Genomic DNA, 138708 nt, shown 5'->3' on the forward strand with positions numbered 1-138708 from the left:
CCTGAATGTCGGTTAGGCTGCAGATGATTAGAGACGTGAGCTTGCGGTTGCACCTAGTGTCAAATCCTAACTAGCAGATGAGCTCTTTTTGGCTGTGATTTAAGGTAGGCTAAATAGAAGTTAATTTTTCGGTTCTGATATTGGTCTACTTCTACATATACAGTAGCATAAGCAAATGAGGTTGAACATTTGAACAATGCACGAACTGTAGCCTTTGTAACAAAACAGCGCAATCTAGCCTACTTTCCGTGCCAACAAAAGATTATGGTAGCCTACCGGTAGCAGTAACCTAAGTTACGTTGTACAGTAGAACTCGGTTAATCCGGATTCGATTTGACCGGCGATTCCATCCGGATTAGGCGAAGCTCCGGATTAACCGATGACGGTTCTATCAATCCTGACTCATTTGTACTTCCAGTTTCATCCGGATTAACCGAGTTCTACTGTATATCATTTCAACGACTGGCCATTTTTGCTTTTTTTTATCTCACAAAGTTGCACAATTGAATCAATTCGACACATAAGGCATATAAAAAACGTAGCCTATTCAGAAATTAGTTATCCCATGTTGGGGGAATATAAGAAGATAAAGTTCTCAACTCACTTGGCCTTCTGCACTGATCCTGGTGAAAGTGGGGTGGCCAGTTCTTCAGTCATGCCTTCCCAAGATGTTAATTGTAGCCTACCCTGGATAGAGGAGAGCAGTGTTTATCAACAGCTAGCTAAGTCGGGCGTTAAAGCAGGTTTGCAGTAATGGAAAGCCAACGCCTTATTCGCTGCGCCATCCAACTGCCTCTAGAACAGGGGTTCCCAACCGGTGGTACGGGTACCACTAGTGGTACGCGGGAGCTTTTCAGGTGGTACGCGAGCAGCTCTCCGTTGCATGCGATATGTAGTAGTATTGTCAAATAAAGTAGGCCTATTGCAACAATTATTTAATTTTGAGTTTCTAAAATATGCGAACACTTTTATTTCTTTCCGTACTAAATTCTCTGCACTCAGCAAGCTACTTTTGTCGATCTTGCTCCCTGCTGTCATTGTTATTAATACAATGCTGCTGTGCGAACTTAATGGTGTCTGTGACGAAACTATTACGTGTGCAATGTGGTCTGTGCAATTGCAGAATTGCGTTTATTCTGATGTTGGTTTTCCGACGTGTAGTGGCTGAATTCTGAACAGCATTACATTTTTGTCTAAATGTTTGAAAATGTCGAAGCGAAAGTATAGGGCAGATTATATTAAGTATGGCTTCATTGCTATTCAACATCGTGGAGATAGCTTACCTCAGTGCGTGATCTGTATGAAAACCCTTTCAAATGCAGCTTTGAAACCAAGTTTGCTTAAGCGGCATCTTGAGTCCAATCATGCAGATAAGATGAATCGAGAGAAGAGTTATTTTGAGCGACTTGGGGAGAACGTGAAGCGACAGCGCATGGATCACACAGGCCAGTTTTACCGAAATAATGCCGGAATTGTGAAGGCATCCTATGAAGTACCTCTTCTGGTGGCCCAAAACAAAAAAGCTCATGTCATTGCGGAGTCACTTGTTTTGCCAGCAGCAAAGATATTAGTCAGAAATTTGATTGGAGAAGATTCAGTGGCAAAGTTGGATAGTGTATCTCTTTCTAACAATACTGTGAAACGACGCATCGAGGAAATGTCAGATGATATCACTGACCAAGTGGTTGCAGGAGTAAGAGATTCGAATTTTGGATTTGTCTTACAACTTGATGAATCCACAGATGTCACAAACTGCTGCCAACTGCTTGTCTACGTCCGCTTTACACAGAACGATGCTGTAAAAACGGAATTATTGTTGAATCATGAGGTGTCCACTACATCAAAAGGAGAAGATATTTTCAACTCTTTGGATAATTTTTTCAAGGCAAATGAACTGGATTGGGGAAATCTTGTCGGATGTAGGCCTATGACAGATGGGGCTCCCTCTATGCTCGGTAGAAAGTCTGGATTTCAAGCCCATGTCAAAGCTGTGTCACCTCGCGTCATAAGTGTTCACTGTTTCATACACAGGTTTGCTCTTTGCACAAAGGTTCTTCCTGCAAAGTTGTTAATGTGCTTGAACAGGGTAGTCAAAATCGTAAATTTTGTTAAAACATCAGCTTTAAATACTCGATTGTTTAAGTTTCTTTTTGAAGATCTCGGCTCAGACCACACTTGCCTCCTCTATCACACAGAAGTGCGCTGGCTCTCTCGAGGAAATACAACTAAGCGTCTTTCTGAAATGAGGAATGAATTACTTTTATTTTTCCAACAGAAAGACCATGAATTTCAAAACGATCTGGAGAACGAGGAATTCATTGCAAGATTGGCTTATTTGTCAGATATATTTGAAGCTTTCAATCATTTGAATCTGTCATTTCAAGGGCAAAACTGCACTGTCGTAGACTTTGTTTCAAAACTGGGAGCTTTTATCCGAAAGCTGGAATTATGGAGGAAAAATGTGGAAAACAAGCGCTATGGTATGTTTAAATTTTTGTCAGCCCTTGAAATGGAAATCAGTGATGACTTTTCCAGAGAGATTACCCAGCACCTCTCGCTGCTAACTGCTGAATTGCAGCATTACTTTCCAGATACCCCAAGCTGCCCAGTGCCCATACATCACAGACCCTTTCTCAGTGGACCCAGCCAACCTACCTGTCGGTACAGGGGAACAAGAGGAACTGATAGACATGCAGGAGGATCAGACAGCAAAAAAACAACGCAAAGAATGTTCTGCAATAAACTTCTGGCTTAATATGGCTTCTTCATACCCAACGCTATAGCTTCCCACGCTGTTCCACAACTACTGATTTTTCCTTCTACTTGGGAATGCGAGCAGGGATTTTCTATTCTTATGAACATCAAATCAAAAAATCGAAACCGACTAAGTGCCCCTGGACGTGACTTCAGATGTGCTATTAGCAAAGTTATGCCATGCATCGATCAACTGGTGAAAGAGAAACAAAAAGACAAATCTCATTAAATTTAGTTGTGTCTTTTTTTTTGTTATTCTGATGCGTTCTGTGCTGTGTGGTGTAATGGACTCTGTGATGTTTTGTTGGTAATTTTTCTACTTTCGCTGACTTTACATCCAGATTCATCATCTTGCAAATAATTTAATATTGGATCAAAGTAGTTGTTTTGAAAAATAGTGGTACGTGTTGACAATCCGTGGTGGCTAAGTGGTACGAGAACATAAAAAGGTTGGGAACCCCTGCTCTAGAAGTATCAGTGTTAAAAATGGTTTGTTGGTTTTGAATCTTAATCCTCGCACAAGAAATAGGTTATTTCTGGCAGTTTGGCATGCAAGTAGAGGCTTTGAACCATAAACCTAAACAAGTAACCGAGTTTTGCATAGTGAAATTTCCGATCGTTGTTTGAATTATTCTATCCATATTAGATGCCACTGAATGGAGACTAGTTCTTAGAATGCGTAGCTAACTCAAACACACATCCTGAGAGCAGAACTCAGCGCCACTTGATCTCAAGGATTCTTTCGAGCACAAAGTCGGCGTTCAACCCAACTGAGCTTTCTAAGCGGACTGAAGGTTGGGCTGGGCGAGTAGTCCAAAATTTGTCAACATTGTCTCTGAAAGCTTTAAAACTTCTGGATAAGCTGTGGTGTCAATTCAGTTGTTTTTTCTCACTATTACACCGAGAACAAAAAGGCATGTGTGTCATGATCTGGCAAGAGCGAAGAAAAGCTTGAAGCGACAAACACAAAAATCAAGACCAGATAATCGCATAAGTAAACAAACCTATCTTTCACAATAAAAACGATGCCATAGGCTACGGTTGTTTACCCTAAGAAAACTTCGAAAAGTGGTGGTCAGTTGTTAAGCGCTCGCCTCAAAATTAAGCGGTGCTGTTTCGACTCTCGGGGTGTGCGCTTGAATAACGCACTGAAGGAGTGTTTTCCATTCAGCGACACCTAGTGGACGGAATAATTCCTGGAAACAAAACTTCCATAATCGGAAAACTTCACTTACCAATCTCGGTAACCGGCCCTGCGTTAAAAGTAGGGACAGTAGAATATCGGGATGCGCAACTACATCCGCTTTTGGCTTATCCGCAACACTAGAAGGGTTACGATTTTTTCTGATTTACAAAATAATGTACATTTTATAGGTTATATAAGAAGAATGGAGTTGGTTTTAAAGTAATTTAAGGTTTTTAGTTGAAAACAAGCGAGCAACAAAGCGTGAAAAAAATGTCAAATTGGCAATTGACCCTTCTAATGTTGGCGGAACAACGGAGTTGCGCGTCCCGGTAGTTAAAAGCCTCTACAACAAGTATGTGAAACTACCAGGAATAACCTATCAAGGCTTTATTAGTCCGAGGATAAAGATTCAAAATCAACTAATCAAAAGTAAAAATAAAATGAATGGGCTTTAGAAATAAAAGTGGCTGTGCCTATGCATAGGCGTAGCCAGGGGGGGCGAAAGGGGCCATGGCCCCCCCCAAATTTTCAAAGTTTGAATCCGAAGTTGAACCCTTTGTTGAAAATATAATAAAATTTGTAGAAATTTATAACGTTTTCCAAGACATCTGGCTATTAACACCCCCAAGGACTTGTTTTAGACACACAGAAAGACACCAATAAATTGTGCAAATCGTAAATCGCGCAAAATTTACTCGATTTACGTTTCTTTTAACTAATTTGTGGAAGCAATTTCAGAATGGCTTACTTTGTTGGGTTTTTGTGTAGCTGAGTTTTTGGTGTTCTCTAATTTTAGCCACAGATTTTGCCCGTTCGTGTGTAAGAGCTCCCTTTAAAAAGTTAATAGCTCTTTATCTTCTAATAAATGTCATATAAATATTATCCTAAAAGTGTTCCAAGACAGCGCTATAATCCATCATTTAAGTGCAATTTTGCAAAAATTTTCCGGGGGAGCATGCCCCCGGACCCCCCTAGAATACGCGTGCCTTCGGCACGCTCTAACTCCCACCAGTTTTATTGCTTCCCTTGCTCAAGCCACCAGGATGCCCCACTGCACATCAGGTGGCGATGTCTTCACTTAAATCAAACACTTTGTCGTTCACTTCAATTCATCAAATATTTGGCCCCCCCCAAAATTTTTTCCTGGCTACGCCACTGTGCCTATGCAGACCAACCATTAATTTGTTGATTTAGATATTTTTCTGCTGCTACAACTCAACAACTATCCAAATCGATAGTTTAAAATTTAAACCCTTAAAAAAATGGGAACGGGCCCTCTGCGTTCGCTACTGTCACTGGGGCTTTATAACAACAGTCCCACCACAGAAAATAAAAATTAATCTGGTCTAACAAAACTCTTTGCGGATAAATTTTCCGAATTTGATTTATCCGTTAGATTTTATTCAACTTTCTTAAATCTTACGATTCTTTCTCCAATCCAAGTCCAAGAGGATTGGAAACCAAGACTCAGCAGAGCATAAATTTCTAAGAGGCAGAGATCCTAAACCAGCACCAAAACAACATGGGGAATGAAAGAATTTGCAGCAAGTAGGCTATCTATAGACTACTTCTTTATGATCTGGTGTCGCAAACCTTTCAAGGTTTTGCCACCTTTTCCCGTTCATTAACATGCTGGTACGTCTATATTGATTTTTGTACCGTAGTTAGTATTTTTTTTGTCCCGGACGCGTTAATGACGAAAAATAAGATGATTGATTGGTATCTGTTTCAGCAATAGATATATACCGTAATGTAGATTGTTCTTTATAAAGTATAGGCTATTTCTGTGACTATGTCTAGTCAAGTGCAATACTATCATCATGAACAAAACGATTATAATGGCCCTGGGAATATGAGAAATAATTTTAGAACGTTTAATCAGCAACAACAGCAACGTTCTTCGGAGTATGATCGCAGATCATGGAATCAACAACATGACTCATCCGGGCAACAGAATGAGTTTATAAGAAGTGAGCCCGTCAATCAAAGACCTTATTCAGGGTCCCCAGTCAAACTAAACAACGACGACAGGTCTAGAAATGTGGGCAGTAACAGAAATTCCTATGAAGGTTCTCAGCAGCATGCTGGTTACTACAAAGAAACAAATCGAAGAGGTCTTGACAGAAACAATTTTTCACAATATGATGGATCACAAGAGCAACAGAATTATCCACGTTATCCTCAGCAAAATGACAACCAACGTATGGAGCAGCAGATGCGGAATATGCAGATCAGCAAACCTTATACATCACCAAGTCATTACAATGATGAATATTCCCAAAATGACCAAAACCAACCTAATTACAATGCTTATGATCGTCGACCGCATTCAGTGAACCAATCGGAGCCTCTTCAGGTAACTTTAGTGCACTTTTGGATAATTTTGGCATTTTATTACATGATGTGGGAAATGTTTTGTACCGTATCTACTCGTCAAAAAATTATCAGGATGGACACAAGAATATTGGGAGCTGGTGTACAAGTGTCAGCCATGGTTAAAAATGCAAATATGCCATAGATTAGAATCGACTAAAAATATAGCCCTGGTGAAGTATCTGTTTTTTGTTTTGACTACTTCACTGCTTTTTTATATTTTAACTCTAACCAAAACCCTCTCTTAACCCTGAAGGTTAGAGTTAGAAAATAGACTAGTAAAGTAAAGGTAGTAACTAGGCTAGAAAATAGACTAGTAAAGTAAAGGGAAAGTAATAACTAGGCATAAACACTAAACAGCTTTAGTTTGGTTGAATGCTGTTTACACATTCCACCCTACATGTCTTCGTTGATTCCAATCTTTGACGTATAGTCACATTATGTATAGCATTTATGACCGGGCGGAGGCTTGTACACCAGCTTTGAATATTGTTAACACCCTTTTCAGTATTGATTGATATTACAAGTGTTGGTTATAACCACTGTTAGCTATTGTGCTTTTTCTTTAAACCTTTGGGGCTCAGAATATATTTTTACCATCCAAGATTACCAATAGATATACCAAATAACTGCTGGACAGCAGATGTGCTGATGACTGATTTAAAATCAACCTACCAATGGGTTAACTTATGATTCAGTGTCAGTGATATGATTCTGGGGTTGATTTTTTTTGATTAATTCCTTTGCTTTTAAAGTTATATGTTTAAAGTTATTTAGTTCAACAAATTTTGCTCTAATTTCAGAATAACTACAAACAACCAATACAACCTGATAATAGAGAAAATTCTTACAGGTAAAGAATTAGCGACATTTTGTCATTTTCTGATATTAGCTTGTTTTCGTTGTTATTGGTTTTATTACAGCAGATTTGATACCGCAAGCTATTGTTGTCACTATTTTTGTTAATTATATATTATTGCATTTCAATATTAGTTTAGAGTACTGTAGGAATGTGCAAGGCATAAAGCATTTAGGTTTTTAAGTTAAACTTGCAGTGTATGAATTTTTCACAAAATGTGTAAAGAATTTATTTCTTCAGAACTCTTTTATTTAAAAGTTCTAAATATATGTTAATTGAACACTTTTTTGTGTATGTAATTCAGGAAGCAATACTTGTAGATGGAAGTCATTGATGGCTTCTGGCTATTATTTGTATATCTTATAATTTTTTTTTCAGTGAAAGCCGCGTGGTATCACATCAGCATCAGCCTAACCGACCTAATGCATACAGTGAACCAGCTCATTTGAATCAGATTGGGAAGCCAGAAATCATAGCAAAGACAACGGTGAGAAAGGTTTAGCTTTGATAATAATTCATTTTATCACAAGTTACAGCTTTTAAACAGCAGTAGGTAATGGATCTCATTCACTAAATACTAAATAAGTATTTTATTGACGTGTGCTCAATGTCGATTAAATTCAGTTTTTAATTTAAGAATGCACTGATTGTGAATTTGTTTCAGAATGATGGTGGTGAAGTTGCTGTCTTTGGTCTTGTTGCCAAAATCTCTCCTCCTTCTACTTTGCGGCCACAATCTGGCCACCAACCCCATCAACAAATAAGCAGACCACAACCTCCTCCATCACAGGTAGGACCAATACAAGTGAGCTCTATCATATATATTATGTTTTTAATAGATAGGACTTTGTCATACTTGCATTAATGCAAGACTTTTTTAGACAATCAACTCATCATGTAAGCCTGACCTTTTATTAATTTCAATGAATACCTTGTTAACGTTTAAAACATTTCAAGGCTTTATTACCTCATCAAACTTATACAAATGCTTTGTTTTGGTGCTCAGATTTGATGTTAACATGTTTTGTTATAGGTACTGTACAAAGAATGAATTTCTTCCTTACTGATGTGATTTTTGAACAATTAGAGATACAGTATTGTAAATTATTCTGTCTAGTATGTATGATTTTGAGAAAAGTTTTTCAATTATAGTCTCTGTGAATGTAATATATCAGCATTGCAATGAAGTTGCACAAATAAAGAAGAAGGATAGAGAACGACTTAGTGTGCTTCCAAATTATACCTATACCAAATATATATACCATGTCCATACATTTGTATATACATTGTCAACTAAGTTGAGTTTTTACACAAAAAAAAAACTTAAAACAAATTTGAAAGAAATTAAAATTCAAAGAACTTACAAAGTAAACGGCCTTTGTATTAACACTGTGAAGATACATTGATGGAGCACTACATCATTCAACAAATGTTACTTTATTGGCACAGAAGTTCCACCTTGATTAGATAAAAGTTTAAATTTTCCTTTTAATCATTTATTCTTTAGACTCATCATTTGGCTCCAATCAGTGAAAAGCCGAATTCTCCGCCATCTTCTTACAGCAGGGACCAAAATTCTGCTTATTTAGATGACGAAAATCGAAATTATACCGATCGCAATTATCAAAACAGGTGCTGAACTGTGAACATCCATTTTTCCCTAAACGTTTTGTGGATTTACATAATTGAGTTATCGCAGCTGTAAATTGGCATAACATGTTACGGTTTAATTTGCTGTTTAACTGTCAAGAAAATACAATTATTATAAATTATTGTAATTATTGCTGATACTTTCTTTGAGTTTGACTTCATCATTTTTACGTCTTCTAACTTTTAAAAAATAAGTTCGTTTTGCCAGATTTGAGCTCGTATGCCAAGACTGTGTACTACTGTATCTAATCTAAGCAATGGGATGGTGTAAAAAAATAATTTCTTATGATAGTTATGAGAATAGATTTAATTGAAACACACTGTGTTTGTGTGATGAAGAACGATCGTTAATTTTCATGTTTTTTTTGTGTGTTTTTTTGTTACATGTATTCTACTATTTGATTAAATATCCTCATCTCCTTGTATTTTTGTTTTGGTAAATTTACCAATCATTTTATAAATGTTGTTTCATCTGACACAGACGGCCTCCACTGCCACAAAAACCTCGACGCGGTATGCCACCAACTCACGATCGGGCTTTTCCCTCAACTGGGCCCAACGGCGGACAGAGAGATGGCTACAGAGAGGAACATACGGACAGTAGCGGATACGGTTCCACTTTAACAGAGCGTTCTTATGATGGCCCTATGAAAGACCAACACTCACAATACCAGCCGGGTCCTAGAGATCCACAATACGACTCCCGTGGTCCCAGGTCTCCACCGTGGCAACAGCGTTCCAATTTGCCAGTAGGAAACCAGGCACCAGATCAGAACAAGGAATGGAGATCGGCAGAACCGGGTCAAAACTCGAGAAATCAGAGTCATGACAATAGAAATGAACCCCAAAGAGGTAACAGAGGTTCACACTGGACATTACGAAAGCCTGGTCAAGCTGGCGGCCATGAACAGCAAAGCCAACAGCACTTCAATAAAGATTCAGGGGTGGATATTAACCAACAAATTAAGGTAAGTTTGTGTAGTAACTGTTCACAGTACAGATTAAGTTTTTGCAAAGTGCAAAGGCATTTCTGTTTAGAGTGTACTCGGCACTCGCTTTCTTTTGTCATGTGCTTGTTCTCTCTGTCCGTCAAGTTCTGAACACTTTTGAAAGTAGCTAGTCTAGTATTACTGTGTGCATATGCCATACCATCTACTTTTGGCTAATGTTGTGGTTTTCACAGGGAGTACGTGCAGTTCAGCAACTGTTTGACAAGCCTGGCTCAAATATACCTCTTCCCCCAAAGCCTTCATCTTATGGACCTAACCGGTATAACAATACACGGCCCGTTCCTCCTCGACCACGGCTTTCATCAAATGATAACTGGTCCTCCAGGCAGCAACAACCATTTCATGAACCTCGATCTCCATCCTATCAACATTCTCAACAGATGTCTCCTCGCTCCCACCATCCACCAGGAGAGTTTCCTCATCAATCAACAACTCGTTATCAAGAGTCTTCATCACAATATCCCTCATCACAGAGATCAAATTTTAATAGTCAAAACAACTTTGAGCGCCTTGGAGAACCTAATGCACCGAGAGAAAGCTATCAGGCCCCACCTAACCAATATCAAGATGGTTATTCACAACGAAATAAACAGAGATTTGAAGACAATAGGTACGACTCCTCCAACAGACCCCCTTTATCTCATTTTGAGCCTCCTCCTCAACACAGCCAAAGTTTGAGCTACCTTGATAACTTGGAACGTGAAAGAATTCCTCCCGATGTGCAAGCTCCCAGTTCTCGTAATTCTTACTCAAACGCACATCCTCATTCAGAAGAAGCAATGGTGGTAGGAGTGAGATTTGAAAAGTCACATCCCCAGCATCCTGGAAGAGGTCAAAGTGGTTCTCAGCCTCCTCCACCTACCCAGCCATTCTCTTCGAATCGAGACGTCAGACCAAGAAATGATAGTAAGTTGATTTTACCTGCTTCCTAATTTTATTTGTGGTGTGTGCTTGCTCCGTGACGTTTTTAAAGTTGCTCAATGCTCATACTCAAGTGTCCCATCATAACAACGAAAAACCGTTTGTGTTTTAATGGTAATTTATATACTTTTATGAAGAAATGATTGTCATCATCCAGTTTTGCATCTTGTCTGTTTTATGATCACTTCTGATGTGGTCACACTGATACTCACAAATGTACAATATAATCTTATTATATGACTGCTCTGCTCATCTTTCTTTTGTGGAAGTGTTTCGCCATAAGCGGTTGCACAACACAAAGCTTTAACCACTTCATTATCATCTTCTAGTGTAGGCATATTTGTAATTTCGTGTTTTTTTTTGTTAAAAGCAAAAACTCACTTGTTTTTGAAAGAAAACATGATAAGCTTAAAAAAAAATTAGGGTGGCATTTTTTCTGAACATTTTTTGGCCACGAAATCCAAGATGGCGTCCAAAATGGGGCACAACAATAATTATGCAATGTTTTCGCAAGTATATAGGCTAGAATTACAAATAAAATATCTGAATATATGTTTTCTGAGCCAGGAAATCTAATGGGATCATCGAATTTATGTTTCATATATGATATACATGTGTCAAATTTTGAAATGTTATTCAAAATAACCCCCGCGCACCCGAAACGTATGCTAAGCTACCCACGTAATTTTGTAATTTTACACAAAGGACTGTATTAACTTAAATGCATGCATTTTCACAAAGAATACGCAACTAGAAAGCCAATGAACTGATATAAATACAATGAAACTTGAATTAATGTTCGATCCTTTAAGTCGTATTACACGCGAAAGATGTAAGAAGTCTTAGGCCGTCTGATTAAATGGCAGTTATCGTTAACAACCGACATCTACGGAATTTATAATATTTATTGAATGTCAAAGAAAGCAATTCATCTTCAAATTTTCAGTCTTCATTTATCACTGGTTGGATAGTTTTGTTTTACAGCTGAGACCACAGCCACAGACTTCTGTAGCCTACATGGAATATTGTTCTTGTGGCAGCTGCACTTTCCTTCGCATCTACGTTTCCTTCGTATCTTCGCATCCAAGTCTTTGGTTCTGCCAGCAAATCTCCCAGTCATATCGGAACCAGTCAGAGCATGAAAACCTAGAAGTGCAAAAGCACGCTTTGGTCCCAAGTTGTTGTATATGTTTCGCACACAAATGTCCCTCTTCAATCTGCTCTTTCCCGTAAGGAAAGTTTTAGACCCGGGTAAGTGTGGATACATGTAGATGAGCAACAACAAGATGTCCGAGTCTGGGGAACTGACAGCCAGTTCTGTTTCATTGGGAACAGTTAGAGCGCGCAGAACAATCAAAGTGTTTGCCTCTTCTTGGCTGTGAGTCAGGAGCGAGTCTGGAATATTAACATTGCCCTTGGTTTGTGTTTCCGATGTCACCAGTAGTTTTTTCAGTCTGTTGTTGGAGCTCTTGCTGTAATGTACAACCTTTTCAGCTAAATACTCGGTCAGTTCTCCTTTGGTGCGGATATCTGAGAAAAAGTCCTTCAGGGAAATATTCTGGATTAAAGTGTTGTCTTTCACGTGGTAATATATTGACTTTCTCTTGGTCCTCTTTGTCCGCATCTGTTGCTTGAGTGATGTTTCGATGTACCGGTCAAACACCAACCTGATCTCGTCATGCTATGTACCCATGTTACAAATTATCTGAAAAAAGGCTTCGGCAAAGTCTTGGCATGTTTTCATTTGTTCCGTTTTGGTAACTGCGTTTACCGTAGCCCTCCCATCAATGATGATCACTTGGTGAGTTGTCAGTTCATCTGGTAGGTCCACAGTGGTATATTCAACTGCTGTGTCTGCTGTCATCTTTAAAGGTACTTGGAATGAATGGTTATCAGACAGCTGAGTAACAGTTACCTCATTCCTGTTAACTTGTACCCGTTGTCTGTTACTACCGGTATCCAGCAGCTTCTCAAGATGACGGAGTATTGATGCCTTATCATATGCCAGCAGGAGGGATCCATCTGAAGCAAACAGGGATCGGGGCACCACACCAAACTCATACGTTCCGATTCATTCCTTGAGGTCCATCTCCGGTCGACTTCTTGATATTACAATGAAACGCTGCAACAGTCCTCGCTCTTCTTTAATTTTGATTATCTTGTCTCCCATGCTGATTTTTGCAATTGCATTGGCACTTTCGAATATAGACAGTTTCTTTCTGGTCATTTTGTCCCACACGCAAAGTTTTCCTTCTACAAGACGTTCACTCGTTCAATGACGAAACTTTCGAAAATATGTTGCCCAATCTCATCACGCCGAAGGATGTCGTTGGTAGCAGTTTCGTTCATAGCTGCTTTGGTGAGCAAATTGTAAATTTCATCTTCGTCAGAGGATTCAAATGGGTTTCTATGCTCGTGAAATACTACGCTGAGTTTGATAGCATTTTGCGTTATTCGAGAGAGTTTTCCTCCTGTGAGCTCATGGTGTTGCGTTCTCTTTGCCTTGCTACCAGAGTAGTACTTTTTTTCAAAGTCATGCTGCAAATTTGAGAGTTTGGGTGCGATGAGAAAGTATTTGTCCAGTGACTTTTGATTCTGTGCAATTCCAACTATGCCTCCAATAACCTTGAGTTCACGATTTTCTTGTTCAATTCCGTGGTCTGCACGTATTGATGTGAATCCAGCAACACCTTTGGTTACGCAGAAATTCCCTTTCATGAACTCTGCCAAGATCTCTGGGTGCTCCTTTTCTGCTTGCTGCATTGTAGAAATGTAAAGTGGTAAAAGGCGTGCATAATTTAAATGATCATGGGCAATAGTGGTTTATTTGTGCATCACATTTTATCATTAGACACTCTGGCTACTCGCAAACTGTTTGCTTCGCAGATCATCGCCAGAAACTATTTCTACATAAAAAGCAGCTAAGCTAAAACCTCAATTGCTAAGGTAACAGGGATCAGTTGTCAGTAGATGTTACAGAAAATATATTTCGCACTTATTCAGTGCATCGTCAGTTCTGATCAGAACTGACGATGCACTGAATAAGTGCGAAATATATTTTCTGTAACATCTACTGACAACTGATCCCTGTTACCTTAGCAATTGAGGTTTTAGCTTTCTAGATATGGAACAGGGATCGTTTCAGAATAAGACTAGGTCAGAAAGCGAGGCAGACTCCGACGCAGCTCAGCATCAGCCAAGAGCAGTTAGCTATAAAAAGCAGCTACTATGAGTTCTTCAATTTATTGAAAAATTTTAACAGGCTGTTTCGCCCTTTACTCCAGCATCACTTCTTTGTTATTTTTATCCAGCAGCCTGAGTAAACCTGTAAAAACCGTTATACAAGCTTGGGTTCTCTCTGGTAGCCTACTGTCATTCATCTATGACGTCACAAATTATAAAAAACAGCTGATTAAAATGATTCAATAAGCTTGCTGTATGTGCGTCACAAAGTAACTTTGTTACAAAGTATTTACGTCATAAAGTACTTTTATAAATTTTTTACTGTTCATGAATGGGGCCAAAATTTCATTTTGGCCATTTTGATAGGGGATTTCTGGTCATTAGAGTGCACAGAAAAAATGCCACCCTAATTTTTTTTCATCTTTATTGTATCATCTGACAAAATCAAGAAAGTTTTTGCTTTTAACAAAAAAAATACACGAAACCTTTTTTCATGACAAATGTGCCTACACTATTCCCTCTTAATGTTCGAGTAACTTTTCTCTGCTGACGTCATTATCTCTTGTGTAAAGTTTCCGAATACCGCCCAGACAACGTGCAGTTTTATGACGATCGCGAATCAGGACTTGTCTATCCGTCACAACAAACTACCACAAGGCATCAATGTAATATATGGTCGCGTAGAAACATTGCTTGTTGCTTGGAATAATTATACGGCTGGAGTGAATTGATAGAAAATTAACTCACAACTCAGTACGGTAATGCTTGAAACACGGCAAGTTAATGCTGTGAGAGAGACTGCGCTTTTGAAAAATTCTCACCAAGTCTTAACGGCTGGTTTCGCAGTAATTGTCTGTGCAATAGCAAAGTCTAATGTCCAAACTCCAAACCTTGTGGTACAATGAAGTAGGTCTTTTTTTCTCGAAATTTTCAAAGATACGAAGAATGTAATGCTGCTTGTTAACTGGCAGTTGTTGAACTATTATTATAAAACGTTTCGTAATATATCAATTCATGCTTTTAATCCAATTCTGCTATCAGAAAAGTTGAAATACCGTTAAAAATTTTTTTTGCCATTTTTGGAAGTTTAATCCATTTAACCATTTATTATAACTCACAGTTTTATAGTATTTTGGCGCCATCGTTTTTCCGTATATGCCGTCTCCTCAAATCATTTGCGCCTAAATGTCCCGTTTTAATTGCATGCATGTTCACACATGATTTGTAAACCAAATTTTAATTTTGACACTGCGTGTGCATGATTGGAATTCATTCATAGCTTGTCACAATTGATTGTGATGCGTGTGCATGATTGGAATGAAAGAAGCTGCTGAATTGTGAAAGTGTTAATGAAGCACTCACTGGCATGAACTTCTACCATAACATTTGTATTTTTTTTTGAAATTTAAACCCACCTGTTCCAAATACGGTACCTGTGAAGGCTTCAATAGCTTTGAATCGTAAATGCAAGTGCAGTTACCACGGTGGACAATGACGTGGTAATCGTAAAGTTTTTGTTGATTGTTGGCTGTTTTCCGTGTGATAATCCATACACTTGCACTGGTTTTAATTTTTCCTAAAAGTTTAACAATTATTGCTTGATTTGATTTTTTTGTTTGAAGTGCTTGGTGCATAACCGCTGGCTTACTGAGTGGACAATTAACTTGATCAATGTAGTGTGAAACGTAAAGTTTTGTTAGTACTTTAATGACTAAAATGTAACTGTAAGACCATGTCGTGTGATGTCACTGATGTGCATACGGTACTAGAGACGAATTTAATATTTCCAGATGAAACCGCGCAAGATGAGCCAAGATCTTACAACCAATCACAGCCGCACGATGAACGGTCACGTGGTTATGACTATAACGATCGACGAACCAATCAAAATTATGTTCGTGATAACTTCGACCTACCACAAGACGCTGTTAGGTCGCCAGTTGACGAAGGCAACTACGTGCCAGCGGTTGTTGCTCAAAGTTATCAGAAATTCAACAGCGGGCCCGAAACCAACCAGCCAATCAGGGATCACAATCCACCTTCACAAAATCAGCCATTATCACGTGACCAGGATCGGTATGGACCACGTGACTCTTACATCCCATCACGTCTTGAGAATCCTTCTCGAAATCAAGAACAGCAATTCAGTGGCTCGCCTCAATTCAACCGGATTGATAACGCTTCTACTTCTGCTGAAAAGAGGCACGTTCAGTTTAGTCAAGATGCAGATCAGCGACCGCGTCATTCAGCAGGGGACATGTTGCCAGAATCATCGAACAATTACAACCAGTCTGAAAGATACCACAACTATGGTTCTACGCAGTATGGCAATCAGGAATATCCAAACCAACCAAAAGGAGAGCAGACACGGGTATTTAAAAAATTATATATTTTACCAATTGTGCATTGAAATGCCCGTCCAAGTAATTAATGTTTCCCTTTTGAGCGCCTACATTTTGTTGAAATACTTTCCTAATTCCAGCATTGGTGCCCTACCTTGCACGCTGACAAAAACTTGGCGCTTTTAGTTGTGCTGTTCTAGCGGACAAAATCCGATGTTTACAGATTTTGAATCAATGTAAAATAGACTGCTTTTTCTACTTGAAGTAAAATATGAAATTGTGCTTTCTCCTACTGACTTATATTTTATTGTAATATATGAACTCCTCTTTGCAAAAACCAGCCACCTCCGATTCAGTCTCAAGATGATTCACTTCAGCATCATGCGCGACAGCCTCCCACCGGTGGGGACAACATCCGCTCCCATCCTCACGTTCCTCGTCATCCTTTTGATCCTGTTGATGAGGAAGACAGTTCCGATGGAATCGACGTTGACGCTCCTACTCCTCCACCAACATCTCGGCAGCCTCCGCGTCAAGGTCAAAGTGGACTCCTTCATCCAGCAACATCAACTCAAACAACTAGGAGTGCTCCTCCAGATGGAGGAAGAGACATTCTTCAACCTCGTCCTGCTCCTGCTGGAGAAAAGTTTCAACAAGTGTACAGGTGATGAGCGTGGCTTGTTAACCTGACCTCTTGCCTTCTGTGATTATTGCCTATTTCCAAACAACTTATGTTTCATTGTTCTGTAAGGCGCTCGCTTTCCAATCATGCAATCCTGGTTCAACTCCCGGCTTATACTCGTTGTTGACAAAACACCGCTCACCTCTACCCAGGGTGTAATAAATTGGGTGGGCATAGTTGCTGAAGTAAAGGCGGCCGAGAGAAAAGAACTGGCCACCCTACTCTCGTTAGTGCCGACGATGGCTTAGTATAATGAGAACCTTATCTTCTCATCCCTCGATGCTTGGATTCAAATATGGGACTTACCTTTACCTTTTTCCCTATGCAAAAAATCGCATCACTATTTAATATACTTATAAGTTAATAATAACAACATTTATATAGCACCACATCCACAGTGCTAACTATGCTCCTGGGCGCTGTACATGACAATGGTGATAAATAATACAGTACTTTCAGCCATAATGTGAAATCAAAAACTAATCAAGCAAAAAAGATATTGATTTGTCTTGCTATCTTTACCTTAATAAATCTATTGCTTTATAATTAGTAAAAAAATATTTTTATTATGATGATTATTTTTTATTCATTGGTTTCAGACAACCTGGTGATGGACTGAATGAAGACCAATATCCTAGCAACCTACAGAACAGCCAACAGCAGGTATTTGTACTTAACTTCATCAGAACTATGAAATGTTTGATATTTTTCTGTAGTGTATTCTTAGTATCCGTTGTTTAAATGCATTTATTATTTGAAGACATGTTATATGATTTTAGGTGTTTTATATAGCACAAAACTTCTATTTTGTATTTATGATACATCTTTTGAACTATCCATGGGACTACAATCATACTTTGAAGTTTCATACATGAAAGCGATTGTGCGTTGCTTTTCGGTTTTGAATTCAAAAGTTAACTTTCGGTTGTAAATCGCAGTTTTTCGTCTAAGAAACGTTGCCATCTCATCGTCATCGTACTCTCGTCCACTTCAGTGCACACGGAGAAAAATAAGGAGCATTTTGTAAAGCTTTTAACTTCCCACGCCAAAAGTTAAATTCTAATTTCCTTCTCCACATCATTAGAGTAGCGAAAACTTGTTGTCATAAAGAGAATCTTCCGAGAGTACTGTTCCAAAAATTCAGTAGAAATGTAGCTTTAGGCCAACACAGTTTTCAGGCATACACCTCTACAATTGAAGCTTTTACTTAGCATTTAATATTCATAGGTGAAGAAGAGATTAACCTTTAATTGAAGGTGAACGGTTAAGTGATTTTTACATGGATTGGTCTATGAACTGGAATGCCAACTGTGTTGTTAATTTTTTATGGCTCATCTTCAGCCGATAGTGGGCGCTCGACCTACAGCTCCACGAAAACCTGAGCGAAGTTCGTTGAAGAAGACAAACAAATCTCTCTTGCAACAGGTAAGCCAATCTCATAGCGTTCAATCGATGCAATTGAAGAGCTGGTTGTGAAAAGTAATAAAAATAATTTAAGGTACACTGAGCATTGAGCAACTACGCAACGAACCTACATAGGCAAAATATTTACAGCCGAAAATAAAACACTTTTGAAGACATAGGTTCTATTTCCAGGCACAGATATCTTGACAATGTGCCCAGTGTTTAATCAGTTGTTCAATTGTACAAATAATATTATTGTTCGAATTTTGCTGCTTGTTCCAGGTTTCTTATTAGTTGCTAACAAAATTGTTTTCCAAATGAAGTTTTACTGCTGATTTTTGTTTTACATTTTTTATGCAAAGTGTGAAGAATTAATGCATTTTGGTCTTAAAGTCAATTTTGTTATTGATGCCTGAATTGCCTGGTATTTCATTAGCAGCTGATATGAGGTTTTAACCCTTTTCATTTACATTTAAGATCGTTTGTGTTTTAACTGTGTTATCACTTCCACGTCATTAAACTACTTCATTGCTGTTTTCAAAGGCTGAACACAGCTCTCTTCCGGACGCCGATGAAGAGCCGCATCCACTGAACCATAACCACGCGATGGAGAGAGCTCGTTTGGCGAAGGCAGGACGACTTTCCCGCAAGCCTCCCAGTCGAGCGTTTAGCTCTGGGGCTCTCGTGGAAGGTATGGCAAGTCCGGTATCATTAATTATAACACAGTTATATACATTGTTTTTTTTTACCAAAACCAATTTTGTAAGCTGGGTATAGATCTGCAAGATTCTTTTCTACACGATGCGATTCCAGAAGAAGGGAGGGGGTTACTGACAGGAAGTCCTCGCCCCAGACGCTAAATATTCATGTTTTGCATGCATGTAAGATACAGTTGCAGCAAAACCCCAGCACAAACATCCACTTGCCTTTATTCTTCTGTTTTGCAAATTACTTTCTGTGTAACTTGTGTTTTGCAAGATGGAAGAGATACATCAAGGCTATTTTGCAACGCAATCACTCAAGGCAATGAAATAGCCTTAATTGCATGTGCACGAATCAATGGACTTGAGTGGAATGTGAATCTCTGAAATCACACGTAGTTTTGTTTTTGTAGAGTGGACAAAAGTTTATTAATAATAACTTTCTATCGAGCGGAAATGCTTTCAAGGCCACTGATCCAACTGATTAATTTTTTTACCCAGCCTCTGTTGATGATTCTGCTGCGAATTGTGAGATCACCGTGACCTCGGATGACCTTGTGGCGCCACAAGCATCACCAATCAAGACTCAGAAACCAAAAGTGTTTGCTAATAACCCCACTGAGGTATGCGTTGTGTGCCATCAACTTTGAGGTTGTAACTTGTCAGGTTCAGCAGCGTCGGCTGCATAGACGAGTGGTGAGAGCTTTGGCTTGACGTTCGGAAGGGCGCTGGTTCGACACCGCTTAAAACCAAGACACAGGCATGTGTGAAGAAAGGTAAACAGGAAAATTGGTTTCGTTGCCTTCCCGTCCACTTAATTCAAATCTTCAACTGCCAGCGTAAGCCTGAATAAAACCTTTAATATGTTGAGCCGAGGCGACAAAATTTGCCTGTTGACACTGTTTTAACGTCTATCTAGCTGCTTTGTTACCATGCAAAAAGGCAGATTTGCTGGTTGAGGTGTGACTTCATATTTCTTATTTTTTAGAAATCAAGACAGTCGCAAAGAAATAAAAAAGCGTTGACTGAAGGAACACAGACTGATCTGTCCCTACCTGGTGCGTTGCTGCTATGTAAAGTAACGTTGTCATCCGCTGGTAACTTAGTCAGTTGTCTGGTTTGCGAGATGAGCATTGAGCAAGTCAATATCAAAAATATTTCCAATCTCGAAAGTCGTGTTTTTTAAGAACGATTCAAGAAATTGCTTTGTTTTGGATTAATAACTTTTTGAAAAGAAAGTTTGCACCATCTAAGTGGCCAAGAGGTTATCGCCCTCGGCTTTGGTGCTAGAACGTCATGGGTTCGGTCCCAGGCCAGGTTATACCAATGACTTTGAATGTGGCAGCGATTGTTTTCTTTTTTGCATGCTGTTACAGAATTACCGGTTAAAAAAACCTTATTGTCACATTTCTGAGTTGCAAGAAAACTCCTTCAATTAGCAAAATTCGTCTTTTTTGCATTGATTCAAGGTCTCCAGACGGTGAATCGATGTGAAAAAGAACAAATTTTGCCAGCTAATATGGTGATGAGTCGTTTTGTGGTGATATGCAATGAATGCTGGAACTGAGAAAGATTTAAAGTTAAAAACTTTGAGTTGACCAGTGTATGTTTCCTAATTCACTTTCATAACGTCATTTTGCGTAAGAAATAACGTTAAATTTTGCTATTTTTCTTGGGCTGTTAAATTTTTTTACGGTTTGGTTTTACGAGTTTGTAATTTCCTTTCTGTCTTATCTCGCATTTCATGTTTGTCCAATGTTCTGTGTTGACCACTTTCATCTAAATTTACTACTTGACGTAACATAACGTCAAAGTAACAGATTGCTTCAAATGTTTTTACAATTTATACATTCACTCGCTGTTGTAGTATTTCTCATCTTACTTCGGTGACTGTGCAAATATCAGAAACGCACTGGCAAGTTCATTCTATGTTTCACATTTCAATCTCTTGAATATTTAAGCAACAGTTTCTAGACCAGAGCAATACTTTTACTAACAATCCGTTTTTGGTGAGTTGTCATGGTTGTCGTCAGATCACCTTTTTCGTTGTTTTCCGACTTCTCATTGCTTTACGCATGAAAAAGTACAATCGCTGTCATTTTTTCAAGTTTTTGTTATGACCTGACCTGGAATCGAACCAAGAATCAGTGACAGCGGCTCTAACAAGCCAGCCACTGAGCTAGTCTTTGAAAGTACGGCTTGTGAACGAGTCCACCCCAGCCTGCAAGACTGGTCTGTTTTGCATTAATCAAGGTCTGCAGACGTTGAATCAATGCAAGAATTACCATTTTGCCGAGTAAGAAATATGAAGGTAGCGTTTGCTTTAATTACAATAATTTGACTCATGCCCAACAATCACGATGTACTAGCCAGATGGAAATAAGCAACTCTAAAAACAAGGTTTATTACTGGAATTTTAACGTAACTTGCTGTTGAATTTACATTGTTGCGTTCTTCTGCTCTAGCAAAGCGGGAAGCGAAGAAAGACACCAACAGTAAGTTCGTCTTCAAGATGCCCAGCGAAGAAGCCTTGAAACGTCAAGCCGAAAATCCACTGCCGGACATACAGGAACCAGCCGGTAATGACCGGAAAAAACCGCCTACTTATACCGGTAAGTTGCAATATGCAAGATTCAACTTTTTGGCATGCACATTGCACAGTTTGATATCAAAAAGCTCTGTCCAACCTACCGATGGGAATGGGATACTTCTTTATGCTTTTTTAATTTAATTTTTTAAATTTACTAAAAATGTTGTATAATGTTATTGGCAAACGAATCGGTGTAACTTTGCTGTTGTGTGCTTGTGTCTGACACTTCTGCTGTGCTGTATGCTTAATTGCTTATGCAGTTTCATTAGCAACCACAATAATAGCCACAGATGATCAACTTTACTAACAAAACAGTTATATACACGTTATGGGTTACGACCAGTTTTGCTACTTTCCTTGTCAACGTTCTACTCATAAAAGCAACGCAGTGTGACTTTATGGAAGCAATGAAGTATTCAATTTGTCAAGCGCAACAGTTTGGTGTAGATTCGTTTTGTATATTAATCACCTGAGAAGTTAATTTGTGGTTTGATTTTTACCAAAGGATTTGGAAATACGCCGAAGCAAAAAAGGCTAGGATCAGGTTAGGCGTCACAGCATTAACCAAATACTAACCGAATCAAGTTTTAACGTACCATCACTTGAACTGGCAATATCATCATATCAATGCTCTCAATGTTATGCTTATTTTTAATGGTTAAAACTTTGAGAAGGCGAATATATTACTTTTCGAACAGTTTTTGAACGAATGGTGATTTCTCAATTATAATTACGGCTGATTGCAATTGGATTGCATGTCGTGTGAAATTCAATTTTCATTGACAGAAGATTGCATGTTATCATATTTCGTTACTAATCTCTGAAAACACGTATCTTTTTTGTCTTATTCTTGGCATATAGAAATATTTTCTGACGACACCAAATCGTGTAGAAACGTTTTATTTTTTCAATTTACTTACACACAAAGAGCAGTCGAATTTGATATGAATATTTTAAGCAGATATTGTCAACATATTTTGGAATATCATGCTTGAAACCCTTTAGTTGAGTTTTGCATTACGGTAGTTGGTACTATGCTTGGTATTTGACTAGATGCTTAATATCATAAGGAATGATATGTCTATGAAATGTACATTGTACAACCAACATAATGGTTAGGGTTTTGTAAATGAGGCCCATAACAAAAAAAAATGCGTTTTCAACTGTGTTTCAGTTTTAAGTAGTGCTCGTTTTACTTTCTAATGAACACCATTGTATCTGTGTTGCATGCTGTTTGTGGAAGTTGGTTTGTAAAACTTCCCGAGCGACCAATTTTGTGCCGTCAAATGGAGGGAACTGTGATCTTCATACTCTCCTTTTCAGCCCTCCTGGATCAATTTCAATCCGCGCGGGATAACGCGCTTCGCTCTGCCGCCAAAAAGCAAGACCGAGCCCTGAAGTCGGTGCAAGCGATCGCACGAAAGGCGAAGCGGTCAACCTCGCCTGTCAAGTCCCCGACCCGTTCTCCCATTGACAAACACACAAAGGATAATCGTGACGTGTATCGTCAAAGCAAACCAAAATCAACCAGGTGCATTCATTGGTCACAATATCAACGTCATCTTGCGTTACATTTTCTCTAAAAGTCATGAAACAAACACGGTCACGATCATTTGTTTTCAAGATAATTTTTGCCCCACTTGTTCACTCCTGTAATTTTGCGACTATTCCATCAGTTTTACCAGATTCTTATTCTCATTGTAAACTACACTTGTGCATGCGCTTCAGAGATCCGGTAGTGGAACGAACCCATAGCGACGAAACCGACTCCGATAGCTTTGACGATAGAGAGGAAAGGTGAGCGTTATGTTCCGTCGATTCATGGTTTCAGATGGAAAATGTTTCTCGCCATATCTCAAGATTTGAGCTTCAGTTTAGACGTCATCATCTGCAGCGCACTGTTGTTTAAAATTTTTAATTTCGTTTCTTGTGCAGAGGAAGAAGCAGCCGCAGGAGTCGAGCAAGATCAAATGAGCGGGATGTGAGTCCCAAAAGAAGAGGAAGATCGAAATCTCGGGAACGACAAATGAGTCCTAATCCACGTGGCAGATCGAGATCACGTGATCGGCTAACATCACCAGAGCGTAGAGGACGTTCTAGATCACGTGATCGACTAAGATCACCGGAGCGTAGAGGACGTTCTAGATCACGTGATCGACTAAGATCACCGGAGCGTAGAGGACGTTCTAAATCACGTGACCGAAATTTTAGCCCGGACCGCAGAGGTAGAGACCGATCTAGAGACAGGGATTTGGACCGGGACAACAGAGCTCGAAAGTCGGAGCGACCACGGTCAGTATATTGCTTGTTTTTGGGTTGGTGCGTTGTTAATTTTCTTCAGATTGATACCATGCACCGCATTTTTACCACAGAGGGAATCGTCCTGTAAGTCCGTACAGACATGGACGAGATGAGCCTCCTTACCCGAGATCACATCACAGAAGAGAGGAGCCACCGTACCATCATCATCGCAATAAACACTCGGATGAGCCGGAGTGGGTTGAGCAATACAGGAGGAGGAGAGCAGAAGATGAACCAACAACCAGAAGAAGAGCGTGGGTCAATGATCCAAGATGGCGACCACGGTAGGAGAGCATTTCTATCGTTTTTGTCCATTTTTTAAATGTTGTTGCAACACATATACTTCATATAGTTGATCAAACACGAGAATGAGGAAGCGACCAAAATATGCTAAAAGAAGTTTCCATTTATACTGGTGGGAGAGTTGGAGACCTTCACGGCAGCGCAAGAAAATTACCTACAAAATTGCACTTTTTTAAGGACAAAGTACAATAGTACATGTCATAAAGAATGCATTGCTTAAATACTCCCTGACGCCTTTTACCATCCACATCAACAAGTAACCAGAGTAAACAAGTGAGAAAAATTCTCTCTAACAAGTCTAACTATTATTTTCTGGTGTTCATTTCATTGACTTTTTGTTTTTTTTCTGTTCAGCAAAGAATTGGAAGGCCATGACCCTGGCCGTGATCCAAGGAGAGGGAATGACTTTGAGCAGGTTTGGATTTCTCGCACTACTTCATGAATACAACGTTCTTAAACGTTATTTCGACGGAAAACTTCACTTTATCTTTTTTGCAGCCTCAAAAGAAACAGATGCTGCCATCCAAGCTAATGGCGAGCGCTCATTCTGGTTATCCTCCTCCTGGAAGACGAGCTCCTGGAAATAATGACTGGATGAGGAACCCCCATCATAATCGGTAAACAATGCATATTTTTGAACTTTGTTTTACACTCCACATTCTTCAAGAATAGATTTTTTTTATCCTTATACTGCCATCATGGCTTTTTCAGGTCATTTCAGTTTTCTAAAATTGTTTCGGAAAATTTTAGCTATTCGTTCCAGCAAAGTGCGTATCATACTGTACATTTATATTCCTTATGCCATTGTTCAAATGGCTGTATAGACCTTTGTGTTCTCGCTGTGGGCCAATGGATATACCAGATCACGCAATCGGCAATTGCTGTCCGTTGACGTCATGTTTCACCGGCGCCGAGTCCCGGGCGGGCCGCGCCCGCCGGACATTTCAGGAATTAAAAAAAAATTAATGCAATTTAAGTCCCAAAATTTCTGTAACCATCTGCCACCTTCTGATCCTAGCCTACTTACCTTATTCGCAGGGTTTTGTCGCCATATGATAGCCCCTACTAGACCTACTAATTAAGCTATTAGTTTTCGTCAATTATTGCCATTGTAACATTCATGCAACGTTAAACAACGTTGATTCGCCGTTAAGCGAGCAAAAGTGTCCGGCCGCGCCGTTTGTCTCTACTCTGCCACTCGTAGCCCAGTGCTATAAATTAAATAAATCAATCAATCATTTTATTTTTCGTCATTAACGCGTCCGGGACGAAAAAGATACTAACTACAAAAATCGATATAAACCTACCAGCACGTTAACGAACGGGAAAAGGTGGCAAAACCTTGAAAGGTTTAAAACGTGCCTGAATGAAAAATTATGTAGTAGGCTATATATCAGTAGTCAGCACGGCCACAAAACCCAAAAAAACAAATAGCAAAAAATAAAACAAAAACAGAGAGAAGCACACATGTAGTAATAAATGACAGCCTAAATTGCGCAAACATGCGAGGAACTTCATTTGCGGCAAAAGTTTGACCTCAATTTCCACTGCTTTTACATCGTTTTAACATCGCCAGATGTTTTATCGTTGTAAAAACTGTAGCATTGTTCTTCAAAGGAGTAATTTTCTCTCAAAAGACGTTATCAATTAACTCTGCTGCCAAAATGCTCTATTTTGTCATCTCAATCATCACAGTTGCGCCTGTTACGTCACTGATAAGAAATGTGCACACCTGTTGGTTTGGCCGGATGAAACCGTTGGTTGTCATTAGTTGCAATTCAGCTCCTTCGTTATATAACTGTTCTAATTGTAAATTCAATGTAAGCTCGGTTCAATAGCGCAGTTTATCGCTAAATGGCTTCTCGGGAGCTGAATTGCCGTGAAATCGCTTCTGCGTTGCATTACAGCATCTTGTTTCTTATCTGTGCGCCCGCTAGGAGCGACTAACCCACCGATGTATTGTGTGTGTGTTATCGTGTTGTATCAACATTAGTAATGTAATTATGGAACTAGTACAGTATTGCAGTTTTCGTCCCGCAACCCGCACATACCAATCACAAAAAATATGCGGAACTGAATTACCAGGACCAGACGTTGTTGCGTACCAATTATATTTATTACTTGTTTCCAAATCGTGTTAGAGGAGACATACACTTAAATGTAAAACTAGGCTAGCCCAACAACCTCGCAAAATCGCCCTTTTGAAAAACACACAAAATAACCTTCATGATGTGACAGCGTGTTCGCCCGCCCAGCTATTTTGAAAACTCGGCGCCTATGTCATGTTTCCTGGTCCGCATGGTTTCTCTTCAGCATTCAAAAGACTTGCAGTTGATTGATGAATTGAATCTTTATCCTCTGACTGGGAAAGCTTCTTTGAGAGCTTAATCCTGGCAGTTTTGCGTACTTGTAGAGGCAATGTTGTTTGAATTATCGTACACTTCACTAAGACTTTGTTTACCTGCTTCGTTTCCTCATGAGCTGATATCGGCGTAGCGAGATATTTGGTCAATGGGAGGCAAACGAAATATGAGATTCCTTCTTTTACCACTGGGTAAAAAAGCCTGATTACGTCAAAAAATGCTTCATTAAAGCAATCGTCTTGGAATGAAGCATTTGGTTGATCAGATTTTTACTAACAATGTGAATCTTTGAAGATGTGTAGTGCTGGATGGCTATTGGCTTTGCAATCTGGATTTTACAATGTGCCATTTAATAATATACGCTGCAGTACTTGACTATTTAGAATAATCTGTCATTTTTGCATTTTTTCGATTGGCAATTTATCAAAAAAGGCGTACGACCCAACCTTGGATCGCAACCCATAATTGTGAGAACCCCGGCGCTAGCATTGCCTAAAAAATGTTTCTGTGACTTGATAAAACCTTGTTTCGTAAAAGCTCAACACATGAAGGAAATACCCTGACAGAAAAATCCGTTATTTTTACTGTGCAGCATCAATGTAAATAAAATCTCTAAATCAATGTAAAAATAACGGGTTTTGCTTTCAGAGTAGCACCAATGCGTTATCAACGATTCTTCTTTCTTTTAGAAGGTGAAGGCTGAAGAGAGACGAAATCGTGGAAGCGCATTCAGTATCACGTGACAGACAGCTGTTTTCAACGTCATGTTTGCTGCAATGGTTCAAGTATCAGCAGAGATTTCCTTCGGATTTATGTCGTTTTGAAACCAACAAAGAAACTGTCAATATCTAATGAAATGTTCATAAGAGGTCTGACGTTATGATACGTTGAACTTATGTCGCTTTTAACGAGAAAAGGCACTTTTTGATTGTATTCTTTTACGGACAAGTGTTGTTTGATGAAATCTTTTTGTAATCGATTTTGTATATTTTTCTACTGTTTATAACAGATCTCATATATGTGTTGACTGTTAATACAACTCTAATTAACCCAGTTAGCAAAACTTTCCCTTTTACAACGTTTCAACGTCTAGCGATGTCAATTTTTGTTAGCTGGGAAGATAGCATTGTGACCATTTGTTAACATGCTGTCTAGCGCCACAAGTGTGAAGCTTTTTTGTGGATATTTTCTTACCAGTTGTGACATTCAACATAAGTAGTGCTTTAAAAAATAGAAGTCATTTTCAACCACCAGCCTACCATTTTCAACCTTAGAAGGTGGGTGACTTTGATGTTTTCCTTTCAGTTGGCTAGTTTTGGTATTCGAACATCACTAAATGGACAAAATCAAGTTATGAAAATGCAGTACGAACAGTCGAGAACAATGGCGCATTGTATCCAACCCTCAATACGAGGAAGGAACATGACTATGAGTTTTGATATTACTTTTTTTAAACACTGGATGATTTTTCCAAGCGTTGTCAAAAAAGTCACTGAAAACGCGAAATATTTCACTAAACCCAAACTACTGTATATAAAAACCACGTGTTATGAAAGCAGCTGATTTTTACTACAGTTTTGTGAACATATTTTGTTTTTATTCTTGTTCAGCTTTCTGAAAACTTCTATTTTTGTCGCTACTAGTTTTCACATTGCTGACTTGATCATGCATTTGTACATTAGCGCTGCTCAATGAAACTGCCTCAGCATTTTAACCAACTACTGTTTTACAAATTGTGAGATCTACATAAAGCCTATGCTCAAAGATGACAGAAAAAATGATCAGTTAGTTTTGTTTAAATGAATTTGCTAAATTCTCTATCATATTTTATACAAAAAGAGTTTTCACATTCAAAACTTTTTATTCGTTTTAATAATTTTGTTTATCAAATAGAGGAATTATTGATTAATAGATATTTCAAAAAAATATTTTCTCGCTGAAAGAATCTTTTAAAGCCATGTGAGAATAGTTTTAAATTGCATTTTGGAACTTATTTGCTGTTTTTTGTAGCGAAATCTTGTTTTGCTTAAGTTGAGTTTCCAATTCCAGCATCTGAATATCATTGTGTCACTTTTATGTCGCGCTATTTTGAGTGTTAGCGTCTGGGATGCACCAACATGAATAGTTTTTGTTTTGTACAGTAGATTTTTACAATTTCCTTTATTGCTACTAATTTTACATTAAATAACATAGTAGTTTTCGTATAGAAATGACACTGATTTGTGTTGCACATGATGCTGCTTGATTATCACATTGTCTGAATAAAATTAATCGCTCACTTAGCTTACTTGGTTGTAGCCTACAGCAAACTTCAGAGACATAGCTACACAGGTTAAGTTAGGTTCTCATCAAGGGGTTAAGCAGCTTGCTGGAACCATCCCTGAATGGACGACTATGATATTGTTAGGCTTTAACAGCAAAGATTGTTTATTTGGAGCATATCAATCCTTGATTTGAGAGAGATCCTCTTCAAAAAAATAATTTAGGAAGTTTCGAATCCTTCTGGAGGCCTTGAAGTTAGAACCACCAACACATGCTTAGTTTTCGCAATGGAGAGTTCAAAGTTTGTGTTCGAAAGTGTCGTTGCCTGCGAATTATTTTAACCACTAATATAATAATTACCCTTAAATTAAAAGCTTTGATTGAATCTTTATCCTCGGACTGGGTAAGCTTCTTGCAGAGCTTAATCCTGGCAGTTTCGCATACTTGTAGAGGGTTTGAATCACTGACGCAGGCTCGGTCACCGAGATTGACAGAGTGAAGTCTCCCATTGTTGTAGTCTTGTTGCTGTGGAATTATTCCATCCATTAGATGCCGCTGTTGATCATGAAGATTCTTCGATCTAGAAGTGACGCGCTAACCAATTGAGCTATCGGAGTGGCTTCAATGCAGAGAAAGATAGCCTAGTTAAACGAACTGCGTTGCTGTCTTGCAGTTTTTTTTGCGAAAATGATATTTTTTCGACTGGAGGAGGACAGTGGTCGCATTGTGCTCGTAGACCAGCTGCTCCACAACATCAAGCTTGTTGGTCGTGAGCCCTTCGACGTTCAGCTGAAGGTGATAACGTCTGCGCGACGTTCGAAAGGACGTGGGTTCGACACCGCTCCAGAACACGCGGCTGTGTCTCGGCAAAGACACTTAATGGCAACCCAAAATAAGAGGAGCAGCTGACTTGAAGACTATATGTCACTTCGCTGCTTTCTGTCGTCTGTTGTATTGCATCTGTGATTGCAGTGTACTGTATGTTATCGCAATGGGCGCGAAAAAAAGCATGATTGTTATTATTCACCCTTCTTTTTTCCAGCCCTTTTTTCTTCCCAATAATAGTTGCGTCCGCTCGGTGACGTCATATTGACCAGGATTGCCGATTCTATTAAGACAGTGGTTCCCAGTGCATAGTTATATATTTATTAACTATGCCCAGTGGTGCCACTCGTAGTGTTTTCCACTAGATCAGGGCTTCCCGATTCGTTTATTACCCCACACCCCATGGGATTGATGAAGCCAATCTCGCACCCCCTGTTTTGAAGCGGAGTGGTTCTGAGAAGAAAATTCATAAATACGTACGAAAACAACGCAGAAACGCAGCTCACCGGCCTTTATATGGTGAACGAATAGGAAAAAGGGCAGCTTTCAACAACGCATTTGGCTGCATCAATGTGTTTGTAGTGCTTTTCAAAGTGGACTCGAGTTTTTTGTCTAGTTACACCCAATGATGACCAAATTTGAGATATTTAGGATAAATACTTTAAAAAATACACACAAATGACTGTGAAAAGTGTTCAAAGTAGACTAAAGTAGGTAGTGTAGCCTACGGTACCTTGTGGTAGGCTTGCATTTCGTCGGCTTACATTTGATGAGTGTGGAGTTCTTAGACTACACTACCTCAGAGATGATTGTGAGTAATATTACGTTTTTGATTGTATATTTGCAAAAGCTAAATTTGGGAAAATTTTGTTCGCCCCCCAAAATGTTTTACTCTCCTACGGCTATGACTTCAGGGCTTTCAAGAAAATTCAGTTATATTTTGGAATTTTAAGGACTTTTAACACTCACTAACGCCATTGGCTGTCATTTTTGTACATTGCGCATGTAAATGATTGTGTATTTATGATACTAGTGTTTTTTTTAAATCTAGTGTTTTTTTCAGTCAAATCTAGTACTTTTTCATGACAAGAGAGTGGCAACAGTGGTGGTTCCCAACCTGGGGGTAAATTACCCCCAGGGGGTAATTTGCCTATTTTTGGGAGGGTAACGAGACCCGATTTGAAAACTGTGAAGCAATTGAAGGTTGTGAACTTTATAAAAGCGAAAGAAATGAACAACCGTCTTTTCAAGGAACTATGCAAGGAGTTGGGAGAAAGATATGAAGCATTACTGTACCACACAGAAGCACGGTGGCTGTCTCGTGTCAAAATGATAAACTGCCTGGTCGAACTTCGTGAGGCCATGTTTTTCTGAAAGAAAAGAAGTCCGACTGGGCTGAATATTTCTCTAACCAACAGTGGATTTCCTAGCTGTGCTACCTGGCTGATATCTTTGGTGAATTGAACAAAGGCAATCTTTTAATTCAAGCCAAGAATGTAACTGTGATTGACACCAAAGTAGCCGTATAGCTGCATTTATCGCAAAGATTAAATTGTGGAACAAGCGAGTTGGAAGAAGCACAGTGGCGCAGTTTTAGACGCTTGACAAGTCGACATGTACCTCGAAGGCAATGTACTTGAGTTGACAGCGGCGTTGAAGGAGGACATAGCTGACCACTTAGGCCAGCTAGCCAAAAAGATAGACAACTATACTTTCCGAATTTGGACACGGCTAGTCTCCAACGGTGCACTGAGCCCTTCACATGTGATGACAGCCAGGTGGATGATGACGACTTTCCTGCCAAAGAAGAATTTATCACTCTCCGAATGAACGAAGCGCTGAAACTTGATTTCAAGGGGAAAGGCTTGGAACCCTTCTGGATTGGCAGACTCCAGGACGCACCAGCATTAGCGATACAGGCATTAAATATCCTGACATCTTTTTCAACAACGTATCGCTATGAACAAGGAGTTTTAACTGTCTTGGAAATGAAGACAAAGAAGCGCAATCGCCTGGATGGCAAAAGCGACGCAAGAATCGCCCTCACTACCACAAAGCCCAGGATCACAAAGCTGGCGGCTGAAGTCCAGGCCCACTCGCCCAACCTTTGCATTGAATGTTTATTACGCATTGTTATCTTGTATTCAGTATTGTATTGTATTTGGATTGCCATAGTTAGCCCTTTGAAATACACAGCAATAAACACCTTTGGTTTTGAAAATTGAACGTAGGGGTAATTGGCTCACTTCAGGGTGGAGATTAGGGTAACAGCCAAAAAAGGTTGGGAACCACTGTATTAAGACATAGGGTAGTCTACCACTACCAGCATATATGCTACCAGGTCTCTAGCAGTGCAGTGGCGCCACTCCTAGTGTTTTTCCACTGGATCTAGTGTTTGGACAGTGTTCGAAGTAGCCCCACCTATTTTTTGTTTAGCTGCATCAATGTGTTTGTAGTGCTTTTCAAGGTGGACAGCAAGTTTTTTGCCTGGTTACACCCAATGATGACTAAATTAGAGATACACTTAGCTTAAAAATACACACAAATGACTGCGAAAAGTGTTCAAACTAGACTAAAGTAGGTAGCGTAGCGTAGCCTACCTTATGGTAGGCTAGGCTTACATTTGATGAATGTGGAGTTAGTTCACTATAGTAAAAGGCAGGAAAACTTACATGATGAAATAATGGATCGCTACAATAGTGTATTTATGATACTAGTGTTTTTTTTTTTTGGGAATCTAGTGTTTTTTTCAGTCAAATCTAGTACCGTACTTTTCCATGACAAGAGAGTGGCAACATTGGTCTCTAGGAGCACCACATCACTGGTGACTCTGTTTTGGTACTTTACATTTATAAATGATGGGCTAACCAAAGCAAAAGTTTAACTTTAATCATTTTTGTTGTGTTTTAGACATTTAAACATGCATATAACAATATGTCAAATCCTGTCTTGGAATCGATAAGATAATTTGTCTTTGTGAAACCGATCTTTGAATGGAAGATTTTGCATCTGTCAAATTATGACAAACACTACTACATCTTTGTCAATAGTAAAAGAGTTGAGGAGACTAGCACAATATCCATCTCATAGAGAATATATTTTAAGAAATGATGTTAATTCCATCCTCATATTTGTTGACCCTGATGAACATCCTGTCGAAGTGGTACGTTTATTTAGTCATTTAATCAAACATGCAATATAATACATTATATGCTTGCTTTGTTAAAAACAAATCAATCATGTTTTATATTCACCAACACCAATTACTTTAAGTTGTGGGTGTTGGTGAATATAAATCATGTTTTAAAAAAGGATATGTTTGCATAAATTTTAAAAGAAAAGAATATATATGTCTGCTGTCTGGACACTATGTTCATTCAATGTGATTATCTGGTTGTTCTTTTCTTATATATTTTGTTTTGTGTGTTGCTTTGATTGAGACTGCCTTTTTCTTTTTATAAATATGTGAAACTCTGAACAAGTAAATAAAAATGTAGCTTAGTCAAGTGGAATTTGTTGTTTTTGCCACTCTGGACTTGAGGTATTAGGCCTATTGAAATTACTGACAAACATGTCTTGTTTTAGGTAACAGAAGCAATGAATGCCTTATTGTGCCTTGCTGAAGAGGCTAGCGAAAGTCATCTAACACGGCAGTCTATGCGAAGTACATTAGGCTTAATTGATTTAATGAAAAAAGTGGAACAAAGGTATATATATGTTATACATCATATAATGAATTACACTGTTGTGTTTTACTAGGTTGAAAACTGAAACAGTCAATCAAACTTTGTTAGTTAAATGATTGCTGTTGTTCATAGAAATTGCTTCTACACTCAATTCTTTTTACTCAAAAAAACTTCTATATTTGTTTAAAAGTATGTAGGCTAATGAAATTTTAACTGTAACTGACATTTTGAATTACTGTATTTCATTTGCACAGGCCAGTCAATATCCATTTTATTATTTTTTGTATGTTATTGTTGAGTATTATAATTAACATAATTTTATCTTCATGTTACGAGTTGCATAGTTTTTGATAAACAGCTGTCATCATATTTTAGCAAAAGAATGTAAAATGAAGTGCTGGTAGCTTCTTGAGATATTTTGGCAACCCAATAAAATATGTGTTAAGCACATCACAGTATTGAAGCCATAACTATTTCTGATCTAGAGCAAAACAATTTCTCACGCTTACACCAAACTTTCAGGGAGGGCTATGCCATAGAGTGCAAAGCCATAGCAATGAAAATACAGCATTTGTTGAGTGACAGTCATGCAAGAACTCCTATTTCATCTCCCAACCCAGGTACGTTCATCATCATCAACCATTTTTAATTACCGGTACACAGGACATTAATTAATCCTCATGTTAAGGATGTGGCCTGTCTGTTTTACTCTCCACATTCCTGTTATCAATATTTCTATAGACCAACCTGTCATATTTTATGAATTCTATTGATAAGTATATATAATAATCATTTCAGGAATTTGGTTTTTACTTTAGTTTGCCAAGTCATTCTTGCTTTGTTCATTGTTGACTGCGTTGCACTTCAATCAGTGGCGGATCCAGGGTAGGGGGCGATTGCCCCCCTAAAACACAGAAAAGTAACTTTATTCATGGTGTATATTGCGAGGTTGGCCCCCACTAAGACTACTCGCCCGATGCGCCCCTGACTCCAACATGAATATACTTGGTTCTACAGATCAAAACATATTGGGACATAGGAGGAATCATGCATTAGACTTGTATAATACAATTGGTGGACACTGCACAGTTTTATTATGCACGCAGTGCTGACACATGACTGTGTTCACTGTTCAGTGTGTTGCATTAAAAATGTATAGTTGTATAATGTATATTAGCACAAGCTCATTCTTTTGCAGCTGACTGTGTGGTGACAAGGGCAGGTGGTGCAAGGTCAAGCCAAAAAACCTTAAAATTTCTCGGTGGAAATAAAAAAGCAAAAGTAATTACCTTACAGATTGATGGTCTTGTCAGCCAGGTATTGATTGCATAGCTTTTAGATTTTTTGATATTTGCACTACTTTGGTTGTTGGTGTGCTCTTTCTTGATAAAGCATTTTTTAATTATCGTGAGATAAAAGATCGGCTGCTCTTTAGTAGTAAAAAATGTCTGGTGTAGTCCACGAAACATTGACAAACTAGGATGGGAAGACGAGTGAGAGACTCTCATCCCCAGTGGCTCAAGCTGAGCAATGAGCATTCTTGTTCTTTATCATTGTTTCTGTTTCTTGACGCGCTCATGCATTCCATCACATAAAATTTTTGGCCAAATCTCAACTTTGCATCTGTATAAATCAGGAAAGAAGACAGCAGTGCGTGGATGAGCTGGTACGCGTCAAAGGTGTCATATCTCTTACTTTTAATATGCACTTACAGCGGTGCACTGTTCGAGCCAAAGCCGAAGTTGCTGCAGAGGTAGGTAGTGCTTCGTTGACAGAGTAATTGCCTGTGTATGGCTGCAGCCTGCAGGCAGTGACCAGGAGATTCCCAGATTTGTAAAAACTTTCCATTTTAAACCTAATGTTGTTAGGAACAGCAGCATAATAGTGAGGAGTTTTAAGATAAAACGGCGTCGTTCTAACAAGTTCACGTTGTTAATTTTTGGTGACCCCATTTGAAAATAACTGCCACTATCTTTCCTCGTATAGTATATGAACTAGTTCAACAATTTCGAGCCTAAAGCCTAATTGCTATTGATGTGCAGGATTTTCCAAAAGCTAACCAGAAAAAGTGCTGCATAATACAATATACTATGTTTGTACCATTTTGTGTGCATTACAAGTGCATTATAATTCAGACTATTGTTGTTATATTATTTCCGCGTTGGAGGGTAAACCATTCTTTTTGAGAGACAATGACAAGAGTTGTTACTGACCCTTCTGAGTTGTTAGCCCGTATAATTTCGGATTCGAGACTTTGCTTGAGAGCTCAGCATTCTGTTGCCAGCTTCTTCTTTCGTTCCTACCTCATCTGCTGCGCGATAACTTTCTGTGTAAACTGTTTTTACCCCAAACACTTGCGCTAGGGGTTGCCGAGTATTTGCAACCTTTCTAATTGTTTCTTGTTAATACTTTCAATCGTTAGGCTCTCGCAGTTGCCGTGAAGAAAACTAAGCTCATGGAAGCGGCTCAGGTTGTGAAGGATGAAGACGGTCAAGAAGTGTTGCTGCCTTTGGAAAGCAAAATTGACGGTGTGCCTAAAGCTGTGCCTGTGATTAGTTTTGACCAACTTATATTTACTTTCTGCACAATTGTGGGGTTTGAACGAACGATTTCTCCGTTTCTAATAATTACTGTTGCAAGGATGTAGTGATCAATGTTAGAATCGTCCTATTTTGAAACCTAGCCCTTTATTACATTGATACAACGTCGTCGGTAGATGTGGCACCAATGTAAAGAGAGTCGGATTGCAGGGTAAGATATCATATTGCGCTATTTTCATTTGTATAGACACAGTTAAAAGAACTTAACCTTCAGTATGTTTAAATTAAAGGGATGAGTCTTTTGTTCTCTTTGAATTAGCCGAGCTTACTGAAGAGTTCAAGTAGTTTTTGTCACAATTATGTTTTACACACAATTTGGTTATTACGACGAAATTATTTGTAAGGAAATTGGATGGAGCGTATAAAATGAGCTTACAATCATACAAGTGGTAACTTTTTGTCTTCCTCTAAAGTCCTGTGTATAACATTGTACAGCACGCTGGCCATAGTAGTCTTCTCTTCATCATCATCTTTCAATAATTCGTTTTTTCCCCACTAGTGGAGGTAACCGATTCTTTCTTTGCAGCGATTGCCTTCACTTCTATTCTCCATCTCGCTCTATCCATCTAGGGGTGTTCAATTTCGATTATTTCAATATTCGAAATTCAATTTATTTTCGATTTCCGATTTCGAATATCACAACTATTCACCAAACTGCAAAATGTGATTTTATTGAAAGAAACGACATGAAAATTCGCTAGAAAACGCTAAAAAAAGCCATGAAAATTTGCAAAAAAAGAACACAAAATAACGTCTACAGCTCCAGGCCCAAGTTGGTGTTTATGAACACAAGCTGATCGACATGATCACCCGTCAGTCGGATCTCAGCTTCGTGACGGTCAGGCCAGCTTTTGAAAACGATCGCTCCGCTGGAGCCGAGGTCGCTGGGATCCCAAACACTTCAAGTTCATTTTCACAGCGAGCGATTCACTGCCGCGACATTTCACTGCAGAGTGCAGAGGTTTCGACTCGAAAGCGACATCGAGTATGTTTGCAAGCGCATAAAGCTAAACGCACGCTCCGTCTACGTAAGCAAATTATGTTGTTTTTGGGTGCATTCAACATCTGATGACATTGAATCGACACAAAATGGTAGATTTTTGCTATGTCCCAGGAAGCAAAATCAGTCATTTTTACATTGATTCAACGTCTACAGACATTAAATCAATGTAAAAATGACAGATTTTGTTGTCTGGTGTTGGATTGTAGCATCGCAACTCGTTCTAGTGATTATTTATCGCGAAGCTGTTGCGGTTTGCATTCAAAAAGTGTTTTCCTGCTGCCGATCGCTAGTTCATCTATTGTTTTATGTATCAATACAGCATAAAAATTTGCCCCCACACAGAAATATGCGCAGGCCAGGCTTCCAGCTTGGAAGTAGCCAGCCAGGGGTCAAGGGGGGCCTCCCCCCCTGAAAAAAATTTCGCTCCCCCTTGGCAAAATCTCAACATTCTCGGGCAACAGCTACAATGATAATGATTTTGCCCATTAAATTTTTTTCGGCCCCCCCCCCTAAAAAAAGTTGCCCCCCCTTGCTCTGCGGTCTGGCTACGGCCCTGCCCCCACGGCTTAGGCGCCTATGGATTCGGTAAAAATGGATAAAACTGCGACAAAGCTCAGCCTACACTTTCTGCTATTGCACAACCTAGCTATCTTCATTCTTAAGAAAAATTTGGCATTAAAAATGCCAACCTGGCATCCCTGGTGCAGGACTGGCCGTTGGACCCGCGAGAGCGTATGATAGTCACGTGATCGACGATGCGCATGCGTCGAAGTCTTTTTTCGATTGCAAAATGCGACAAGACAGATTTCGCGCCACTCGCGTTACTTTCAACCGCGTTCAGCCGAAAGGGCAGCTATAATTTCGAATATGTCCGATACGAAAAACGAATTTCGAATATCACCTTAATCGAAATCGAAATTGAACACCCCTATATCCATCGCATCTTCTTCCTTCCGTTCGACTTTGACTGCCTCATTCTTCATGTTTTTTTTTGGACGTCCCCGTTTCCTCTTCCCATGTACCTTCATAGTCAATGTCTTTCGTAGAAAACTTCCTCCCTCCTTAGTACGTGCCTCCACGATCTCTCCTTGCTTTGATTTTCCAACACACTTCGTGACAAGCTGTTAGAACACCTTTCTTAAATTTATATAAAACTTCTCTTAACAGTAACTATTTTTACCAATCGCAGAACCAAACGACAAAGAGTTGCCGCCATATTTAGACGAGGAACCGAACGCATCCCCGTTGGAGGAAGACCAAGCTGTGGCCACCCCGGCAGCCTCATCCGGTTTGGGATCATTCGCAAGTTCTTGGTTTGGAAGTGTCCTAAATGCAGTAAATAAAAACCTGTACTGGTGACTTAAAGCTTTCGAACAAGACAGAAACATGGTTTCTTGGACAATGTAGCTGGCCAAGCTGTAGAAGACGAGCTGTTATTAATGAAATTTCTTCATATGACTGCTGAAGCCTTTAATCTGCTACGAAAATGCTCAGGACACTGCTTTTCAGTGTTATTCTTGCCATTAGTTATATTGTTACTGTTCTTTGCATGTGTTTGTACGTACTGTACTTGTATTGTCGAGATAATTCTTAAATTTTTGAACATTTGTAAGCTCCATTTTGACGATGTTCGGATGGTTGACTCTTCAAGAAAATTTTCAATGAGTTTTGGTCGTTGAGCCGACATAAAAATAACGTATTTTTATGTGGAGTCAATGTTTGAAAAATACAATACACAAATGGTGCAATAAAAATCAACCCAGTCTTTGAGAAAGGGAGGTACATGCTGTTGGCAGTGCTCAATGTTTTCACTGCAAATTGCTTCAAGGCCGACCAACACGATCACGTCTGCAAACTTTGGTCGTAATTGAAATGCGTGGTGGTGATCTTTTGTGGGACACCTGGTGCAGTTCAACTGTGAGTTTGTGGAATCTTGTGTGAAACTAGTTTATTCCGTTCAAAATATCTGTCAATTATTTGCAGAAAAATATGATATTGGCAGTATAATACTAGTATAGTGTTAAGTGTTTTTGTGTGTAGTTAAATTCCCAAGTGTGTATGTTGCTTGGATGACGATGGCCACCTGGAGATGCGGCCTGATTTGTCACATTTTCATTACCGCTAGTGTCTGACTAAAATTGTCTAATTTTTTTTTTACTTTTTGCTGATTCGTAATGATACAAAAGCTTTTTGTTGCCTTGGGGAAGCAGCAGAAAATGAGAAAAGTATGTTGAAAAACGCTCAATCAGACTGTTTAAACTCGTTTAACAGTCTAGCCGAAATTTTCGGAATCAAATTGTCTTTGTTTTTCAACGTCTGGTGATGTTAATACCCATTGTGTTACCTGGGGAAGACAGTGAAAAAGACGTTAAAATATAATCTTTAGGAAAATTCAATTCAGACAGTCACCAAAAGTTGGCTAAATCCGGAAAATTCTGCAAAATGTGACAAATCAGGCCATATCTCTAGGCAGCCATGGGATAGGCCTAACCAAGAAAAGGTTGACGTGGTCTATCTGTGTGACTTCTGTAATGCTTTACTGATCTACTCCGCCCAGCTTGGAAGTGTTCAAATATCACGTGAAAGTATTTTTTCACGGGACGTCATATGATGCAGCCTCCTATCATTATTTGCCACGCTGGATGATCATGTTATGAGTTTATTTTTCAGGATTGCGGTTACTTTGTTGAGTGCCATAGACTGACTCGGCTGTGCTTAAACATGGCTCTGCGTTGTAGTTGAATATTGTTTTACATTATTTCGCAGTCTAACGTTCAATAACTTCAACATTGTTCTTCATCACCGAATATACTTTCGTTTGATTTACTGTAAATCATTTGTCTCGCCATTATTCCAATAATAATTAAATAATATGTGAGATGTAAAAAAAATGGTGTCCACTTTCGATTTTTCTTGAGTCGAACTATCGCCAATATGTACCCAGACAGCAAAATCCGTCATTTTTACATTGATTCAACGTCTGCAGACCGTCCCACATTAGAGGTAAAACTTCAGTAAACTGCAGAGTTGCGTTTCTAATGGTGGCTGAATTGTAACTAACTTTGTTCACAGCTTATTTCAGTTCCGTTTTTTATTATAAAACGATGAACTGGCCTCTCTAGTCGCAAACTTAAATGTTTAAAAGACATTTGGCAACACGGAGCTAACAGAGACACATCGCATACATATGAAACATAGAATTCTATCTTATAAGACAAGTATTGACAATAAGGTTAGCCTAGGAACAGTTCACAACACATAAAACCATCCACAGTGAAGGTTCACAGCAAATTTAATCCAAGATGACTTGAGCGTTTGTAGGAGAATTGATCAGTTAGATTCCTTTTTCTTATGTTCCCACTTACTCAACAGCTGCTCAGCTTCCTCAGACGTTTTCACTCGAATCAACATCGAAACAACCTGTCGGGAACAAAACTTTGTCTTCAACATTACCATGCCACAATACACAAAATTCCGATACCTCAGTTGGATAAGCGCCCGACTTTGTGCATGAAGAAACCGCAAGATCGAGCATCCATAGCTCGGCTCTCAGAATGTGCCCTTGAGCAACGCATTTTATGACTGCTCAGCGTTCAGCGGCACCTAGTGGGTGGAATCATTCACAAAAACAAACACATCGTCAATCGGAAATTCCAATCATTTCAACCTCAGTAACCGGGCATGCGTTAGTGGTTCAAAGCCTCTACAAGTAGGCCAATCCCTGAAGTAGGCCTATGCAAAACTGCCTAGAATAACCATCAAGGCTCTGTCAGTCCGACAATGAAGATTCAAAACCAACCAAATGATTCTAGCATGTTAAATGAGTTGGTTGGTTCTAGCAGGTTAAATCCAGTCCCAGACAGCAAATCAACCGTTTTTGCATTCAATGTAAAAAGCGATTGATTTGCTGTCTGGGGCGTTTGTAACCACTAGCTTTGTGGCACTTAACTAATTCGGACTGTTGTTACTGGACACACATTTTCCTTACTTTGTCTGGTTCCTTTTCATCAACAGGAGGGTTGGAGACGCATGAGAAACTGATGTTGTTTCTTCCTTGCTTTGTTACAGGCATAGCCGGGTTAAGACTGATGTTGAGCAATGGTAGTCCCAGTGGGTTATCCGCTCGTATTAGTAGCTGGGTTTTGGTGGAGGAAGGAATGGGTTTTAAGTGAAGGTGTCCCACTCCTTTATCAGCATAACTTCCATTTTTCAGATAGAACAACTTGCATCTGCAATAAATCAACAATAATAAATATCTGAAAATATGATGTTGACAGCGTGACGATGCCTATATTTTCTTAGTCTTTCTAACAACTTCTCTCAGCTTAATTTTCCACACTGTCCATGCGCTACCTTATCTCCAGCTTAACCCTGAACATACTTAGTTGTATAGAACGAATCTTTTTCTTGTACAACAGTTTTTCCTGGCTCAGGGGGGGTATACTCGTCTTTCCCTTGCACAAGAGGAATCTGAAACAAGTATCGCTAGGCTAATATCACGTAGACAATAAGACATCAACTACTAAGCTTATAACATTTTAAGTTTAACTGTATTAAACTAGTTAACAGCTCAACTTCTGGGAGAAAACCATGCTGTTTTATGCCTTGTAGTGTTGGCATCTGATTTAAAATTATCTTGGTGTACGCCAACGAAAATTTTCTCAAATTGTTCATATTTTTTCAAGCAGTGCAGACTACCAACTATTTCAACTTTCTGCCAGCTAAAGAGGGCATGTTCTTTATCTCATTACGCTTCACGTAAACCTAAAAATATACAAATTAACACAAATCTAATTATCAACAGTTTTAATACTGTAAATACACTGTGATTACTTTGTTTTCCCTTATGCATTGCTGTTTCTTGCCGCAATCTGGCTTCCGTGACGAGGTGGTGTTTCCAGCTTTTCTTTCAGCCTAAATTTATGAGACTAAATTCGTACTAGCTAGCAAATAATCAACACTATTTGTATACGACTAACATGTACTGCATTGGTCTTCGAAAACAATTATCTTTATGACAAAAATGATCAGTTAACAAGGATCTTTGACACTGAATAGGTTTGACAAAGAAGGTCTGCACATTGCACAACACTCCAAAGGACGTCGGTTCGACACAGCTCCAAATCATGTAGTTGTGTCTTTGGAAAGACATTTAACAACCGCTGCCTTCGGCACTAACGAGAGTAGGTTGGCCAGTTCCCTTCTCTCGGCCGCTTTTCCTTGAGCAACTATTTCCATCCAATTTATTACACCCTGGGTAGAGGTGAGCGGTGTTTATCAACAACCAGCTTAAGCCGGGAGTCGAACCAGGATTGCATGATTGGAAAGCCTTATCTTCTGCACCATCCAACTGTTATGAGGTAAACTAAGATAAAAAAAAAAGTTTAACAAATTACCGCCAAGCCACGAGCAGCAGATGGTACAACAGCCAATGATGAAGTGGCCATTGAAGAGTTGAATTGAAATCCTTTAAAAATTTTTTGAGGATTTGTACATAATACAGAGCTACATCCTTTAAACGGGAAAGGCGTTGCATTGAAAGTGAAATTGCTTCCGAGTGGTGTCAGTGGAGACGTCAGATCTCTGAGAGCTTCAGTCAACGGTTTTATTTTGGGTGGAAGTTTAGTCGACGAGAGGGTTTCTGATGCTGTGACGGTTTGTTGGCAAACTATTGTAGAGTCTTTTCTGAAAATTAATGCTGTCAATTTAGTACACCACAACTTTGTTGTCGTCTCACATCAGTATCACAAGTAGCGCCAATGGTGTTTTTATGGTTTACAGCTCACACATTTATAATGACTTGCTCTCTCCCTGCATCGCAATCGATTGAGCTGATTTCGTCACTTTAAAATGTTTAGTTTACAGCCATTTAAAAAAAAATACAGCAAAATTATTGCAGATCACAAACTAGTCATCACAAGAAGGCTAAATCTGTGACTTTTCGATCACAGAAGTCAACTTTCCAAAACAACCCTTCTGGCAAAAAGTCCAGTTTGGCAAGAGTTTTACTCACATCGCTTCTGGTTTAGTAGCACTTGTGCCATATTTTTCTCGTATATCCTTGATGGTTTGTTCATAGTCAACAAATATGGGAGTCAGATCACGAATAGGGTCTTGGATTACGCTCTCCTGGATAATACATTGAGGCTAAGACTAAAGTAATCTTACAGCAGGCTAACAAAGTCAGTCTACCTCAACTATCAAAACTGAATACAATTGGGCAGTCTCAATCTTGTCATTGCTGGCAAGTGGCCGATACAGACTTTTTGACATGATTATTTTGATTAATATTGTGTTGTTGTCGTTCTTACACATACGTTATCAACGTATTCTTTCAATATCCCTCTAACATCTTCTTCGGTTCGCTAGTATTTTCTATTTCTGGTCAACTTAGTGCGTACTTCGCCCCATTATGTTGTTTTCTATAGTTCTTCTTGCTACACACAATCAAGCATCACAGACTCCTGTTTACCTTATGAAGTGTAACAGCTGAAGCATTTCATATCAATCTTAAAATACACTCACAGCAATCTGGCTACTGATACTTCTGTTCAATCCGGAGACATGACGATTATACAAAGACATCTGCGTCGAAGAAAAAGGACTACTTGAACTCATATCATTTGCAATTCCTTCCTATAAGACAAATAAAAATGACAATACTCTGTTAAACCTACTGAATCTTTGTTTACACATTCAATACTGCAACAGATGTAGGCTACTTTTACTAGTCAGTCTACTGCTATTTTAGCTTTAGTGAAATCTTCCTATTATTATATATACGCAATAAAATTAAAATACCTTCGACGCTTGGCTAATGAATGGATTGCTCATCAGGAAAGCTAAACACAAAGACAGTGATAACTCAAGTTGCTGTCAAATATCTAAAGAAGAGGTGTCTTCAAGCAACACTACTTCACGTAATGATGGGCCACATACCATTGCGCTTCATTACAGAAACAAACCTTTCATGCAATAAACCATGGGTGCTTAATCGAGGGCCCACATACCACTAAGGGGTGGGAGACCTGCTCCCATGGGGTGTGTAGATGCTGCATCATTAGGGTTAGTTATAAAATGATGAAAGAAGCTATGCTTGTTGACAGGCTTTCAATCAACATTCTAAATTGTAGGTGACTATTGCTTTTCCGCTATCCTAGGAAGGGGTGTGAGAGTTGATGATTGTGCCGTGGTGTGAATAAGGAAAAAGGTTAAGCACCGCCGAGATAAGGTAAAAGTCATGAATAGTAACAGTGAGAGAACCTGCTGACATGTGTGGATCATATATCAGCACCAACAATAAAATTAGTTAAGACCATTTGATTCCGCTTTCAGTAATTACAATACAAAGTAAGATACAATAAAAGTTTAATTATATTATTAATTTATCTATGCAGCTCTACTTAAATATATTTGCATGCAATACATTGTCGGCTGCATAGCCAAGTGGTGGACCTGTCTATTCAATGCAAAAAAAGATGTCGGTTTTATGTCACAGCAGAGTACGTGGTTGTGCCTCAGCAAGACACTCATTGGCATGCCAAAATAATGGGAACAGCTGACTTGATGCTTGCAGCCTTGCATGTCCCTACGCTGCTTCCTGTTTGTTGTGCTATGTGACATGAGTGTACTGAATGTTGTTGCAATGGGCATGATCAACATACTGTAATTATTTTATTTTTATTCTATACAGGTAATATGTAGGCTATACACTTTTAGTAGTAGGCCTAAGCGATCTATAGCAGCATAGGGTTATGTCATGGTTTATTTTCTCTCGTGAGGCATCCAGCCAAACCATGAGAATTTGCTTACTTGGTTTAGTTGACGAAAACAAAGGGAGAGATGTAGTTCTCCCAGATGAGCAAGTTTGAAACTTAAAACATGTAAATGAACTTGAGTGTGGTTTACTTTTTGCTGATGATAAACTGATTAAGCTTCTTGATTCGTCATTATTGCGCTTTTTCTGAAAAAAAAATGCAGTTCAATCTCATTGATTTGGACTTCAAGATTAACTCAGATTCCCCGCTATCCATTAAAATGAATTTCTTCAATACACATTTCATTTATGGAAACAATAAATATTATTAATGCTGCAAAAAGTGCTCAATACCATTATCAAGCAAAAAAGGCCAAGAAGAGCAAATTACATCAAATATAGTTATTACTTTTTAAAACCTCTATATTCAGTTTGTTTCACCCTAAAATGGGGGATAATCAGAAGGCCCTTATTCAAATAGAATTTCATTCATGTATATTTTCCAAGCTGATAATAATTGATCATACAAGCTTTTTTTTTTTTTTTTTTTTTTTAAAAAAAAAAAAAAATACAAGCTTGATAAACTGACATTGTCTGAGGAAATAAATCCTATTGTATTTCCACAAAAACTAGTTTAGTGTTAATTGTTATCTTGGCAAGTTTGGCTTAATAAATCTTAGAGCAATGAAAGTATATATATATAAAACCTTTAAAGCTTGTCTTTTTTTACGATGAGCTTTTTTTAATGTTCGGGACCGAAAGGGATGTTTAGAAGAGCTCCGTTCAAACTTTTTCTTTTCTTCTTTGTATCTTTCATATTCCTTTTTGTCAGGTTTTCGTTTGCAAGACATCACCCAGGCTACTCTACTACTGCAAATTACACATAGAATTGTGATGTGTGACGAAACACTAATTACACATTGCCCTATGAATTGGCTATTTCTATAAAATATAAACATGTTCAGTTGTTTACTGTTAAGATGTGAGATTTTGTTAACTTTCATCTCACAAAGTCTATGTTTCTCAGAAGCACCTGCATGCATAAACATCTATTTTATTTGCAATCACATATGTTCTGCTAGAATATTTTATTTGAAGAATTTTTATTCAACAGTGGGTGTTTAATTCTTTTAAATTTTTATTTGTAATATTTATATACTACAAAGTAGCTAATTTTACCCACTTGTTGCCATGGTTATAATTCCAAAATACAAGTTTTTTTTCAACAGTTTTAAACTTTTCTTAAATTAGGGCAGAATTCTTTATCTGGCAACGCTATATAGCCATGCAGCCTATTTACTAAGCCCTCAACGTTACATCTTAACCTGCCTATTGTAGATGTGGATAAAGCTTACATATTAAGCTACATAGTTTTTCAACATCTATGTACAGCAACCTACCATATCAGAGCCCAATAAAAACAGCATTAAAAAAATAGGATACCATATGTTACAATGTGGACAATGTTAACTCAATTGGTAAAGAATTTAATATGAAAATTAACGCTAAAAAGACCAAATCAATGATAATCTCAAAATCACCAGACCCTCCAGTAGCCTACTCTAAATTATAATTGACAATGAAATTATACAAAAAGTAAAATCTTTTTCCTCTCTTGGACATTTAATAACTGAAGATTGGAGGTGTGACCATGAAATTCTAAGATGGATAGAAATTGCAAGAACTATATACATTTGGAAAAATGAAAAATATTTTAACCAAACAACGTTTAAATTTATCAATACGTCACAGAATCTTAAAGTACTGTATCTGGTTAACCCTATTATACAATTCTGAAACTTGGACAGTGTCACAAAAAATGGAGAAATGGATCAATGCCTTCGAGCTCTGGACATACAGGTAAATGTTAAAAATTTCATAGAAACAAAAGATCACGAATGGTGAAGTACCGTACTCTCCAAATTCAATTCAAGCAAAATTCTCTTACAAATAGTCAAAAGAAGAAAATTGAAGTATTTCGGACACATAATAAAGCAAATCTCATTACAAAGATCATTGATAGAAGGGAAGATAAACGGTACCAGTAAAAGAAATAAAGGCAGACCAAGAATGATTTGAACTACAAACATCACAAAATGGACAAAATCAACTTATGAAAGTGCAGTACACACAGCTCATAGTCGAGAACAATGGCGCATTGTATCCAACCCTCGATATGAGGAAGGAACAAAATGATGATGTTACTATTATTAGGCTATACAGCTAAAGCTAAGCATATGCACATCTGTTTTAGTTAACAAAGAATGACAATTTTTAACAAAAGCAAATTTAACTAATTGAAAAAAGGAATTGTAGGAATTGCTGTGAGCAACATGCAGAAAAATTGTTGAAAATTGTACCATAACTATTAAGCACCACACATGCAACAGATAGACATAAATACTACATTATAATAAGTAGGCTACTAAACATATTTGCAGTATTTAAAGGCCATGTCATAAAGGAAGATAATGTAATACTTAAGGAGTTAAGGTAAGACATCAGCTTGATCTGCAAGTGGTGTACCGGCATCTTAAAACTTCATGGCTTATCTTAAAATTTCAAACTTAAAAGAATAAAATAACAAAGTACAACCTTATTCAGCAAGTGTACAGTATTTTCTTGGTACAGCCTACTAACCTGGTACAGCCTACTAACCTGGTACAGCCTACTATTAATATTATAGAAAATAACAAAATGACCAAAATCAATTTAGAATGCAATTATATAACTGTTTAAAGAATAAAGTAAATAAAAGCAACCAAGTTCAGGAATTCTAATATTGTCAGTTCAGTTTGTTTTTATTTCTGATTATCACAACAAAAAACAATCTAAGTAATAGGTATATGTCAAACATAGCAGAGGTCTAAAAAGGTAAATAGCCTATATATTAGATTAGGCATAACTGGTATCGGTATAGGCTACGGTACCGTACCTATTTCAATAAAATTTCTGATAAAATGTATAAGAAAAAGGGTTTGTACCTACAAACATCGCTCAAATTGGCCCATGATCAAGAGAAAGATTTGAAAAAACATAAGGAGACTAATATGAGTCAACAAGATAAAATAAAAAAATCAGCAACTTTGACATGAACCTTCATATGCAGAAAAAATAACTTGATTTCTCATTGTTTTTTAACTTTTGAATGTAGGAAATGCCAAACGTTATAAACTGCAAACAGACACTAACTGATTAAAGAACTATATGTTATGAAAAGTTACTGATTTTTTTATTTTTACTTTACTTTAATTTACTGATAAACCGTAGATAAACTCCAGGAGTTGCAGACTGCGCATAGCACTAAATGCAAAACATTTGTAAATTCGCTCGCTGTTGCCAATGACACTGTTACGTGACGTCATGATGATGAACCCAAAACAGGGTAAAAACCCAAACTAAGAAGAGTTTGACACAGAATGTATAGTTTGTAGACGTAAACTTCAAGTTTTAGGTAGGGCCTACTTCCTTGGTTACAGTATTCTGTTCAGCTTCAGTATGACAACAAAACATTACATTAAACACACTTAAAAATTTTCCTTTCACCAAAAAAAATGATTGGTGAAAGGAAAATTTTTTCTTTCACCTTGAATTTATCAAATGACCTGCAGACGAAAACAACCTTTGTCTACCTTGCTCTCATGAGAAGCTAAACGTAATGCATTAAGAGTTGTGTCCTTCACGTTGACCATCAACACTATGGATTTTTTTTGTTTTTTTCGGATCTTCTGACACCAGCTTGTAATTTTTTTTATATTTGGTTTAATTTTTTTAATTTCCCAAGGTGTTGCGACTAGCGACCGTGTCAAAATCCTTATATTTAGTGAATTGTTTCTGTGTCGAGCAGGCGTTAACGTTCGTGTTTTGTCGCTTCCACCTTTTTCCAGACCACGGCTACATTATAACAAAGCAAAAATTGCAACAAAACTATAGTAAATAAGGCGTATGACTTAACTCAGTGATTCTCAACGTAGTCCAGGTGGACCACTGGTGGTCTACCTGGAATTTTTATTGGTCCACAGAAAGTTCTACGAATTCTTGATAAAACGTTCTTCAAAATTGTATCATTTACTACAATAAATTATGTAAGGACTGCAAACATCAATAGCGTAAAAACATCAACAAAAAAGTTGCCTAACTATCTGATTAAAACTGAATGATTTTGTCAAAATAGATTTTGGCTACTTGTGCCAAAAATACCAAAGCCAAGTTAGTCGCTATAACTGTGAACTGTTCTATTGAAACTATGTGCATAATGTTTTGTTAGAATAAAATTTAAAATTCAAACAGTTAAGGTTGAGTATGCAAATCAAGAGGGTTAGCTTAATTTGTTAATTATGTACAGTAGGCTATTATTATATTAAGGACTAAGATCGAACGTACACGCCCTTGAGTTTTCTTACCTATGTGCAATACACTTTTCGACTACTGGCGTTCATAAGGTGTCAACATAGGAAAGTTGTCCATCGGATATTTCTTTTTAAAATATGGTCCATAGGCCAAAAAAGGTTGAGAATCACTGATTAGCCTATACTATAGCCTTTCCAGTGCAAAAAAATAATTTTGATTACTCAAATAAAGGTTTGACACTGCGATTATTCTACAAAAAATTACATGATTATGATTCTCTTCAAAGGCAACTTGTTGGCAATTAGTATGTCTAATCAACGTTTAAAAACATTAAAAGTGACAAATTGCGCTTCCGTAAAAAAGTAAAATTGTAGACATCGGCAGCTTAAATGGGCTGTCTGCCGCTGAACAATTCGCTTCATTAATTGCATTGAGCAAACAGCATACAAAATAGCTACGTTTGACAAGCCATAAATTGCTGGCATGGTGCTTTATATAAAGTACAGTGGGCTACACAAAAACTGTTGTAATCCCCCGCGTGAAATGTTATACTAAGGTACGGTAACATGTTTTTAAAATATAATTACGAGTAGGCCTATGTGTTTTTTCTACCTTAAAAATAAAAACAATTGTAGCATAGCCTAGGCTACTTATCAGATTTTTTATACTTTGGAGAGAATCTTTCTAAACTTACCTGAACGTCATCAGGGTTGTGCGTAAGTTATTCATTAAGCTTTTATAAATTTTCAACCTACTTGCATTCGGAGGTCACCAATGTGGTAACATTTTATAATGTGAAATTTACGTGAAAGAATGATTTTTATGTGGCAACATTTATTATTGAATGTATAAGGTCTGTTTATATTTTAATCAATATTAAGAATGTCTGACTACCTGATGAAAATTCTATCTATCTAATTTAGCTATCTGACTCCATTAAACTATTTCCACACAATTGTTACTCGAATTATAATTTTTAGTTACCAGAAGGTGTTCGTATAATATTGTAAGTTTATAAAAAAATGAATTTAGACATTACAGAATAACGAAGCAATAAGAGGTTACGAATTATCAGATTTTAATAATCATCCAAATTGCATACATTCTTATTCCTCTCGCTGTTCGTTTCTCCACGTCTTTCCCAGTCTTTCCTTCTCAAAGGGCGAGTGTGGACAGTTTTATTTTATGTTTCCTTTTTTTCTAATTGGAGCAGTTTAGATAGAAAAATACAAAACCTTTAGGAAATTACGCATGGGTTAAAATGGTTCACTTGTTAGGAAGGAAAACGTGTTTGGCATGATATTGAAGTGCTACAGTATAGCCTACTAATACAGTAGATCGCTATAATTTCAGCTTTTGTTTTTACATGTCACAAAATGTCGATTTATTTCAAATTCTTTCGTTTTGGGTTGTTTCTAAATTTGCAGTTTTCTTTTATTGTGCTCTAAGACTCTAAAAAACATATGAATTCCAAACCGAGAGGCTCCGCAAAATTCAATGTGTAGCTTTCACTCCCTTGGTTGTCGTTATTCAAAGATTTATTTATTGTAGAAACTTAGACTACGTGTGTTTAACGTAAACAAAATCGAAAATCTTTGAAAACAAAAATTCTGCCTTGTTTTGATAAAAGCTTTTTTGGTTTTGTTTATATTTCGGACTAGATAGTTTCTTTTAGTGAAAGACTTCGTTTTGTTCTCTACCGAAGAAGATAGATTTGCTTTCAGCTTTGATCAACTCTGCAATGTGGCAGATTTGTATTTTTGGAATTTCTTCAATTAAGTTAAATCGGTCAAAAATTCGGTGACGTGACGGTGAGGTCAAAGATTAGTTAAAATTGAAATCAGTAAACGTTTTCAGTCTTGATTTCAATCTTCTTGAGATCAGCGTAAGCTACTATCCTAGTGGAATGTTAAAATAAAATTGATGACAATACTAATCAAGTGGAAGGCCTTCTAGCTACTTGGCTACGACGAACGGTTTATATTTTGTCGATCTACAACTGCTGTGGTATTGCAGACTACCCTTTTCATATTGTGTCATAGGCAGGGCTATGTTAACCGCCCCCTTACCTTTACCTCTCGGCTGGGGGAGGGGGCACGGTTGAAACTATGCATGCCTAATTTTGCGGATAAATGAATAAAATGTGGTGGAGCGAGCGAGAAAAGTTTACAAAACTGGAAAAAATACGAATACTCCATAGGCTATAATACTCATCGTAATAGGCTATCAGTGGTGTATCCTGGCTGATTTTCATTGGTATGCTATAGGCTAGACGCTGCAGTGGTTCCCAAACTTTTTCTATTCGCGTACCATTTAGCAGTTTCATACAGTGCTCGCGTACCACCTAGGCTACGCTACAACCAGAAAATCTCAAAAATACACAACAAAAGGCAAGAAAGTCTAACAAGTTTTAGTACAGTGCTTCAAGACTGAACGATTTTAATATTAGACTAAAACAGTAAGCTGTCGGATTAGTAGAAGACCAATAAATAAGGTGCACTACTACTGCTACTAGCAGTAGCAACATTGAAAACTGAAAAGTTTTGGCTTTTCTGTTAAACAACCTAGGTCACAGCAGGTTCTCAAACTGTGCGTCGCCACGCTCTTGGTGCGTAGTTTTAATTTTTCAAGGGCGTCGCACAATGATTCCGCTTCGTATCTAAACTTAATTGCATAATAAAGCGCTCACAGATGTTGTTATCTCCTGACATGTGCATGAGAACTCATCATTGTGAAACTGTAGCAAATGCTTATGGTTTAACAATCGCATTGCGCAACTCTAAATTCATTTCGTCGTGCGACAAATAAAGGCTAGAGACACAAATAGTGAGTTTCTCGCGTACCATCTGAAAAACCTACGCGTACCACTGGTGGTACGCGTACCACAATTTGGGAACCACTGGGCTAGAGTTTAGACTAGAGGGAGGGTCATAACCATTGTAAAGGGTTTGAGGGCAAGCTACCCCAGCAAAATTTAGAAAATTTGCTTTAGGTGCTATAGCTTTTTTTGTAATCTAAGCCTTACTTAGCTGATAATTGTTTGAGCTGTTTTGCAAAAATGAGGCTTAGAACACACCATGAAACCAATGTCTTGATTTTCATGAAAATGAAATGTCTTCTGACAGGTGTCAAACCCACAACAATGCTTGATATGAACGACTCGGTTAGCCTACATGTCTTGTAATACCAAGGAATTTATTTTCACACGAGTCAGTTCAATCATAAATAGCTAAAAATCGATTTCGATCAGTTAGCAGCCAGATCATCTTCAGTTAAGCTGAAAGCAAACAGCACAAAAATCAAGTGATGAAAGTGCGAAGGAATGAAAAACGTTTTACTCTTGCTACGTCAAAGAATTGATGGAAAAATGTAAAACTAACAATCAAAGGAAAGTAAAATAAAAAGAAAATGGAATCAAGTATTTTTTAGTTCCATTTTCCTTTTATTTCGCCTTTGATAGTTAGTTTTTTAACAGAATTAAGTAAGCAAACAAATTTTTTTTCATAAGAATCTTTTACGAGTTCTGTATTCTTTAATGAAATCATGAAGGTGAGTTTTTTCTTTACACTGAAAGAGTTTGCTTCCATAACCTAACGCTTTCTTTGTAAGAGTCATCATAAACATAGGGGTGCACTGGTGAATTTCGAAGGGGGGGGGGGGAAATAGTGCTTATACACGGCGTTGTGTGCATGAAAAGGTTTTTGCTCATTTTGTCTGCTAAGAGAAGAGCAATATAATGAGTTTCAAACTGACTTCGAAAAGAAAACTTTATTTTAGAATTTTGTATCAAAATGTCATTTCAAAGTGACATTCAATTTCCAAGTAGCCTAAAATTGAAGTGTTATTATTATTGCGTTGACTTGTAAAGGTGTTTTTATTGATTGCCTTTCCCAAGAGCACAACAAGCGAACTTGCCTACTTTTCTTCACACTGCATTGGAGCTGAAAGTCAAGCAGAGAAGCAGACGTTGAATCAATGTAAACATGACGGATTGTGCTGTCTGGAGTGCGATTAATTAGTATTTCTTTATCAAATCAAACAAAATTTTGAAATAGGTGGTGTCTTGTTTGAAACACCCCTGAGTGAAAGCATTCAGTTTATCTTATTGTTAACACTTTTAACGCAATCACACGCAATTTTGTCTTGACGTTTTCTACCTTGCAGTTGCAGGTACGATTCTCATGCATTGACATTTCATACTTTTTTTCAGCGCATAACGAAATCAAATTGCTATGATCTCGAAATCAAACAAGATAAAAGAATTTTCCGTCAAAATGAAACAAAACATCGTTTTAAAAACGTTTCAACTAACATTAAAGTTGCTCATGCTAGGACCTAGGAGATGATCAAACGGTGGAAACTGTTGCCTACTAAAAAATAGACTAGCCATCAGCAGACCAAAAGCAGACCGGTTATTCAATATTCAAGCTGGTGTTAAGCCTGGATCCACAATAGCCTATAGCAGGGCTACTCAATTGGCGGACCGCGGTCCAAATCTGGACCTTCTGGGTGTTGAAGGTGTACCTCCGGCTTCTGGAAGAATAACCTCATTGCCACATTTTAGGGCCTCTTTAAATAGATTTCCATTAGGGAAAAGCAATTTTTGGTGATTAATTATCCAAGGAGCTGGGGGTTTCGCCTCCAGACCCCCAACGCTTTGCCGTCTTCTCTGATGTGCGATCCACACAGCTACACTACAAAAAAACACAATACATTTTTTCTTTTTTTATTTTTTTGTTTGTGTCAGACAAAAATCCAAGTCGTGTTACATACTACCTGAAAAGTGTTTCGGTGCTCGTAGGCTACTGGTTGTTTGATTTTCGTGGTTGCATATGAAATATTCACCGGACCGCAAAAATATTCAACTTGTCAAAATGGACCTTGGCTAACATTAGTTGAGTACAGTAGCCCTGGCCTACAGTTTAGCTTCAAGCAGCTGTACTAAACTTATAAACAACCAAAAGTTTAGAAATTTCGATGCCAGCTACTTTATTTGTCGCTTTTTTGTTTCATCGCATATAGCGTCTTGGCTATAAATGCTGTATTACAACACAAATACGTGTTTACAAAACTTTATTTACATAAAAATTAAGAAAAATAGAAGATGCCGCATTTAAATAAAGTCATGACAAGCCATACCACAATACAAAAATTTCAAATATCAAGCTCAATAGGGAAATTAACCCCCAATCCCCCCTTTGCGCACGCCACTGAATGTGTTCATGAAAACGCCAGCTGTGATATGATATGATGCAAGAATGGGTTTCTTTTATGTCCTGTTTTCCTTCTCTACTTATTATTATTAGGCTATAATGACTGCTCATCCACATCAATATTGGAAGTGGCAAATTCAATCCACAACACTTTTCATTAGGTTGTCATTTATTACTTCATGTGTGCTTCTTTTGGTGTTTGTTTTTATTTTTTGCTGTTTGTTTTTTGGGCTTTGTGGCCGTGCTAAATACAGACACATACCCTACTGCTGAACTGCATGATTTACTATTCAGGCACGTTTTAAACCTTTCAAGGTTTTGCCTCTTTTTTCCGCTCATTAACGTGGTAGGCCTATATTATCGACTACTGTAGTTAGTTTAGTAGTATCTTTTTCGTCCTGGACGCGTTAATGACGAAAAATAAAATGAATGAATGAAGAAAAGTAGCCTTCAGTGAATCGAAACTGATGCAAGAAAGGTAGCCCACAGGCCACAGCTACAATGAATCGAAATTGCGGTGAATCTCGTTGCAGTTCTAAAAGCACTGCAATGTTTTGATTAACTAAGTTATTATTGTTTATAATATTGGTGTTTTTCAAGGCAGTAGATCAAAATTTGATTTTTCTTTGAAATTAAATGGTGGTAGTCATATTGCACAAAAGATATAATTTATGGGACTTATGCACAGTTTTGCGAGATGAAGTCCAAACAGAAGCTTGAATTTTATTGAAATAACTGTCCTGTAGTTTCTTTAAAAAAATCGCCTGGTTGCAGGATAGAATAGTCTAACACTGAAATGATATTTGGCAAGCCAAAACGAGCAGATGCTATTGATAAAAAATGCAGTAGGCTAGGATTGAGAAAATCATGAGCCTTGCGGTTTTGGAACAAACGTGAAGACATAATATTTGTGAAGACAAATGTTCTTTTCTTGAAGTAGCCCTGCGGTATGGCATATTTTATTTTGCTATGCAGACAATCTTGTTCTATTGTGAGCTACGTTTCAATACCGGAAGTTTGAAGGGTGTTGCACAAAACATCGTCAAAACGCGCATGGGTTTGCCTTTTCAGCTAGTCAGTTCCTTGTGCTTATTTGTTGTAAATCGAAACTGCTGTTTTAGAAAAGGCAAATGAGCCAAATATAAGCAACCGTGGGCATGTGCTTTTGCACAAAGAGATACCACTCAGTAGGCTATAAATATAAAGGTTTTCGGACAGTGTGATTTAAAGTAGAATTACTGTGTGGTGGTCTATGATAAATCACTGAATTTGACTAGCTCAGCAAGAGTTATTTAGCTTTATTTGTTCGTATGTATTTTAGTTTTCCACTTTGCCTTCACAAGAGTCACAGCGTTAGTCATGAAAAGGCCTTTTTTCTTTTTTAACTAGAAAAAGTAATTTTTGTGTCATTCCGCCAATGCATTTTATCTACACCACCCAATAACAATAAAGTTTTAACAAATATTCTAAACTTAATTTTATAAGACAGGTAACATTCTGGCATTTCTTGTCGATAGCGTCTGAATTGCAAAAAAACGTTTTAGTTATCTGGCGGATGAATATGACAGGAAGGCAGTTGTTGTACACGGCAAGCACAGTCTGCGTTATTAGCGCCTATCGGTAAATTTATTGAGTACCGTGGATTGGTTTTGAATTTTGATTTAAGTTTTCTTTCAAGCATTGCTTGCTACAGTTGTCAAGATGGACCTGAAATCCGTTCAGCAACAACTCAAAGCCGACATTTCGAAACATCAGGTATAGTGAAAGTTTGTAGTTAACTTTTTTGAATTTCTTCTATTCATACTTTTACGCTTTCACAAAAAGGTTGGTACTGTCACTGACGTAGGTTTATTGTGCAATCAGCATTGCAGCTTGAGTAAAATTTAAATAGTATCCATGAAGTTACTTAAGATAAATCGTTTCACTAAATCCACTTGGACTGGAGTAGTCATGCTGAGATTCCATTTTTGTAAAAAAGTGCTAGCCTATTATGATATTCCTTCAAAATCGGATGGTCTGTAACACTGTATATCAGTTTATGACAAGAAGGCCTCTTAGGCTACTTACTTTAAACATGTGATTAAATTTCAGCCTGCAATTATCAGCTGATGGAGTCTTCTATTTAGACTTGTTTAATCTGGCGTTGTGTACAAAAGCGTACAAAGCTGATGTGTTTTATGTGGGTCGTTTTAACAATCCTTCACTCTACGTGACGTCACACCGCATTTGGTGGTGTGCTCAAAGCGGATCACGTGACCGCTTCTTATTTGCCATACGCATGAAGCAATTTTTTCACAAGTCTTTTATAACATTATCGTATGGGTTGTGTGCCTTTTCAAACGACTAAAATTTAACTCTTTTTACTTTATATGCATTCGTTTAATTCCTATTCGAAAATTCTTAGATTTAAACATAGTTACTGCCAGCTTACACTGAAAATATTTTATAAAACTGTTCTGTGCAAGTTAGCCAAGTGCCTATATTGCACTAAAATTTTCGACCATAAAGTTGTTCGGTCTTATCTTCTGAGGAGTGTTAGCAAGGGTATTTACCATTATGGTATGTATGGAAAGGCACAGGATAAATGCCACGAACAACAGCAACAGCCATTGGGTTTTAAATCACACAAGCCACGCGTTGACTACAGTAAAGCTCTCTTGAAGCAAAGTTCATGGAAATAATAAAGGTTCAACTAAGATATCGTTCCAAATTTCAATGAACAGCCCTATTCAACTAGGCTATTAAGTCCATCTTAGACTACAAGAACACAATTCCAATAAATTGTAATTTCCAACCGAGTGCAGCAGATGTTCTGCCATGCGGTTTTTATGGGCCACTGCGTTTTGGCTACTCTAATATGTAGATCATATTTTGAACCGGTGTTGTAAAAACTTTTTTTCAGTAGTAGGCCTATAGTTTTGTATTTTTATTTTTCATTTTGCCAATGTAGAGCCGTAGATCTATAGGAAATGTTATTGTGATCAATCTATTGCATTCAAATTTTCTTTTTAGGTTAGGCGTTTGCCTACCGGTTTTACTGTACAAGTGCTGAATTAGGCTGCCATTCCTGTATGCATTGTTAAGTGACTGATAGGTTATAAATAGAGCATCTCCAATGAGATAGTCATAGTTTGTGGCTTCAAAGTTACATATTGTTATATCTAAGCATTTGTTGATTTAAGATGTGATCTGATGATAGCTTTATTACAAGTCTGCTTTGCAATTGACTTTTACATTTTTTTTCAACGTTTTCGATTTTTTGCTTCAGCATTCTTGTAATATGGTCTTATTTTTTTCCTGCAGATGATCATGACTAAGCTGAAGCAAAACCCTGAGGTGATTATGCTTAGTTTTAATTGAAAAGTGTGTAGCGTATTTACTCTTTAATCCAAGTTCTACTATCTAGTTTTTTCACTGAGTTTATGTATATTCATGACAAACCTAAAAACAGCATAGTAGCCAACACTTCTTAAAGTTTTGAAGGTGGAATATTGGTGTGCCAAAGTTTTTTTTTAAACTTTCAACAGAATGAAGCCCTTCGATCAAGCTTACTTGAAGTGCAGAAGCACATAGCCAAACTTGGCACAATCCAGCAGCAGTTTGGGAAGTTGAGCAAAATTTCCGCCAAGAACAATACAGGTTCTGAGATCGTTTCATTTCTATGTATGCTGTGTTGGGGTTTACCTAAAACTTTACACCGTTTTCCTGAGTGTCGCAGTTTTATCGTCTTAATAAACCATTGAATAGTTCTAGCACTGTACAAATCCACTGACATGGAAAGGTATTGCGTAGATGTTAGCTGCATGATTTCAACTTTGTTTCAAAATGGCACCATAACTTTTCTTAATATTTGGTTTATGTTTAGATATTGAAGCTCAGAGTACCGAAAACGGTTGCGAAAATAAGCTTACGGAGCTTCAAAAAGTTTCAGCTGGTTTTATCAAGTTAGAACCGGAATCAAGTAAACAAATGAATGGAAGCATTCTTATTCAAACGGCTAACTCAGACAGAAAACCAGCACCAATCAATACAGATTTTAATATTAAAGATGCAAATAGGGAAAGACTGGTTTCGACAGCTGTGGTGTCTGCTGGTAGTTCAGCACAACTTATATACAAGACAGTAGCATCGTCTATAGACAGCGGAAACATAGTTTCTTATCCAACAGCAGCAAAAGCCATGGCCTCTGGTTTAAAATTGGAACCAGGCACCACACTAAGTATGGAGCCACAAAGCACATCTTTGTGCCTGAACGTTACGGGAAACGATCCGAGGTATTCGAAATCTGTAGCAGTGAACCCCGCTCAATCTTTGTCAAGTTATACGAAAACCAATATACCAAAGGGAAAAATACCATTTTGCCCCCGAAAAAATGTCTTCACTAACTCATCAATGCAATTACAGGTATAAAAAGCTTGATTTATGGGTTTTTTCATACTTACATTTTGTTTTCAATTGATTTACAATCATAATCGAATTAACACACCGTACGTGTTTTAGTATGTTTTAATTTTTTTTGTTTTTGAAAGTTTTCTTGTTTCACCTTGTATTTATCATGTAGATGTGGCGTACGCAAGGGGGTTTGGGAGTTAACTCCCCATTGGGCTTGAAATTTTTGTATTGTTGTAATATGTTGTATGGCTTATCATAGCTTTATTTTAATGTGTCATCCTCTATTTTTCTTAGTTTTTATGTAAATCAAGTTTTGTAAACAGGTATTTGTGTTGTGATACAGCAATTATAGCCATGAAACTATCTGCGATGAAACAATAAAGTTCAAAGTTGAGTAGCTAGCATCGAAATTTCTAAACTGTTTGCTTGCTTTTGTTGTTTATAAGTTTAGTACAGCTGCTTGAAGGTAAACTGTGGGCTATTGAAGACTTAGGCACATAACTGTTTCTTTCGGAAACAGCTTGAATAACCGGTCTGCTTTTTGTTGATAGCTGGCCTATATTTTAGTAGGCAACAGTTTCCACCGTTTGATTGGATCTCTCCTAGCATGAGCAACTATAATGTTAGTTGAAACGTTTTTAAAACACTGTTTTTGTTTTATTTTGACGGTAAATTCTTTTATCTTGTTTGATTTCGAGATCATAGAAATTTGGTTTCGTTATGCGCTGAAAAGAAATATGAAATGCCAATGCATGAGAATCGTAGGCTACAAGGTAGAAACGTCAAGACAAAAATGCGTGTGATTGCGTAAAAAGTATTTATTTTAAGATAAACTGACTGCTTTCACTCAGGGGTGTATCTAACAATACACAACCTATTTCAAAATTTTGTTTGATTTGATAAATGAATAATAATTAATCGCACCCCAGACAGCACAATCCGTCATGTTTACATTGATTCAACGCCAGCAGACGTAACCATGTAACCATTAGAACCTGAAAAAGACGGATTTTGCTGTCTGGGAGGGTTTGTAGAGATTTTTATCATTATCTCACCTTTCCTTATCCCAAAGTAAAGCACTGCAACGAGTATTTTAAATTCCTTTTTGCGACAAAATGTAATCTTAACGTAACTCAAATGAAAAACGTCTTCGTACTCCACAGGAAACACCGGCCGAATTCTGAATCGACAGTAGATTGCATTCACGATTTACATTGCATATTTGCATTAACCAACAAGTTTTTAACAAAAAAACGTACGCTAATGTTCGTCAAGCTTTCTTGTAGCCCTAATCATCAGTACAATGACAAGTGTGCGTTTAGTGACCTGTCATAGGCCCACTTTCGTTTCAGCCGTAAACTAAATGTTGGTTACGATTAGAATGATCTCATAAATTTTTTTCAAAACCCCCTCATGAAAAATTCCTGCGTACGCCACTGGTAGAGATCAAACAAAGTTTGATCACTACTTTTTGAAGTGTAATTGCAATGAAAAAATATTCTGTTTGATTAAAACGTCTTGAAAAATTCCAAATAATTACATTGTTTTTTCCGAGGGAGAAGCAGCGTGTAGTTTTACGTGAGTTATTGTATAGATCCCTATTTGTGAATTTTTGTCCAGCTGCGAAAACGGACAATAGTCTCAATCAGTGACGTAGCGGGAAAGAAAATTTTAAGGGGGCAAAAACAACTGTTGAGGGGAAATATTTAAAATAAATAATTAAAAATATAGCTATTGAATGCCGCCAAATATTTATAAAATGTGATTCAACATGCAATAATACGTTGTAATAGTATTAAAAGCCCTTTTTTTGAGGGGGGAGGGGCAAAATAATATTTTGGGGAGAGCAATTGTTTTTCCAAGCCTCCCCTCCGTGGCTACGTCTCTGTTCTCAATTCGTACAATATTTTATTTTTGCACTAAGAGAAGCCTATCGAAATAATTGTTTTCTCATTAGGCCCCATTGCCCAACGGAGGGCAATTTATGCTATTTCCAACTTGTGTCGTCAAGCCACAAACTCCTGCCATGTTTAGGTATGTGTGGTGTGAAAATGACTTGTTTTGTGCTGACATTTTTCAAAGTTTATTAGCATTCTAAACTATCTTAAAGTAAACGTTTGGTATTAAACAAAGTTTTATAGTAAAAAAAGTTTTACAAACTTGTAGCAAACTATAGTTTTTTGTGCTGTTACGATTCAGCAATTAATGCATCACATATGACTTCATGCAAGTATAAATGCCCCGATAAGAATGTTTGTTTTTTTAAATTAAGGATAACACATACCAGCAGTTACGTTTTTTCAGAAACATTGTTGGTTCTTTTCGAATAGTAATGCATAACTTTTAATTTCAGGTTTACTCAACCAAAGTTCACCCAACAACCAGCTACCAAAGCTTCAGGTGACTGTGATGAATCATTTTACCATGCCTTGTTATAAACTAGCTTATTTGGATGATAATAATGATTTAATTTTTGTGCAAACGAGGGGCACAGTTTCTACATTTGACATTGTGGAAGGCATTTCTATCAGTCACCTTCTGGTTTTTATATCACTCAGTAGCGTGGGCGTGAGTCGAAAGTACTTTGGAACCAGTGGCGTAGCTCTGAGGGGGGGCAGACCGCTCCGGGCGGCACGTCTGGGGGCGGCACTTTCAGACTACGATTTTTGATTACAATCTGATAAAAAAGCGCATTTCATTTTCACATGCTTGTTCTTAAAGGGACGACAAAATCTGAATCCGCCCTGGGCGGCACATTCCCTAGCTACGCCATTGTTTTGAACCCTTGCTCGGGTTGGTTTTTAAAGGCCCAGCATCATCCCAAGGGGCCTGGAAGTTCAATCAAACGCCGCATAATTGTTTGCAATAATGAAGTTCAACTCTTGCTTTGTTGGAAAAACTGTATCTTCCTTTGATGGTGGCAGAGGCTACTAATATTCCCTTCCTTACATATTTTCTAGAAATGTCTTGTTTGTTTTAAGGATGTCTTATTTTGAGGACTCAAAAATTTTACTCAGTACTGGGCCCACGTTAGTCCTGTAACGGCCCTGACTTCACGCACATATCTTATTGACTCTTATCCGTGGAATGAAATCCAGCGTCATATCTTGCGAAGCATCACATCTTGTGGAGCAACATTATGTGTACAGGCTTTGTTGCAATCAATGGAGCAATATTAATTTAATTTGCATTTTGCTGTCTATCAATTCATTGCGTAAACGTCTTTGTGGGACTGCCAAATCAATACGCTACCTTTTATTTGGTTTAGAAAAGAATAAGAAAAGGACTGCTACTAAATCTATTTAAAAATTCTGAAAAAATTGAACAGCAATGCTTTGGGTTGAAAACTCAATTATTTTCATGTGTTCTACTTCAGGTCGATTTTGGGTCAGTGTTGGAAATTCGTCAAGCAGTTCAGTGCCGCCAAGATACGTGCCTGCAAACACGCGATCTTCTGGTGAGAACAGCGCAGCGACTGGAGCATTTCAAAAATTTCGCATAGTCAGTGGAAATGGATGCAGCGGTCCGAAAGAAACAGAACAAGCTTTTGCGAGCAATTCTGACTTTGCTGGTACGTTAAAATTGATTGCTGTGACGTGTTCGTTCAAAAACTTGCCCAAAGATATAGCGAGTTAGGCTAAGTAGAGTTTCGATGTGAAAATACCTTGATAGGAAATTTATAACCTACCGCTACTCTTGTCTTGCTTGTTGAAAATATAAGTATCATTTAACTTAATTCCATAGCTATCTAGCCACATCAACAGAAATTAAGTGATAACTAATATAACCTAGTAGACTTCTAAAAAATTTCGAGCGTTTTGTGTTTTATTGCAACCGTGTGCAGCAGCACATTTGTATTCTTTTATTGCGGTAGTATTAACATTGTATTGGGTACACTTCACTTCACAGTAGTGAGCCCGCGTTCTTTATTTTTCTTTATTAGCTCTGTAGTATTGATAGAGCCTGAAGGTTTACGCAACGTGTATCCAAATAAACTTCACCAAACCGCGGTCTTGCGGAATGTGGTCGATTAAGAGAAACATTGTTTTGGCTGCATTGTAACCGACGAAGCGTGCAATGGAAAAATAACACACTGCTTGAATGCAACAGGAAAATTACGTGGTTTTGGTTATCAAAATTATTGCGGATGGCATAAAAAATACTTTTGACACCCCGGAGGCGTATCTAATTATTAATTATCGGATAATAAGAAATCTAGTCTACTGTTCAATGGTCTAGTGCCAGTAAGTGGACCTTCAGGTTGGGTAAACAAGGAGAGCACTGTCAGAAACCCTCACTGTCAAATTTGAGCTTATTTACCGGTCAGGTGTGTGCAGTTTTGCTGAGTTAAAATCTGTTGCAGAGTGTGCTGTTTCTGGTTTAAAAACCTGCTCACTGACTGAAGAGATTCGTCTTCGGCTCTTTTGTGCTGGTGGATCCGAGATATATTCCAGGCCTGGTCATATCAAAGACTGTAATCGCAGTACCGATTGCATTCTTTCTTGCATAACGCATTGAGAATAACTCCGGTAATAATATGGTGACATCGTAAGTCTGATACAAAATTAAACGTAAACCATGTCACTAAAAGACCTTGGCAGTTGTAGTCATACAAAAAATAATATCAGGACATTATTATTGTTCGTCGTCCTGCAAGGTGAAAATTTCAAAAATGAAATTGCATCCAGCCGACAAAGCATGATCTATTACCAGCTAGGCATCACCCCGGGTAGCGTATGTTTCAACTGTTCTGTAAATGCAGCTACTAATAATAATGTTATGGTTTTATTTATTGTCGCTCTACAACAGCAAAGGTCTTTTAGCTAGAGGGCTCATTTTTATATCAGGTTTACGATGTCATCACATTATTACCCCACCCGACTTATTCTCACTGTGTTATGCAAGATAGAACACAATCTGCACCGTTTTTAAAGTCTTCCGACCTGGAATCGATCTAAGATTTATCAGCACCAAAGCCGAAGGCGAAACCACTCGACCACTGAGCTGATAATGCACCCACTGAAACTGCTGCTGGAACAACGCAAATGTGTTCATCTAGAATGCCATACAATATGTGCAGAACGTACAATACAATTAGTACTCTTTGAATGAATGTCAATGCGAGCGTTGTTTTGTTTGTGTTGAATTAACATTATAAATTTTTAAAAGGTTTGAGCAGTTTTTTTTGTGGATAAAGGACCTAAACATTGATCTTAATAGTTTTTTTAAGTATTTTTTATGCTTTTGTTTTGATGTTTGAAATTGTTACTTCAACATGTGAACGTTCAGTGTATGTGTCCAACTCATCTTTGCTTACAGCTTTTGTTTCACTGAAAGCGCATTGCAGAGAATTGCTACATTCTTTAAAAGTGATTTAAATTCTAATGACAGATATGACGCCAAGCAGCACTCAGCTGAAGGCCGTGCTTCTACCTCCTAATCCATCTCATGTGATGCACAATAGTTTAGAAGGTAATTACAGCAATAATGTTATGGATTCATTTTATCGCTCTGCTAGGGTCTTGAGACTTTACTTTTTTAATTTAATGTCATATTTACGACGTGAGCGATTTATTCTCAGTGCTTCATGCAATAAAGCAAATCTGATGCAAGTTTTTAAGTCCTTGGTGTAACCTGACCTGGGATTGAACCAAGACCTGTCAGAATCAGAGACAAAGTCACCAACCAATCCAACACTGAGCTGAATGTTTTGAAATGACCGAGACTATCCCAGGTAGAAAACCTGGTCATTTCTGCAGTTCCTCAACATCTGCACATGTTCAACCGATGTAAAAAGGGTCAATTTATATAGCTGGTTTACTTTTTTTTTTCACTAGAATTAGTTTGCTGTGATTTTTTAAACGATTCTTTGTCAAAGCAGTTTGTTGCCGCACTCTTTCTTCTGTGTTTCAAAACTACAGGTTTTTAAACTAAAGATTGGTTTTACCCAGTAGGCCCACTTGCGATCTACAGTAGCAAGTACAGTAGTTTTTATTGCTTTCAGCGGCCGACTTAAGAATTGAGAAAAAAAAAGCGCAGAACTCGTTTCTTGAAAACGACTCCAAGGACAATGCTGTCAGCGCACCACCAACTATCAGTTCTGAAACCTTTCAAGAAGGTGGCCCACTGCTTGCAGACTCACCAGCATCTGATGACTTGAACAAGGTACGGAGAAACTTACTACGATAAATTTGAGTTCTTAATTTTTCACAACTTTTTATTATTTTGTTCTTATGAAATGTTTTTGCTTTATTTAAAATGCAAGTAATTGTCAAATGGTGTTTGTATTTACTTGTTGTTAACACAAACGAATTGTCGGCTTCATTGCCGAGTGGTGAGAGCACTGGAACGACGTTCGAAAGGGCGCCGGTCTTTGGCAAGGCACTTAAAGACATGCCTAAAGGTGGTCACAAAGACTGGCTTCCTTGCCTTCCGTCGACTTAATCTAAATCTTCAATCACCGGGCGTAAGCCTGTATACGACAAACAAACACAAACGAAACAGACTTGGATTACTATTTTTAACTGTTTGTTTATCTGAATTGCAAAGGTGAAAGTCGTCTTTTTTAGAAGCTCTAACGTTCTGTTTCTCCACATGCTTCATAAGCTTCAAATTTGTGCTGATAATTGCTCACATCAGTCGATCTTGGTTATCCAACTGAAAACCATTGATTTTTTTTTCAAATAGAAAGTATCGTTTCTTGGCTGCGTTGACTTGATACCCCAAGAAAAAGCAGAACGATTGCGCAACAGACGGTATGGGAAGCGAAGGGCGGTCGCTCACCCTGTGTACAGTGGAGGGCTCTATGTGTCAACTACAGCTGGCGACAATTCGAAGCGAATGCTTCCCTTGGAGTTGTTCGACTTCGAACCTGCGCCGTTGAAGCGGCCCAGAGGTGCGGAAGTCAGCCATGTTTTTATGATAAATCGTTTTGTTTTAGGTATTTGAATGAGTTAAAAGAAACGAATTGTTCACGATTGCAAGTGTTTCCTAGGTCGGCCTCGCGGATCAACAAACAAGCGAAGTGTCTCTCCTTCCCAATCTCTCGGCGACGTAGATGACATGTTCATGCGGATTATGCAGCAAACGAAGCCACTGGGCACCTCTGACAAGCGAGTGAGTTACAAATGAGCTCCGAGTCGACCAAAGACACGACACGTTTGTGCAAAGTGTCAGTTTTGCTGTGCAATAATGTATAATCAAGTAACATTGAACTTGACTATCCATTCAATTGCAGAAGCCCAAACTGGAAGATCTGTGTGTGATTTGTCAAAAAGCAGGCGAAGTGCTAATGTGTGACACGTGCTCGCAAGTGTATCACGTGACCTGCCTGACGCCACCCATCACCGAGGTGCCCTCAGGAATGTGGTATTGCGACGTCTGCAAAGAAAAGGTTTGAAACTCATTTTCATCATAACAATAACAAAAGTTAGCAAACTTGTTGAAAAGTGTATGTTGATTGCGATTACTCTTTGCGGTTTTCACTAACATAGGCTACTTGCACCTACTGAATATGGGTACTGAGTAAATTAGGTTATGATGCTTGCATAGGCCAGCCATGGCCACCTGGAGATGCGGCCTGATTTGTCACATTTTACACATTTTGATTACAGCTACTGCTGGTGTTTGACTGAGATTTTCTGATATTTTTTTACTTTTTGCTGTCTCCTAATCATATAAAAGCTTTTTGTTGTCTTGGGGAAGCAGTAGAAAATGAGAAAAAGTAAATTGAAAAACGCTGAATCAGACTGTTATTGAAAAATTAACAGTCTGACTAAAATCTTCGAAATCAAAATTTCTTAGTTTTTCAACATCTGAGGATGTTAAAACCTATTGTGTCGTCAGGGAAAAACAGTACAGAAAACGTAAAAATAGAATTTTTAGAAAAGTTTATTTAAACATTCGCAAAAAGTTAGCAAAATCTGAAAATTTCTGCAAAATGTGACAAATCAGGCCGTATCTTTAGGTAGCCATTGGCCAGCCAAGCCAGGCAGCAATTTTCCATTGACGCCAACCTTGGCAGAAAACTGTTGCTCTCTTTTACGTTGTTTGTACCTTTTGTATCGTCTAACGACTTTAAAGAGATGTAGAAATATGACTGTTTTTGGCCAGGATTGTGTTAATTTTTTTTGAATTGTAGAAGTATTAAGATTTCTTTTACAGATTCAAAAATTGCAAATCTTTGCTTTAGGTTAAAGATGCATATTTTCTTACCACTGCTATTGCTGGTTATGTTCAATTGTTGCCGTGAACAATAATATTTTCTTGCAGTGGCTGTGCTGTTGCGGTTTGTGCAAATGACATAATATTGTGTTGTTTAAAGTAAAACATTGAAACTGAGCCAACCGCTATCTACTTTTACCCTTTTTGTTTTTCAGTTTAATAATCGTGATAGCGCCCCTTCGTGGCCAGGTTTAATGGCGATTGTCCATTCGTACTTTTCTTTCAATTCACAACGGGAAGAGGCTCTCACTAAAGCCCGCGAAAGAAACAGAATTCTTAAATCCAAAAAAGCTCAATTAGCTGAAAGAAAAAAAGTCCTGGCTGGTATTCTGAAGGTGACTTGAACGTTTTTGTTGATTACTAACGTTGCGTTTTACAGTGGTTTTGAATGAATGTCTTACGGCAAACTTTTTAACTTCATTGCTTGCCTTTTCAACAGGAAAAGGTTTCAGAAAAGTTGAAAGCGAAAGAAAATCTTCAGCAGAACACAGCAAAGTGCGAGCAATTGACTACACTCCTGGAAAGAGTCAGAGTGGCATTAAACAGAAGTTTGGACGTTTCATAAGCTTTTGTTGCAAAGACATCAGGTGCTAAGACATCTTAGTCTACTGGACTGGTCCAAGTTGAATAACTTTGCTGTAATTACGTTTGAGCAACGTTGGATTGCGACAAAACAACGTTTAAAGCAAATGTTTTGATAGCGGATTTTTGTGTAGTGTGAAGTGTGGTATGTTTTTAAATTTTGCTGGTTGAAGTCGCGCAAGCTTGCACAAAAGATTTGCGCAGTGTAAGATAGTTGGTCAATGATTTGCATTTTATGCAAATTTCTGCCGAATGTAAGACTAGCAGTTGGACGACTGGTGACTGCCTGGTCATCTGCATACAACACCAGTCGGTAAGGTACATTTACTAGCAATAATAAGTATAATCTAATACGTTTGTTGGCTTGATTGGAGGAATGTTGAGCCATATGTTTGGGACTGTCATGCATGAGCTGTGACTAATGGCAGTCTGTGATCCGCTGTGCTATGCGTTATTTTGCGCTACAAAATGCATATTTTCCATCCATCCATGGCTGGATAGTAGGATGTTTCATTTTTTCACGATTTTTGAAATCAAAAATGCTTGGGGTCTAATCAGATCGGATTTTGGCCACAAACAACCGATCCAAAATATTTTTTCGATCGGACGACTTTTAGAGGGTGCGCGGCCCCCCCAAAGTTTGAAAATTTGAAGCGTGGGAAAATTTGCAGGAAATATGCGATATCTCGGTAACGGAAAGTGATAGGAAGACGTGTAAGGTGTCAACTTGTGCGGAATGGTCAACTTCCTATCTGCGTTTAATACATTTTGCTACCCTATCTGCAACGAAAAAAAAGTTAATTGCAAAAAACTGTTTTTTTCATATTTTCGATGTTTCGTTCTACAGAAGCAAAACCCTTGGAACCAGTAACTACTGAGATTACAAGTTATAGAGCAACAAACATGTGCTATGGCATAGGGTACAAGTGTGCATCGAATTTTACACAACAATGAACTTCCTTTCACGATTGGCTTAGAATACTGTCATCTCCTATCGCACAGTGTCTCTCACATGTAAACGTTTCAGCATAAGCTACCAACACAGAGTAATTAAACAAAACAGTTGACATTGACGTGGCTGTGCAAATCAAGAGTCATACACCATGTGAACGCGAAGAAAATCATAAATTCAACAGTATGTACAATACTTGCGGACTAGAGGTACTCAAACGCAGGAACAGGGATCCCCCAGTCATGACCAGTGAAAGCAAAACAAATAAGCAACATCATGTAGAACGAAAATTCGGGCATGTTACCCAAGAATAAAAATTACTGCCGGCATGTAACACTTAATGATTATTTTTCAGCATTGCTTAAATGCACCACATGCACCAATAATCGCATTAAAGACAGCTTCACTATTAACAGAAATTTCCATGAGAAAAGACTTTACTCCGATATCTCTTTCCATAGTTTTGTTCTTTGCTCGATCATGCGTTTGAACCAAAAACACATAACGATCCATACCATTCACATTTCGATCATCATAATGAAGCTGCAGGAAATCGGAAGCAGAGATGTCATCATCACATTTTTCTAAACACAGCTTTCTTGTTTTCTCCCTACATCTATACATGGTAGTCGGTGAGGCAGCAATATCGTCACCAGCACATGCAAGCAACTGGTCAGATTGTTGGCGAGTAGAAGTGTTTCGCCGGTCAGCTAACATACAGCTTAAAGAACTTACGGCAATTTTTCGTTTTTTTGTGTACATCTTGCCACCTGTTACTGCTGTCTTGGCGAAATCAGGATCAAGAATTAAGCCTCGTGTCTCATCTTCCGAAGACTCACTGCTGGAAACGGTTATATCAGGTGTAATCATATCTGCAGGTCTTCACCTTAGCCTCTCCTGTGCTACCAGGCTGGAAGTTTCTGAGCTGGTCGAATAAGAGCAAGATGGTTCATCTTCACTTGGTAACTTTTGCTGGTAAGAACTCTGATGACTCAATCTATTTTTTTACCCTTAAAGTAAAAGATCTGTCGCGAGATGCAGTAATAAACATCTTTCTAGCAGAACTTTGATCTTGCAAAAACTCAACCTCCTCTTCTGGGATACGGTGCATCCATTGACAGCTACAAGAAAGTTTGCCGTTGTAAAACTTCACCTGTGATGGAATGGCACATTTACACTTGCAGATATCAAACAGCTCATGGAATATACCTTCTGTCGCTCCAGTCTGTGGCTGTTTTCTTTTCTTGATTGCCTTAAATTTGTTTATGAGCAGTTTTAACCTGGTCTCAACTCGAATGATGCTTATCACCGGAAGGCTGGCACTAACCCAAACATGAACTATATCATTTATCAACTGTCCCTTGACATCAGCAAAACATGGGGGCTTCTTAAAGAACTTGGGATTCGTTTCACTGCATTGCTTGCATAAAAAAATGTACTGGTGAAGAACGCTTATGTTTGTGGGTAGTACATTCCCTGGCAGCTTTTCAAATTTCTGCAATGTCTCACTGGCGTCAAGTCTTGTTTCTGGCATAATAGCAATTGAACTAACTACTTCTGGGTACAAATAGCCAATACTTAAATCTTAACACCTGCAATGACAATCCATGGTAAATTATACCAGCAGATGGCGAATGACATCGACTCAATCTGCAACGGGAGCTTCTCAAAACAACCCTATACATTATAACTAACAAATCTTCTTACTACAAACTCGAACAAGAATGTAGTTCTGAAAACTTAAAAAGCACAGTATAATATTCTACAAGTCGTCCACCTGCATTGTTAGATCAAAGTGCATTTAACAAAACCTTTTGTTCGTAAAAAATGTCATTTGTCATCACTGCAGTTACTGGAAGGGATTTGCTTCTGTAGAACTGGGAAGAAAACATCAAAAATATGAAAAAAACAGTTTTTCGCAATTAACTTTTTTTCCGTTGCAGATAGGGTAGTAAAATGTATTAAGCGCAGATAGGAAGTTGGCGATTCTGAACAAGTTGACACCTTGCCCGTCTTCCTATCTCCTTCCGTTACCGAGATATCGCATACTTCCTGCAAATTTTCCCACGCTTCAAATTTTCAAACTTTGGGGGGGTCGCGCACCCTCTAAAAGTCGTCCGATCGAAAAAATATTTTGGATCGGCTATATGTGGCCAAAATCCGATCTGATTAGACCCCAAGCATTTTTGATTTCAAAAATCGTGAAAAAATGAAACATCCTACTGGATAGTCTATTTTGTTAAATTCAAATTCTTTGATGAATAAATCAAATCGGTTGCTATGCAGTTTTTTTCTTGCAACATTGCTAATTCTTAGGCATTAGGTTGTCAAGAACTGCTTTTTTTATATTAAACCAATTATTTTGTGTCAAGTAGCTGCCCCTGAGATGAAACTATTCTCAGTTTTGTTTGATTACGTCACCTTCCAAAAGAGGTCGCAACTGAGTTGTGGTATGCGGTATCTCCACGTGCAGTATTTCGATGTGCTTATTTATTATTTTTTGCTAATTTGTTTTGGCTCTCTTGCGTCATAAATCTTACTTCAGACATTTGTTTGCTGGTGTGTTGTAAAGAAAGCTTCAGGTAAACCCTGACAGACGCAGCCTGTGATGAATTCAGTTTGATAATAATGTAAATTAAAGCGTGTGTTGTGAAAGAAGCGGCTTGGAGCGATTCCATTCATGCTCAGTGCAGGATTATCCACAAAGCTGAAGTTTTAGGGCCACGAAAATTTGGTTCACTGCGGCGGCCTCAAACGCGAGAAGAAGAGTGAGCTTAAAAATAGCACCGGTAAAGTTCGAAGGACTCTCAAAAACCAAAATGCTAATGAAATATTCAGAAGTAAACACTTTGTTTACTACCTGTCAATTCAAGTGACCTATTTCAGGTATGAGTTGAAATTTGCTTTCTATAAGATATAGGCCAGGCTATACGAAAAGTGGGGGCACCTAAAATGGATTTCAGAAATTCTACTAGCACAAACAATGCTGTACAAACTTTCAACTGTTGAATTATTGAAATTCTTCTGTAGCTGTGAAAAAAATATTAAAAGTAACTTTAATATCAAATCAATACTTTTCAAGAATTTTAATTTGATGATATCGTGTTTCTCGGCAGTCGAGTGTAGCAAGAACTCAGCGATAGACACGTGTTTCGCCCATAAGGTTGGGCTCTTCTTTTTCTTTTGGGCTCATCAGTACCGCACCACTAGTTCTTGCCACATAGTTCTCAACCGCTGCTTTTCCCAGACAATTGAATTCTTACCTTTGTAGAAAGAAAACAACTAAACTAACTGTTGCCAAGGATATGCACAGTTGAGAAGCAGCGATCTTCCTGGCGTCAGCAGTGAGTAGTCAGGTAGTGCTGACGCCAAAAAGATCGCTCCTTCTCAATTGAGGATATTGGTCAAATACAAAGCTTGTGTTTTGATGAAAAAATCATTACTAGACTTAAAAGTGCTCAAGAAGCGATCACACCAAATTTTAATTAGTCAAAAATTTCTGTGGAGCAATTTCCCAGACCCCTTGCTAAACTAGTTTTCTTTTCCGACTTCAACTATTACATTGTCTATCTCAGTGGTTCTCAGCCTTTTTGTCTTGGTGGACCCATTTTGGTGCCTTCGAAGCGGTCGCAGACCACTGAAAATTTATATTTGAAATTCTGGTATATCGCGTCTCCTTATGGAATCATATGTTACATAAGTTTCGAAGCAACACACTAAAAGGAATTTGCTGAATTCGCAACGCACTGGACGATTGATGAGATTGACTTACATGTTGGCACACAGTATCAAACATCAGTAATTTATATGCTCATTTAGTCATTTGATGTTTTTCTATAATTTTTATCAAAAGTTAATAGAATGTTTGCGACCGTTACAAAGAATTTCTCCCTGTTTTCATTTGTGATCAATATTAATTTGTCATCGCAGTCATTGCAAAACTGTGAGTGGTGATAGACTGCTGACTAACGTTTACATTTCCAAGTTAATCATTGATCAACAATCTGCTGCCTCAAAAGAATTAAGTTGAACATAGCCTTATTAAAAGGTTTAAGTCATTTACAGTATATATGATATTTTTAGTTAAGAAACCAAACCTTTGTGTCTTTTGTGTCAATCATTGGCAATCATGTGTCAATCGTCGGCAGCAGTGGCCGAGTGGTTAGCGCGTTGGGCTCGCAGTCGAGAGCCTGCATGTTCGACTCCAGCCACCCACACTTGCTGTTGTTTCTCTGGGCAAGAAACTTGATGATAATTGCCTCTACCCAGTGATCGATTTCGAGTAATGGGTAGTACCAAACTTAAGTCATAAGTAGAGTAGACAACCGGAAACAGACATTGCGGTCGGCTGCAGCGTGGGTCAGGTGTACGTCGGAAGGCGTACACCGATGCATAGCGCTCAAGTCCGCTTTCCCACAATGCAGGATAAAGATAATAAAACAAACAAACAATTGTAGGCGCAAACCCTTTTTAAATTTCGTAATTTATCAATCATGCTGAAAAGGTTGAGAACCACTTGTCTATTGTATTTTACGAGTCTTGCTTGAAGTGCTTTCAAACCGGTATAAGAAATTAGAGCCGCATTGTACTGTAGCTTAGATATCAAACTTCGTTTGTTTCAATCGCCGGTCCGCGAGGCTATTTTCATTTTACAACCTCTCCGCGGAAGCAAAACTGTTTGGAACCGCTAGTCTTGGGCAGTGTTACTTAAACTGTGGTGCCGGTACGCAAGCACTTGAATGCCGGTACGCGATTAGTTTGAAAATGGTTTATTGAGTATTGTGTTGATCATTATGTGCTTTTCGCAATGCTCAAGTTTTTTACTTTTGCGGCATAATTTCCGTATTATGCCGTTAAAGCGATGTAGGCTATGCTTTAGTTTTTAAAATGGCTTGGTTGCATGGACATAATAGGCTTACATCAATAAAAAGCAACCACTCCCAGAGACAATTGATTCCGATAAAAGTGATATGGGAAGCAGCAAAGTGTTGGAAGTAAAAAAAAATCTTTCACGTTATGTTCGACAATACGAGACATCCTATTGAGAATCTTAAACGGACCGGTTTAAGGCAGGCATTATTTTGCGGCCTGACTTATAAAACACAAATGTTTGGTGGGCACTGTGCATGCAAATATATTCCAATTCATTCAATCATTGTAACGCTGCTTCCGTGAAATCCATTGGCTGGTTTTGCAGCAATACGCTGCTCCAACCTTGGGATAATGGTAGTCAATGACACCCGCAATGTGTTTGTGTCCAGCATATTTTGTAATTTTGTCTTGTTTGCTTTTGTTTTGCTGTTTTTGAAGAAAACTTGATAAAATTCTTATTTTTTTGGTTTGACTATTTTTGACAGCAAACGTCTACTAATTATATTGGCCTTGATTTTGCTCGGCCGGTAACAAATTCTTCACGGACCGGCACCGGACCGCGGCAAGGCGGTTGCTGACTCCTGCAGTAGGCCTATAAAGTACAGGCTAAGGATTGCAAAGCCTCGAAAACCGTTCACCGTTGGTGAAATATCAGTGCCTGTTTGTGAACTTGCACATTGTAGACTTGTAAAACTAAGATTGGACTTGCTATTGTCAGTTTTATTTCGTTCGAAATATGTGACTGGTACGCCGAAAGACAATTAGAGCTGTGCTGGTACGTGATATTGTAAAGTTTGAGAAGCACTGCTCTATAGGGTCTCCTCCTCAGCACCAATTTTGTCGGAAGATGTCATTACTCATTCGTGGGTGGACTAGCTCGATACAGTGCCGGATTAACCATTAGGCAAAGTAGGCACGTGCCTACAAGGCCAGTCAAAAATCCAGGCCACTTTAAAATCAGTAAAAATTTAGTCATGTTTTCAAAGTAATTATTTTCTAAACTAATAAGTATTCATCTTAATAGCTCTGTTTTTCCAGATGAATTAAAGGTTGCAAAAATCGTAATTTCGCAAAAATGGCAAAAATTTTCCATAGACTAGTTTCATGCAATTGAAGCTGTGACTTGTGAACCGTTTCTTATCGGACGTTTTATGCTTCTAAGAAGAAAAAATGTAAGTTGTTAGTTGATTATTGATATGAACTTTCTAACCTAATGTTGTGATTTAGAGCAGAGTGGTCTAACCCAAACGCGGCCGCATGCGGCCCGCGGACATGTTTTGTGCTGCCCGCAGAGCACTTTTGATGCACAAGAAACCATTGGGTACCACAAGTTTCAAAGTGCTCTCCAGGAAATTTCTGGGGATGCTACTCAGAATGGCAGCACACGAAATGAAGCAGGTGCATTGGCCAAACACATGAACACCCTTGAAGTTGCCCTAATGTGCATACTTTGGAACAATATTTATATTTTGCAGCGCTTCAATGCTAGTAGCAAGTTGCTTCAAAGTTCCACTATCGAACTGACACTAGCCATTGGTCTGATGAAGCTTGGATAAATTCTTGGATGAGTGCAGAGAGAATTTTGACTGTTATGAGCAGCAGGCACGTGATCGCTGTGGCAGCAGCATATATAAATCTGAAAGTCGGCGAGCACCAAAGCGGCAGAAGCATGTCAGTGATGGAGCTGCTACAGATGATGTGGAAGGAATGTCGGGCCAGCAAAAATTTACAATCAACACGTTTTATGTGATCATCGACCAACTGAAGAGTGCACTACAGAAACGTATCGATGCATATTCCATGGTGCTGCAGAGGTTTGGAGTTTTGACTGAGTACCACTCCATGTCTGTTAAAGACATCGATGTTGCTGTTGCAGGTCTGGTTGGTGTGTATTCAAAGGACCTGTCTTCCCACTTCCCATCAGAATTTCGTCAGTTTATGTGCTGGTATAAAGAGCAAAAACGCGATGAAACAACATCAACAGGAAGTGCCCAGAAGATGTTTAAAATGCTGCACACTACTGGTGTTTATAATGCATTTCCGAACACTGAAATAGCACTTAGAATGTACTTGTCTCTAATGGCTACGAATTGCTCGGGGGAACGCTTGTTTTCACAACTGAAACGAATTAAAGACGTTAAACGATTAACAATGTGTCAACAACGTCTTAGTAGCCTACACTGGCACTTTTGTGTATTGAAAGCGATCTACTCCGTGAGATTGACCTCCAAAAACTAGTTAACAAGTTTTCAATCGCAAAAACGCGCAAAGGTGCTATTTAATTAGGCATATGACCAAGTTTTTGCACGGTATCCTGTGTTATAGTTGCAACAACGATCTTTGTGACAATGATTTGGCAACACTGATAATTCTAATTTTTTAGTTGGCAACCCTGATTTTTGGGCCACTTATAAAATGTGCCTACAGGCCAGCAGACTCTTAATCCGGCACTGGCTCGATACCGGCACGCCAAATTATGAATTTTATGACGATAGGTTTGATTTCTAAGATTTTCATTCGTTTTGTTGGAACTTCAAGGCCATAATAAAATGCTTCTTGTTAGATTTCAAAACAAAACTATAGCGAAGTACAATTGCGTTGAAATAAACATTTTTTTAATCTTCTAAATTTTAAGCTTCTTTTTTTAAGAATATTAACCTAAAGTTGTTTAAAACAATAATAGCTCAAAATCCCGCAAAACAAGTAAAAAGCATTTGCCTCAAAACAAACAAGATTTTATTATTTCACATTTTTGGACTGTTTTTGTTTAGAACAACTTTAATATTCGACAAAAAAAAGCTTAATTAGAAAATACGTCGGAACGAGTTTCGACTACGGACCAATTACACGATGTACAAAATATTAAATCACAAATAGGCTACAGTGTATACCAGGCAGTGATGGGCATTATCGGCGATAATTTATCGGCATATTTTTATCGCTTATCGTTATCGCTCAATTATTTTTTCAGTTATCGTTTATCGTTATCGCCAAAGGCAATATTTGATTATCGCCGATAATTAATCGCCGATAAATTTTATTTCGGATCAACACACAAGTAGAAAGGCCATGAAAAGTAATACTTTGACTAGCCACCTAGTTAATGAAACTAAAATTAAAACCTCTTCTTCTTCAGTGCCTGAAGTGTGTGTGCACTGTGCACAGGTCGTTGTCAGGGGAGGGGCACGCTTTTGACAACACAATAATTTTTGGAGTTGCAAATTGCAATGCAATGAAATACATGCAACAAGTCTTTTGTTGTTTTGCTGCAATCGGCAATCGCGAGTGAATTTTACAATTAAAATGTAAGCGCACAGGCGGTACAGATTTCTTTGAAGCGAAGCGAAAGAAATTGGCAAGTGGTTTGTGAAAGTGTCGCAATACGAGGCCGCTTTTACATCGGAAACATGGTCTTTCGCGCCACCTCACGATCAACTATTTTATTCTTGTGTTTTCTTTTTTCGTTGGAAGTGTTAGTTTTTAGTAGTTGTCGTAAAAAAATAAAATCTCTCTCGTCAAAACATGAAACTTACTGTTTTAAGCGCATTAAATCTTTAGATGAGCAGATTAACTAAATGGCAAGAACTTGCCTTGAGACGTGCGGTTACGTCACAAACTCAGTTTAAAAGACAAAATTCACACACAATAACAACACAAGATCGATTATAGACTGTAAGATCGATTTTTTTCTAGCTTGGCGATATAACTTTAATCCAAAAATAATAACCAAATGCGTAAGTGCCATTTAACATAAAAAGTTAACCCATTTGTGCCGAAAGTGAAAGTACTTAAAAAATTTTTCGGAAAATTTAAATATTGCATAATTATGACCTAAAAAACATATCACAATTATTTTTTTCCTAATTGTGTTTGCACTTTTTGAGAAAAAAGCCGTCCTATGTCCAAGACGCTAGGCAAATCCGTTATCAAATTTCACAAGTTTCTTGTGCGTAATGCTTAAGCGTTATTATATTTTACTTACCGTTCAAAGTGATAAATGGGAAATGTCTTGTTCATGTCTTGTCATGTCATTATTGTCATCAAGCATTTTATTAAAATGAAAGTTCAAAAAATATGAACATGAAAATTAGCAAAGTAACACAACATCACTGAAACAAGTCACAAAATTGTCCATTTCATCACATTGTTTTACACAAGCATGACCTTGACATTTCTAAAATGCATTGCGATATTCTACTCACCACACATTGAATAGGTTTTATACACTGATTCAATCAGACGATGCGTGAAATCTTTGACAAAGAAACTTTGCAAAAAATAAAAGTGTAAGAAATTTACAATTGCACCAGTTCAAAAGTTTCATTTGCAGTTTCGCTAAGCGTTGGAATTTTAATACCATTTAGCTCAATTTCAACTCTGATTTTCAGTAAAAAAGTGCATTTCAAAGAGTCTTCTGGCACTCACGTCTAGAAGACCCACTTTCAACTGTTTCACAAAACGACATCATCGATTGGACCATCTTGGAGCAAAACTTCTATATGTCTTGGATGATGAGATGATAACTGACCGTTTTAGACATAGAAGCCTCTCGGATTATTTGTAAAACACCGCTAATCTGGGCCGATCAAGGTTCAATCCTCGGTTCCTGGGGCTCAAATCAAGATCACGAAACTAAAGTGACACTTGTTTTACTGAAAATCATCCCATACCGCAGTGAAGATTTTTAGTGTTAGTTCAGTTGGGATTACAAATACGCAAGATTCTTTCTTGGACCATGAACCACATTAAGAAATAAGCACGAATATTAGCTTTGAATAAGATTACTTTACTTAAAACGCGGTGTAACTTAGCATAATGTATTTTTCTCAACTTGAATTACCGGTAGGCCTAGTCTTAGGTTTGTCGGATGTTTTTCCAACAGCGTAAAAGCAGCAACGTTTGTGATTATTATTTTATGGTAGGTCGTGAATCTAAGCTCATAAACAAATTCTATCGAGGCTACCACAACTTTGTTGCCATTTAAAAAGGAAGCACAGAACCATTTCGAAACGGACCAACCTGTAGCATTTTTAAGAAATATTTAATTTGAAGAAAAGTTATGACCAAATTTTTTGCGTCGAAACAAAATATTTCAAAATCTGGAAATGTTTTTGTCTCAAAAACGTTTGATTGCCCGCCCTAAGAAAAAAATCGACAATTACGTCTCATTTTGGCAAAAACTGTTGATTTTTGTCTCTTCCATTGTTCGTGGCCTACGTTTCAACTGAACTGTTCTATGATTTTAAACTAAATACTGTATTTCAGATGTAGCTTATTGTTGAATGGAGTGTTATGCTTTATGCCAAAGGTGTTTCAGTGGTTATATGAAAATGGGTAATAATGCACATTGCACAACTTGTATTTAAACTAAGTAAACCTTTTTGTCAGATTCTTTATAAAACACGGTAAAAAGTCCTAAAAACTGATTTTATAAAAGAGTTTTTCCACGGCTATAAAAGAGAAGTTCTTTCTGCATTGTAAGACAATTGTGTTGATATCAGCTTACTGATTGTATGCAATTTCCACTAACTCTTCGTCTTTGCCCAACTTTACTGGATGGGCGAAACTTGCTGAAACTGGTGTTAACTGGATTCCCTCGAGTTCGCTGAGATTCATCCAATCCACAATGAATTCGTAAGCATCTACGTTGTTGATAATTTCGATCTTAAACTCGCACATTTTAGTTCCTTCTTCTTTGCTCTTTATCTCAACCATATAAACGGCTTGCACTGCAGCTTGATCGTTTCTCAAACGTACCAATTGGCTATCACCGTCACTCACTTCATTTGGGAATATACTTTTTTTCTCTGTTTCTTTCAGTTTCAACGGGAAAGAAGTTTTGTTTCGGATGCGTAAGCAGCAAATGACTCCATTGTTGTCAGATTCGTTAACATCACTTGACGAGGCTTTGGCTGCAAAAGAAACATAAACACTAACAGTGGCGTATACGTAGGACTAGGAGAGGATGCACAGTTGTACACTAATCCCAGTTGTGTACTCACAAGATTCCATGACAAAAGTCAATAAAGTGCACAATGTAGAATTAGTTTATAATATACTGACTTTGGCTGTAACGACAATTCGCCTACGTTTTGTTCACTTGCTGCTACAGTTGTAGGACTTGCGTTCACTTTTGCACTTGAAGGTAATACTCTTATGGTGTCATGGCCGGGTCACGATAAGCAACTTCATAAAAGAGATGCCACTTTTTTCAGACAGTCTTATGTATAACTTTAGCGGGTTTAGCATACTTTATTTCACACAAAATATAACATAATTAAATTAAATAAACTCAAACGTTTTCGTTTATTTTATTTAATTATGTTATATTTTGTGTGAAATAAAGTATGCTAAACCCGCTAAAGTTACTATGTTTTATTTCTCTATGGTTCAACAAAGCAGACTCTCTACCAAAGCTTTATCTTATGTATAAGCGTGACACTAGTAGAGCGATAGCGATAAAAAGGTGATTTCTACCTCAAAAGTGGCAACGACAGGCAAGAGTGCTAAGCTACAAAAGTGCTAAGCTAAAAGTGCTAACAAGCAGAGATGTACGTATACGCCGCAAATTCTACGCCGCATACTTGCGGCGTAGACTTTTTGTTTACGCTAATGCTTGCGGCCACATTTTTTTGGATAGTTTGCGCTTGAGGCTACGCCGTAAAGTTTTCACGTTTTTTAAGCGCATAGCGTCAACGCATACTTTTTAATGTATTTTTTTCGCTACAACACGCCAATACCTTCCAGCGCTGCAGTTGAAAGAATGTTTTCAATGGGCAAAGACATATGGGAACCAAAGCACAGCAAAATGTCAGATGAACACTTTCAGATGCTTGTGTATCTTCGTGGAAATTCAAAATCAAACTTGTTTGTTTCGAGTGGTTTATACCGTGTGAATGTTTGGCACCTAGCAAACAAAATTAGTTTACGCTAGTGTATGCGCTGACGCTGACGCCGCCAACTTTTTTTACAAGTTACGTTGACGCATACGGCGTATGGTTTTTCGAACGGTTGCGTTTACGCTGACGGCGTCAATATTTTTTGTATGCGCGTACATCACTGCTGACAAGTAAATGCAGTGGGATGCTCTAAGTACCGTAACATAAAAACACGATGCAATGAGATAGTGTTAATGAAAGTAGAATAGGCTACATAAGCTATTCAACCTCTTCCATTGAACTCAACCAGAATGTAGCAATAGTAACAATTATAGCAATTTTGTTATATTGATTTTGTTATAACATCGACACTTTTTGTGTTGTTATTATAACAGCGTGAGGTCTACCAAAAGTGAGGTCTACCGCTGCACTATCCATTCCTCAGTAAAATCTACCGCTGAAATCGAAGGCTGGCTGCTCTTTGGTAACTATTTGGTGTAGTCTGGAAATCATCACCAATCTGGCGTGGAAAGGGGAGACACATTAACAGGGAGGTATAAATCTTTCAAGTGGGCATCACGGTTGGATATAGCTGTCTTAAGTGATCGATTGCAAGATTTTTTGTTTTGTGAACAGCGGGTAGGCTAAGCAGTAGCCTACTTACACACGATACCTCTATTGCTTGCTCAGGATGATTTAAGCCAGTGGTTCCCAAACTTTTTCAGCTTGTGGCACACTAAGATAATTATAAAACGCTCGCGGCACACTTACGTAGATTTCGAAACTATTTTCTGGAAATTAGAATGAAAACTGACTTCTTGACGATTTTTCATTTCAAACACTTTATTTCAATGAATTTGTTGGAAAAATTTAATTCCTATGCGCACAATACACATGGCTATCATCTTGTAAAATATTTTGGCTCTGTGATTTTCATAGCTCCCGTTATTAGCGATTAATTAGCACGGGGCTAAGATAGCCCGTGACGTACTTTCCGCGTACGAAAACAGCTCGTACTGAGATAGGGTTAAGTCGCATAAGCATGTCTGCATGCCTTATTTTAAATATTCCTACAGTTCTTTTCCAAAAAGATTCGCGGCACACTCGAGAATGGCGGCACACAGTTTGGGAATCACTGATTTAAGCACTCACCTTCTGTAGCTTTATTGTCCAAAGTGTCTGCGGCTTCAAACTTTTGAAATCTTTCAGTTTGTTCATGCTTTTTTTCGCCTTTTGTTTTCGAGCTGCTTCCGTTCAGTTTATATTTTGCAGATTTAAAAAAATTCATTTTTTCAGGTAACAAGTTTTTCTTTTTTTTGTCTTAAATTTGTGTACCGGCCAATGCACGTGAATCTGCAAATGTTCAATGATTGTCAGATTTCAAAGCTTACATGGCACTAGTGAGTGAACAGCCTATACTAAATAGTGAGTCTTGTGTTCTTTAGCCTTACAGCATGCTCAAGCAATTGCAATATCAAGTAGGCTATAATAAGGATGTTGCTCATTAATTGCACAGAATGTATGAGTTAATGAGGTGTTGCGACCATGCCATATTTTAAACTGATTGTCCTGCTTTGGTATCATGCACGTTATAACGTCCGCGTTTTGTCGCTTCTACCTTTTTCTTGACCACTGCTATATTTGTCATATATTGTTTTTTCGTTGTGATGGTCAGAAATAAAAACAAACTGAATCTTAAAATGTGAAACAATCTTTCCTACAGTGTTGTGTTTCGCCTCATGCAACCATAGTCATAAACTTAAGTCATCTGTGCTACTGCCACACTCTACTTCAAACCGAGACATGAAGAGTTCTATTAAAACGGCTAACCCAATTCAAAGTGCAGTGAAAACGCTTTTCAAGGTTTAATAAAAAAAAGCAAAATAAATTGAAACCGAGTAACATGTCTAAAACATAATTTGAAAGAACGCAGGTAGAGAGTTAACTACATAAGATGAAAATAACTGAAACGAAACACACTACATTGGTAATTTCAGCAGTGGGCCGACAGCCGAAGACTTCACAAAAATATTCTTTGCAAAGCAATTATTGTTGAACATGTTCGACCTCATTCCAGAACGGTTGGTCTAGGCAAGACATTTAATGACAAGCTAGAATCGACACAATGGACGCTATGACAGCATGGGCCTTCATTTTTTGTTACACTGTTAGATATTGGAGAACACGCATTGTACAAATATGCGGTGCCTGCAAGTATATTAACGTTGAGACAACGGATACGTAAAAATTCTTTTGTAGCTGAAAATGTAATTCACTCAGTTGGATTAAACAACAAATATAATCGACATACCGATAGGCCAAAAAGTTAATTTCCATATTAAAAGACAAAATTCATACAGTACATTTGAACAAAACACTTTTTACGCGGTTGAACTTTGCTTTCAATTTTATATCCTCCTGAAAACAATGGAGTAGAAACAATATACAATTTTTCTTTAACAAACAACAATTGGTATTGTCTTTGTTGTTTTCCGGAGTGTTATAATTACCAAAAGCGTTTCGAGAAGAAAAAAAGCTTAAGTGATGTCTGATTGCTTCATGACGTCATCGATGCGTAGGTTACTCTGTAACTTAATACATTTTTTAGTTCCCAGAGGAACAACAGCTGTCTTTTGAGTTGATTATTTGATTCAATCTATAAAATTGTGGTCTACTTTCTTGGACGTCACCAAAGAAATACGACAAACAAAATTGTTATATTGCTTAACCATTTCGGTTGTAATGATCTGAATTTTTTGGGGAGAAACACATATACACAATATTTCCAGACTTCGTACTAAAACTGTTCAAAACAAAATTTTGCAGTTTTTTGTTTTGTTTCTTTCTGTAATTAAATAATTAAAATTTCTTCGTTTTCATTTTTTTTTCAGTTTAAAAGAAAAACTATTTTTAACTCGAAACGAAACCAACCACGTGCCAAAGATTTACCAAATACTCAACTGTGCGGTGCTAGGAGACTACTCAACAGAAAAATATTTCGAAATACCGTTCTTTGTTTCGTTTTGGCGAAAAACTCCTGCGATTTCTTTTCTTCGAATCACTGCTAACTGCTAAGCTATCCACAACCCATCTGTACTTCGTGTGGTGTTCGGCAAGATGTTTTTTAATACAAAAAATGTTCCGTGGTGTAAGAAAGATTGAAAAAAAGTTATTTCAGTAGCTCCATTCAAGCGGCTATTTTTGTTCAAAACCGCGCTACAATAACCCGGATGCTTTAATCTACTCTTGTCTTCAAAAACTTAGTTTCACTGTAAAAGTTTCGATCCAATAGCTTAGCAAATCCTAGACATAGACTATGGCTCTTTGTTCACAGGCCGCTTAACTTTGAGCAGAAATGTAGTTCCTCATTACTTTGGTACTTTTTTACGGCAGCCTAATGCCTAAAAATATAGGATCATCTGTGACGTAATGTATTCTAGCTCAGCGTTCTGTTTATTATCAAGCTCTGTCTATTTATATGCTATAGAGCTGCTTGAGTTGTTTGAATTTAATTGACATTGAACTTACTGCTACTGCTTGAAAAGTAAATTACGCTCTTTGGTAAACTAAGTAAACCGTTCACTAACACTTGCAAAATGTGGTAGACTAATATTGCTTTCGTCTTTAGCAATAGGGTGCTAAACAGTAACTATACAAGCAAACCCACTTAATGAAACTCTGTCACTCATGAGCTGGCCTACTACTTAGGCTACCGTACTGGTGTGATGCTGAAGTTCTATCGTAAGTTTACTTCAGCAAGTTATGCTGCTCAATATGACTTCAAACTGTTTTGTCTGGTTGTGGCTAAGACTGGTGACAGGTTTATCTCGACTGCTTCGCATAATTGGCTTTTTCCATTCCTTTTTATATTCGCCAGTGGCTATGATATCGCACACGCTTCAAAGCATATGTCTATTAATTTATAAAGTTTTCCATTTTTTTGCTCCTGGTTTACTTGATACTTTATTTGTACGCTATAAACCTGCCAAAACGTTGCGTTCTCAAGACCAATTGCTCTTATGCGGGTAACTCTTTATGTAAGACGCAATGTGGAAATCTCACCTTTCCAATTGTTGTAGCCAGTTTCTGGAATTATTTATCTATTAGTTCAAAAGAAGCTGAAAATGTAAATGAATTTAAAGCTCACTTTAAAACATTCTATTTCACTGCACTTTATGACTGAAAGTACCGTACCGTGTTATTTCATCACCATCGTCATGTACAGCGCCCAGGAGCATAATCTGCATTATAGATGTGGCGTAATATAAATGTTGTTGTTATTATTATTGATATAGGCTTTCAGCTCGAAATAATAGCTCGAAAACGGGTATTTTTGCTTACTGTAAATTGGTAATATACAGTAATCTCCGCTTATTAGCCCACTTTGGGACCGAACAATTTTGGGCTAATAAGCGTGAACGAATTATGGCTACAAGTTGCTAAATCTGTTAACAACTGTACACAACGATCGATTCTTCCCGAAAGTTGAGGTTTTTGCAAGTTTTGTCAGCAGCAAGTCCTGTTTTGTACAACCCAGTGAAATGAAATTCAGGTTAAACGGTTCGTGCCGACATAGCTGAATTATGAATTGAGTTAGTGACGTAATAAAACGTAAAACCGTCTAAAGCAAAACGAAAAATTCATTAGTAAATTGTGACGCCTAAGTCATAAATTCAAGGAAATAAATAGAAAATTGGGCTTATTATGCAGAGTTTTGGGCTTGTAAAGCAGGTTTTTTCATTACAGAAATAAATGAAAGTAATTCCGGACCAGACCTAGTTGGGCTTATTAAGCGGGTGGGCCTATCAACTGTGGGCTTAATAAGCGGGAACTACGATAATTTGTAATTCTAATCTTTGTAGTAAAATTGCTGCCATTTCTGCTGATTCTGCCACTTCTGTTCTGTTGTAGCCTACTTGTGAGATGAAAGTTTGTCACAAAGCTTTTCATACAATATCTTCGTTTGAATTTATTAACGATCCAAACGCTCTAGATGTGCAGACATAACAAGCAGAAAATAACCTATACTATGTAAAACTTTCGTCATACAAGCACATTTGAGTAGAATAATATAGTAACAAGTCGAAACCACACTCGAGCTGTTGAAGCCTCTAGTTAGCCTATAGACTCTATCTACCGTTTTTAGACAATAGTTTTGTTACTGACATAATCACAAAGAACGTAAACTTATAAGTTGGGATAGTATAACATTAGGCATAACTATGCTTACTAAACTGTATGAGCGTACCATCGTAATCGTATATCACCTAATTGCAAAACAATCCACTGAATCCACTTTTATCTGCTGACTGCTATACGTTAGCAAAGCACAGTCTTTCACATCAAACTCCTCACCTTCGGGAATAGATTATGCTCTGCTTGTAGTTATAGACTACAGAGTTACAATATATTAGAAATTCTTGCTGGTTATTGACTAACTTTACTAAACAAAATTGAGGAAAGTTTCGAAAACTTGCCGAATGACAATTTCTCAAAAGCAGTTACGTTTTTTGACTTTATCCCATAATGCTTTGCTTCACGTACTGCGACGCAATGACACTCTTGATAACTTATCAAAAAGTAAAAAAAGCAAATCAATATAGGGCATGTGGTCTAATCATTTTACAAACCATATGTAAGCTATTTTTCATGTAGGTTAATTGGTTCACAAAATGCGATTGCGTTGGCTGCGAGACGACCAATTTCATCTTTTTCTGGTAGGCCTATTACGTGCTTAGCGCTGTGCTCCATAGCCTTAATCTTTATAAACGAACTGTCTTTAATTATTTATTGCTTTTGGTAAAACGTTTGTTTAAAGGAAGCACCAGCGTAATCATGCAATCCAATTTTTTGAATGAAGAATAAATCTAAACACGTAGCCTATACGCTTTTGTAAAAAGAATCTATGTAATAATTCGCTTACAGTTTTTACCTGTGTAGCGCCATATCTATAGTAGTAGTAGTCCAGTTTTAATCCGGTGATGTCCCCGTTACCGAGGGTGGCCGGATTCACCTCCAAGTGCCGCAATCGTCTTCACACCTTGCCTCCACATCGATCTGTCTAACGCGTCCTCTCTTGTCAAGCCCACCTTGCTGCTTTCTTCCTCAACTTGCTTTTTCCATGTGTTCTTTAGTCTTCCTTGTTTTCTACGACCCTCCACTCGCAACTCTAGCGCTCTTCTCAAAACATCATCTTCATCCCTTCTCAAAACATGCCCATACCACCTCACTCCATTCGCTTTTGCCAACTTATCAACACTCTCATTCAACCCAAGCAAGCTCATAAGTTCTTCGGTATTCCTTTTGTCCATCAGCTTTACACCACACATTGCTCTCACCATCGCTCTCTCAGTTCTTCTTATAATCACCAATTCGTTTTCCCGTAAGCACCTTGTCTCACTTCCGTACAGCATTGCAGATCTCACACAACTAGTATAAATTCTTCCTCTCATTTTCAACGGCAATCTTCTACCACATAACAACTCTCGACACTCTCTGAATTTCACCCAACCAAACCTTCCTCTTGCAGTCACTGCCGCTTCACAACCACCACTGGCATTCAATCTATCTCCTAGATAGCAAAAGGCATTTACTGATTCAACTTCGTCATTCAGCTTTTCAACAGGACCAATGATTCCTTCCTCAATCTTCTTGCATCTTTCACATTCAAAACCATCTCCAGATCTGCATGTCACTCTCTTCATCTTTGCACATCTTCCATGCACCCATTTCTTGCATTTCGTACATGTAACAGAATTTGCCATCACTCTTCTTCCGCATACGCCACGTGGGTCAATTTTGCTCATTGTGATTTCCCCTTCCGTTCCGCTTATTACGACCTTTGTCTTTTTGATGTTCACACGCATACCTTTACATTCAAACGACTCCTTCCACTTCTCAAATTTCCCTCTCAGATCTTCCATTGTGTCACTCAACAAAACCAAATCATCGGCGTACAGTATCTCCATTAATGAATCTTCTCTTACACATTCGGTAATCACATCAATCACAATGGCAAAGATTAGAGGAGAGAGGACAGAACCCTGGTGTACACCGACCTTCACCAAAAACTCGTCTGAGAAGGCAGATCCAACGCGAACTCTCGTCCTTGCACCGTCGTAAAGACCCATTACGGCTTGCACGAGAGCTTCTGGCATTACTTTTTTTCTCATTGCCCATTCCATCACTCTTCTTGGGACTCTATCAAACGCCTTTTCCATGTCCACGAAACACATGTACAAGTTCTTACCCTTGTCCCGATATTCCTCTTGCAACCTTCTCAAAATAAAAATAGCATCTGTCGTTCCCTTCCCAGGCATAAATCCACACTGCATCTCGTCCAGCTTCACCACAGATCTTATTCTATTTTCCAACACCCTTTCCACCACCTTCATTGCATGCTCCAACAATTTTATTCCCCTATATGACCCACAATCCATTACATCACCCTTTCCCTTGAAGATGGGTATCACCACACTCAACTTCCATTCATTTGGCATTCCTTTTCTATCTAACTCACGTTGACTGATTTCCTGCATTGCTTTCAATCCTGTCTCTCCACTTGCGCGTATCATTTCCACAGTGACTTCAGATAGTCCAGGAGCCTTCCCCGATTTCATTTTCTTCATTGCTTGCGTCACTCTCGAGTAACTCTCTTTAATGGACCTGCTACCACGTCGGCTTCCACATTTTGATCCCAATCGTTTTCCTCGTTCATTATCATCTCCATATGTTCTTTCCAAATTCTTCCACGATCTTTCTCACTGAAACCAAGTTTTCCATCCCTTCCTTTGATACATCGTCCACCATCTACATCTTTCCCATCCCGCTTCATAACCTTCATAAACTTATATACTTCATTAGGACTGTTTTTTAATTTGGTCAATTCCTGCTCAGCTTCTTTCTTCATAGCTTTTGCAACTATTCTCTTTGTCCGATTTTTCAATTGCTTGTACTTGAGCTTAGTTTCTTTTGATCTATTTCTGCACCAAGCCTTGTATGCGACTTTTTTCTCCCCAATTACTTCCCTCACATCTTCATTCCACCACCACGTATCTCCTCGATCCATCCTGCCTTTTGTTTTCCCACAAACTTCATCGCAAGCTTGCAGAACTCCATTCTTGAAGGATCCCCATACATCATTTACATCGTTGTGAACTAGACTTTCAACTCTCTTTTTAAACCTTTCTCTTGTGTCGGCATCTTCTAACTTCCAAACTTTTTTTTTGATCACCCTTTTTTTATTTACAGTTTTCTTCAAACCTTTCTTGTCCAAATCGATAACCACCAACCTATGCTGAAGTTCGCATGGTATCGCTTTCACATCTTTGATCAGTTTTCTGTTTTTCCTGCATACCAACCCAAAGTCAATTTCGGTTTCATTTCCACCTGCACTGATAGTCACTTTTCTTCCTTCCTCTTTCTTAAACCATGTATTTGCAACACACAGGTCCTTTTCATCACAGAACTCAAGTAGTCGCCTTCCATCGCGATTTCTTTCTCTCACGCCAAACCCTCCATGAACACCTTCAAACCCATCAATTTGTCTAAAGACTAAACTGTGCTTATGTCTTATTCTGCATGTGTGGTACTCTGGTACTGTTCAGAACAGGGCTGTAGAGAGGATAATTTAAACCCGGTACAAATAAAACGCTCAGGCCCTTGAAAGAATACAACTTCAAAAGCAACTAAATTGACACTGCCTCAAAAGAAAAACTCAAGTAAAATCATAAACCAGAGGTTCTTAACCAGGGGTGCACGCACGCACTACGAAACTTGTTTCCAGATGTTGCATTGATGCTGAACTATTAGAGTTAGTTATAATAAAACGAAAGAAGCTATGCTTTTTTCCCGGGCTTATAACCAACATTCTAAACTGTAGGTGACCATTACTTTCCAGCCATCCATGTGGGGAAGCGAGAACTGTTTGGTGATTTTTCCATGCAATGCAGAAGCTGTCTTGAAAAGATAAGAATAGAATACCAATGCATTAGGCCTATACAAAAAATGGCATGTGATGTTTCTTCAGTTCCTTGACTCCGCGAAATGGTTCCAGGCTCTTAAAATTATCCCGGTCTTTCATCCACTTCATGTGTGAGAATTATGCATAATAATTTCCACCCAACATAAATGATCAAAGAAACAATATGTAACGCCACCTAGCCAACAACATATTTCTTTCATTATTGAGAACAATTTCGCATTATGTCGCCAAAGAGCAATGTTTCACAAAATTAAATGTGACCTTCAATAAAGTGCACACTGAAAAAGCTACTCGGTGTGGGGAGGCGATCACCCCTTAATGACAAGAAAGTACTTTTATACATTGTGAGTTTGCAAGATCGAATAAGGGCAACTTCTCTGTATTTCTCGGCAGTCGAGTGTAGCAGGAACTCAACGATAGACACGTGTTCTTTTGCAAATATGGCGGCATATTTCTTAATAATAGTAGTAGAGGATCTCTTAAGCACATTGCCCCCCTCTTTAAAAACTTTTGACTTCTTTGGCAGACATTTTGAAAAAGTTGTTGATCGATCTGAGAACACAAGAAACAACAGCATCGTTTTATTTCGCAGTTACCGTTGTTGAAACTGCCCATTTAGTTTGCTAGCTGTATCCCCCTTCTACACTGACATTGTACTCATGGTAATAATAAGACATTAAGATGTAGCAAATATAGGTTAATCCTCCTATACAAAATGGACATTAATTTGTTCATTGTAAAAAAAAAATTAACACTGACATTTCAAATATCTTCTGTTCGGTGAATGATTTTTATCAAAAAAAAAAAAAAACATTGGCGATGCTCGGTTGTCAGATACTAAAGTACAGAATCAAATTATATAAATAGTTTTAAGTACGAAACAGTTTTTATGTAAACAGAGCTAAAACATTTATTTTTTAAGTATAATTACTTGTAGCTAAGTGATGAAAGTGTAGAAAGTGTAAAAGTTTTCCGAAGCACTGAAGATGAGCAATAGCTCTAAGAATGGACTAACACATAAAACCAACTATTTTAGTTGGTTTTTTAGCTACTGTACGTTTGTGTTATGTAACAACGTGGGTTAAGTAAAATAAGCTATAGAAATTTTACTAAATATGGTGTTTATTTCCTTTAGTTTAATATTTTTACAGTACATTGACAATAAAACTGTCTTCTAATTTAAACGCCACTAAGTAATTCAAGCACTTCTATATACGACATCCCACGAATTGAAACAGATTTAGATTCTATCACAAATTTTGTCTGATATAGAAGGAAATTTTCAGCCGGGAATGGTTCTTGTATTCGATATGCATTGTCTAAAGAAAACGTATGATCAAGTTCTTCATTTATATTGGAAGAACGACGTTTAAAAGAAATTTAAATTTTCATGAATTTTTTTTTCTAACCCGTTATACTCTTTCAAAATACACTAAAGTGTAACTGTTTAGAAGTTTAAATTGCTCTGTGATAAGTGATAACCTGGCCAGCAATAAACTACCTATATTAATTGCAAAAGAACGGAAAAGAATCGTGACAAATTCCAAATTCGGGGTCGTGACCCTTCCAGAGGTCACTGAAAGTATGTCAATTTCATACAAAATAATCTGCATATTACTATTTCTGTACAAGGTGCTGTGAAAGTTAGCTTTTAAGTGTCGCACTCAATATAGTCTACCCGTATTTTTGCAAATTTATCTAAACAGAATCGAAGTTTAAAACCCTTTTACTGCATTGTGAAGTAATGTGGCTGTTAAAAACCAAAGCTTTATAAGATCCAATAATGTTGAAAAATGAAGTCGTGAATTTTTGGAGATTAAAAGGGGTCGCGAGGAAAAAGTTTTGGAAGCCCTCGCCTACCGAACTGCACCAACAGTAATAAGGTTGCATCTTTTGTTATATGCCATTTTTGGCATCACAAACAGAAAATACATGTCGCTTCTTTGCAATCAAATAAAAGTTTTTGTACAACCACCTTGTCAAGTCGCAAGATGTGATAAGTGCCACTTACGGCTGATGGTTTTCCCAGACCATCTACGGCAAATAGCAGACAACAAATTAGAGTCTGCAGACGTTGAATCAACGTAAAAAATAGCCTGAGTTGTTGGGTGGAGTGATATCTAATGATCTCGATGTAAAATCAGTTTTCATGTTCAAAATGTTTTACACATTGTACTCAAATTGCAATAAAATTAAGCTTGGAATTGGTTTTTCAACAAAGTTGCTTGTGAAGCCACAGCTAGATGAACGTAGCAAACATTTCTTGAATTTAGAAACTCGTAAAACTCTGAGATGAAAACGCCAATATTTTAAGTGTTTGTCGTGTAATTATTTTGTGTCGTGAAGCCAGTGACAGAGCACTCAACACACTTTATTGCGGCAAACTACATAGCCTGCCCTACAAACGTGGCATTTTTCTCCTTCAGGAAATGGAGGTTTTTGTCATTGCGGACTGTTGACTCAAAACACGAACGGCAAGCGGCTTGGTGGTTTGCCATTTAGAAACTAATTGCTTGATGAACTATAGCAGAGCTACTCAACTAATTTTCGCAAAGGTCCATTTTGACAAGTTGAATATTTTGCGGTCCGGTAAATATTTCACAAGCAACCACGAAAATTAAACAACCAGTAGCCTACGAGCACCGAAACACTTTTCAGATAGTGTATAACTCATCTTGGATTTTTGTCTGACACAAACAAAGAAATAAAAAGGAAAAAAATGTACGGTACTGTGTTTCTTTGTAGTGTAGCTGTGTGGATCGCACATCAGAGAAAACGGCAAAGCGTTGGGGGTCTGGGGGCGAAGCCCACAGCTCCTTGACATTGGGACAATCACAAAAAATTGCTTTTTCCTAATGGAAATCTGTTTTAAGAGGCCATAAAATGTGGCAATGAAGTTATTCTTCCGGAAGCCCGAGGTCCACCTTCATCACCCAGCAGGTCCGAATTTGGACCACGGTCCGCCAGTTGAGTAGCCCTAAGCTATAGGAACACGTATTTTTTTACAGTCATAGTAGACTACTATATGTTTTATTTTCAACAAGACGATCTACAATCGTTTTGATATTGGTGGTTTAATTATTGTATTTAACTGCGTTGAAAAACGTTTTACCATATTCCATTCCGCAATGAAAAATGTTTTTTATGGAAAGTTTGAAGTTCCATGAAGTTATAAGACGTTTTAAAGACGTTGTCGATTACCTTTCCTTTTTAGATATTGTTTGCCAAGCCTCATTTATGCGACATTTTATCGACGTTACTTGAAAGTGAAAGTGGCTTTTATGTTTTACTTGAATCAGGCATGCCTCACGGTTTTCAATGCTTTTGACTTTAAAGACTTCAGCCAGAGATCTTCAGAAGTACGGGATGCCCAATTTATTGCTAAGAGTAACTTGCGTGAAAGAAAAGTGTTGCCAGGTGTTCTTCAAATTTCGAAATTTAAAGTTATTTCAAAGCGCATGCAACCCAAGCTCAAATCTTTCCCGTTTAAAGCTAGCCTATGATTTCTAATGTTACACAAAATTGATTTGAAGCGATTTCTTATGCACTTATCGTTCAGTAGCGTTGCCAGGGGGTACTTTTGGAGCCGGCCGGGATGATTTTAGGGCCCGTAACCTTTTCAAGGGGCCTGGAAACTTTCAGTAACCGCCTCGAATTCTTTAAATGTGGTGTGTTTTTTTTAGAAGTGTCGTGATCAGGGGTCCAAGGATTTTATTGATACCGGGCCCTAATTATCCTCTCGACGGCTTGCTCATCGATGTAATTGTAATGTAAAATTACTTATAAACTTGTTATCTAAAAAATACAAGTTTGTCATTTTTTAGATTTGCACTTGACACATAGGCCTAACATGACATATCCCCGGTTTCTATGTTTTTATAGCAAGCATTATTTTTGCTTTGATGAGTAGAAACAAAGGAAAACTGAAATAAATTGAACTGAACTCTTAGATTTATTTTGGATTTTTCTAACTTTTCTTCATGTCAAGTGCACAAGGCCAAATTGATACCCAGTAATTTATTTTTAACTTGTAGCTTTTCAAATCATACCTTACAAATGCTGTTGCATGGTTTTGGATTATTTTTGTCCTTTTTGGAAAACTTGGGTTGTTTTTGACTAGTTTTTGCTAGGCAAACTTTGGGGTGTCCGTACTTTAAATAGCATTTGTGCTAGAATTTTGGATAACATCTGGCAACGCTTTTATGTTGTTCACCCCACATTTGGCGGTAAATTTTTAACATTTGTACCTTAAAAATTTCTGATGTCGATTTCTTCAACGCTACTTGTGACAACCCTGCGTCAAAAATTATGGTTGGAAAATATACTTTAGATTTTCAAAACAAGGAAGTAAATTTATCAGGCTAACCACACATTTCGGCTCTTTTTTATGCTGCAAACATTGGCATATGCCCAGTGGTTGTCAAATGTCAATGGTCTCATACGAAACGAGTGTGGTTGCTACATATTTCAAGAGTTTCGCATGTTGCAAGAAGAGAAAAGTCATGACATGCATGAAAGCTTTAACATGACGGGACCTAATCACAAACGTCTTGAAAAAATATTTCCGGGTTCAGAAAGTAGGCTAAAGACTGTTAGCTGCTTGGACGAAGTCCGCAGTTTTTCGCCAAACGACAAAAACTGATGACTGTACTTGTTTGAACAAATGTTTCATATCAGTCAACGCATATAGACGTCGTTATGCAATTAGCAAATCACAATTACACATGTTTATTTATCATCTAGGCAAGGGCTACTCAACTGGCGGACCGTGGTCCGAATCCGGCCCTTCTGGGTGTTGAAGAGCAGTAGCGTAGCCAGGAATTTTGAAAGGGGGGGTTTTGACCACCCAGCGGCGGGGGGTCTGGGGGGCCTCCCCCAGAAAATTTTGAAAAATTACTTTAAATTTGGTGCATTCTGAGAGCATTTTCAACAAAAATGTGGGTATGAATATTCCTGTAAAATGGTGCTGTCCGGTAGCATAGCAAAAGGATAAGATCATGTTTTCTTCGGCATTTTTCGGAAATAAAGCTAAGTCTCTATGTTTTCTTGTCGCTAATTCCTGGCTGAGATGTTTGAATGTTTGGTATTGGCAAAACTCGCTCTTTTAATGCAGTTTTGTATAAAATTAGGCAATTTCTTTTTTAGACTGAAAGCATCATTCTCACTATCGTGACGTCACACGCGTGCCAAAAGGGGGGGGGGGGTTGTAACCCCCAAACCCCCCCCCCCCCCGCCCCCCCTTGGCTACGCCACTGGTTGAAGGTGAACCTCGGGCTTTTGTAAGAATAACCTCATTGCCACATTAGGGCTTCTTTAAACAGATTTCCATTAGGAAAAGCAATTTTTTGTGATTACCGGTATCCAAGGAGCTGGGGGCTTCGCCCCCAGGCCCAGACCCCCCAACGCTTTGCCGTCTTCTCTGATGTGCGATCCACACAGCTACACTACAAAGAAACACAATACATTTTTTCCTTTTTTATTTCTTTGTTTGTGTCAGACAAAAATCCAAGTCGTGTTACATAGCCTACTACCTGAAAAGTGTTTCGGTGCTTGTAGGCTACTGGTTGTTTAATTTTTGTGGTTGCATATGAAATATTCACCGGACCGCAAAGATATTCAACTTGTCAAAATGGACCTTTGCTAACATTAGTAGCCTACTGAGTAGCCCACATCTAGGCTACAAACAATTGCAGTTTTCGTCAGCAACTCAAAACAAACTGATTGGTTGTTCCAGCATTTTGGTTAGAAGTAGTGACTCACCATTGTACTTACTGTATATTTCTTATTTATAAATAGAGGCTATAAACTCATCTTCAGGACATAGGCTACTTTTTTTGGAAAAAACCTGAGTATGATCTGAAACATTTAAATTGCTGTTTGGAACTGTTATGTTTGATTCCATGATTATCAAAACAATGTTGCATGTGTTCCGCAATTGTTGGCGAAACAATTTAACTTTATGTAGTGCTGGTGAAAATATCCACTAACACCCAAGTCTCTTGCCTTAAGATCATTTAATTTTTAGAAAAAAGATAATTTTTTGTATATTCTCTAGATTTATTTTTCAAGTAATGTTTATTGTTTGATGACGTCATTGTACTGGACAGCATAACACAACATGCAATGCGGTTTTTCTTTTTCTTCGTCTGAAACTTATGTAAAATATTTAGTGTTTTTTACATTTAACCACACTGCATTAGTTTAATTGAGTCATTATCGCTATGTCTCTTGCTCGTATCCTGTGAGTATTCCATGCATGGATCTAACGAAAAAGAAACCGTTTGCAATCCAATTCGAACAATAAATTCTGGGAGTTTTATAACTGCCTTCTCAGTGATGCTAAAGATTGAGAGATCTTTAACCATTGTGTTCCTCCAGCAGGACTGAGATGTCACTGGTGGATGCCTCCGTTCTTCTTGTTTGGAGTTCAAAAGTGGCACATGTTGAGTCTTCTTGCAAAAGGCAAAAAATACACTGCCAAGCCACCGTGGTTTCTGCAAACTGCGATGCAATATGCTGAGCTCTGTCGTGTCTTTCAGCAGAGGTTAATCTTGGTGAAGGTTGTCTAAGCAGAAGAATTATTTTTCTAAAAGAGTGAAAAGATGCCTTTTTCAGCGAATCAAACGTGTCCAGCTACGCTTTCGTGTAGGCCGAATTGTAAGCCTGCAGGAAGCTGTTCCTCACAGCACAATACGATTTGGTCATTAGACCAATACAAGCCTACAGTATTCAAAAAAACAAGTTCAAAAACCACTGCTGATGGCCGCAACGAGACGACATTAATGAATTGTTTGCATTTGTTGTAAAGAGCTGTGCTTTAACTTCAACGGGAGGCACTTTAACGTATTCTATGCGGTTAACCCATCCCATAAAAAGAGGCTATTCAACCGTGACATTTCTCTGACTAGGCTACTATGGTTATATCGAGCGTCAAGCCCTAGAAATTCATAGATTTAAAATGTTGTTTATTTTTTAATGTAAGTTATTTTTTCTTTACAGCTCGCAACAGAAACTACTTGAAATAGCTGTTCACTTATAACAAAAAAGATTCACACAATTTCTATCTTCTTTGATTTCATCGTCGCGTGATGTGAGTTAGCATTCGTCTATTTTTAGGTTTTGTGGAACACAATTACCAATCTGCTCGTCTATAAAATATTGTTACAGGAATATTGTGCTTATAAACTGTGACGCGTATGACTTGCGGTTGCGTATCACGAAATACTGTAGGTTAAATTGGAAATACTAAAATTTATAACATATCTCCATCGCACAAAATTATCATTATTTATGACCAATAGTTTATAATGACATATTAACTAATGTAGTTAATTTGCAAGTTCACAACGACCTGTCACGCTGAATGCAGCCATTCAATAGACTTTTGCACGAGTAAATACGCTGGTATTTGGAGGTGTATTGTCTGCGCTCGGGAGTCAGAATTGTATACTCAAGAAGTTTGAGATAGGATTTCTTTATTGCAAAATTAAACTTTCGCTCTTGCAACACTGGCCTCACTACTCACCTAATGTTATCTTATTGTTTTCGCAAACAGAAATTGGAAACCTGTGCTGAAGAACTACTGAAGTCACAAAGTACAACTTTTGAGAAAAAGCAAGATAAAGCTTTTCAAACTTGTTAAATCTTTTATTTCTACAGTATGCTAACACCAACGTGTGTTATAGTGAAATTAAGCTGTTTTTTACGTTACATTTTGCGCTGAGACATGCATTGATTATATTATACAACACATTTTTGATGGTGACTCAATTTCCACAAAATGTGACTTAAGTAGTTTTTAAACTCAGGTCTTCAATTGTAACTGCAGAATGGTATGAATTAACGTAATTTGAGCATAAACTTAACAAACGTTAAAATTAATAAGTATTTGAAAATAGTTGCAAATTTTTTCAATTGTTCATAGCCGAATACGTCATTTCCTGTAGTTAATACATATATCGTAAAACAAATAGCTCATATGTGAATAAAAACCGGCTTTGCAAACATTTGTATAAAACCTAAAGTTAAGTGATCATAAAACTTAGAGTTTTAAATCCGTCGGCACCAGGAATTGGTTCCATTCCATAACACTGAAGATGAAAGCAGTTTAGTTCTGGTAACGTTTGCAGAAGATGAATTTAGTATCTAGGTTTTCGGCTCTTTGTTTTTTTATTAGATTAACCAGGCGTTCCAACCACTTCGCTCCTGAATGGTTTTTGTTTGCAAATTTTAACCATTTATTAAATTTTACTTGATTCTTGTACAACTGTCGTCTTAGTATTGGAAAACAATGCTTTCCAAGAACTGAAAAGTACACAAGTTATTTTGGATTAGTTACACATATAACGGTCTATTTCCACACCCCAACTGACGACATAAAGTGAACAAATTCAGCTTTGGGGAAGCAACAGTTTTCTGATTTGTAGAACAGAAATTCGTGGAATGATTATAATTTGTTTAGCAACTCAGCCAACGAGTTAGAGGTTTGTTGGACATTCTAAGTTGATTCAACTTCGTTTCACGATGAATCAACATATAGTTAAAGCAGTTGTTTGCAAGTATCATCGTGCCATCAGCAGTAGTATAATTAGCGAGTCTAAAGATAAATGCACAATACGCGCAGAAAAAGTCAATGGATGCAGCTTGGATGGGTGTTCTCCAGAAAGCTTCGTATATTTTTATCTTTACTTCAGCTAGCAATAATATTGGCTTACTAAATGACAGATAACATCTGCATCAGTGTCGAAAAGACAATGCAGTTCAATTCGTTTAAACATGGAAAGAATAAAAATCATTGTTTGATTGTAAAAAGTAAAATCACAGTTTTGATTTTTCTTTTACTCAGAGTATTTTAACAAATTTTCTCATAGGCCTACCTGTGATTATGTGAAAAGTTTGCAGCCCATTTGAAAGTACCTCAACGACTACAATTGATAGCTCTTTTGTGGTTAACAAACTTCAGTTGAATTTAATTATTGCTTGCATTTGCTATCTGAGTTTTTGAAATAATGAAAAAGTATTTTCAATAAAGAGAGAAATTTAAGTTATTAAAGATTTTTTTCTCTTCGTCTGTATTGCATAGATTTATCAAACATAACGAGAATTTTTTCCGTAAGACCAAAAAAGAGGAAATGCAGTGTTGGGACAAATGACGCATTTTCCCCACACATATATCTTTCAATAACGTCTAAAGTGATTTTCCTAAGTATTTGATATATCTCAAGCAGCAGCATCATTTGACACAAGCGAGTCAAAAGCTGTTTTTACAGATATAAACGCTTTGGGTAATTTGCCACAAAGAGATTTGAAACACGCAAGCTTGAGTTAACGGTTTAAAGCTTACATGGTTGTTGAAACCTGTACGAAGATTTAAGCTACATGCAAGCTTGAGCAAGACCTATGATCCACGGTCTTCCTGATTTATGCAATTCGATGCAAGATTTTTTTGGTAGGCTACTTTTTTACGAGCAATATTTAAACTTCACAATTGGAAGAAAACAAAAGATAATTTTAGAAACTATTGTGTATGAAACAAAGACACAAACTTAAGAAATGAAAAGCTTTGGCAATGCTGGTAAAGGAGCATTGAGTGGCAAAAATAAAACGTCGCAGTTCCCAAAGTTTTGCATGTGGACTTGATGAAGCACTGCAAGTTATTTCTATGACGAAGAACTTTTTTAATAAAAATTATTTTTTATCTTTACAATTACGAAATCTATTTAATTTACAATTACGAAATTTATTACTTACGAAATTTATTACGAAATTTATTAAATTTTATTACTCTTGCTATGGGCATTGTGTCAAAGTAGCAAGTTTTGTACACAAAACTGAGCACAGATAGACAGGCATGAGCTAACTTCACACTTGACAACAAGGTCAGTAGGTTAATTGAATTAGTTTTAGACTACAGCAGGGGTGTGCAACGTGCGGCCCGCGGGCCAAATGCGGCCCGCGAAGAAAAATTATGTGGCCCGTGAAGATGTGCCAATTTTGAATTGTGTGCGGCCCGCGAAACGTGTTTATAATTTAGTTACGTGTGAACTATTCATTTTAGAGTGGATTATTGTAGATTTCGCACCTTCTGTTAACCATTTTAGAAGTCTCCTACCGGCCACCTCTAATCCATTGTATTTAATTATTTGGAACGTAAAAATGTATGGTCACATAAAAGGCTTTATGAACAAATTACGACTTTGGAAAGCTCACATACAGATTGGAAATCTTTTCCACTTTCCAACTTTAAGAGACTATGGAATGCATCCTGATAAGAACACTGAATTTGCAGACCAACTTGAAAAATTGTTGTATGAACTTTTGGCTCGTTTCAAGGACTTCAAATCTCATGAACATTATTTTGTTTGGTATATTCGCTTCGCCATTCAACACAGACATTGACAAAGCACCAGAAGATAAAACTTGAACTGATTGATCTTCAAGAGAAAACGGATTTGAAAGCAAAGTATTTAGAAATAAATCATGGCGATTTTTACCCAACACATTTCAAACAAGATGACTTTCCACATTTGAAAAATCCATGGCTTTAAAAATGGCACTTTTTGGCTCAACCTATTTGTGCGAACATTTTTTTCTAAAACGGGCGTCATAAAATCTCCCTATTGATCGGTTCTGACAGACAAACACTTGGAAAATGGACTTCGAATTGCGATCACTTCCATTAAAGTAAATTTGGAAAAAGCCGTCGGGAAAAGAAGCCAGCTGCAAACTTCTCACTGAGCTCGTAGACGGTGTGACAATAAATTTGAACAGCAGTTTTCTTCAGAAATTTATGCGTCCTAACTTATTATTTCTGGAAGGAGATAACCCCTAATATAAGAATAACATGAATAACAAAAAAACTATTCTTTTGTGCCTGTAACTACTAGAAATCATATGTTAAATAAACGAGCGGCCCGCGGTTTCACCAAGTTATTTATATCTGGCCCTCCTGTAATAAAGGTTGCACACCCCTGGACTACAGTATAAAGTAGATTATATTGCAAGGTCTATCGTCAAAATTTTGAATCCAAGACTCGAAATAGTCCACACCAGCCATGTTTGCACGCATGACAATGTTACATAATGGTAATGGGCGTTTTCATATAGCGCTGTATTCACCACAAGTATGCGTTGCTCCTCAGTGCTTTACAAAGCAGACAATATCATAATGTTGTAGCAGACAAACATACTACTGATCATTTCTATTCATTTTAATTGTTAGTCAAACAATTCAGCATGTGGAATTTAGTCTGGAGTATGAATACCATAGGCCTATTAACAACTGTACTGTATAATATCATGGACTTCTAAATAGTATCAGGACTGGAAACTCAGTTTACAACAGTAGGCCAAACAGTTGGTACAACAGTTGGCCAACAGTGGGCCAACAGGGTTAGTTACTTGGCTGTTGGCCCACTGTTGGCCAACTGTTGTACCAACTGTTTGGCCTACTGTTGTAAACTGAGTTTCCAGTCCTGATACTATTTAGAAGTCCATGATAATATTTGTATTGATTTAGGTTTAGGTCCTCTTTCATCTTTTAGTTCTATTCATTAGTATGGTGTGGAACCCAAATAGACGAAGCTGTAGATTAGTTTGGTTGAGGAAGACAAACTCACAACACACGTGATTATAAAAATAGAAGTTTTTCTTGTTATTGATGAATTGACTTACTCTTTGTTCACTACGTAATACCTTCACCTCACCTTACGAATGTTTTGTTTGAAGTGAAAGTAGCTTGCAGAAGTGTGTAAAGTCACACTTTAAAAAATGACTTAAAAATCGGCAAGTTGTTATTGATTTCTTCAATCTTAAAAACACTCAGACATGTCAAATAAAAAAGTAGTTCTGTTTGATAAGCCTTTTTTAACATTCTTCAGGTAGGAAGCACAGGCAGGCCCGGATTTAGGGGGGGGCAGAGGGGGCAGGTGCCCCGGGCCCCCGACTTTTGAAGGGCCCCCCTACGTGGAAAAAATGTGATTTTGTGTTATTTTTTCTTCCTTTCAGCCTTTGAAGTTTCTTTAAAATGGTGTGCAGTGCTGGATTGATGCTACTGTAGACGCAGAGGTGGTTTTTCGCGCTGTAGGCGCGAAAAATTTTTTTGCAGGGGGCCCCCCGATCTAAAAGTGCCCCGGGCCCCCCATCAGCTAAATCCGGCCCTGAGCACAGGCAGTCACGGTTGACTGCCTTTTGAATGCAGTTTTGTTTGTTACACCACACAACATTTCTTCAGTACTGCAAAGTGACACTACAAAAAATGTGGAAAATGGCTTAAATGTGCTAAAGTTCAATTTCTGGGGATTTTACTAAGACTTTGAGACCTAGATATATTAGCAACCACTGAGATAACGCTAAAAGTCGCTTCTAGATGTTTTTGATGTTTTATCTGTTTTTTTAGTGCAGCAAATCGAAGAGTTAAGATTGGAAGCAGATTCCGTGTTCAATTGGTCAGCGAATGACAGACGCGATGTGCTATTTCACGACAATTTTCGTTTGAGATACAATAAATAAAAGTTTTGCGTCTGGATTCACGATGTGTCAGATCGTTGTAACCCGTAAAAACCAGCAAATTGTCTACTGAGAAATTTGTTTGCGTATCAGGTTGTTTTCCTTTCATAAATCTAATCACGTTTTATTTTACAATATTTCTGTGTGACATTTAAATGCTTTGAATTATAGATTCATGTGGCGGAAGAACAAGCAAAGAAACGCTGATTGATTATAACCAAAGTTTTACTATCAAAAATTGCACTAAAACAGCTTGCATACATCGGAGATAGTGGGCTAAATAGGATTTTGTGGCGTTGACTAACTAAAGCAGTGGTTCCCAACCTGGGGGTAAATTACCCCCGGGGATAGTATGCAATACTTTAGGCCTTAGGGGGCAACGTGGCACCATTATCACGCTAAAAAATAAATGTTGTTCTCCATTACGAGCTATCACTGCAAAAAGTTTTTTCACTGGCAGTGCGAGCTGCAGTCACAAACAATAGTTGACACCAGTGGCAGCTCATACAATACAAAAAGCTGCAAAGGCGTTTGTTTGTGACGTCGCAATGCATTTTTGTGGTATGTATATTGTATTCCGCTAGGTAAGTTACCAGAATTGCCAGTTCCGCGGTTTTTCTACGGAATTGGTCTAGAACACACTAAAAACGATATTATTTCTTGCAGTGATTTTTTTCTGAAAACTTACTGAAAAGTAATGAATGAAGCAATATAACTATTAGCATAATGGTTAAGTTCTTTTACAAAGTGAAATATTAAGGGTAATACGCTATAATCGCTACGTTGTCGGCTGCATAGCCGAGTGGTGAGAACACTGGAACGGCAATCGAAAGGGCGCCGGTTTGACACCGCTCAAGAGCATGCGGCTGTGTTTGTGGCAGGACACTTAAAGGTATGCCTGAAGGTGGACACGAAGATTGGCTTCCTTGCCTTCCCGTCCACTTAATCTAAATCTTCAATCACCGGGTGTAAGCCTGGATACGACAAACAAAATCGCTACGTTTATTTGGGTAACGGCTCGAAAAAGGTTGGGAAACACTGAACTAAAGCAATATTCTCTAACCCCTCCCTAGTGCAAAACTTTTCTTGGAAAGTTTTATGCAACATGCTTGCCAAAGCTTTGAGTCACTGTTTCACCAAGTCCGACAATTTAAAGTATTTTTCTTTGTTGTTTGTGTTTTTGCTGTAGTAAAGTGTCCCATGCATCAGTTGCGGCCCAATGGAGAACTGTCATTAAAGAGTTCCACTCGGAGCGTTGGCCCATGACCGCTTGTCGCGTCCATCGCATCTAGTTTCACAGACCCGGTAGTTACCGACTGGGGCAGCGGTCTGGACTGGAAGCATAAACAAGATTATGAAAGTTGTTGTCTTCAATGAATCATAATCTCAACAGGTGTGTGAGCTGTATAGACTAGCCTACAGCAAATACAATCAGTCATGTTCAGAAAGTTGCATGATTGATTTTGGGATGCACCAGTAAATTATTGGTAGTATAAAAATAACAAGTAGAAAAAGTGTGGCAAAGTACAGCATGCGTTAGTGACTTTTATTGCCAATTTTACTCTGTGTCAGGAAATTAATTTAAAATTTAAGCATTTAAGAAAGCTGTAGCCTAATAATGCTGGATCGTTGTCCCTTTTTAAAAAACGTTCAAGCATTTATCGCTTTACGTATTGTTACAAGTTGTGTAGCCTATCCTTACTTTGTGATATATAGGCTATGTATAGGCCTACTCAGTTCTACCCTGCATTAGCACAAAAGCTTATAGGTATTCATTGCAACCAAGACGAAGATAGATTACGCATCACGTATGTCGTATGCTATAATCCCAACCCAGAAAAAGAAAGAAAACATATTTCTCTAAACTACAAACAAAATCAAATTCTCAAGATTCGTTGACAGAAAATTCTCTGAAATGTCTAAAAAATGAAATCTTCACAAAACTCATCAAACGGATGTTAGGTCTTATAGGCTAACATGATTTTTTCATTGTATTGTAAACGAATTATAGCCTACCTAGGTTGCTGTCGTTATGTTGTATTTTGTTTTGTTTCATTGTAAAAAAGATGTTAAATAGGTTTACAAGACTTTGTAAAAGCACAAAGATCGAGCTTATACTGATCATCAAATGATTCATTTGTTTGATGCTTTCCAAATGTTTTAGTGACTGTCATTTTTTTTTTTTTTTTGCATCAGATTCACAACGTAACAATATTATCACCCGACATCTTCACTGCTTTGTATAAAAAACAAAGAAAAAAAACAGAATCAACACCTTGTTTAAATTTCTTGATGTGACTCGAATTGGAATTGATGCGGGATCTACCAAACTACCAAATCTACTAAACTACGGGAGAAGGCACAAAGAAAAAAAATATAGAAGCATCATGTATTTGCGTAGCTCAGAGTAATGTTATGGTTTTATTTATTGTCGCTTTACAATTGCTGAGGTCTTTTAGCTACAGGGCTCATTTATAATTTAGTGTCAGATTTAAGATGTCATCACATTATTACCCGACTTCCTCACTGCGTTATGCAAGAAAGAACACAATCGGTACCGTTTTTAAAATCTTGGGTATAACTCGACCTGGAATCGATCTCGCATCTATCAGCACTAGAGCGGCTAAAATGTAATTCGTATCAATGACGATGGTGCTAAGCAAACTGAACACCTTTAATAGCTAAAGGCTTACTGGTTTCACCAAACAAAATAATACGTTACTGAAACATAGAGTTTGTGACTGTTTTTCTGGTGCTTACGTGCCAGCTTATCATTGAAAAAATACTTATACATGAACTTTGAAAGCCTATGCAGCTTACCAAAATAGTAAGGTTTACTTTTATTTCTTAAGGGTAGCTGCCTTTCGGTTTCACTTGACCAACTGGCTGGAACCATCAACAAAAGAAGATTTATTTCATGAGTAAAATGATCAAAAGAAGACTAAGGCATTTTTTAAACACACATTTCTTTGCAGTAGCAAGCAAAATAATGTTAAGAGACGTGGTGTAGGTTTACAGGCTCTTTAACTGCATCAGATGGACTGGAAAGGGAGATTACTCCGTTTGTATAAGTCACGGCACGTCTTTTAGATAAACTACGCGCTGATAGATCACGGCACGATAGTTGGTTTACATTAACCCGTTTTAATGAAAAAGATTTGTAAAATTAAACTGTTCTAGGAAGAACGCGTAACATCGTGACCCGGATATAGATACCAAAAAAATATCCCAATCACAACTAAAGTTTAGTCTGCCGCGTAATAGACCCGAATGCAGACACTTTCTGTGACTATTACCAGGTACGTTCTTTTTATCAACTAAAACTGTTATTTGTTTCAGTTAGAACACTGCTTTGAAATCATCGAAAAAAAAACGAAGTAGGCTAGTCTGTATGACACGAGGCTATACCGCAAAGTGTAAGCAACCTTTCTGCAGATGCTCAAGGTTCGACAATGAATGTGAAACCTGTAATTGGTTTTTGAGTCAAGATCGTGAAATGAGCATTCGAAAACTTTAGTTTTGAGTTGAACTCACAAAATGATGTCGGAAGTGTCTTTTCAGTTCGTGACTGCTTTTTTGAACCTTGATTTGAGTTAGCTTTTGTTTGTGAGTCGGAAGTTTGGAAAAGCTTTTTTTGCCACGCTTCATCAAACTGACAAAACGTATTTCTACAGCCAAGAATTAGAAATCCGAAAAACAGTCAGACGTTAACTCTTAAACAGAAAGAAACTATTTTAATTTGGATCTTGTATGTTAAATTTTTTAACAAAGTAACTCAACCGAAAATTGGCGTTTTATGATGTCTCTTGCAAGATAAGTATAAATTTTACCCGACGAAAGACTTTTATTTTCTGCAATGGAAGAATTTTTATTTTAAATTAACTTTCATCTCCTCTATTGCCTTGTCTTGTTGGATGCAAATTGCATCATTAAGTCATAAGATTTACATAAAAAAAAGTTACCAAATTTTTGCAAAGATTGAAACACAAACTTTTTAAAACTTCCAGAAGCACAAATCTTAGATCAAATGTGACAACGTTATTTTGGAATCACTGAATGAAATCGATAAGTAAGCATCAAAACCTGTGGACAAAGTCACATATTGTAGGTCACCAATAATCGAAATCAAAGACATTGATTTCTTCTTTCTGACAAGATAAGAAAAAGTTTTTGTACGTATCTGAAAAGTTGTTGTGTGCGCGTGCATTAACCCGGTACTGTAATGGAAATTGGAGCAATCGTTGTACCCAACAATCATAACTCTACGTGAAATAGTTCTGAATGCTGAAAAGTTTGGGTGTTCATCAGGACAATTATCGTTTCTAGCACTAGTTGCAACGTTTAAATATTGTGATGTTTATATAAATAAATATTGTGTGTTTTATTTTATCTTGCCTTCAATCGCACTGCAGTATATAACTTTGTAAAATTTTATTTTGTATGTTATTCGCTCTGAGGATGCGCATTGTCATGGTGCGCGAAACGTCAGTGAAGCAATAAACCATCCTGAAATAGTTCTGGTAAAGATAGAATCAGAAATAAGGAACTAGGTTGTTAGCTTTTATCCTGTCATGAGATCTTTGCTGCATTCAATGCTTAAAGAAACAAAAAATGCCTATCGCAACTGAGGCTTGCCATGGGACTTTTCGAGCACCAAAATTAGCTATCAAATTTTAAAGCCAAAGTATTTTAACCCGATTTTGTGTTGATGAGTTGTTTGCAAGGTAAAAAGGAACTGACGACACCAATACCTAACAATAGGTTTTCTCTTCCTTGGCATAGTTACGATGCTTTTGTTAAGAAATCGAGAGGGGATTTTTGAAACCGTTTTTTTCAACTTTTTTGCAGTAACATAGTTTTGAATAGAAAAAAGGTCTGTTTTGGTCACCTTGCCAAATGCATTTTGCAAAACACATGCATTTTATTCTGTTATCTTGATTTTTAAAACTAGTCATATGATACAGCACGTCTTTGCTCTGTCGCGTTTGTAAACGATCAAAAATATAAGTTCAAGAGGTTGCCTGAATAAAATCAAAAAGAGCAAATGAAATACGTCGGTCTGAATTATCCAAGTTACGAAGTGAACGCACAGCCAGCGTATTTTTTACCTTCTTTCGACGTGTGCAAACGTTGAATCAATGCAAAAAAGACATATTTTCCAGCCAAGAAGGTAATTTGCTTATTGTTAAAAGCTGCACTGTTGTAAAAACTAAAGAAAAATATGCTGTAAAAAACTTGCATTCTAGCAATTTCGTTTTTTTCAAACAATTTCAAGAAACAGAACTTCATGGTTTAAATGCGTGGAGAGGCTTTCTCCTTTCTTTCAGGTTGCAATGCATTCGAACCACATACAGTATGTTATCTTTTTGGTCTAAAGTGGAACTTTTGTCAGGATACAGCGTTGCGATTCCCTGTATTTGCTATGGACAAAACAGCTCAATATCTCAATGTCTTTATTTTTCAGACATTTTTTAGTAGAATATTTTGAAATTGTGGAAAAGTTTGTCACATAGAACTCTTGAAAGGGTTCAACCATGAAGAAGTGCGTTGCTCTCCTGGCCTGTGGATTGGCCTTTTGTGCACTAATTTCAAGTGAGTAGATTTTTCTTTCAGCTTGTCTTTCGGCAGTGTTGATTTCATAATCTCGACTCAAAATTTTAATACTGTTGTCAAGGTGACTTAATCAGAGTTCCTCCTGAGGGATTGACGTAATTACAGTAGGTTAGAATGTCGGATCCTTTTGTTTCATCCTCACAACTCTGGTTTAAACAGAGATTTCTATCTTTTACACTTTATCGTTCTACTTTTGTACTTACGTAATACTATGCAGGAGATAGAATATTGTAATTGCGCGATTGTCGATATCAATACAACAACAATACAAAATAGACTTCTCCCTTATTGCAAGATGAAAGTGGTCTCGTACTAGGTTACAAAACCTTGGGTATAGGAAGGTTAGACCTTAGTTTACACGACGTTAGGCTACAGTAGTAACGTCAGGATGGCCAGTTACTTTATCTCAACCAAAAAAATAACAATGAACCAATTAATTAACAATGTTTTATCGTTTCTTCTATATTGTATTTTAATTTTTTCCCTGCATGCATCGTATTGTTTAATTGTTCCCACACTAGAACTTCAAGAAATATAGTATGCTTGGAATTGCGCTATGTCCATTTCGATATTATTTCGATATAGGCTGCAAAGACATTTTTATGACAAATTTTCTTCAGCATTTGATCTGTTGAGGCCCACTACATCAACTCCGACTTTGTTATAGTTGTAAAAGCGGATTTGTCTTGTTGGTGTAATTAGTTTCGGGAGAACTGCAACAGATGCATTGTTGACATTAAACGTTCAATCTCTTTGTTCCTGTTTTTTCACTAGAAGCGAGAGCGTATAAAGAAATTTCTCAGAGAAAAATTTGCTCTTTAGAGAATTTTTTGCTCAAATTCTTTCCCACTGTGTCATTCTACCTGTAATTTACAAATTCACCAAGTGGACACTGCTTCTTCCTACATTTGAGGCCTCCATAAGTTATGTTGTGTGATCCAAGCACAGCCATCAGTGAATTGTGTGTTCATCTAAAGTTGTAAGATCTATATATCTATCCTATAGTCTCGTTATATTGAATTCTGATAGACGATTTGGTGTGCAGTCTGAAAGTCTGCGCCACAGTCACAAGTTAGTGATTCGGCGAGGTCCCTATAACATTTATTCCGAGTTTATCTGGTGTACTGCTTTATTCGTATAATCAATGAACAGACATCTTTTTTATAGGATATAATTGCTCATAGCTTGTTAGTCTCCATTCTAGGGCATAATTGGACGAACAATTGGTCACAAATGTTCCAAAAATGCCACAAGTATGAAAGTATTTAGCTATCTTGGTCTATCCTTGTCATGGAAGGTAATGAACTTGTTGATGCCAAGAAAAACTGTCATTTGGTGCAATTTCTTGAAATAGCCTAAGCTGAGTCCAAATATTTTAAACTCCACAAAAAATGCACCTAGTAGAGCTCTTCAGAATTTCCTCCGGCGCGCTGAAGTGGAATGAGACTTGAGAGTCTTCAAGGTATCTATAATGTGAACTGGTACACTATAAAACTGGACTTGGTGTTGTTAGCTTAGCACTCGAAATGCATAATAATGGATTGCAGAATGGTATTATCGATGAAGAACCTTGAACATTCGTGTGTGCTAACAATTTCTCTTTGGCGTACGAAAGGATGAACACCAGCTCTAATGTAGAAGATATTAGCTCTTGTGAGAGCTTGTGTTCTTTGCCACTTTCAGGAAAGTCCATGTCACACAGTTTTTCTAATTTTTCTGTACCGGCTCAGTTGGTCTATCCTTTGTACCTACCCAAACAGCCACTTTATCTGATCCAGATCATTACCTGATTGGGTACGGATCTGATCCGACGTTTATCAGATCTGGACCAGATAAAGAGGCTGTCTGGGTGTCTTCATGTTTGAGATTAGCCAGGCTACAGCAATCAAATTCAGTTGGTGATTGATTAAAATGTTTCCTTGTTGTATAAGCGCTGCAGTCTTCTCCAACAAGTTTAGCGAAGAAGGTTAGAATAGGCTTCAGGTTATGTAAACGATTTTTCACCTCCTCGTTTGAGCTCCGGAGGCCGAGAATCTCTTCCTTTACCACCCCAGATTTATGATCTTTCAGTCTTTACTACATTGTTCATTGTTCGTTCCATAATGTTTCCGGTAAATTCTTGAATTTTCATAATATTACGCAAAACTTTTATTTGGGCTGCTACAAGAATTTCTCATATAAATCTCAAATATTGGAAAAAGTTACAATATGTAATTGGGATATAATTTGCAGCTTTCTTTATATGTTTTTCAACGTGCTCAGCCATAAAGCTGTGTTCTTTGTGATATTACTCTTTCACAGAAACTATGATGTCGATAGCGATATATAGCCTATGCAGTTCTAGGCGTAACTCGATATACAAATTGGCTCCTTCAGGCTCCCATCCTAATTTTCTATAGTAAAAGTAAGCTTTACAGAAATAGGTTCGGCAGCGAGAAATCTGGGAATGATAAGCAAACTATAACTGTCAAAAATTACGTATTGAAGTCATAAAAAATGTCGAAATTGACACTATGGAAGTTCTAGTGTTAAACCTTCATAAAAGATAATGTTTGTGAAAGTAGGTCTTGCTTTCTAAGCTTTCATGAACTATTATTGTATAATCGCATTTTTTGTACGGTAATCCGTTCTACAGAAATTGTTGGACATCTTAAAAGACATTAAGATCTAATTGTTGCCTTCACTCTTTGTTGACATGTTCATGTTTTAGATGCACGAACCCAAGAAGAAGAAGAACCAGAAAAGGAATACCCCCCTTACGATGGGTGGTACAACAACAGAGCCCACCCAGAATGGGGTGTTGTTGGTGAGTTTTTTGTAACGTAAGGGCAGTTTTAGAAATTGTTCCTAAAGGAATAGCCATTTCTATTTTGTCCAATTATTTTTGTATAAGCATTGCAGCATACATGAAAAGAAGGCAACTGTTACTAACATATAAACATCGTTAGATAACAGTGAAACTTCACAACTATGTTAAACATAACTTAAATTTTGTTTGATATAACTTTTTTTTAAAGTTATGTGTCCGTATATTTGGTCTAACTTGTATAAGAGCATGTTTTAAGGACTCCAACGTTAAACTTGGGGTGCTTTCTTCGTTTGGAGCTTTTCATACGTTTTGGTGTCATTTCGAATTGAAAGCGAAACTAAGACATACAACTTTGCGTCCAAACAAAATTAAACAACTTGAAAACTTCGAAACATTTTTGTTTTGAGCTGCCCTAGCTTCCGTAAAGTTGCATCCGTGTCAAAGGTGCGGTACCTTCTTTTCCGCTCGATGCCTATTTACCACAAGGACAGTCATTAAGCAGATTTCTCCGCCAGTGGCATATGCCTGTGAAACATTACGTACTTTGAGTCAGGTCACACACCGACAATTTCTTTTATTTTGTATATGTTATGTTATACAATTTGGCTTTGAGTAGGAAGCTAAAGGTTCCGTGCAGCAATTTTTAATCTTTTTTTTGGTCACGAGCTGCTTTCAAATAATCGTTAAACCCGCAGACTGTCAAAACTCGTAGAATTATTTTGCGTAACAGCTCTGAAAACTTGTTTTCAAATATTTAAGTTGTTGCTTTTGTTTTAGCAGTTTTTTCAAATATCAATACTTTAACAGACCCCCAAGGAGTCCGTGTACATTAGATTACGGAAGTGTTTCAGTTAGATGCTACATTTTTAACACAAAAGACTAACTTGAAACTTGCATGCATTTTGTAAAAAAAAACTATGATAAAGCATTACTTTTTTGCAATTTTAAGCAAGTAACATACATGACTTTTATTAGATGTTACACACAAAAAAACACATCGCATTTCATCGTTTTATGTCAATACAGCATTAGAATAGAAGCAGCAACTGTTATTGGCCTAAATTGTAGGCTACATATTAGCCTACAATTTGGAATCAGAGGTGGTTGTAGAGGTTTAATCGAATGTGATTACGCCTATGTGGCAACAAACTGCCCTTTACTCTTTTTGTACAGTCATATTACGCCTTTTCCGGCTGTTTCTTGTGTTTTATTGAGAGACATGTTTTAACCCTAGAACACATCACGATCTCCGTTTTTTATATCTTCTGTTTTGACAAGTGTTTAACTCTCCCGAAACCCAATCTTAAAAGAAATATGGTAACTTCGTAAGCATGTATGATTGTGTATTTATAAGTACAATACAGTATATCATTTGAATTTATTTTCTTGTCTGACGCGACCGTCTGTTTTTCTCAGTAGATTCTATATATAAAAAAGATAATCTTTGATTGCATGTACAGTATTTTAAAGCCTTGCGATGTAAAGCTTATGTAAAAAAAATAAGGAAAGTTTTCAATAATAAGAGATCAGTGGCTATTACAATAATATATACATGCATTATAAGCTTGTGGTTTTTTATATTTTGATTATTATAAAGAATACCAAGTATGGCTAATTTTTTTGCTGAAAATAGTTATAAAACATTTAAATTTAACCTGATAAATATTGCCTACCTTTTTGTGTTCCAAACAGAAAAAAAGCACATCAAATATCGACCAATGAAGGGCTACAAACAGACATACAATATTGATTACGCAATATTTTTTTTCTGAATCAGTGTGCCAGATCTTATGGGTTCACAGTATACAAAAAATGAATGGAATAAACTATACCGGTAACAGAAATGCATAATTGCAATCTTCAAAAAATCAAGTTGTTCGCTTCACAATCCAAATGATTATAATTGCTTGATTGATGTGTTAGCTTTTAGTGAACCATGTGTTCACAAAAAAGTAATTTTCAAACTATGTGATTTTTTTTTATGCAAGATGAAGAAAGCTTGCAACAACTATTTTTGTCATTGCAGAGTCGGCCCTTACAAGATTGTTAGAATCACACTACCAAGATGGCACATATGCGCCCTCTGGCGAAGACAGACCCAACCCTCGTGTTGTCAGCAACTACACAATGTCTGGATTAACAGGAAACGGATCATATGTCGGTCGAACGGCTCTTCTCGTGTTTTTTGGTACGTTTATTTATAAACACTCATTTTGCTTTACTCTTATGACCAGGGTTGCATTCCTGGGGGGGCTCGGGGGGGGCCCAGCCCCCCGAAATACGAAAAGGCTTGATGTAGGGGGGGCTCAGGGGGGGCTCGTTCAAGCTTCCTTTTTTCAGCTTTCTGGCTGAACAACAACTTCTCGACTGAACAAGTAACACTTTAACAGCTTTGTCACAACAGAACTGCAAAAAAACACGAACATAAGTTGATAGCAATCGCCAATTATCACTTTTGTCAGAAACTCTCTAGACTGGGAATATCAACTTCGTAGTAGCTAATCGTCATGTCAAATGGACTGTTAATTCTCTACTTCAAATAAAAAAAGCTATTCAAGAAGGAATAAAGTATTCGTTTAATGAAGTTGTTAACTTGAGTCCCGGAAGTACAAAAAACTACTCCTTTAAAGGCACAACATTGGACCGTAATCGGTTTATTCAAGCTTTGGTTGACAGCATTGGAAGCAGGATGGTGGACATCAACCATGAAATTTCTGTGAAGAGTTTGGAAATTATTGTACCAGAGTTATGGCCTGCTGCAGTCGAAGTTCCATGGCAAGAAGGGGAGCAGAGATTACGAAAAATAGAGGAGAGATTTCATGTCATCACTCCTATTTCCGATTTTCGATTGTATGTTGACAATCCTTGTCGTATACCAGATAGCCTACGATAAAATTGCTCAAGAACGTAGTACTAAACATGATTGCTATAAGTTCTGCTGAAGCCGAACGTGGATTTTCACAAATGAACTTGGTCATCACACCGCTACGATCATGGCTGACCATATCACTTCTTTCAGCATTGTTGTTCATCAGCATCAATGGACCACCTCCTCATTTATGGAATGGCACTGCGGCAACTCAGAAGTGATTGCAGACTCATCGGTCGGCTGTGGATATTCAAGTTAAGCATTCTAAGCTGCCCACATTGAAAGAACTCAGATCTCTGCAAAAACTGTTTGCTGGCTAAAATCAAGGACTGTCGTGGTGCTTTTATCTTAGCCCATCAAACCAAAGACCTGGCAGACAGGTTATTTGTTTTGTGTAATCTCGTTTGCACGAACTTGGAATATGCTTTTGCTGTAATTGGAGTTTTTTAAACTGTTCGTGAATAACTAAATGAGATTTTAGTGTAACTGTCACATTGGCAGCTTATTGGTTCTTACTCGTTAAGCTGCAACCCCAAGCGCTCATTTCAAGAATTGTACTTCCTTACTTTCCTATCGCAGTCAATGTTTTTGCAAGGATGTGCTTAGGATTGGCTCATACAAATAAGTTTACAATTGAGTTAAGAGATTGGAATTAGCTCATGCAAATCGAGTTTCAAGTGTAGGCCTACGCAGGAAAAAAAAGCAAAGGAGATTGCAGTGTAGCAACAAAGCCAAATTTCAAACTTATAATTTTATATCGGATTCAACCACGTTTTCACGTTTTGTTGCTTCTACCTTTTTCTGTACTTCAAGCTATGTTTTAGCATGGGTTGTTTTTCGACATGATGTTCAGAAGTAAAAACATACTGAACAGTGTTTCCTTTTAAAAAAGGTAAACATTGTTGGCTAACCTACACCGATTACTTATACATACTTTGTCTATAACAACACAGCTAGGTGTTAGAGCCCCCCCAAAAAATTTTTTAGGAATGCACCCCTGCTTATGACTTACTGCATCAACTTAAAACGGATAGTGTCTCTGGTTTGCCATTGTGTGAATTTAATCAAACTGAAATACAATAATGTCCAAATTTGCAGTGTTTCCACCTTTTTACTGCCATAGCAGACTCCCTTATCGTTAAACAATATCTTAAAATCCGCAAGTTAAAAGTAACTTCATTTCGTCCTCTTGTGACTTATCAACATCTTTTTGCATGTCCACAGGTCAACAGGTTGTGGAGGAGGTTCTGGATGCTCAACGAGCCGGTTGTCCTCCGGAGTATTTCAACATCGAAATTCCTAAAGGAGATAAACTGTATGATCCTGAAGGAAAAGGAGATATTGTAATCCCTTTCCTGAGATCCAGATATGATCAAGGGATTACGGGTTATAACCCTAATAACCCAAGGCAGCAGGTGGATTACTTATACTTTATATTATTTTATGTCCTGCAGAAAAATCACCGTTCGGTTTTACTGCCAGCTTTACCGCATTGAAATACGTTTAATGTATTGGGATAAAGACGATTTGGTACTTCAAAGATGCATGCTTGTTCATCAGCTTGTTTTAATAATTTCATCGGTACATTAATCCTAATTCCATAAACCTATCTGATTGAAAAATTACATTGCGAATAAAGAAAATTGCCAGGAAGAGAGTGTGGTTACCTTTCATACACCTTAGATTTGCGTTGAATAAATTGTGAAGTTCGAAAAAGGAAATAGTGACATACAAATACAACCAAAGGCTTTCTTGCCACTAATTTTCCTTCTTCATTGTAGTTCTTGTCATGATTGACAATATTTTTGTTAAGGTGTATCAAAAATATGTTTGTTGCTGTTTTTAAAGATATTGAATTTGTGAATTCAAACCAGATGTACTTTCTTTCAAATTGAGAAAAAAAGCATTTTTTATTTTTTCATTTAAGTTCTCATCCTTGATTTATGAATAAATCCAAACCACCAAAGCACTGTAAATGCATGCTGTAGGGCGTCACAGGCGAATGAAAGTAACGTTCTATTTTTGTCTACTGCACAGTGAGTGCACACCACACTTTGGAGGTTAACTGAAATGAAAATTTGAGAAGTTTTTTTGTATTGGAAACACTTTATTTAATCAATTTTTATTACTAGATGAATGAAATCACACCTTGGATAGACGGAGGTTTAACATATGGAACAAGTAAAGCTTGGGCTGACGCCCTGCGGTTGTTGAAGAGAACCTGTCCAGAACGTGCCTCTGCCACTTCTGAAGAGCAAAACATCTTCGCTAGTCCAGTGAGTTGCTTGTTGGATATAACTTCCGTTTGATCTTTACCACCTTTTTATAAAGATTCAACTTTAATTCTCATTGATCATACAGAGTAACCCAGAAGACTGCAGAGGAGAGTTAGCCTCTTATAAAGATCAAGGCCGCCTTCCTTTAGAAAACTCTGTGGGACTTCCATTGGCTAATCCCCCTCCACCAAGAGATCACGTCCTCAAACCTGTAACTCGATTTTTTCGTAAGTCCGTTTCTTCATGTACGTTGAATACAATGCTCAGTAAAGGGTTCATTACGTGACCTCACTGAAGGTTAGGTTGTATATTCTGGGATACACATCTTAACGATAACGTTGAATCTCATAAAGTTTACTGTCAGTTAATACAAAATTATGATGTCTAGTTGGAAACATATGTAGAGAGATAGCCTACTTCACTTCAGCGAAAAATGTTTTTTTTTTTTTATAAAGAAATGCTTTGATTTATTTTATTGTCAGTACTTTAGCAGCGACCACTTGACCTACTCGAAATTTTAGTAAGAAAATCACAGGACAAAAATCTGTTAGAGATAGGGATGCTTTCACAATATTAGTGTAGCCATTTTAGTTTGAATTACAACTATTTTGTTTGTGTGTTTTTTTACGATTCAATTATCAAATATAACTCCATTAAATTTGAATTGCAGTGACACCAATAACTTACTTTCAAACAAAATAAATTATAATTTCAGGCATTGGAAACCCTCGTGGTAATGAAAATCCCTTTCTTTTGACATTCGGTATATTATGGTTTCGTCATCACAACTGGTTGGCCAGAGAAATTAGAGATGCTCATCCCGACTACTCTGACGAGAGAGTTTTTAATGAAGCTAGAGCTGTCAATATCGCTACTCATCAGGTAACGGTAATCTGTTTTTATTTAAAACATTAACTATTACACAACAACAAAATGTGCCACGCCTTTGTTTGTTTTGAGAATGTGCTCAACTTTAGCAAAATAAACTTCACTATAAGACCTCATTCTCTCGTATTTTTAAACACAAATAATTGTAGCTGATGTAAAGGTTACCTGTTGAAGATTTACGAATATGATTTAATTTTCTACTTTATAATGAAATAAGTTCCTTGTCTGCTGATAATTTAATCCTAGTTTGTCGTCTACAGCTTGACTAGATGTTGCAGAAAATGTTTTAACTCTACCCATACTGCAACAAACTCTGGTAGGTGTAGGTGTAAAAATAAAGCTCTAAAAAGAAGCTGAGTTTTTTTCTTGAAAGAATATGATTTTTTTCCTTTTCTTGTAGCCTATGTACAACGCAACAGTAGGCCATGCAACAATAGCAGTTTGCACGTTGCTAAAATGTTTTGTTTTCAATCACAGAAAATCATTCTTTACGATTGGTTACCGATGCTTTTGGGAGAATGCGGAGAACTCCAACCTGGGGAAGTATGCAACAATGTCACTGAATATACCGGTAACCTTCGCGTTCTGCCTTATTTTTTAATTTGATTTAGTGTACCTCTTTAACTGCGTGGTATCAGGCATGGATTCTTAAAGTGATGTTTGCGGTCTATGGCGCGTTTGCAAAATGATAGTAATGGACCCCAAAGTTACTTCAAAACACATTTCAGTTTCTTTAACAAAGCTATATTTTGTGACCTACAGTCCTGTAGAGTGTCAAAGTTTTTATATAAGTAGCTACGTTATTCATCGTTACGCATTCATCTGTACCATCTAAGTTTAAAAAAATATAACACCATAGTGTTAACTAATGGAACATACTTTCAGGTTACAAGTCCGCAGTTCATCCTGGCATTACTCACGTATTTCAGTCGGCCGCTATGCGATGGGGTCACACTATAGTGCCTCCTGGGGTATATCGTCGTTCCAAAGTTGATCCTAATGAGTAAGTCGCAAGATAAATTATCATCTGTCCAAGATTCGCCTCTTCATTTGTCCAAGACTTAGATTAGCCTGCACGATTCAACTTTATCAAGAGCAAAGTAAACATCCATAGGCGTAGCCAGGGGGGGGGGCGAAAGGGGCCATGGCCCCCCCTCAAATTTTCAAAGTTTGGATTCCGAAGTTGAACCCTTTGTTGAAAATATAATATAATTTGTATAAATTTATATCGTTTTCCAAGACATCTGGCTATTAACACCCCCCAGGACTTGTTTTAGACACACAGAAAGACACCAATAAATTTTGAAAATCGTAAATCGCGCAAAGTTTACGCGATTTACGCTTCTTTTAACTAATCTGTGGAAGCAATTTCAGAATGGCTTACTCTGTTGGGTTTTTGTGTAGCTGAGTTTTTTGTGTTCTCTAATTTTAGCCGCAGTTTTGCCCGTTCGCGTGTAACAGCTACCTTTAATAAGTTAATAGCTGTTTATCTGCTAATAAATTTCATACAAATATTACCCTGAAAATGTTTCCAGAAAGCGCTATAATCCATTATTTGAGTGTAATTTTTCACAAATTTTCCGGGAGAGCATGCCCCCGGACCCCCCTAGAATACGCGTGCCTTCGGCACGCTCTAACCCTCCACTAGCTTTATTGCTTCCCTTGCTTAACCCACCACGATACGCCACTGCAAATCAAACACTTTGTCGCTCTCTTCAATTTATCAAATATTTGGCCCCCGCCCAATGTTTTTTCTAGCTACGCCACTGTAAGCATCCACAAACAGAATGCACTGAAGTGAACATAAAAAAATGAAATTGACGAGTTATAAAGTCGAAAAAGTTTGGTGCATTTCATTGGTTTCACTAACCTTTTCTACAGTAAAGCAATATTTTTACGTTGTAAGAAGTAAGAAAAGCTACACAAGAGATAAATAGCAAAAACGACGATGGCCCGCTCTGCGCCGAAAACGTTTCATCTTGTTTTGCTTTGTTTTGGTTTCTGCTTTATTTGAATAATGATATTGAACCTAACTTTTTTAATTTGCACTCAGTCCAAAAGACAGTTGCACGTTTCGAAGCACTTCGATGAAAACTGCCGGTGATCGACACTCCTTTCAGGAAGTGCACGTTGGGAGACCCGGACTGCGGACTTGCAATACATACTGGAATTCAATTGTAAGTAATTTAAAGCTGCAAACTGCTAGTTAAAAAAGTTTAAAATTTAAGCACAAGCTTCCGCTTTCCATTGTGGAAGAACCTGTGGTGATAAGGAGTGTGACGCCTTTGGCACAGACGGCAAAACCGCATCATCAATGATTGCAGCATTTTCTGCCTCAAAAATAAAAAAGACAGTTTGCGTGTTTTGAGTGACAAAGCCAAAGATCAACTTTTCTCAAGTAGCAACTACGCCTTCTATTGGGCTCACTGGCAAGAACCTTGCGTGATTTGAAAGCAACTGGTATTTTTACATCTCACTAACGCACATTTACATTTTTGTACATATAATTTTCCCATCACCGAAATAAAAACTATTTTTGTATCCGTATCACATTGTATTGTTTTTAATCTCGCACTTTCTTCTAAAAGATATCATAAAGTGGTCTACATCTCCATGAGGATCGATTAAACAATTTTCTATTGTCAGCATTCAAAATGGCTATACTGGAGTTTGTTGCTTTTTCAGGAAGCTGTACAGGAAACGGATATAGACGAACTGTTGATGGGAATGGCAAGTCAGCTCAGCGAACGGGAAGACAACATCATTACTCCTGATCTTCGTGGAAGTGTGTTTGGACCTCTTGACTTCTCAAGACGAGACCTTATGGCTATAAACATTCAAGTGACTAGTTTGATTATTTTTATTTTACATTAATGTTTTAATTACAGCAAAATGTTAAACATATCTTGATCTGCACTACTATAAATCAGTCCGTCAGTATTGCATTTTTAATAAAAGCATTGGCACTGATATGGCTACATATGACTCAAGAGTACAAGGCATTTCAGCTTTACGCTACCAAACCCAACCTGGAATTTTGCTTTTATATGAAGTGAAATTTTGAGTTTCTGTAAGCAGTGGTTTTCAAAAGTCACAGTCTCGTTTTGTGATTTGTAGAGAGGTCGAGATCACGGTTTGCCCGATTATAACACCGCAAGAAGATCGCTGGATATGGTTGAAAGAAAAGACTTTCGAGAAATTAATCCGGATTTATTTGCAAATCAAACACACCTGACTTCTCCACCAAATATCACATCTGAAACTGGAGAGGAGGTATAATTTTTCTAATTCTTAAACGTCGAGAATATTTTGTAATTCTAGTGATTAAAGCAGTTGCTCTGCAAGATAAAAACGTCAAGTTACGTGATGGTTTTTCTCAGCAGTCGAGTGTAGTAAACATTTTTGGGCTCATCAGTATTGCACCACTATATCATGCCACATAGTTCTCAATCGTTGCTTTTGCATCAGAGCAACTCTCATCAGAAAAACTCTCATGAGGCAATTGAGTCTAAAAATCTTGTACATATCAAGTCGATATACTTAAAACATTTTTGGTTTAGGTTCTCGAAAGGTTGATTTTGGCACACAATGGTTCCATAGATAGAGTCGATATTTGGACAGGCGGACTTCTTGAAACGCGTCCGAGGGGCCCAGGGGAGCTTTTCCGACAAATTATCTTGGATCAATTTTTGCGTATTCGAGATGGGGATCGTTTTTGGTTCGAGAACAGAGCGAATAAGTGAGTGATCTGTATGCTAAGTCATAAAAATATCATCAGTTCTATTAAGTAAACTTACCGTGTCCGTGTCATGTAATTGGTGATGACGTGTGTAAGTCCTTGAAATCGTGTTCAAAATGCTTTGTTGTAAGATGACTTGCCAATCGATACAAAACAAGTCTAACTTGCTTGCTGGTGAAGATAAAGCGTTTCATGTCATGTTACTTTAACAAACTAGACTTTTTTACGATTTTTGATATCATTTCGTATCAATATTGTGATAAGAAATCAACGGTGCTTAGTTATTATACACTGTATGTAGGCCAATTGTTGAGAAAATAAATATAGTTGCTACTTTCTGAAAAACCTGTAAAAGCCTGGTTCACCCTTATTAGAATTCTCAGAAGGTCCTTATGCCAATAGAAACAATCCATCGGGGGAAAACTGACAAACAAAAATGAACAAGAAAAAGTAGAATTGTAACCAATGATGAAAAGCAATCAGTTGAGAGCGTGAAGAAAGTTTTACTTGAAGCAGAACATTTCCTTGTTGCTTTTTGATGTAAATGTTTTTGGCTTTGCTTGTTACCGCAAGGATTTTTTTGCAACTGCTGCATTTTATCTGGAAAATATATGTCATCTATGTTCAATTTTTTAGATTACTCACTGATGATCAGTTCGATCTGGTCAGAGCAACCACTATCCGTGACGTCATTTTGCGAACTAATCCAAGCATGTCTCCAATGGATATCCAAAATAATCCATTTGTTTGGGATCCTGGTAAGCAATTGTATTTAACAACTTAAATTAAGAGCAAAATACAAAGAATAAATTTTATAAATTTGCAGCTATTGTAATATGTAAAAAACTATCTTAGAAAAAATTGAGTGTTAAAAAAAAGCTAATTGTTGAAACGCTTTGCTGGTTTATGTTACAATTTATAGCTTTATAAGATGGTCTGTATCAGCAACGCACTTGACTATTGATGAGATGGACTTATGTTATGAGCTATATGTTGACACACAGTATCAAACATCAGAGTCGATATGCAGACGATATGGCCATTTTGAATAATTCTAAACTGAAAATGCAGGAATACCTAGATGCTCTGTCAAAAAATGCTGCTAAATTCGGCCTCCAAATAAATGTGTCCAAAACCAAATGTATGACAACCGACAAAACTAACAACACACTCAATCTCACTCTCTATGGAAAACAAATAGAACAAGTACCAGAATTCATATATCTTGGCCACCGATTATCCGCAACCAACGATGGAAAGACTGCAGTGCAACACCGAATTGGCTTAGGCTGGGCAGCATTTGAAAAGAACAAAAAGATTCTAACATCCAACAGACTCCCAATCAAACTGAAAGCAAAAATTTTCAACACCTACGTTTTACCAGTCGTGCTGTACGGTCTAGAATGCGTAAATTGGACATCATCAACAATGAAAAAACTCACTACCTTCCAAAATCACATCATGAGAAGCATGACCAACAAAAGGCTACTTGATCACACAAAAATAGAAGATCTTCTAACTATGACAAAACTACATCCAATTGCAGCAATAATAAAATCAAAAGTTTTAAAACTGTTCGGCCACACTAAAAGATCACAATTCGGAATCAGCAAAGTTTGCACAGAAGGCAAAGTAGAAGGAAAAAGAAAACGTGGCAGACAACCAAAACGATGGCAAGACAACATTCAATCATGGACCGGACTCCACTTGACGACACTGGGCGAGTTGGCTCAAAATCGCCACTCTTGGAAACAAATAAGCCATGTTGATGCGCAATCTGCCGCAGGCGGAGATAACGACTGATGATGATCAAACATCAGTAATTTATATGATCATTTGATGTTTTTCTATAAATTTTATCAAAAGTTAATAGAATGTTTGCGACCGTTACAAAGAATTTCTCCCTGTTTTCATTTGTGATCAATATTAATTTGTCATCGCAGTCATTGCAAAACTGTGAGTGGTGATAGAAATGCAAACGTTAGTCAGCAGTCTAAGTTAATCAAATCAACAACCTGCTGTCTCAAAAGAATTAAGTTGAACATAGCCAACATAGCCTTATTAAAAGGTTTAAGTCATTTATATGATATTTTTAGTTCGAACCAAATCAAACCTTTGTGCCATGTCCTTTGCAATTTCAAACGACGCACCAGTGCGTTGCGACTTACAATTTGAGAATCAATGTAGGCTAGTACATAAACAAACCACAAACAATTTTTAAATTTCATAATTTATCAATCATGATGAAAACTCGGAAACTTTCGCGGACCCCCTGAAATCGCTTCACGGACCCCTTGGGGTCCGCGGACCCCCAGTTGAGAACCACTGGTCAATATCTTTATGACAAAACCTTAATGCTTCTGTAATCGAATCAACAAATAAATATACCTTAACTATATTTAGTTGGTGTGTTTTGAGAAAACGAAGATAGGGTTCTCATTGTGGTTAACCTAGCAGTATGCAAAGCAGGTAGTCAGTTTCTTTCTTCTGGTTGTTTATCCTCCTTTAACTGCGTTCACAATCTAGTATAACTTGGATAAAGTTGATCTATGATTTTTCAACATGCATCTTAACAGGGTATCGAACCATGATCACATGAAAACAATCATGATCACATGAAAACAACCAAGATCACATGAAAACAAAATCAAACCATGATCACATGAAAACAAACAACCAAGCACCATGTCCACTCAGCCACTGTTTATCCAAATTTAAAGAATATCTTCACTGTAAAAACGCTATTGATAAAAATTTGAAATTTGTCATGAGAATAATTGCTAGAAAACGTATAAGTAAACTTTATGAGCTTTTTATCTGTTTACAGACAATGACAACAGGACGTATTGTCCACAACCAGATCAGCTTAGTGAAATCAATATGGAAGAATGCACTCCCCCGAAGACTTTTGACTATTTCACCGGCAGCGAAGTGTCTTTTGCTCTTAGTTTTGCTGCCATCGGAGTTTTCGCCTTAGGTAGAAAATTTGATATGAAGCAAAAAATGTTATACAGTAACATGAAAAGGGCTGTATGACTAGCCGAAAACGTTAGCTTATTGTTTTTGTTTTTTGTTTTTACAACGCCTAATGTAGTGTTATTGCTGGGTTATGTCTGTTTAAGGTTTAAAAAAGTTACCTCTCTACACAAATTATATTATAACATGTTTGCTAAGGGCAGTAACGATAAGCCACAGAGCTTTAGATTACAGTTGTAAAATTGAAATCAAACAAATAATTTTTTACCTTTAAGAAAGGTTGATCTTCATCGTGCATCGAGCATGATTGGAACAATTAGGCCTACATAAAAAAAGTAAAATAATTTCTTTCTCAAATGAACTTTATTTTTCAGCTACGATGCTTTTCCTTTTCGTGCTCGGCAAGATTATGGAAAAACAAAAGTTGCAAATGAGGAAGAGAACGGCAGCGATTGACAAAAAACGAAGTACCCAACAGACAGGGGAGGAAGTAGATATCGGTTTTGAACTTTTGGGAGAAAAGAAGACCAGAGAAATTAAGGTAGCCTGTCAAACAAAATGTTTTTAATATTACATAAGCCTACCATGCTTAATTGCTTATCTCAGCCAGCAAAGACTGTTCTTTTTTTAAATTGAATTATTTTACCATACAGCGTTAAATAGATTAAAGGACGGATTTTACCAGCTGGGACAACTGACAGAATGTGAACGATTTTTTAAATGTAATAATAGCTCTTATTTTGCAATTTGTAAACAGATTTTGAAAATTTTTATTTATTTTACAAGTAGGCTACACTTTTAAAAATCTCATCATTACTGGCTACATTTAGAAACAAACCAAGCCATGTGGACTTATTTTTTTGCGTCAACGACTCATAATCACTACCATACCAAATTACCAATTTATGAACGTAGATCAAGCTTGGTCCAGGAAAGACTATTCAAATAAAAACTGTCGGTGGAAGACAATTGCGAACAATAGACCTTGGTCAGTCGGAGCAAATACATCTTTGCAGAGCGTACAACAAAGGCAGGAACGCGATGTTCCTAAGAGCGTCTAATGACACCCATGACTTGGTAAGAAACGGAGTGCAGTGATGTTTCAAGTTTGTGTTTGTATCAAGTCCGAAGGTGCAAAAAGTCGAAAAGTCTAGTTTGTAACTTTAAAGGCGTAGCTGGATCTTTAAAATTGAAAGTAAGCACAGAAATCACCTTATTTTGTGGCTGCATAGCCGAGTGGTGAGAACCTTGGAACGGCAATTGAAAGGGCGCCGGTTCGACACCGCTCAAGAGCATGCGGCTGTGTCTTTGGCAGGACACTTAAAGGCATGCCTGAAGGTGGACACGAAGATTGGCTCCCTTGCCTTCCTGTCCAATTAATCAAAATTTTCCACCACCAGGTGTAAGCCTAGATACGACAAGCAAAACCTTATTTTTCAAATAGATCTCATTACCTCCATATACAAGGTAGCCTACTAAAAAAACATTTGCAAGTTTAATCATTTAGTAGCCTACCAAACAGCCGATACTCCATCTACATTTCATCTCAACAGATTATTATTCAACACCTTGAATCGTGGTTATAAAACAAACCACAACTTTAAAAAACTTAATCTGATTTTCTACTACAGGTACTTCGTTTCAACGATAGTGAAGAGAGGGACAGCTTCATAGTTCGAGTCAAAACTTTCTTTCAAAGCAATGGAATTCCTTACATTGAAAGCGAAGTTAGCTTCAGCCAGATGATGGCACAAGCAACAACTAAGGAAATGAGAGACGAATTACTCCAACGATTCTTCAAAACCGCTTTAGCAGCTGTAAGTCAGTTAATGCAATACTGAAATAAACGACCAGCAAAAATCTATTTACTTAAAGTCACGTTTTTTGTAATTTTTGGGATTTCTAAAACAAGTTTCCTCAAATAAAGTCCAAAACTAACGTCTTTTTTACTCAAATTTTCAATTTCAGTCGGTCAAACTTGAAACCGACAACCAGGAAGGAATATCCGAAATCGAAAATTCTCGAGAAGCTAGAAAGTTCATCCATGTTGAGTTGAGCAAACGGGAGTTCGCTGAATATCTCAAGCTGAAACCCAACAGCATGTTCGTGGAACAGATGTTTAACACGGCGGACGTCGATGGAAGTGGAGCAATCTCTTTCCGAGAATTCCTGGATATTATGGTCCTTTTCACAAAAGGTGAAATAATGTTTAATTTTCTTCACCAGTCGCTCTGATGAAAATGTTTGAAGGCATTTTGCAATTTGAAAAAAGAAAAAAAAAGCGCAAAAACTTGGCATTTTTATTTTAAAAAACTAGGTTAATAAACAATAGCCTACCACTTCTGCAATTAATATACCAACGCAAAGTAGAGTAATTATACACAATTTTTACTTTCAGGCTCTCCCCAAGACAAGGCCAAGCTTATGTTTGACATGTACGACTTGGATCAAAGTGGAGAGTTATCTGTTAGCGAATTCAAAACAATGCTCAAGTGAGATGATAGTTTATAAACCTTACAAAAGGAATTCATTTGAAAACTAGAAAGGAATTGAATTCTTTGTTGCAAAAAGTGATACGTAGGTTTATTTGCATGAGATGTCATCTTCTCAATAAGTTTTTTAATTTTATTAATTTTTTGCACTAACTTTAATTGATAGATTAAAATTTTTGTAAAATTTGCTGTTAACAGTTTTTTTTTCTCTTGATGAATTATCTTTTTACATCAAGAGCTTCAATTGTTGATTATGATCTGAATTAAATTTAAAAAAATGAAGATTGACATGTAGATACCGAATTCATAAATGAGAAAAAGTGAAAAAACACTAGCCTACTGTACTTACAAGATCATTATTATTATTATTAAAAGTTTCCAACTGTATATGTAAACCCAAACACTAACCAACATGGCGCTTCAGGTCCATGATGGAGATGGTGAACGCCTCTGTGGCCACAGAGCAGTTGGATGACCTGATTAACACTTTGATGTCATCCCATGGCTTTGGAAACAAGCAATCTCTTTCTCTTCAAGACTTCCAAACAATCATGTCCAAGTACAACGCGGAATTGAGTGATGCCTCATTGCAGACACCCAGTGAGTTCATGAAGGACCTTGTTTCAACATTCAGTTTTTCGTGTGTCAACATGACAGACAAAGTATTTTTCACCAGACAGTAACCAACTAAGCTACTTCTAATAAAAAACTAAGAACTTTGAAAAACGATTAGCAACCTAAGATAAACTAGAAGAAAGTTGTTGCCAATATCTATTCAAAAATTGTAAATTTTCTCAAATTTTGTCTGATCGTTTGTGAAGTGGGCAATCTTTCGTTTTAATTACTTTATGTAAATGTATTAATCAAATAGCGTATTAATTATTTGAATGCATTTCATAAATGAATCTGCAAAAGCTACGTTTGAGCTTTTAATTCAAATGTCTTAGGTCATTTATTCCACATGCAAAAACAATACTTTCATTAAGATAAACAAAACGTTTATTTCTTTTTAGTCGAAGGCCAAACAACAGGTATTGCAGCTTGTGCATTGCAATAATGGTTATACATACAATCATCATTGATAGTCACATATTCCGATATTTAATCAATAAATGCATGTTCCGTAGTGCTGATTTTGTCTTGGTTTTGAGTTCCAGTCATTGTCACATATTGTTAACTAAATTTAACAAAATTATATTATTATATATACACCGTTTACTGTGGCTGCCGAAAAGCCTATGTCAGTTTGTCTTGACGTTAATGTCAACATTACCGCAATTCTGAATAGCGGATGCAGCTGTTCGCCCTCAAGTCAGGCGACCACAGAACGGTTGACTTAAAATTTACATTTTGGTTTTGCAACCACCTACACGTGTTCTCGTGAAATTAACTTTAACTTTCGGACGACATATTATTTTTTTTTTATGTAATTAGAAAATGTTACGTTCTTCAAGTTAAATCTGTTCATTATGATTTATCATTTTAATAATTATGCATGCAAGGAAACCGAAAAGTATGAAAACATAGTTCTTTCTGTTTTATATTTTAAAACGTGATTTTTTGTGTAGATTTCTTGCATGCAGCAAGCAGTGTTATTGTAAATTAAGACAGTTTTGATATCAATGCTTTGCAGTGTTTGTTGTGTTTACATACTGATTTTTCTTATCAATATTACAACCTATAGCAAGAGATTTGAGTTGTTTTTAAGCAGTAAGCACTTGTTAGATTGGCTTTTCGAATTTTACTTTAAAAGGTCTTTTGGGTTTCATATTTTTAACCTGTCATGTACAAGGATAAAATCTACATTTAAATAATTGTTATAAAATATAACTCCTTTATAAAATGCATATTAGTTGGCCCAAATGTCTTACATAACTTTTTTTTGAAATTGATGTTTCAAAATAGCGTAGCCTACGGATTAGAAATCTTAACTTGAGGAAAAATCTATAAAATAATCTATTGTAACTCGCCATCCGCAAAAGTTGAAAAATAACTTTCAAAAATACCGATTAGACGATCAAAGTAAAATTTTTCTCCAAAGCGATTTCAAAAGTATTTTTACCTTCATTTTCCAGGAATTGACAAAAACCGACAGCAGACTGTAATGCATGCCGCCCCAGCTCGCGAGAACAGAGGAACAAGAGCCAGGCGCACTGTCAGAGCATACGCAGACAAGTGAGTACTTCAATACGATTTGCTTTTGGAATTTTTTATCACAACGATTAATAGAAAATCAATTCAGCTAAAATGACTGTGGATCGCAACTTTCCAAAACACATTGTTATTAAGGATTGCATCAGGCAAGGAGAAATTTATTGTAAACTGGATTTTGGCATTGATTGTTACCTTAGTTGTTTAATAAAATTGTTGCGTCATTAATTGTTACTTTTTTTACTTGATTCACAATGTAGATGTTAACGACCTGTTTTAGTCTGATGCTGCGAGTTTGCTGTGATAGTAACAGGTTGCACTAGCTTTCGGAACACTTGAACTGTCAATATTTTACTTGGATTGTCCATGTTCATCTTGATTTGTGAGTAGCTAAAAGACGTGTTCCGAGAAAATAGATATCTGCTACTTTTTCAAGTTATCTTGTAAACTATTGTAGGTTGTTCACAGCAAAACAAATGAAACTTTGCAATCGCGCCATTTTGCGAAATGCAGACTTGCTGTTGCTCGAGAAAGTTATAATAAACGTAAAAAGACAAAAGCAGCGGTTGAAAACTATGTGGCAGGAACTAGTGGTGCGTACTGTTGAGCCTAGCCTCATGGGCGAAACACGTGTCTATCGCTGAGTTCCTGCTACACTCGACTGCCGAGAAACACATGTTTTTGGAAAAGTCTTGATGGTTAGTGTGAAGGCTACACCGTATGGTTAGCGAAACACAATGCTCGCTGTTCTATAGTGAGAAGTCAGGTAGTGCTGACGCCAGGAAGATCGCTCCTTTTCAACAAATCTTTAACAGTTGAACAAATAGCATTTAAATTCGTTGAATTAGCAATACGTCGATTATTTTGGTGCTTTACAGTCAGGGCCGTTGAAATGATAATTTAGGCCCCGTACCAATGAGATATTCGGGCCCCAAGTTAAGGCATTTCTAAGATAAACGCTCTATATCTAACACGAGGTGATTTCTGTAATTCCCTGACCCTATTAAAAGTTTACGGACCCTTAGAATCACTTTGGTCCGGGTCTAAAAATTACCCCTTAGACTGCCTTTGTCAACAGCACTGTTTACAGTATTTGAATTGTTATAATTTAGGAGCAAGAGCGCGTCCGCCGGAAAAGGAGGAATTCGTGCTCGTGCTGACCGTAAATCCAAGATCGTAGTCAACGTCCAACACGACCGATACGAGACAGACCCATTTTGGCAGAAAATCTATGCTGTCAGCAACTACATCCAGAACTATCGCCTCCAGATCTTTTGGCTGACTCTCTACATCATTGTGACAGCTGCCATCTTTGCCGAACGTTGCTACTGTAAGTTTTAAACAATCGTTACTACTTGTGAAAAACAAAAGTACCTTTTACTATTTTAAGACCTAACTGATAAAAGTTTGGTTTAGTTTTAAATGTAATTTTCCTTGTTGTGTAATTGCTTTGTTGCAACTACTAAATGTAAAACTTTCGACTTTGATCGTGATTAATGTTGATGTATTATATTGACACATTTTAAGTTTGTAGCTGTTCATCTAATTTAAGTCTGTTACCATAACCAGTAAAGTTTTAAGGGTAAAAATGTTCTTTAAAACAAAAACACTTTCAATTGTTGAGATAATCAGGTTTTTAATACTTTTCTGCAGTCTTCTCAGTTGAAAGAGAATGGGCTGGTCTTCGTCGTATCTGTGGTTACGGTGTCTCCGTTACAAGAGGAGCTGCTTCCGCCATGATGTTCACTTACTCCTCCCTGTTGGTCACCATGTGCCGAAACACCATCACTGCTCTTCGTGAAACTGTTCTTCATCGCTTCATCCCCTTTGACTCAGCAGTGACCATGCACAGAATCATCGCTTGGATTGCCCTCCTTGTGACAGGTGAGGAAGTTTTATTATTTTCTCAAAACATAAAATCTGCTTTTGTTCAATGAACGTAGTATTTCCCCCATGCGGAATTGCCTGATAGCAGAAGCTTATTTGGCCATTTTATCACGATTTTTTTTCTTTGTACTTCTTTTTTGAAAAGCATAATGTCTCTTTTTCTAACAAGTTTTTATGTTAGCATTTGCACTACTTGAAGTGACTATCAGGCTGGTCTTGGATCGATTTTAAACCAACGAGCTTGTCATTTTTCTCAGCTGTTCATATCATTGGGCATTCCTTGAACTTCTATTCCATCTCTACGCAACCTGCTAGTGACCTGATTTGCCTCTTCCGTGATTACTACCGTTCTAGTGACACCTTGCCCAAGTTCCATTACTGGTGTTGGCAAACCATCACAGGCATCACGGGAGTCATTTTAACGTTAAACCTCATCATTATGTACGTATTTGTAACATAGTCTTTTTACGTAAGAAAGCTGCTTTGAATCGAAATTGTGATACATCAATATGTTGATGAAGCATGTATTCGAAAACAGTACCTAGTCACCAAACGTCAGGTTGAGAAAGGTTAAAGGTATCGCCTATACTTATCTATGTTAACAAAATGAGCTATTATCCTGTCAAGTAAACTCCTTGTGTATGCTAGTTCCTAGTGCAAGCAACAACATTTACTCATCAACAATGTGTTAAAGAAATGCAGAAAAAAATTGAAACGTTGTAGAAACAAAGGACGAATCGTACTCGTTTGACTATGCTGTTTTCAATCTTTCCTTTTAAACAGCAGCATTGCTTTTTTTTACCAGGTACACCTTCGCCTCCAGCTATGCTCGCCAACATGTCTTCCAATGGTTTTGGTGGACCCATAAGTTTGGATACTTCATCCTCTATCTCTTCATGCTTCTTCACGGAAGTGGTTTTCTGGTCCAGGTACTGTTAACCCATTAAAAGCCGCCACAAGTTCCCGTTGCTCTTTTTAGGAAATATTTCAGCCACAAAGTTGTATTGTCATAACTTTTAAATTAGTTTAAAAAAATTTGATGATTTTTGCTTTTTTGATGCATTTTTATGTTTGCCTTTTAAAAGGACACCGGCCACATAGTCAAATGTAAATCTCGCGATACCTTAACATAAGAAGGTGTTTGTTTCGGTAGAAATTTGTCAGATCTTACTTGAAGGACGTTTCAAAGTTATTGTATGAACATATTATATTCACGGTAACCATCGGCGTAGCTAGTAGGGGGGTGTCCCCCCCAGTTGGCAGTCTCCCCCTCGGTCGGAAGCTTGTGGCAGTAGAATATTTTTAAACGTAAACGAAAAAGCATAGTCAAAATCTTTTTTGAAATGGATTTGGCTCGTATTATATTTGCTGGTTCCTACTTCACGCGTTCAGGGGTGCAAAATCATGGTCCACCGCGGGCGGCACAAACCATAGCGATACGCCACTGACAGTCGTCGGCTCCAGCTCGTGACCGAGCATTGGTTTCGTCATCAAATCGAATTTGGCTTTAGATGGTGATGTCATATATGGCTTTGGAGGCCAGTGTATGATGGAAAAGACGTGGGCAAAAGTCACATTGTATGGAGGGAGGGACGTGGTAGTTTTAACTTTTCTAGTGTTCGTTTTTTTGGGGCTTTTTGTATCCTTTTTTTCGAAAATTTCCGTGCCTTCCTTAGATCTTTTTCTCCAGAGTAATCTGTCACTAGCAAGGTTTTCTCATGAATCCAGATCAATGTTTGCATGGTTGAGGGAGACTTTCAGCTGATCTTTGTATCTCATTCTTGGTCTTCTGGGGGGGGGGGGGGTTCCTGTCTCTAGTTGTCCCTCCTCGTTGTTCCTTCTCATGACATGTCCTGTCCAGCGAAGGCAGTGTTGCAATATGGTGACTTCTGAACTGGGCAACCTAGCGCGATCAAGGATTGCATCTTTGGTGAGAGGTGAGAGTGCCTAGCATTTGACCCAGTTTCCTCTGCTGAAAATTTTCAAGACGTTTGATGTAACGGCGGTATAATGTCCAGGTTTCACAAGCATAGAGAAGAGTGGATAGAACGACTGCCCGGAGGACCATAATTTTTGTGCGGATAAATATAGCATGGTTGTTGAAAACACGATGGTTAAGTCTTCCATAGGCACAACGTGCTGCTTTTACACGATGTTCAATATTCTTTGACAGAGTTACAAACAACCAAAAAAATGTGGCCATGTGGCCGGTGTCCTTTTAAAAGGCAACAATAAATATAAAGCAAAATAAAAAAATAAAAGAAGCAAAACCTTACACAAATTAGAGTGTAGTAGGAAGCACAATATTACAGAGTGTCAAACTATGAAGAAACATAATTCATATCTATTACCAATAGGCAATAAAACATGCATGTTCCTCCTCACTTCACTTTATCGGGCTCTTCTCATTTTTCAACAATTTTCAAACTTTCACAAAATTCAGTAAAAGTACGTTGTTTGCAAATATTTATCAACACCTTCCAAAACAGACCCTAAACAACTACTAGCAAGTCCAAAATGATTCAATCAAAATAAAATGATGCAATACTGATGCATTCAAAACGATGTCCTTTTAAAAGGACACCGGCCATGAATGGGTTAAGTTAATGTTGTCCGTCGCTTGATCAACAAATCTTAAATATGAAAAACTTTCTTTTCTTCAATGTAGCAGTCTTAATCAATGTCTTTGTTTCAATGTTCTGTAGCAGTCTTAATCTACTCACATAATATCTCTCAATCTTATACTTCTCCGTTGAGAAACTCAGCTCAAGAGATACCTCAATACCATTGAAAGTTTGACACTGTGACTTTTAATATGTAGCCTACCAACTGCATGTTTTTATTTTACTTCAGCGTCCATTCACTTACTATTTCTTGTTGGGACCAATCATCCTTTACACCCTTGACAAACTGTACAGCATCAGCAGGAACAAGGCTGAGATTTCAGTTGTAAATGCTGAGTTATTGCCGTCAGATGTGACATACCTGGAATTCAAACGACCAACCAACTTTGACTATAAGGCTGGTCAATGGGTGAGTCTGCAAGACTGTAGGACTGCAGGCCTACATGCTATCAATAAATTAGAAGCACTGTCCATAATGTTGTATGGATAACTTTATTGTTGAGACCTAAGACTTGCTTGAGGATCATTTCAGTTTCAATATGTATTCAACAACGTACAGTAGGCTACAATGCCATAGCGGATGAAAGACAAAAACTGTTGTTCTCAGTTTTTTATTTTCCGGTAATTCCCATTTAAAAAGCGCAAACAATAAAAACACGTCTGTAAATAATACAGCCTAGACTAGGAATAGGTATGATTCTTCAAGGAAATATAAAATTAGCCCACATATGATATGTGTAGGCTGAAGCATTTGTTTTGACCTATTATTTCACTACAGATACATCAATGCATTAAATATCAACCAGTTGCAATAATATTGCATTTTCTTTTCATCAGGTACGAATCGCTTGCCTTGCACAGTCACCAGGAGAATATCATCCGTTCACATTGACATCCGCCCCTTGTGAGGACACTCTTAAGCTCCACATCAGAGCCGTTGGACCATGGACTATAAATCTGAGAAACATCTACAACCCTGAAGTGTTGAGGGAGTCCGCGTATCCAAAGGTCAGAGAAAAATACAGCTAGTCGTCATCAGAGAGCTTGTTTGTTTTTATCAATAAACCACTTCTTTTTATTCAATTTAGGAGGATTTTTTCCAGGATCTAATTTTCCCACAACATTTTTTTTCAGCTTTTGGTGGACGGTCCATTCGGAGAAGGTCACCAGGACTGGTACAAGTATGACGTGTCTGTGCTTGTCGGGGGTGGTATTGGAGTGACTCCTTTTGCTTCCATTCTCAAGGATCTGATCAACGTTTCTAAATCGGGAACAAGAATTTCTTGCAAGAAGGTTAGTTTGATTTTTCGACCGTACATTTTACTGTAACTTATGATTAGTTGTAAATTTGGATCAAATCAAAGTCTATAAAAAAGATGCTGAAATCGCTTTAAATAGTAATATCTATTTTCTTGTATGTGATTGCAAAGATGATTAATACCGATATGGTAGATATCACGGTGCAATTTATCTATGTCGAGATTTCACTGTATGAGAGCATTTTATACAGGAAAAAAAATGCCTGAAGTGTACGACATCTTCATTCAAATGCTACTGATTTGGTATTGTCAATTTCATAACAATACTTAGTCTTTTTTTACCTTTTAACACTAAAAAAATCTTGAAAATTTAGGTCTACTTCATTTGGGTTACTCGAGACCAGAAACAGTACGAGTGGTTGACTGACATCATCCAAGATGCTGAAGACAAAGATCTGAAGGGTATTTTGGATACTCACATCTTCATCACCCAGTTTCCTCAAAAATTCGACCTAAGAACCACCATGCTGGTAAAGTTTTTAAATATGCAACTTTTTGTTCAATTTGAGGAAGGTTGGCAAGTCGCAATGTCTTGTCAGACTTTTATGAAAATTAATTTGTTTATTTCATTTACTTACTTAATTCAAGCTTTCATCATCGAGTTCAGTTCAAATTGCAACTAAATATTATAAATTTGTTAAGTTATGCACCAAAACCAACTCGGCGGTAAACGAAAGGTCGCACTGTTCACTTGAAAAACCAAGTACGCAATTTGAGTTTTTTTCAACGGAAAATAGAAGCTTTATTGTCACAGCCAATACTAAGAGTATCTAATTTAAAGTTTTTATCTTTTTAGTACATCTGTGAAAGGCACTTCCAGAAAGTGGCCGGGAAATCCCTCTTCACCGGTCTTAGGGCTGTGACTCATTTCGGACGTCCGGACTTCAAGTCATTCTTTGGATCTTTAGTCGACGAACATCCTGAGGTATAGTAATTACACTGTAATAGAATTATGGAGTGGCGCAGCGGATAAGGCGTTGGCTTTCAAATAATGCAAACGTGGTTCGACACCGGCTGAAGCTGGTTGTTGATAAACACTGCCTACCTCTACCCAGGGTGTAATCAATTGGGTGGGCGTAGTTTTTGAAGGAAGGGCGGCCGAGAGAGGAGCTGGCTACCCTACTGTCGTTAATGCCGAAGGCTTAGTGTAATAAGAATCTTATCTTTTCATTTTCCGAAGCTCAGTAACTACTGTAAGTGTGAGACCACCGTTAGCTTTGCCGAGAATTACATGAAGTTTTATTTTTTGTTTCATTAAACAAAACAATGCGCTGCAATGTTAAATTATATACAGGCATGAACAATGAACAGCAACCAATAGAACAAAATCGTGTTGAGTTGCGCATTGTATTTCAATCTGATTGCACGTAACGGCTTCATGTTTTTTCAGGTGGACAAGTTTGGCGTTTTCAGTTGTGGCCCCCCTCCAATGACCAATGGCGTTGATCAGACATGCGCCCAGCTGAATAAGTACGAAGGTCCATCGTTCTTGCATCATTTCGAGAACTTTTAAACTGAAAATGAAAGATCTATGTACATAGAATATTATACCAAACGAAAAAAGCACCGTCCTGCGCTTATCCATTGCATACCCAATGCACACATGTGTTGCAAGAAGTTTAATGGTTTCCATTACCTTTGTGTTGTAAATAGCTTTGCTTTTGTGAGTCGATTGTATAAACCGTATTTTCTTTCTTTAGTCTAGTCAAAACTATGTGAATAAACTGGGGAAGAAAAATAAAAAGCGTAAATTTAACAATGAGAAGTCATAAAATGCTAGGCTTGAAAAAATCGGCTCCAAAGTTTTAAACAGTACAGAATAGTCGGGCTCCCATGAAGCGCGTCCTACAAAACTTAGCACTTTTGCATGGTGAAATTTTGCAACAAGACTTAAGTTTTTGCGAAATCCTTTCCACTGCTGACTTTAAGTCGACAAAAATGTACCTTTAGCAATTTAACAACCATACTTTTCAAATACTGATAAGATTTTCATACCATTTTAAGAACGAACTATAGTTACGCTTTGATTCGACTAAAGGAGTTGTTTTAAATCGGCAAGAAACGAACGGCTTATAACAACTCAACATTAGCCATTTCATGCAAGACTATCATTTCCACATAACCTGCTTTTACACTCATAGTATTTCTATTTCGAAAGTGCCTGTTGCAAAAACTCGTATTTGTCAATGAAAAAGGAGTGTTGGCATTTATGTTGTTTACTCTGTACAAGGGACTTGACTCGCTTGTGCATCTCGTTGTATAGCAGATTATAAATACGCAACCTGTGTCACTGCGCAGCCTTCTTCAACTGTTTAATTTCGTTGACCTGGCTTCTTCAACACATAAACTAATCATTGATTTGAAAAAAGACTAAAGTGCAGATTTACCCAGCTGGTAAAAATTGCACTTTTTCACCGTTTTGATGTTACTATAAATTATGTTGAAGCTAAGTAAAAAAGGCAACTTTTACCGTTTGGTTGCACTACTCAGGTATTCCTATGCCATATATACTGTATTTCTAAGCTAATTTTGAATGACAAGTTACGATAGTTATGAAACAAACTAGATTTTCTCGTTAAGCTGTTCCAACAGTAGCCAGTAATAAAGAACTATGCCTGTGATACTGTAAACTTACTAGTAAAAAGTTGTAAAAAATATGATGCATTTGTAATAGCTTAACAATAGTGCCTTGCTAATTTGCAACTAGGCTAGTTCAATATTGAATTGATTGAATCAGAATTGAATTAAGTTTTAACTACTCGGACAATTCAAACATGAGGTTTTTGTGTAATGTTGATCTTCTTTCCCAAATGGAAAGAGTTACTGTTTTTACGTCGTTTAAACATTATCATCAATCCTCTTGGTGTGAGAGGAGAACAGGTGATGTGAATCTTTGAAAGCTTGCCTGTCTATTGTCATCTAAACTATGTTACTTTGCGTTATTTTTTAATGTTAAACAACAACAAGAATGCAAATGAAACTTTGGAATTGTTATTGTGAATACCCTCCTATAGATTTTAAAGGAAATTGTAAATATGACGTCATGATGGTATATATACAGTATGTTAATGATAGTTGTTTTTGAACGAAACAGAAACTCAAGCCTTGTGAAAAGTTCAATACTTTAACCAAAAAGTTTTTGACAGTTTGTGTATCGTTCAACTGCGCAATATAAATAAATAATAGGTTGTAAAAGAAAAACTTGATTTTAACAAAGAATAATTTGAGTTTTTTCCCTCAATGTTTGTGTGATTTTAGTTTTGATAATAATCATTCGTAAAGTTTTTTAAAACAAAACCATCATATGTTTTTTTTTGAAATCTTGCTATTTAAAGGAAATAACACTCATAGAAGGAACTAAAGAAAAACAAGCTCTTATTTTTGAACTCTGTGAGCGTAGTGAACTGATACCTTACAAAGGGTTAAACTTTTTTGGTTAAGTTAACACGACCGGTCGTATCAAGTGAGCGTATTTAGTCCTTTTGCATTTTTTGAAAATCTATCAGGAATCGTTATGAACATATTACCATGTGTACTTGTGAACTTGCTTCATAAAGAACTATGCAATGTGATGTAGATATTGAATCACTGGTTTAAAAGATTTTTTTACGGCAAAACGTTTTTGCCTTATCGAGAAAACTGATTTCAAACGACCATGATATCTTAATCCCAGACAGTGTGCAGACGTTGAATTAATGTAAAAATGACTAATGTTGCTGTCTGGGTGTGATTGAAAATTCATTACAGATGCAATATCGCTTTTGCTTTCGCCAAGAAGAAGTTATGAACTTACTTATTATATTATAAAAGGAATCTTTTAATTAAAAGTTCAAATCTCTAGCCTTATAAAACAGCATTTGTCGTGTCACACTATCCATGCACATCTTCAATTTGTAATTAGATATAATTCATCATTATACAATAAGATCCATCCATCTTAAACAGATTTTACAAAGTTTTAAAATGGAAGCGATTTTTATAAATGTTTAATTCCATCTCATTTTGTCTTTGACCTTGTACAGTACAATGTTAAACGTCTTCTGTAGCGGATATGTCTCTTCACTGGCCAAAGAAATGCAATATTTGGTTGTGATTAAAAACGAGAAGACTTTTACTTAAGCGTCTTACATTATATCGATGAAAATGTGCAAATTGTCGAGTGAGTTGAAAATATCAGCTTGAAGTTACAACCCTTTGTTTTAAAATCACGAAATAAAATTGCTGTATTTCGAAGTAATCTGGCTTTTTCATTAGAATTACTGTCAGCTTGAAAATGAGTTGAAAGTGAAGAATCTGCTGAGATGAGGCGAAAAATGTTGAATGTATTTTACAGTTGATTCATATCGATTAAAATTTAAAATTTAATTCTAGCATGAGCTTCAAACAAACAGACTAAAATTCAAATGGAATTGCAGCCCAGCTAGTCTGTTGTGTTTGTGACATGAGATCATTTTTTGCAAATCATTTGTACGTATTTAAACAGGATACTTTAGAATTGACCAACTCAACAGATGGCTTCCACTGGCACAGAAATAAGTACTCAGTTTTTATTCATAGAAACCCTAGATGAGATACTGCTAATGCTTTGATTCACTGCTGCTGTGCTTTGTATGACAATTAATTATATTACCTAGCGATCGACGCCATGCGAATAAAAATGACGTGCCGTTAACGTGGACCAAGTTAAGCCAAAGAGGTCGAAACAGCTGTATGCCACTTTTACGTCATTGGAAGTACCAAAAATACGCGTATCAACAAGAAAGGCATTGAAGAAGTTTCTTTTTAAAGTTTATTTTCAGCTCAAAGTCTAGTGATCAAATATTTGCCAATATGTTTAGAGGTTACGAAATGAATGATCGCGTTTAGACAAACGGTAGCTCTTGCATTTTTTCTTCAATTCAACGTTCACTAACATTTAATCAATGTAATTGCAGTGGAACTTGTTTTCCTGCAGACACTAATGCGATTAAAGGCCAAGAAATAAATTATGTTCTTGACAAATAAAAAAAAAAAATTATAAGTTTAAATTTGCTATATTCACACAGACAACTGTCATTCCTTCGCCTGGACATGTGTGGAACCTTATTTCTAACGGTTCAATTGTTCAGTATTCTGAAAAGTTTTAGATCCTGATAAAGTACGCTTTCTCTGTGATTGTTAATCCAAAATAGAACAATTTCTCAGCTTATTTAGGCTACTGATATCAAATAAAAAATTACTTATTGCACTTGCAAGTTTTTGAAGAATGGTTTTAGCCATGTTACACACAAATTATCTTATTTTAAAATCCTTTGATGTGATCCACTCTCGGGTCAAACCAAAGCCTCCTAGAAGTTGTACAGTATACAACTATACAAGA

General features: G+C 37.5%; 8 protein-coding genes across 8 annotated transcripts; 5 read left to right on the top strand and 3 right to left on the bottom strand.

The window, feature by feature from the left end:
* The first annotated feature begins 1207 nt into the window (after positions 1-1207).
* On the top strand, positions 1208-2983 carry LOC145785213 (zinc finger BED domain-containing protein 5-like). The gene is made up of 2 exons (XM_082596901.1): positions 1208-2661; positions 2911-2983. The coding sequence occupies exons 1-2, from the start codon at positions 1208-1210 to the stop codon at positions 2981-2983; spliced, it is 1527 nt and encodes a 508-aa protein (XP_082453027.1).
* A 2749-nt stretch (positions 2984-5732) lies between these two features.
* Positions 5733-28905, top strand: LOC145785215 (uncharacterized). The gene is made up of 24 exons (XM_082596902.1): positions 5733-6296; positions 7117-7166; positions 7551-7659; positions 7837-7962; positions 8680-8804; positions 9304-9790; positions 10006-10738; positions 14509-14601; positions 15727-16307; positions 16620-16942; positions 17560-17623; positions 18302-18385; positions 18908-19055; positions 19567-19688; positions 20054-20123; positions 21531-21677; positions 22161-22199; positions 22979-23186; positions 23384-23452; positions 23591-23947; positions 24028-24240; positions 24614-24674; positions 24758-24876; positions 27312-28905. The coding sequence occupies exons 1-24, from the start codon at positions 5733-5735 to the stop codon at positions 27316-27318; spliced, it is 4899 nt and encodes a 1632-aa protein (XP_082453028.1). The 3' UTR covers positions 27319-28905.
* Positions 28906-32627: 3722 nt separating this feature from the next.
* LOC145785704 (armadillo repeat-containing protein 1-like) lies at positions 32628-39601 on the top strand. The gene is made up of 7 exons (XM_082597399.1): positions 32628-32872; positions 33295-33416; positions 33918-34015; positions 34594-34712; positions 35032-35148; positions 35818-35923; positions 38188-39601. The coding sequence occupies exons 1-7, from the start codon at positions 32729-32731 to the stop codon at positions 38355-38357; spliced, it is 876 nt and encodes a 291-aa protein (XP_082453525.1). The 5' UTR covers positions 32628-32728; the 3' UTR covers positions 38358-39601.
* Positions 39602-39912: 311 nt separating this feature from the next.
* Positions 39913-45692, bottom strand: LOC145785703 (nuclear pore complex protein Nup50-like). Its single transcript, XM_082597398.1, has 10 exons — positions 45462-45692; positions 44811-44961; positions 43800-43840; positions 43524-43634; positions 43012-43127; positions 42395-42683; positions 41832-41912; positions 41380-41468; positions 40987-41227; positions 39913-40418 (listed from the first exon to the last, which is right to left on the bottom strand). The coding sequence occupies exons 1-10, from the start codon at positions 45603-45605 to the stop codon at positions 40329-40331; spliced, it is 1353 nt and encodes a 450-aa protein (XP_082453524.1). The 5' UTR covers positions 45606-45692; the 3' UTR covers positions 39913-40328.
* Positions 45693-55943: 10251 nt separating this feature from the next.
* Positions 55944-68169, top strand: LOC145785830 (uncharacterized). The gene is made up of 14 exons (XM_082597539.1): positions 55944-56072; positions 57621-57653; positions 57845-57956; positions 58183-58721; positions 60667-60743; positions 61063-61109; positions 62086-62280; positions 64101-64181; positions 64714-64874; positions 65397-65604; positions 65704-65825; positions 65947-66102; positions 67088-67267; positions 67372-68169. Exons 1-14 carry the CDS (start codon positions 56019-56021, stop codon positions 67495-67497), a joined length of 2091 nt encoding a protein of 696 aa, XP_082453665.1. The 5' UTR covers positions 55944-56018; the 3' UTR covers positions 67498-68169.
* Positions 68170-77378: 9209 nt separating this feature from the next.
* On the bottom strand, positions 77379-81540 carry LOC145785747 (uncharacterized). The gene is made up of 2 exons (XM_082597455.1): positions 81369-81540; positions 77379-79250 (listed from the first exon to the last, which is right to left on the bottom strand). Exons 1-2 carry the CDS (start codon positions 81502-81504, stop codon positions 78841-78843), a joined length of 546 nt encoding a protein of 181 aa, XP_082453581.1. The 5' UTR covers positions 81505-81540; the 3' UTR covers positions 77379-78840.
* A 6312-nt stretch (positions 81541-87852) lies between these two features.
* LOC145785216 (uncharacterized) lies at positions 87853-89123 on the bottom strand. The gene is made up of 2 exons (XM_082596903.1): positions 89084-89123; positions 87853-88742 (listed from the first exon to the last, which is right to left on the bottom strand). Exons 1-2 carry the CDS (start codon positions 89121-89123, stop codon positions 87853-87855), a joined length of 930 nt encoding a protein of 309 aa, XP_082453029.1.
* Positions 89124-107233: 18110 nt separating this feature from the next.
* LOC145785143 (dual oxidase 2-like) lies at positions 107234-137580 on the top strand. Its single transcript, XM_082596844.1, has 33 exons — positions 107234-107298; positions 110030-110125; positions 112155-112316; positions 114222-114412; positions 115130-115273; positions 115359-115500; positions 115989-116155; positions 116639-116732; positions 117047-117164; positions 118215-118338; positions 118847-119002; positions 119279-119434; positions 119722-119900; positions 120537-120658; positions 122728-122877; positions 123251-123417; positions 123792-123953; positions 124508-124699; positions 124845-125073; positions 125275-125368; positions 125793-125968; positions 126382-126399; positions 127444-127543; positions 128632-128849; positions 129173-129403; positions 129664-129847; positions 130212-130335; positions 132260-132439; positions 132868-133038; positions 133165-133323; positions 133664-133819; positions 134146-134274; positions 134740-137580. The coding sequence occupies exons 1-33, from the start codon at positions 107241-107243 to the stop codon at positions 134860-134862; spliced, it is 4872 nt and encodes a 1623-aa protein (XP_082452970.1). The 5' UTR covers positions 107234-107240; the 3' UTR covers positions 134863-137580.
* The last annotated feature ends 1128 nt before the right edge of the window (positions 137581-138708 follow it).

The sequence above is a fragment of the Aplidium turbinatum genome, chromosome 16 (genome assembly GCF_918807975.1).
Source record: "Aplidium turbinatum chromosome 16, kaAplTurb1.1, whole genome shotgun sequence".
Lineage (NCBI taxonomy): Eukaryota > Metazoa > Chordata > Ascidiacea > Aplousobranchia > Polyclinidae > Aplidium > Aplidium turbinatum.

Bases quoted from the DNA above. Each gene is read 5' to 3' on its own strand.
- LOC145785704 (XM_082597399.1), top strand. From the start codon at position 32,729: ATGACAAACACTACTACATCTTTGTCAATAGTAAAAGAGTTGAGGAGA. The intron at 34,016-34,593 runs GTACGTTCATCA...ATTCTTTTGCAG, and splicing joins TATTTCATCTCCCAACCCAG to CTGACTGTGTGGTGACAAGG. The intron at 35,149-35,817 runs GTAGGTAGTGCT...TTCAATCGTTAG, and splicing joins AAGCCGAAGTTGCTGCAGAG to GCTCTCGCAGTTGCCGTGAA.
- LOC145785703 (XM_082597398.1), bottom strand. From the start codon at position 45,605: ATGTCTTGCAAACGAAAACCTGACAAAAAGGAATATGAAAGATACAAA. The intron at 42,684-43,011 runs GTGAGTAAAACT...ATTAATTTTCAG, and splicing joins GCTACTAAACCAGAAGCGAT to AAAAGACTCTACAATAGTTT. The intron at 40,419-40,986 runs GTAAGGAAAATG...TGTTCCCGACAG, and splicing joins ATGAAAAGGAACCAGACAAA to GTTGTTTCGATGTTGATTCG.
- LOC145785830 (XM_082597539.1), top strand. From the start codon at position 56,019: ATGGACCTGAAATCCGTTCAGCAACAACTCAAAGCCGACATTTCGAAA. The intron at 64,875-65,396 runs GTACGGAGAAAC...TTTTTCAAATAG, and splicing joins CATCTGATGACTTGAACAAG to AAAGTATCGTTTCTTGGCTG. The intron at 67,268-67,371 runs GTGACTTGAACG...CCTTTTCAACAG, and splicing joins TCCTGGCTGGTATTCTGAAG to GAAAAGGTTTCAGAAAAGTT.
- LOC145785213 (XM_082596901.1), top strand. From the start codon at position 1,208: ATGTCGAAGCGAAAGTATAGGGCAGATTATATTAAGTATGGCTTCATT. The intron at 2,662-2,910 runs GTACAGGGGAAC...ACGTGACTTCAG, and splicing joins CCCAGCCAACCTACCTGTCG to ATGTGCTATTAGCAAAGTTA.
- LOC145785143 (XM_082596844.1), top strand. From the start codon at position 107,241: ATGAAGAAGTGCGTTGCTCTCCTGGCCTGTGGATTGGCCTTTTGTGCA. The intron at 110,126-112,154 runs GTGAGTTTTTTG...TTGTCATTGCAG, and splicing joins CCCAGAATGGGGTGTTGTTG to AGTCGGCCCTTACAAGATTG. The intron at 130,336-132,259 runs GTACTGTTAACC...ATTTTACTTCAG, and splicing joins GAAGTGGTTTTCTGGTCCAG to CGTCCATTCACTTACTATTT.
- LOC145785747 (XM_082597455.1), bottom strand. From the start codon at position 81,504: ATGAATTTTTTTAAATCTGCAAAATATAAACTGAACGGAAGCAGCTCG. The intron at 79,251-81,368 runs GTGAGTGCTTAA...TTTCTTTTGCAG, and splicing joins GGACAATAAAGCTACAGAAG to CCAAAGCCTCGTCAAGTGAT.
- LOC145785216 (XM_082596903.1), bottom strand. From the start codon at position 89,123: ATGGATGGCTGGAAAGTAATGGTCACCTACAGTTTAGAAT. The intron at 88,743-89,083 runs GTTGGTTATAAG...ATGGGTTTGAAG, and splicing joins GGTCACCTACAGTTTAGAAT to GTGTTCATGGAGGGTTTGGC.
- LOC145785215 (XM_082596902.1), top strand. From the start codon at position 5,733: ATGTCTAGTCAAGTGCAATACTATCATCATGAACAAAACGATTATAAT. The intron at 9,791-10,005 runs GTAAGTTTGTGT...TGGTTTTCACAG, and splicing joins ATATTAACCAACAAATTAAG to GGAGTACGTGCAGTTCAGCA. The intron at 19,056-19,566 runs GTATGGCAAGTC...TTTTTTACCCAG, and splicing joins CTCTGGGGCTCTCGTGGAAG to CCTCTGTTGATGATTCTGCT.